At 43.9% G+C, this 125,932-nt stretch overlaps 4 protein-coding genes across 5 annotated transcripts in view; 2 read left to right on the top strand and 2 right to left on the bottom strand.

The window, feature by feature from the left end:
* Positions 1-4,797: 4,797 nt before the first annotated feature.
* Positions 4,798-32,883, bottom strand: emc2 (ER membrane protein complex subunit 2). Its single transcript, XM_079502664.1, has 11 exons — positions 32,794-32,883; positions 31,974-32,087; positions 28,334-28,398; positions 27,121-27,206; positions 25,258-25,315; positions 19,641-19,726; positions 19,245-19,304; positions 14,824-14,905; positions 14,414-14,524; positions 12,490-12,594; positions 4,798-5,853 (listed from the first exon to the last, which is right to left on the bottom strand). Exons 1-11 carry the CDS (start codon positions 32,831-32,833, stop codon positions 5,767-5,769), a joined length of 894 nt encoding a protein of 297 aa, XP_079358790.1. The 5' UTR covers positions 32,834-32,883; the 3' UTR covers positions 4,798-5,766.
* An 11,017-nt stretch (positions 32,884-43,900) lies between these two features.
* eif3ea (eukaryotic translation initiation factor 3, subunit E, a) lies at positions 43,901-97,393 on the top strand. The gene is made up of 13 exons (XM_079503363.1): positions 43,901-44,033; positions 45,137-45,254; positions 45,583-45,700; positions 50,061-50,103; positions 51,622-51,726; positions 60,677-60,802; positions 61,533-61,657; positions 64,783-64,909; positions 66,948-67,049; positions 89,031-89,140; positions 95,308-95,410; positions 95,874-96,008; positions 97,214-97,393. Exons 1-13 carry the CDS (start codon positions 43,944-43,946, stop codon positions 97,247-97,249), a joined length of 1,338 nt encoding a protein of 445 aa, XP_079359489.1. The 5' UTR covers positions 43,901-43,943; the 3' UTR covers positions 97,250-97,393.
* Positions 74,310-77,069, bottom strand: LOC306924374 (ATP-dependent zinc metalloprotease YME1L1-like; the record flags this gene model as incomplete). The annotated part of the gene is made up of 1 exon (XM_079502869.1): positions 74,310-77,069. The coding sequence occupies one exon, from the start codon at positions 77,067-77,069 to the stop codon at positions 74,310-74,312; it is 2,760 nt and encodes a 919-aa protein (XP_079358995.1).
* A 3,735-nt stretch (positions 97,394-101,128) lies between the features above and the next one.
* Positions 101,129-125,932, top strand: part of rspo2 (R-spondin 2) — a gene marked incomplete at its 3' end in the record, with an annotated part of 65,952 nt that continues 41,148 nt past the window's right edge. For both annotated transcript variants that reach the window (XM_079504590.1, XM_079504591.1), the window contains exon 1: positions 101,129-101,403. In XM_079504590.1, the coding sequence (XP_079360716.1) occupies positions 101,301-101,403 (103 nt within the window). In that variant the 5' untranslated portion in view covers positions 101,129-101,300. The remainder of the gene's footprint in view (positions 101,404-125,932) is intronic.

Here is a 125,932-nt window from a genome sequence, read left to right as displayed (position 1 = left end):
AGTGACACTCGCTGACAATGATTGACCGAATCGAAAAAGTCGAAAAAAGCGCACCGAAATGACGGGGAATCTTGTGATGAAGCACCTCTCAGCACTGCACAGCGGCCAGAGAGGCCTCTGGAGGCTTGAAGAATCCCCTCTGGAAGGAGATGGCAGCAGACTGGAGCCTCTTGGTCAAGAAGGCCTGAAGGGCCTAAAGTCAGTGGTTTCACTTGCCTGGGCCAAACCTCTTTGTATCGTTTAATGGCCCCACACAAACGCACGCACGCACGCACGCACTCACGCACGCACGCACGCACGCACGCACGCACGCACGCACGCACGCACGCACGCACGCACGCACGCACGCACGCACGCACGCACGCACGCACGCACGCACCCACACACACACACACACACACACACACACACACACACACACACACACACACACACACACACACGAGGCATGCATGCATCTTGTATTCACATTCACAATCACACGCATACTTGGCTCACTGGGATGCTTGCCTTGGGAGAAAATTGTTTCCCAGCATCATTGCCCTTGGAGAGAATTCAGTTTGCATTGAAGCTGGTACAACAACCAGAAGGTCTCCATAAATTTAGAGAAATTGGCAAATATCAACAGAGAGGCATTGTGCAATGACAAAAAGAAAAGAAAAAAGTTTATACATTTTTTAATTTGCCAGATGACCTCTCTGTTTCATATGTAATGAGAACATTTCATTACGCAATATGGCTCTGCCCCTTTTTCCAGTATGGAAAGTTATATGATGGGCTACATATCCTTCAGGAAATCACCATCTTCCATGCTTATGTCAATATGGCGCGGTGTGGCTCAAATTCTTTCACAACTACCATACTGTGCAGAAGATGAATGAACTCCACTACAATTCTGTTTTTCATGGCATGAGCTCCTTTAGTTTGAACCAAGGCTTGTCAGGATGTGTTTTCCACAAAAATGAAACAAAGTCGTGAAACAAAGTTAATATGAAATGACAACCCATGTAATTCTATGTAAATATTCTGGAAATAACTGCATTCCTGATGATATATGTGTTAATTTTCAGCATTTGACGAAAGCTGATTGGAAACTGTTCTGAAACGCTTCAGGCAGGAGATTCTTTTATATGTTTTTGAAGGGTCTTGGACCTATTTGTGGACGAGGTTCGTTCAGCGAATCATGCTGCTTTTCAACTATTTGATAGCTGCGTTACAGCTGTAGACAGTGTGGTCATGAGTCAGAGACACTGTGAAATCTTGCATTTGGGGTTAAAAGCAGCCGTTTAAATATTTATCTATTGGTGTGTTTCAGTCCTTGAGTGTTTCTGTGCCATAGCAGCTGACCTGCGGACAGTTCTCCTGTCTGGCTGTCAGGTGTTATTTGAGTGATCCATTCTCATTGCTCCCATTCTCCTCTCCTGGCTCCGCATTCCCAGAAGAAAAAGGGAGTGGGTCTGGCCGCCCTGCTTGTAGCCAAAACACTATTTCATCACCAGGCTGCAGGCTCTGCGACTGGACGAAGCAGGATTTAGCGCTATGCATGCCTCATCCATCTTTAGCACTCCCAGCCTCTTCCCCAAAACAGACAGAGATGGATGAGCTCGCTGGAGCCCTGCTTGCCGTTTCCACTCCCTCCCTCACCTACGGAAAACTTCTCCTCCACGGGTCCTCACCAAGGAGAAGCAGGCTCCGCTCCTCCCTCTCCACACTCCGTCTCTCTCCTGCGTCGAAGGCTTTCTTGCTTCTGCTTTTTTCTGAATCTCCCACCCCCACCTCTCTCTTCTTCTTGCTAGACCCACTACTCCAAGGCCATGTTCAACCCCTTTCTGTTCCACAATTATTTCCCTGCCCATCCTATTTCCAAAAATATTTTTCCTAAGACGTGTACAGACGTCTTGGGCACACCATGTGATAATTCTAAAGACGTCTGGAGACGTCTTGGGCACAAATTGGGTTAAAGGTGCACTGCAGCACTAGGTAACATTTAGCCTTTATACATATATATATAAATGTTGTAGCCCTCATTTCCCTCTATCAGCCACTATATTATTGTGCTGGTGTGTTTCCTTTCAGAAAGACTTGTCCCTCTGGCTGTATTTTGGTTTTGTTACATTGTTTATGTTGACATTTCCACTGTTTATGTTGACATTTATCTGTGAAGGGAGGGCTGAGTTCAGCCAGGGCTCTGCCAGAGCTCTTAATTATCCTTTTTATGAATGCATAAAAGACAGCAATCACTTTGATACCTGCCAGAAGAGGTGAGGGGGGCAGTGTGTGTGTGTACACATACACAAACAGATTCATGTATTACACTCTCCACGAGTTCAATGAACACAAATTTGATGTGTTCCTCCGTTCAATGAAAACATAATAATATAATAAATAATAAGTTCACAGCACTATCTAGTGTCTAGTGAAGAGTGATCTGATTTACCACAAAATCTACAAGCTAAGAGGTGGGACTTCACCATTAACCACTGTTATCATCCTTATAGGGGGTGTGCGTGTGACATCATCATACCCGGAAGTTATGCGGAAACGCCTACCGAGTGGCAAAAAATGTCTGGCCTTGACAGCCTATATCCAAACAGAAAAGTCCTATCTGATTACATTAAAAGACGTTAAACTCACTTTGCCACTCACTTTATGCATGCGCATACTCTCTATTGGGAAAATACTCATCGTCACAGCTTCCTTAACCCAAATAATTAATCTGTGGTGCTGTGTAGCTGAACGCATCATTCCCAAACTTGGCAAAATGAAAAGCCTATCATATCTCTCCTCATCCTGCTCATCTGACCTGGCCGCAGGCTAGATTCCCCAGAGCGGCTGGGAACAAGCAAGGCCTCTCCGAGGCTAATCTCCCAGGGAATCAGGGATTACAGGCAACACTAATAGCTAATCCACTACACTTGGTCTGTAACCCCCTAAGCAGAGCCAGCGGCTTAGCAACGGGTTTCCCCTTTCCTTCCGTTGGTCTGGCGATGCAGTGTGGATAAGGACAGACTGACTGATTGTTGCAGGCTGATCTGAGGCTAAATGGAAGTGACGCCTGTCCATCGTTGACGGTTGCTGGTAGTTGGTGGTGCCGTGAACTGAATATCCTAACCCAGCATGAATCACCTAAACCCTAGACTTCATTGGAAGTCGAATCGTGAAAATAGTTAATCTAAAAGCTGACAACACTTGTTGTGAGCTTGTAGATCTGCTATTTCCGCCTATGACGACGTGCCCAGAATAGGGATGCTGGGGTTCATGTGGTTAACATGAACTCTGCCTGGACGTGTTTGGAAGACACAGCCGAATTCAAGGAAACATATTAAAGGATTTGAAACTAAGTAAGGGACTGTGCATAATGCACTTTTCTCATAACAGTTGAACATGACAGATATTGACTGATATTATACAGACAGGAGGCAAATAACATCAGCCTATGATTAGCCCGCTGGATTTTATGACAATAATAGTGAAAGATGCACACAGACAGAGCCATGTCTTTGTTGGACATTCCAACAAGCTTAAGGTTTCGCCAAAGTTCTTCCTCTGGACTACAGAGGGCACTGTTGCCTCATAGTGGATGGCACTGTGTGTCAGTGCCTTCTAATGATGATCACTCACATCAAACTGATTGACAATCTTTATTCACCCTTTAACAAGTTCATAAATGACCTTCGCCGGCCCAGCCATATAGTTTGCATGGGAACCACTGCTGAAAAGGAGTCCCTTCTCCTTCAGATCAAACATCATTCATGCCACAACTCTTCAAAAGCTTCAGCCCCTTTCCTGTAAAAATAACCACTCCGTCAGTTTATGCTCAAATGTCCCCTGGCTTCCATCGGTTCCGCCAGATTGTTGAGGAAAATCAAATGCAGACACATTCATTCATCCGCTGACCAGAGGCCAGCGCATTAAAAGCCGTGGAGTAAATGGCTTTCCCCACTCTGCTGCTTTGAGCCTGTGACCTCTCTCAATTTAAACACTGTCCAAAAAAAGGCCATAAACTCAACGCTCAAGTTTTCCATCAGTCTAAGAGTGAAATTATGAGACAATTGCCGCGACTTAATAAACAAAAGAGATGGAAGTAACAGCTGACCCTGCACGGGTGAGTGACGACTAAAGACGTTCATTTGGATCAACCCCCGGTGCTCCGACAATTACAGAGCCAGCGTGTTCCTATACGGCGACTAGGAAACCAGACCTGCTGCCTGCTCCAACGGCACCAACATCTTTTCTTCCTTCGCTTACATTTATAAGTGTTCCCAGATTCATGAATAGCATTTTCTTTTTTTGCGTGTGTTAATTACTGGCGGCATGCTGAGGCTCTCTAAACTAAAATGACAGAGGTGTTCCACGGTGTTGCAGTGGGTTCAGCTGCTGTCTGGGGTAATTGAAGGGCAGGATTTCCCCAGCTGGAATCACTGGGGAAAAGAAAAAAGAGAGACAGCCTACACTGTTACCCCATAATGAGAATGTCCCTCTGCTTTAACCCAGATCATTAGAACAGATTCCTCACTGTGAAGTCCTGAGTGCTAATTTCACCCCCCAGAGTGTACACAAGTAACCAAAAATGGACCTGTGGTAAGGGTCCATTTGGTTACACTTATACACTCTCGGGAGTTACGAATGGATACGTTAACATGGAGGATTTTTACTGTGGGGCAGAGGCTGCACAGGTACTGCAGGTGACAGAGAGAGAGAGAGAGAGAGAGACCTTTAAACATAAAAGACCTGTCAATAATCTGTGTCAATAAATAACCCCGGCCACAGAGGAAATAATATACTTTGAAGTTTGCAAACAATTCAAACCTTTATTAAGACATTTTGATGGACTGACACAAGAAGAAAAAAAAAGTAGGCTAATTACGATAAAAACGTTTGATTTCCAGACAGTGAGGAACCCTTAGAGGAGGTCAGTGCAGACAGGTGGGACCTCATAAATATAGCCTTTATAAATGTATGTTATTTCTCCCATTCACATGTTCACAGCCTTAATGTGGATGTGGGTACTGGTATCCGGGGCTCCAGAGTGCAAACATTTTGGGGACACAGTATGCACCCAAAAATCGGTCCAATCATGCAACTAAACATTTTCATTGGTCGCACCGGTGCACCTTACGTTTAGCAGGTCTGTGTCTGTGTGTGTGTGTGTGTGTGTGTGTGTGTGGGGTTCACCTAAATTATATGCTGGTGCACCTACAGTATATAAAAATGTTAGGCACACCAGTGCAACCACCTAAAATGTTAGTCTTGAGCCCTGGGGCAAGGGTCATTGGTTATCAATAGGTATGTCTACTACTAAAATAAGTTCAGTTGCTTCCAGCGTTTCTGGCTCTAAAAAATGGAACGGAATGGACCTGTAATTTAGCTCAAAGGGTGTTAGAATCCTCTGAAAATGATCCATTTGTGTCATTTTGTTTAACACTGCGTGTTAAATGAACACTGAGGATTGTACAGTGTACCTGGAGATCCAGATGTGTTGGTGAAACTTCACTTTGTGTTTTTCCACAGTCTGTGGCTTAGTTAAACCAACAGAAATTAACTGGAGTGAATTTGAAAAAGTAAGATCCAGCTCTGGTCTCAATGCAAGGCTATGAGAGCTGCCATGTGGCTCTGTGCGTGCACGTGTGTGTGTGTGTGTGTGTGTGTGTGTGTGTGTGTGTGTGTGTGAGTGTGTGTGTGTACGCGTGCGTGTGTGTGTGTGTGTATGTGTGTGTGTGTGTGTGAGAGAGGGGAGGGAAGGCAGCATTGTGTGGACAGTGGCATTTAGGACATGGTGATCTGCATGGATTCTAGCATCTCTTCCACAGTCTTCACGGAACATTTGTTCTCCTTCGTCCCACGGCCGGCCAGCTGCATGACAGGGAGGGTGGGAGTGAAAGAACGAGTGGGGGGTCCGGATGAGAGAGAGGGAGAGACAGAGGGGCAGAAGGAGAGACACAGAGGGGCAGGGAGAGAAAAAGAGAAGATCAGCTCATTATGTTTCCTCTGCCAACTAGAGGAATGGCGAGCCAAAATCGTGTGAGGGAGCACGAACACACACACACACACAGTCACACACACACACACACACACACACACGCTCAGAGGCCATGATAACCTCAGAGCTCAATCCAATGCTTCACGAAAGAGTGCACAAACATCTCTGTCCTATTAGACTCGGAGGTGATCAGCACGCAATGGAGCCTCGGGAACAAATAAAACCCTAGCTTCTGTTCACAGGGACACACTGGACTTTCACGCACGCACGCACACACGCTAAGATCTCCAGAATCTTTAAACGAAATGGCAGAGCAACAAACTCAAGTAGAAAAAGTGCCCCTCGGGGCACAGGTCTCCACCAGGGCAGGTCAGGTTGTGGCCTCCTGGTGGCGCTATAATAGGCCAATGTGAAAAGGGTGCCATTTCTTCATACGCCTTTGATGGCAATTGGATGATTTGAGGCATTTTGTTCCAAAAATGTGTTTTGCAAAAATCAACGTGTTGGTGGCGCTATAACAGGCCAATGTGAAAAGGGTGGGATATATTCCTCAGCCTAGTAAGAAAATGTGTGAAAGATTTCACGTAAATTGCATGCTGCGTTCATGATTTGAGGCTTTTGTTCAAAACGGGGCAATCTTGCAAACTGTGAAAGCCAATTATAGCCAATTAGGATGGAATATGAAATATCGGACAGATCCGAATTGAGCACATGACCATAGAGATACTGTGTAACGATTTGTGTGAGTAATATAAAAAAATGTGTTTTACAAAAGTCGGCCTCCTGGTGGCACTATAAAAGGCAGATGCGGAAAATGCAGGTCAAAGGTTTATCCTTGGCCTCTAGGGAGTGTGCATGGAACGTTTCACGCAGATCGGTGCAGTTTTAGGTAAAAAATGTGAAAAGCTGCCTCATGGTGGCGCTATAACAGGCAGTTCTGGAAAATGTGGGGCAGAGGTTCATCGTTGGCATCCAGGGAGTGTGTGTGCAAAGTTTGGCATTGACCAGGTTAACGGTGCCGGAGATTAGCTGTTCACAGACGGATGGAAGGACGGACACACACACACACACACGGACGGAGTGCAAAACATACTCTCTCCCCATGCCTTCGGCCTTGTGGAGACAATAACAATGAATTGTGAGCATGTAGATCAGCAATTTCCGGTATGTGACACCCTAGTACGACGAAGTATAAAACGACAAAAGTGGTTCATATTGTCACAACCAAAAAGTTTAGAAGCAAAAGAGGAAACCTCTCTCATACACACACCCTTAATCCACAGTCAAAACCAAATCTCACACACACACACACACACACACACACACACACACACACACACACACACACACACACACACACACACACACACACACACACACACACACACACACACACACACACACACACACACACACACACACACACACACACACACACACACACACACACACACACACACACACACACACACACACACACACACACACACACACACACAGCCTTGCAATTAATGCAGGGGTGTCCTCTCAGCCTTGAGATCATATGCACAACTTTAGACGCACTATGATGGTCTCAAGTACACTTTCCAAAACCATGGGCTAGGGAGTCGGGACCCCATGTAGGGTCACGTGACATGAAAATGCAGTCCCTAAAGACATTGCCAGTCAAAATAACATTTGTCCCTTTTCGGTTGAGTCACGTTGTGGTCGTACATTTTTGCTTTCGCCTTGAAAAGGTTGGGGAGCTCCACATGGAGTGAGTCAAGTCTCTAGTAGCCACAAGCATTAAGGCCTTCATTTATTTAAAAGGTTGGGGGAGCTCCACATGGAGTGAGTCAAGTCTCTAGTAGCCACAAGCATTAAGGCCTTAAAGGTTGGGGAGCTCCACATCGAGTGAGTCAAGTCTCTAGTAGCCACAAGCATTAAGGCCTTCATTTATTTCACATGATATTTTATTTCTTGAGTTTAACCCCCAATTTAGAAAACACACTGTCATCATGCACCATGCGGTATTTCCTCTTGACCAGCCTGTCATTTCAAAGGTGTCCGTGGTGACGCTGCCACTTGTCGGTCAACAGGCTTATACTTGTGGCAACAAGTGAGAGAACAGTGTGTGACAGTGGTCTATACCAAAAATAGCTGTTCTACAAGCTAACAACGTGTGATGCGCTGTGAGTATATCTTCACCTATAAACATGCCCAAAATAGGGACGCTACAGTAGGTTGAAAGAGGTCAACAGGCACTGTCTCTCTCTAAACAAAAATTGCGTAACCGTAAGCCTAACTGGAGATATCTATCTCTGGCTGAAGGCGCGTACAATGTCAACCCCCTGTCAAAGATCACCATGTGGGCACATGGACAGAAGCATCATCATACTGGGGCTGCGACTAGGAGGTTAGGCAAGCAACATCTGCCGCCGTGTGTGGGTCCATGGAGCAGCTTGCGCAGATGTGTCGGCAAACAGACAAGCGCTGAGCTGTGCTGAGCAGAGCAAGGATCGTGGGCCCCTTTCAATTAAATCATTATGAAAACACCATTACCCTGACTCAAACACAGGCAGGGGATAATGTTTCAGCGGCATGGCACTGCTGGCTCTGGACGGAGGAACACATTCTGCATGTCCTCTGAGGTGAGAGATGAGCCCCTTGAGAGAAGAGTATACACACACACGCACGCTTGCACAGACAGCAGCAGGCGTCTGCCCACGCACTTACACAGCAGTACCACACGCATGCACGCACGCACGCACACACACACACACACACACAAAATGGCTGAAATGATTCCAGCCTGCTGCCCACACCGAGACCATCCTCACTTCTTTCCAAAACCGCACATCTACATTCTACAAGCTTGCGGAATAACAAAGAAAAGTAGAGGACTCCTTAATCCTGTGTTCAAGGTAAAGCAATGGTTTTCATAGGCATTTATTCACTGTTAAACCAAGCTCCTGCTTGAGCTTACACAGGCACGCATGCATGCACACATACACGCACACACCTAGGATATGCAGCCACTGACTATTAACCTCGCCTGTGCTGTATTTCCATGGCAAAACCTTTTCCCTATTTTTTTTGCCAAAATGCATCTTAGAGAGGGCATTTGGCTAAGGTGGACCATTAGCCAAGTAATTTCCGAGTGTGACTCATCCATCCAAATTTAGCGGTGCGAGTGGGCATGTTCGTGCGTGCATGCGACAACATGCGTGTGTGTGTGTGTGCATCTGGGTGTGTGAGTCTGCGTGTGTGTGTGCTGGACAAGGAGAGTTACGATGATCAGTGTGTTACGCAGCGCTGGCTAATGTGCCATTACGCGAAGCCTTGCTAGTCAATTATCTCCTCGGCCTGAGGTATGACCGCTGCATTAACTCACACCCGCTCTGCAACAGACAGACAGCTCCGAGTCTATTTAGGCTCTGATAACAGATGCATGACGACGTGGGAGCCGGTCGGCCGTGACGGGAGAAGCTAATCAGGGAATCTGGTCACCAGCGTTAGGAGCTAGGACAGTAGGGCCGCTTTACAGTACCCATCACCAATTACACGTACATCCCCAGGCTCCTTTACACGCTAACGGGGGCACACCAATGTGGCAATTACATTACAACCCCCCACCCCACCCCCTCCCTTTTTTTCCAACAGGACCCTGTTAGTCTTGACCTCTCGCTGACGTCTGCTCCCAATTGCACTCACCTGCCTACCTTTTCTCACACCGAGGTATGACAATCACCAGGTACGACGGCTTAATAAAAGTGGACGACTGACACGAGCTACGCTTTAAAGGGCCCATCAATCAGCCAGCACAAGCTCCACAGCAGCCTGCAGCTGTCTGAAAGAGGCCCACACCGTCGCTGCCTTTCAAAGGACAGCAGGCCAATTTACAAGAGGTAGGGAGAGCGGGACAAACACCAAAAAAAAACTATTGAAGGCGACCTCGCACCTTGTCATTTTGAGACTTCTTTCACACGCAGGGCAAATACACATCTACAGTACAGCATGTGCACGTGTGCTTTACACACACGCACACACACGCAAGCATGCACCGAGAGCAGAGGTGAGGTTCCAGTACAACCCCTGCTATTAACAGACAACTTAAACAAACACAAAAGGTTTGGGAGCGGTGCAGAAGCACAGGGGCGGGCCCGCAGGTCACATCCTGTTGCCTGGTAGATAGAGGCGTGACAGGCTGAACGTGTCGTCGTCAATCGGGGCTATTTTACACAAACAAAAATCACTCCAGACGCTTCAGAAAGGAGAATGTGTGGCAAGAAAGGCGGGAACGGTGTCCACCCTCGTCTCTCCAGGAGGGGAAGAGAGCACAGAGTGCGGTGAGACGCAGGCTTTAACGGCTCAGCGGGGAGCCCCTCTCTCAACGGGGCCCGCACATGCCGAGTAAGGAACCGCTTAATACGCGTTTAACTGTCAATGCCCAAGTAAGCAATGCATATTGCCCTTATGGCGGTAAAGATTTCTGTTAAATAGGCATTTATGCTCGAGTTGCCGTGGCAACACCATAAACTGTTTTAGTGATACCATCTGAGCTGTGCCTCACTTTTTCCCTCCTATGTTCTCATTTATACACACACTCACATCTCCCCTTCCTCTCTTTACCTTTTCACCCCTTCTCTACCCTCTTTCTCTCCATTCGTTAATCCCTCCATCTCAACCAGATCTAGACGCGTCTCTTGCTCCGCTCTAGTCGTGTGCAGTTCCTGCGCTGGGAGTATCAGAACAGACAGCCCTGAAGTTCTGACTTCAGCTCCAAGAAGCTCATGTGTGAACCCAAAACTCAATGCGGGCCTTGTGGGCTTAAGTCAACACATTAGCAGTAAATGAACCCAAACAAACTTTGAGAGTCTTGGATCTCTGCTCTGTAGATGAATAGCGGAGACACTGGGGTTCTTCTTACAGGGCTGCCAGTCAAAGGCATCCATCAGCAAAGTTGGGCATTAGGGGACACTTTGCGGTGGAGATTCCTTGTCATGGCATAAGTCATAGGCGGTGGGTAATAGCAGCTACAGCAGGCTAAGCTTTCCCTACATTTTCCGCACAAGATCTGTCTAGCCTATATTGCAGATATTGGTAACATTGATGCAATAAATCTTGAATTCAACTTGTGCTTGGTTGGCCATTTTAATCAATGATATATTTGAGCTGGCTAAGAAATTTCACACATGCCTGTGGCTCTCCCAAAATAGCCTACGATGGTATTATCGCAGCCAGAGTCGGTGGTATTTGACTTGCATTTCATTAATGCAAAACAGAAATAGTGCAATTACATGACGGCTCAAATCAAGAAAATAACAGGGAAAAACATCTGCAGATGGCATACAAATACCACCATTTTCTGATGTTATTCTATCCCTTACTGACTAGTACAATTGATATTTTTCATATTTGTCATTCATGTTGTCCACAGTCCACACACCCGAGTCCCACCCCAGCTTAGAACGGGAGCGGTAGGTTAATCGATTTATCGCCTATTAAATCCGTTAAAAAAATATAGAAAAATCGCAGCTATATGTTCCTCAGCATCTCTGCATGCAGTCCACAGCGGTAGTGTCCCAACTGACGTGCCGTATTGTTGATACGAGGGCTTGTCTCTAATCACGGGCAAAGTCTCGTCTCACGAGACTTCTGGGTCCTACAGGAAAGCTGAGCAGGACCGGACGTTTTGGGTGGAATTCCTGTCCACTTCCAGCTTTAACAGTCTACAGTCTAGCTAGCCAACTGAGATAGTCAAGTGCTGTTTTGGGAATTAATTGGACAAAACATTTTGAATAATTGAATTATAAAAGACTATTAGATGTTCAAAACCAATATTCAACACTGCACATTATTCCCTATATACGCAGCTGCAGGCACTGATGTTGGGTAACCATCTTAATACATTCATGTTTGATTGTTGTCAAATTTGTGCCGTTAGTGGCTAAAGGATGTAGTCCTAAAACCCAGACGAGAGTTCATAATGCATTCCCTCAACAGATGTCCAATGCTTTTTACCATAGGGGTTTCAATATATGCAGAAAATACAGGCTATGATTAGAATAAACCTAATAGTTTTAAGTTTCCTTTCATGACAAATTATACCCATTAGTATCTCAACTGTGAATTTGGTAACTGATGTATGCTTTTTAAAACGTTTTATGAATTGGCATGGATTTGGGATTTATTTGCGGTGGTTCAAAAAAATATATGAAGATTATGTTATTGATGAATAATATCATAAGGCTTTGTTTGCTGAAGTTAGATTTGGTTTAAAAAAAAAATGGTATAAAATGTATTGGTTTGTGAAGAATGAAGATTATGTTATTGACCACTAATATAAGCCTTTGTTTGCTACATAGCTTATTGTTTTATATAATTGAGTTAACTTCCGGGTTGGCCTAACACAATTATGTCATCACGGTAACACTATAGACTATAGGGACCAAACAAGAAGGTAAAATGCAGGTGAGGTACACTTGTAAATCAAAGGCACTGCAGCTCCAAAGCATTTAATGACTCACCTTATAGGCTTTGTTTATTTGATTGGCGGCCCAGGCAGCATACTTAATATTGTCCTTCTTCACCTTGGCACCAACTTTAGGACTGGCAGCAATATGGCTCGCAGACTACATGAGAGGAGAGGAGAGAAGAAGAGAGAGAGGCTGCTTACATCAAAACTTGGTGAAAGTGCAATAAAAGCGTAATTGAGATGAATGTTCAACCACCCAACCAATCTACCACTCCACCAGTCATTGCGGTAGGATTGAGAAGGAGAAGAGAAAAAAAAAAAGTTTGGCCTGATGACACAGGAGAAATTGTTTATGAGGAGGAAAAAGTGAGTGTTTTAAGGCCCCATACGTAAAAACCTCCCTTCCTCAGTGTGAAGCTTCACTTAATATTCCTTAACTTCTCCAACACCAGCGATTCTAGGGTGATGAAAGGACCTCGCCATGTCTTCGAAAAAGCCCGCGTGCAGCTTTTGGGAGCGCCATGTGAATCATGCGCTCCGCCTGCCCCGACAGCTCCCCTCGGAACCACAAATCCCATGTCTTTCCCATGTTCCTGCCATCATCTCCACGCTGCAAACCCCAGAGCGCTTACCCGGCCTGTACTTCAAAGGCCTCCCTGCAGACGTGCTGAAATTTTAACTACACACCAATCAACCTGGCCCTGTTTTTCTATAAAACAGTTTGGCTTCTGGATTATTACTTTTTGGTAAGCATTTTCTTCTTTTTCTAAAAACTTGAGGAAAACCTCAGTATGTCAACCAAGACGGGCTGTCCCTGAACACAACTGCACGTGCCATTGTGAAGGGGAATCCCTTCAAGTATTGTAGCTAACCCGCATCCCAACTGTGGTCAGTGATGCCAGGTGGCTGTTAGACAGCAAGGAGCTGAGCATGTACACTGTACAGTACAGTAAGCTCTCCGTCTGAAGAGCTGGGAACATCACTGCCGGCCGTCAGGACACCTCGAAAGGTTTTCCTGCCCCACTGCTGAACTCCCGCACCTGCGGAGCTCTTGACCGCTGAGACTAGCTGACAAATCTGCAATAATGTACTCACACGCAGCTCTGAGTGATGGAGATTAAACCTCCACCTGAATGCTCCATTAGGGAGCCGAGTGTCAGTGGACGACTTGTCAGGAAACGCTATGGCGCCTGCACTGTGTCCCAAAGAACTTTGAGAGGGAACAGAGCTGAAATGTCTATTTGACCCGCCCAGATCCTCCTGCACGACAGAAGACACAGGCCCTCTCCTGCTATGAGGTGTTTGGACTACCTGAAGAACCCCAGTGCACGGGGCGGAGGAAACACTGGGGCTCTCTGTGTTGGACCCACTTCCCCTCGGGCCGTCTCCGCCACACCCTTCATTCCCCGCCTCGCTCCGTTTGTGTTCTTATGTCAGGACTCACTTACATATGATGCATTGGCGTTAATGTACAACATCCTGTTTAAACAAACACACAGATGAAAGGACCGTCGTCGGGCGCTGACGAGAGGAAAAAGGATCGAAAACGACAACCGGCTGGTTCGCTTGTTGCTGAAAGTAGGCTTGCGGCGCTAGTGTCCCTTTCTCTGTCTCGCACTCTTTTGCTCCGTGCTCCACTTTATTTATTTTACTCATAAACATAAAAAAGGTCCCTACCAAAGGGGTATTATTACTAGAAAATACAGAGTTCCAAGGGGCAGACTTTTCCGAGACTGGGGATCACCGTCTGAGTCAGCAGTGAGTTGACCTGTCTGCGAGCCCCTTCTCTTCGCTCTCTCTGTCTCACACACACACACACACACAGTCCTACTGTATAGGCTCAGTCCACACACACTCAGTAGCAGGCCTCAACATTGACAAACCACAGAATGAAGGGGAAAAAAGGCTCCACTGTGGTGTCACCACTTTCTCTCTCTAATCCCCCCCCTTCTCTTTTCATGCGAGGCGATACTCACCATGTACAGACCAAACAACGCCCTCATGTTTCTGTTGTTCAGCCTCAACGCCTGGGCAAAATACTTCCTGGACAGGTCCAGGTTCTCCAGCCCCCCCTGGGTGTACTTCACCTGCGTGACACACAAGAATCAAACACACAGCAGAGTGAACACGGTATACCGAGGGGACCACAGCATGGCATCCTGAGAGTACGCATGACAAGTCGTGTAAACCTTTCCCCGCCCGTGAGCTGGCGTTCAGTGACGTCAAGCACGGGGTCAGTGCTCCTGGGTCAAAGCAAGGGGAACCGTCCACACAGAGGTATCACTTATTCCATCGTAATCCTTCACCCCCCCCCACCCCCCCACCCCCCACCCCCCCATTCCCCATCCCGTCCCGCCTGATGACAGACGTGCAGACAGGCACCTACCTCAGCATACTGCTCACAGTACAAATGATTGTGAGGATTGGACATCATCAGCTCCTCCAGGCAAAACGCGGCTTTTCCATAGCTGCAGAAATCACGAGAAAGAACACTGTGTGAATTGATGTGTGTGTGTGTGTGTGTGTGTGTGGATGTGTCATCTTTGAGCTACAGCATGGTATAAAAGCAATTGTGTTCCAACTGTGAAGCAGAAGGTCAACGTACAAGAATCATTATGTAGGTTACAATTTTGAGCGGTAAGCTATGGCATTTGTGGTTCGGTTTGTAAATGGGCCTACAGATCTGTGAAGATCCGCTGTGTAACATTAAGTACATTTACAGGCTTATGGTAAGATTGCACGGTTCAGACAGTTGGCACGAGGAAACGGCCCATCGAGTATGGTGAATCCCTCTCCTTTGGGGACGTTGGGGAGGGACAGCCCAGGAGCAGACAGTCAGGATCAATCTTGTCTGTCTGTGTGTTTTTCAGCCTTTAATGTGTAGTTAATTACCTTCCTGAGGTCAGCACTACAGCAAGAGTTGGCACACTTTGCCCAATACTCAAGATGAGATCACTTCTCAGCAGACTGCTGAGCTGTTGACCTCACGCTAATCCACTGCCACTCAGCTTCTAATACACGCTTTCCCCATCGGGGTACCAGTCCAAGATACATCACTAAGTAATACAATGTCATGGACTTCTGTATACCTAACAAACTGAGCATGCAGGAAGACACAGGCTAATGCAGCAAAGCCGGACCCGCACAACTGAGGAAGTCACTTTCCATCAAAAGTTCTCCACAAAAGTGGTTTTCAAACTTTTTGTCCACAGAATGCCAAAGGAAAAGTCAATTCTCAAGGCACACCTGTATTATAAATAATCTCTATAGCACGTGGTATCACTCTGTAAAATGTATTTGTTTTTACTAATCCAAATCCAAAGCTTTAACCACTTTGGCTCTGTTTCCCATGTTCACAACATTTTATTTTTTTTGCGGGGCGCTAGCCCCTCCTATATACTGTACAGCTTTTGTCCACATATTTGCCATTGACAATGAAAGGAGAATTAGGTCAAATGTCCACCAAATATGACACAAACATTAAATGCCATTGACAATGAAAGTAATTGTAGACGAGCTAATCGGCTAACCAATCACATAAATGCAGTTGTTCATGAGATGATGTATGATGATAAGAGCACCCCTCACTTCACATGGGTGCCAGGTTAAAAAGGGCCTTTCATTTGCCTCCATATTCAGAGATGTGCATTACGTATTGATATATACCGGTAGTAGTAAATTAAAATAACTATTCATAGCGTTTTGTATAGTTGCATATCGTCCAATAATAAGGCGTGGTTGTCACACCTGGACTTGTCTCACGGCACACCAGTTAGGGAGCCACTGCTATACAACCAAACTTCACACCAGTTAGGGAGCCACTGCTATACAACCAAACTTCACACCAGTTAGGGAGCCACTGCTATACAACCAAACTTCACACCAGTTAGGGAGCCACTGCTATACAACCAAACTTCACACCCGTTTGGGAGCCACTGCTATACAACCAAACTTCACACCCGTTTGGGAGCCACTGCTATACAACCAAACTTCACACCCGTTTGGGAGCCACTGCTATACAACCAAACTTCACACCCGTTTGGGAGCCACTGCTATACAACCAAACTTCACACCCGTTTGGGAGCCACTGCTATACAACCAAACTTCACACCAGTTAGGGAGCCACTGCTATACAACCAAACTTCACACCAGTTTGGGAGCCACTGCTATACAACCAAACTTCACACCAGTTAGGGAGCCACTGCTATACAACCAAACTTCACACCAGTTAGGGAGCCACTGCTATACAACCAAACTTCACACCAGTTTGGGAGCCACTACTATACAACCAAACTTCACACCAGTTTGGGAGCCACTACTATACAACCAAACTTCACACCAGTTTGGGAGCCACTGCTATACAACCAAACTTCCCACCACTTTAGTCAGCAGCACTTTTGTAAGTTTAAGCGATTATGTCTCAAACATTGGAGCTGTGCGAGGCCGTACGTGATCCTGCACTAACTTTATCAGTAAAAGAAAAACCAAAAGCGGCGCTTGTGGCAGCAGGCTTCTAAACTACAGTAGATAGGGATGCTAATCTATAGTAATTTCACTGGCAGCGAGGGAAGGGGAGGAAATGCTATGACGCAAGTGGGATGTTTTCGCGGCGAGCGAGTGGACCAAATACAGCCTTGACATGATATGAGTGTGACTTTTTTTTAACCTTTTCTTAAGACATTGATGGCATTGGAAGGTGAATATGAGAGAGAGAGAGAGAGAGAGAGAGAGAGAGAGAGAGAGAGAGAGAGAGAGAGAGAGAGAGAGAGAGAGAGAGAGAATAAAAGAGCGGGTGGGTGGACGGGGCGACGGAGATCAGGGCATTCGGTTGGGAGCTGCTTACAATTACCACTTCCTCCCCATAAAGACTTTCAGATGTGCTTGTGTGATGGCCCCAGCCTGCAAAAGAGCCGGTTCCAGCAGCCAAAGAGTCCTTCACCAGGACCAGAACCCTACCTACCAAGCCCCCCTTATATAACCCCACTAATCTCTGGGCATCCTCCTACAGTGGGTCTCAAAACACATTGGGTTTGTATATCAGCTATTCTGTCTATAAGTATTAACAATCATTTAATTTCAAGGTTTTCCCCACACTTCCCTTATTAGTAGTATCATTAGTATGTATGTATGTATGTATGTATGTATGTATGTATGTATGTTTTTTGTTTTTCTTAAGTGTGAATGGACACATTTTTGATATCTTGAAACATTTTAAAACATTTTCCCACAGACCACTAGTGGCCCGTGGACCACTGGTTGAGAAACAGTGGTCTATCCAATACCAGGCTGCTTGATCAGCATTGTCGCTAGCTAGCTGATGTTCACATCAGACAGCCAACAATCACTTTTGTTTCTTTTGGAGTCCAGCGAAGCCGTCAGTAGCGGCTTTCCTTATTTCAATACCACATTCTGACTATTTGAGGCAGAAATGGCTTCAAAATGGGCAAACGTGCATATGAACAGAATTATGACTATTTATTCTGCAATCTTGAATGACCAGTCCAATTTACTGGAATAGACACATAAACCCAAGTTCGTGAATAAACGATTTCAGACCCATGCATCTCAGCGAGTCGACACAATGACGGAAGAGAGACAAAACAATCTCCGGGATGACTAAACACCGCTGGCGTGAGGATTATTTTAAAAGTGTCGACTTAGAGGCTATTAATTACAGTCATATTGTGTTAGCACCGATGCCTGCCGCAGCTCCAACAATGGCTGCCCAGAAAAAGAGCGGTTTGTTTATTTTTAGCTCCCAGGGCGCTGCGCAGGCAGGGAGGAGAGTTTATTTCTCCTCTCTCCCTCACTTCTCCTTCAGCCTCTATTTTCTCTGGCTGGGGGGGGGGGGGGGGGGGGGGGGGGGTAGGGGGAAGAAAAAGTGCCACCACCTTCTCCTGGGAATTCTTCAGGAGCCTCTCTCTCCGTTTCCCTCTCTACATGGAAAAAAAAAAAAGGTGATAATGCCATGCTCTCCGGAAGAGGAGGAGGAGGGGAAAGGGAGTTTGCAACCCAAAATAAAGAAAAGAAAGAAAAGGAATTGACACGCCTGTAGATAAGGCGCTGTGGGAGTGAATGGTGTGATATTAGAAGCACAGACTAAGCTGGGAGATAATCCGCTCACCCCTGGATTTCCTCTGGCTACTACAGCAATAAAGCCTTTCAGACAAAAGCGAGAAATATCCAATAAGTAGCCTTCTCTCCGCTCTAAACATTCCTGCTGCTACTGCCCCTGTACTGTGGTGACCATAGAGCAAGCATGCACGTGCGTGTGTGCACGTACACACACACACACACACACACACACACACGGAACCACGACTGCGCTAAAGATGCCGCTCTACTGAGCTCTAAGCTCCAGACAATTAAGGGGAGATAAAAGGTGACACAAACAAACTTATTATTATTTTCTTTCTTACAATGTTCTTGTCTGGCTGACAATTCTCCCAGGCAACAGAGATATCAGTGGGAGGGGGGCAAAGCCTTTTCTCCCCACCCCGTAGGAGACGGGGCTTAGGGCCGAAATCCTATTATAACTACTCTCTATGTAACAAACATGGACAGGGCTCCATTCAGAAACCTGGCTGAGTTAGGCACTGCACCACCTTCCATTGTGGCCAGCAAAACAGCCCTCTGGAGATCAAGCCATCAGCCTGATGCAGGCCCGTTAAAACTGACAGATACCTCTGAGAATATGGTGATGCCTTTTTGTAAGAGTAACTGCCTGGCGTGACTCGCAGTCTGAGGCTAAAATCTGTCATCGGCAATAGGATGATGTGTGACTTAAAGAGTACAAAATGTGATTACTCATGCTCGTTGATGTACAGTTCTGACAGCTCGTGCCAAGCTTCCTGGTCCCCAACAAACCTGCAAAGACAAAGCACAGTTTGGCTCTTGAACACAGTACAAAATGTGTGGTATAGTAGTTAAAAGTGCTATTATACTAGTTTAAAACATCAGTTGCACTCTAATAGTTGTAGATAAATAGTAGTAATGTTTAGTAATATAAAACAGAAAAAAGACATATTGGCATAACTGATGGTACTCTGTGCTATAACTGATTATCACTGAAGGTGGGAAAGAATGAATGCTGGCTTTTGGACAGGTTGTCCCAGCTCAATTGAATGCAAACCCTCTTTTAATTAAAATAGCCATGGGAGGCGATGAGGAGGAGGTTCCCAAATCCCCATGTAAAACACTCACTGTTCCAGATACTCGTTGAGCTCTCGGATGGCTTCGGCGCTCTTCCCCTGGGCCTTCAGAATGGAGATCTTGCGCTTCCTTGCCGCCTGCGGAGCAGTATCAACAGAGGATTAGTCTCAGTTCCTCAAGTGTTTGTCTTGTTTGGGGGGGGGGTGAGAGGGTCGAGGGGCTTGTGGGGGGTGAGTGAGTGCCTACTGGATTTGCGGAGGGTTCAGGTGGAATTTGGAGGATGCTGGGGGATTTTCACAGCCACTGGCCTGGCCTGGCCGGCCTCCCCCCCCCCTCGTCCAGGCATGGGTACGAAACCGCAAAAACATTTATAAAAACATAACAGGATTAATCTGCACTTTTGCTGATGAGCTCAAACTTGAATGCCGTCAGTGACATCCAGTTTATCGTTATTGACTTTGGGGGCTTAAATGCGTACATGACGACGAGCACGTCATTATAGATCGTTAATGGTCACTTCCAGCAGGAGCGCCGCAAGAGATGGACACGTATGAGTCAGTGTTGGGGAGTCGCTCGCAGCGAGCTAAGATAAAGTGGTGAGTCATCGCTCATCTAAGTGGGGAAAATAACGTACTACACCAAACCCCTATGCCTGCCTGCCTGCCCGGCATGTATGTTAAGTAGCACACAAGCCCAACTTACATCAGCTTAAAATTGCTTTCCATTTCTTTTTGATGTCGAAGTGACCTTAAAGTGGATTAGATTCTCATCAATCTGAAGCAGAAAGTATTACGCCTGCTCCTCCGACTTTTCCAGGCTTTTCCTCATTTGTCTTTTTTTTTCGGCTTCTCTCCCCGGTAGGGAGTGAAGAACCTAAGAGAGGATGCGGCTGCTCCATTAGCACAGTGCACTGCCCCTGCCCCAGCCCATCTTATTTATGGACTGGCACTTGATTGAGTGGGGCTTCCTCTCTCCCACACTCATAACCAAAGCCACTGAGGGCTGCGCCATGAGTCACGTCTGGGGGGCTGTAAATCCGGGACTCCTCTGACACTGCCGTCACAAGAAATCCACTTATCCATCACACTGGGACAGCGACCTGCAGCAGCACTGCGGCCTGGCCACATCGCACACTGAGGAGGGGGGGTTGGGGGGCAATGCAACACGTACGCACTTTACTGGGAAACTTGCACAAGCGGATGAAGCAAACATTCTGCTAATGCTAACGGGATTTCTAACATTAACAATTACCACGCTGTGCCTTATTCCAAAATAAACAGAATCTGTAGTTAAAAAACGAGTGTGGTGTCGCGTATATATTTTGGTGTCAGGGTGGGCTACACACGCAATGCAACAGATGCCATTTCAGAAGACGTTCAACATGTTATGAATCTCACAAGCATTGGGGAGCAGCAGGAGGTCAAATCGTTATTTCCTCTTTTCTCTCGCCTGCTTATGAAAACATAGGTCTCCTCAGAAGATCGCACCGTTTTACATGGGAGCGTATCCCGCCGGGACTTGACGCTATGAGATTCTGGAATTTATACTCAGTATTTTTCTAAATTACAAGCATGTGGGCTCTTTCCTCATCCAATACCAAAACGGGGGAGGTAAAGGTTTAGACAAGCACTGCAGCAGTGTTCAATGGAAGTCTTGTGCACCCCCACCCACCTCTCCCGACCATTTTTTTTTGTTCCAGATAAAGAACCACTTGGGGGCTCAAAGGAACATATGGAAGTTGGTAGCCTGGAGAGTCATACGGCACTTTATTAAACGAGGAGCAATTCCAAACCGCTCCTCTCGCACTCTCCCTCCCCTCTCTCTCCTCCTTTCTCTAACTAATGATCCAGAAAAACCTGGCAGTGGGTCTGATCCCTCTGTTGTCATGATTCTTTTTTAATTAGCGTTCAGAGGAGCCCTCAAGAGTGAGGACTGGATTATTTACATCACCCCTGGCTCTCTGCTGCGACCTAACGCAACCTGGCTTTAAAGTTTAAAGCACGACCCATCGTAACCAGGCCCATGACCGAGACACCTAGCACACTGGGGTGGATTGGTGGGTGGGTGAAGAGTCAAGACCAAGGTAAAGAAACAAAGAGATGCAGAGATAGAAGTGGAGAGAGAGAGAGAGAGAGAGAGAGAAAAAGAGAGAGAGAGAGTGCGAGGCGAGGGAAGATTTTTTTCAGATGTCTTTGGTGTTTTGGAATCATTGCCATATTACTCAATAGCTCACCACTGCATGATGCATGAAACAATCTAAAATAGCAGTCTACAGAGGATCTAGTGTTGCGATGAAATCTGAGTGCACTTGACCTCTGCAAACACTATCTTGTCCTGAAACTGCAACAGGCTATAATTGTAGGTCAACCTCAGGATTCTGCACGACCTCAATGGCTTCTTCTAGAAATACTTGCTTTTTATATAAACCAATTAGGATGAAATGAGGGGGTTAGATGCACACTGGGTGATTGAGTCAGAAGCATGCTAAATAAATAATCTGCTACCCCCTTGTATGCAAATGTTGTGGACACCACATAATCCACAGTACTCAAAAATAAGTCATAAACTGGGGGGAAAAATGCGTTTACGCAAGCAGATGAGAATTTAGCCAGATCATTGCTGTAGGTATTGGAACATAGCAAGAGATGGAAGGGCTAAGAGTTCGAAACATTTTTTGGACACCGCCATGGCAGAGAAACCTTGAGCAATTTTTGTTGATTCAACAATTTTGGTTAATGGGTACCACATCTATTCCACAGCCTGCAATTACAACAGCTCAGTTTCCAATCTCTGCTCCGCATGCTGGGATGCCTCGCAAGTCCTCCCTGTGGTCGCCAATTTTCCGCCATTTCTCAGGCCCATCCTCACCCCACAATCTGAAGAACATGGTGGAGAACATGCTGGGTGGAGATAGGCCTCAGTCTCAAGACAGGTGACCTAGATGATGTCACCCTCTGCCTGCCTGCCACACCCCTCTGCCTGCCACATCCATGCAGGCCAGGATGGGGATTGTGGGAAAATAAAAAGTTGTTAAGTTGACACCGCAGGGATAGAGGACCTATGTGTCTATTTTGTTCCATTCCCACCCCTGAGGTTTGACTGACAGCCCCCATGGTCTCATCATGGGCAACAGTGGTAGGTAGCGTTCAACAGGAAATGGACCCGTCCCTTTTCCGTGGACATCCCATAGGATGTGTGCCATGGCTGGGTGGTTCCCTTCATTCCCATAGTGTGGAGGATCAAATACCATATGATTCTTCACTGCCGATTCCATTAACTAATTAAGCCTCTGCAAAACTTGCAGTTTTTTGAGTTTCATTGGATTGGCTGTATCGGGCTTAAATGTATCGGGCTTAAATGTGATCAATTACCACCCCATGGGTGTGATTACTGTATCACTTAACACATTTTGTGCCCAAGACGTCTGTGGACGTCTTTGGTATTACCGCACGGGCAGAGCCCAAGACGTCTGTGGACGTCTTTGAAAAAGAAAAAAATTATATATATATATATATATATATATATATATATATATATATATATATATATTTTTTTTTTTCCTTTTTTTTTTTATTAAAAAAAATCAAAACAATGATTTTTTTCTTTTTTTTAAAGGACCACTTCACCACTTTTCAACATCTCTTCATATAATTGGTCCTCACTAATGTTCATGATAAAATACCACCATTCTTTCCTACTCAGTCTGTGTCTCATAGGAAGGCTGTGGGCAGTTCAGAAACCCGTCCACCAGTGACATCATCGATGGTGAATCCAAGCTAATAGAACCGGCAGGCTTTCTTTTCCTGAAAAGTTGCAATGCAAAAGTTGAAGCCATCGTTCTCACGATAATACAAATCTAAATATATTTTAAAACAAATCTTGTTTAAAAAAAAATCTGCCTAATGATGTCACTGGTGGACGGGTGTCCGAACTGCCCAAAGCCCTCCTATGAGACACAGACTGAGTAGGAAAAAATGGTGGTGTTTTATCATGAACATTAGTGAGGACCAATTATATGAAGAGATGTTGAAAAGTGGTGAAGTGGTCCTTTAATACGTGGTGCCAAAGTTTGTGTTTTCGCCATTGAGAATGCATTTGGCGTTTAAATTAAATAACTCAGAAACTATAAAACATTTCAAAGTAAAAAGTTCCAGCATGTGTCTCCACAGTCAGCTGAATTATAAAAAATGTGAATGGATTTTCTAGGTGAAAGTGATTTTTGGGCAGTTTTGCGTGGGCTCTCAATGTGTTAAGGACTTTTGGAGAAGTTCTAGTAGGGTAAAGACTGAGGAGTTCTTGTAAAATGGTTATAGAAAGGCCATGGCCTCCCACACTCATTCAACAAAAATATACAAATACTTTATATTACCATACTCTGTGTATATATGAATATATATATATATTCATCCGACGTTGTTGGTTTTTGTTTTGTAAAACTATTATCAGAATCGCTGTCTTTCGAGAAAATAACATCCACTGTAATGAACACCTGAGGGACTCTGCTATCAAGCACATGAAAAATAAATAATAAAAAAATAAAAACTATAGCCTTTGTTTTAAAGACTGAATGACAAATAGGACTGGTCAGTTCTAACAGCAACAAGGAGGCAAACTAAACAGATGGACAAGACAAAGTGAAGGTGAGAGTGAGACCTTGCATGGGGGGGAAATTGCGGGGCAGTAGCTGTTGCTCCCAAGAGGGCAAGCAAGAGGGCAAGCAAGATAAAGACTGTGTGTGCTTTCTGCTTTGGCAATGTAAACGTATGTTTTCTCATGCCAATAAAGCCCTTTGAAAATGAATTGAATTGTGTGTTTGGTGGGGGGGGGGGGGGGGGGGGGGGGGGGGTGTATCACGCTGCATCATAGTGAAATCTGTGTTTATTGATTTTGTCATCAGAGAACAATGCCTATCCCTAGTAGCATTTTGCCAACAAGAGAAAATGTTTAGTCTAAAATGTTTAGCATAGCAAGTCCATGTGTAAAAGAGTAGAGCAACTTCCTGAATGTCTTTTGGGGCCGGGTGGGCAGGGCACTGCCAAAATAAATAAGTTCATGGTTTCTTTTGAAAAACACTTTAAAACATGTATTTTCTTGCGAGGCCACATGTCCTTATGGAAACAATTAACAGCAGGTACGTTATGTTTCTGGGTCGGTAGCGTGTGCTTGCATAGACATGCTTCTGGAAGACATCAAATAGAAGTTGAGAAACGATAGGGCAGGTTCTATGTAGAAGGGCCACATCCACAAGGCTGTTTCACCTGCTTAATGCAAAGTAGGCTTTGCACCTCAAGTCAGTAATAGAGGAGGCAGGACAGGAGCATGGCCCTGCTCATTTAGAAAGGGTGCGGGTGGGGGTGGGGGTATGAATTGACTGGTAAATCACCGTCTTCAAAGGCCAGACTCTTATTTATGCTTTAGCTCCACCAAACATGTCTACCGCTCACTAAATCCATGAATCACCCCCCTCCCCTGAACACTTGTCAGTGGTGTGGGTGAGAGACTGATCAGCAGTGTGGTTGAGGTCAGAGAAGGCCAAGGGGAGTTTAACTTAGCAAACTCACACCGCTAACACCAAAGTGCCTCAGCAGATTTAGAGCCCCCTCCAAAAACGTTGAGACCACAAAGTGAAACAAAGTAGGAACCTAAGAACTTCTCCTCTCCTCCTTACCGTATTGGTGGGGTCATCCTGTAGGATTGCGTCATAGTACTTGTTGGCCTCGTCGTACCTTCAGAGACAGAAAAAAAAGGGGGATGGGGGGGGGGGAGTTAAGAAAGAAAACAGAGTTTGTTTTGTTTTTTTTAACGACTCACACGATCTCATGAGTCGGGTAAAATTAGGTGGTGGGGAAATCAAACGAGAGTTCAAGGCAATCAAGTTTCTGTATACAGCGTGGCAGGTTTCTGTGATTACATTACGGCGAGGCCATACGGAAATCAGCAGTGATGTGAAGGATGAAATAAACAGTCGTTAAAGTTAGCGTTGCCGGTCAAACAGTCGAACTTTGAGACGGGCTTATATCACTTCACAGTGAGTCATGAAATCAATACAAACAAAGCACCCTGATTCGGAGATTGTACTTCCATTTGATTGCATCCAATTTGATTCACCTTTTAAACAAATCAAATTGCTGCTTTTACATCTATCCAGCACCGCAGCTCAAGTTGTTGGTTCAGTTGCCTTACTCTTGGTCGATATGGAACCCCCGCCCACACATATGAACCTGATATGCAGCTACATCCATCCAACGTGCGCCCCAAACTGTGTGGGAGAGCCCACATGGATTCTGTTTAAAGAGGAACGTTATGAGCTGTAAATATCAAATCATACGGTAAAGAAATATGGGAAATAAGAGGCATGTGCACTTCACTTGTCATGTCAAATCAGGAGCTGATGGATGATTTTGAAACTTTTTTTTTTATTGGGGGGTGGGGGGCAATCTGCAACGCTGACACTTTAGCAGCCAAAGCCAGGGTTCCATGATCAAAACCTGTCCCGCCCACAACCTACAACAGACAGAAGCAACTCTGGTTCCGATTAGCGCTGAACAGCCCCACTTCCAGCACCACTCCGTCCCTCACTTCCACTTTATTACTCAGCCACACTCTGGGAGATTTCAGATGGCACCAGGCAACCACTCAATGAGCCACTTTGATTTGCTTTATTTACTTAGGGACCATGGTAGATGTGCATGCATGCGCTCGTCTGTGTCTGTGAGAGCGTGTGTCTGTGTGTGTGAGAGAGCGTGTGTGTGTGTGTGTGTGTGTGTGAGCGCTAGAGTGGGAGGAATAGGCCAGCTTTAGTTGTTTGAAGCTTCGTCATTCAAGTGTAGCTTTGCCTGCTGCCAATTAGGTCCCAGCATGCCGTTTATTTAATCTGACGGTGCCGGAGCAATCGCTCTCAATTATCGCATAAACTCCGACATAACCGATAAACCAGTCAACGTGATCAGGCAGAGGAACGTGAGAGAGGTGGTAAACAGATTGAATTACCCTTACTTCAGCTTGGTAAAGTAAAAAAATACCCGCTGTTTTTCCATTCTCTGCCTTTCTTTTTTATGAAGTTGAAAATAAAATGGTCCAGAGAGAGAGAGAGAGAGATGTTGATATTGCGGTGACATGTCAATGTTTACAGGGCACACAAGACCTACTCAGACAAAAATAAAACACAACAGGAGAAAGAGCGAGAGTAATAAAGACAAGAGACAGAGAGATAGAAACCAGAGCAGATTGAGGGACCCCCAGAATAACAGTGGGATTCAACCACTTCCTTCCCGGGAATCCCTCTCTCAGGCTAAAGGGCCACAGGGCTACCCAGCATTGAACTCTTCCTCGCTCCTCTCCCCTCGTCTCCAGGAATGGTGGGTGAGCCAACATAAACACACTCCACCGCACATGCACACAGACACACAGACCACCATACCACTTAGGATCTACAAGCAGTCCCTCCCCCTATACCCCCCGAAGTCCAATACGTTAAATATTGAGCTGGCGTTGTTTTTTCGTGCGCTTTTTTGTCATTACCATTGCTTACCTTTCCAAAGCCTCTAGCCGCATGCCCGATAATCGCTTCACTCTGTGGCTATCTTGAAACTGCTTCCTCAGTTCCTGTAGACAGGTCTGTAAGGATGTGGGCAGAGAAAAGAGCAGTTATGGTTGGCAGTAACTTACCTGGCGTTATGGTCCATTAATAACACTTCTCTCTGAGAGAGAGACCCTTAGCAATTAACACAAACAAATCACATACTGTATAGTGTGGATTCCCAAACAAGGAAGTTGCAAACAAAAACTAAGGCTAAAATTGGATCATCAAGTCAGCGCAAAGCAGCAAAAGAAAGGGAAAATAAAAAATAAAAAACAGGCAGTGTTTTCCGTTCATGGGACGCATCATAAAAAAAGTCAACAACGCTGTACTATGCAAAGGATGTAAAAATCGGCAGTTACCACGTTACGCATGTGGGCACCCACAATTCCACCCATACTACTATAAAAAGGCGAGGGAGGATGCTTTCTCCTGCAAGTGTTTTTTATTTTTTTTTCCATTTCCCCTCTTCAACAAGGAACTGGAGGCTGTTGTTTCATACACTCGTGAGAGAGGTGAGGAATGGTTTATCGTCACATTCAGTGTTATCCTGAACGAGATGGAAAGTCTGCACTGTGGTCCGAATCTTTCGCCCTATCCAGCAGCTTATGTCTGGCTCTCCTGTTTTCTCTGGTATGGCAGAAAGGCTGGCAGCCTGGCAAAAAGACATTTAACTCTAATGTCATCTGTACCGTTACGCACTCAGTGACCCCATGATTTCAGTTAGGGGAATTATCAAACACGTGATAAACCACGCAAAAATACAATTTCTATTTTCACAGTGCTTTTTTTCTATGTAGACCTGACCATTTTCAGACGGACAAACATTCCTAAATGTGATGTCAAAAACATCCCATAAAACTCCAGGATGGCAAAATGAATCCCTGGGGGGGAAAAAAGGCAGTTGAACTTCATAAACGAGGGCCAAGCTCAGCTAACACTTGAGGCGTGCTTCAACAGTCATTTTGTACACCCTCTTATTCCAACACTCAGCAGATTGTTTTTCCAAAGTACAGACAGAGTAATACTTTTTGGCCAAATAAAAATCATATTCGCACATTTGGCACGATGGGCTGCAAAGTAGCAATGGTTATGAGAAAGTGAGCGATGGCTTTTCGGGCTGTAGGGTGTGGGGTGTGGGAGGCAGATGTTAGTAGGAACTTACCAAAGCCAAATCATCCCGACTGCAGTCCAGCGCAGCAATCATCACCTGCTCATAAATAATCCATACTGGGCAAAACAGACAGAGACAAAGAGGTTTTAGAGAGAGACACTTTAATACCCTTCCCACTCAAGGTATAGCACTGAAAAATGATAAATTGACTTCTTGTACTGTCTTGACTCTTAAGCTGTGACTCAAACATCAGCACAGCATGTTAGCTTCTCCCACACTGAACTCACAAGTGATTTATTGAAACGGCAGCTACACTACACATCTACCATACGTCAGGAGCGTACTCTTCAACGATACATACATATTTCTTAGGCTGTACATTATTTATGTTTCGCTTGAGATAAGCATTATCTGGCTAGAAAATATGCTTAGAACTTGATAATATGATAACTATTACTCTATAAAGGAACATGCTTAGATTGGACCATTGTGAGGGCTGTGCCAGAGTATTTGAAGAAATGTTGAAGTGTGTTGTCATCAACTTAAAAGAAATCTGTCAAGAGAAATTTGGTTGAAAATGGTGATATGTTTAAAACACTATGGGTTCAATGGAACCAAAAACCAGAGCAAATGTTGGAATTGCAGTAGAGGGACTTTTCCAGTCCATTGCACAGGTTAGCGGCTGTGTAAACAGTTACAGTATTTTACATACCAGAGCAAGCTTGGTCAGCTAATTATGGATGGTGGTTTTAATAAAAATGAATGTTGCAACCGATTAATGTCAAAATATATGTCTGAAGTTATTTAAGTGGCATGATCTTACCAGTACTGGGAAATAACCGAACAATGTGAATGATGCTAATAATAATTGACACATGATTTTTTTTAATGTTTTTTTTAAGTACTACTTCTACTTTTAAACTAGATGGACAGTCATGCAAGTGTGGCTCCTGACAGTGAGAAAGAACAAATTGAGCAAATTGACAAAGAGAGATATAGCTACAGTAACAGTGTTGATTGAATTGTGTAATTCAAGTTAAGGTCCCTTTAGGTAGAATGTCATAATATTATGAAGACATAATATATTTTGTCCATATACACTGCAATAAACCTTTGCTACACAGAGCTAATACTAGCCCTATCTTCGTCTGAAAGTGTTTTATTAATGTGTCATTAGTCTAAATATAGTTTCAAAACGTGTTTGGAATTAACAGTGCATAGTCACTTCTCAAATGTGAATCTGAGGAATGAGGAATTACATGGGTAAGAAGGTCAGTGTCTCGTTACTTTGGCACAAAATTGTGATATTGATTTGTGAATTTTGTTACCCAGTTGTAGCTGGTCATATCAGATTCTGGCCATAACTGATTTCTCAATATATTTATGTCTGCATCATGATGCGTATTTTGACTTTTTTGTGTCACAACACATTATAGAGCAATATGTCTAGCCTAACATTAAAAAATAAAACTCCCAACACGTCTTTGCAGTGTGTTTTTGGTTTGTTTTGCAGTTGTGTAGCAAGCCATAGTGAGACCCTCCATTGAACATCTGCATCACTTCTGTAACTCCTGTTTCACTTTGTGGTTAGCAGTAAAAGATTCAATGTTTACTAAAATGTTTATTCCTTCAGCTATCACAATATAACATATCACTAATAGCTTTGGCTGCTGAAGACAATTAATGAGATTAATACTAAAAGCACGCCACACACACCTCTGCCAAATGGACACCCAATACTAATTGAAAAAGAACAATAAAATCCCACTCCAAAAACAAACTGATAGCCTCTGCTAACACAAACAAATGCCTGGAGTTTTCTTTTGCCTTTTTATGATTCCAGCTCTTGTTTTGATAATTGCAATCTTGTTTCACAGCCAATTTAAGAGCTGGTTTCAATAAAAAACCATGGTGTGTTAAATGTTTATCCTCCTGTTTAAGGACTGTATGAATCATAATGTCTGGGGGAAAAGGAGTTTCACTGCGTAATTCAGCAGGACTATAAAGGAAACCTAAACCTTTGATATGTTTATGGTAGGTAAACTGAATCTACATTGCTACAAAAAAAATACAAATTGAGTCAGAAGTATTCTGCAAAACAGGCAAAGGGCTTTATAGGGTACTTTATGACTTTCAATCCGGTGGTTTTGCTGTCTTAACCAATAGATCCATATATTTTTTTTATCCGCACAGTGCGTTTATTTTTACTCCTTTTCAAACCATCAGATTTATGAACACTGATATGGGGCTTACGTTGTTTCAAATTACTGTTTATTTATTTATGGTGAAACTGCATTTGCACTGTCCAGGTGGTAACCAAACCCAGAGAAATTATGTTGCATCACTCAAAACCACATTGAAACTGTGGAAAACGGGAGTCAATGCAAGCGGGAGATTAACCTTTTAAGCCCTATTTTATACTTTATTGTCATAAGGTGTTGTGCAAGGAAAATAGTCATCCTACAAGCTTACAACAATGATTCAAAAAAGCGACAAGTTGTGAGCTTGTAGATTGCCTATTTTCGCTATTAAAGTCTTTGGATCATTTATCCCTTTTGTCTGTCTTCTCAAGAAGTGCTTGTATTTGACTCCCCCTGGGGAATATATTAAAAATCTAATAAAACGAATTTGAAAACATTCTGGAAAAGGTTGGCCTATAATGACATGCCCAAAATAAGGACGTATGAGTTGATGTGTTTAAAGAGGCTTTACAAACGTGCATCCAATAATCTAAATACTGAGAAGTTATGAATTTTGCCTAGCGCTGTGTAAACCTATATGAAAACATTTCAGGAGTAATAACATGAGTCAGACTGAAGAGATGCCTACTCACACATACATGGATACACACACGTATAATCATCCACTCCACTTGCACCTTGTCTTTGTTTCCATTCCTTGTTTTCCAAGTTCCAACCATGATCATTTTACCTCACGTCACTTAATTATATGTTATGTTATGTCCATGTCTGAATTACGTTTGCAAACGCTGTGTTTCTATCCATGTCTTTGACAGAAAAACATAACAAAAGGGACTCTATGTTACTTACAAATTCTTTGTAATAAAATAATAATAATAATAAGCCAGAGGCTCTGTCTTAAGAAAAACAAGTTAATGACAGATAAAAATCCAATGTGCTTTTATTTAAGTAGGGCAACCGCAAACTGAAAAGCCAAGCACCGTTACTGGGGTTTATCCAACAAAAAGAACAGCAAGATCAAATGCATATGGGCCACAGTGGATAACATTATCTGTTCTTCTAAGCTTTCCAAAAAGAATATTCAGTGCTGCTGAACTCTGCACAGCGACAGTTCCTTATTCAAAAACCACCATTAGATTGTGAACATAAGTGAGGGCTATGGTTTTCTTCATTAATATGATGTGCCATCATATTTTCATCAAAGAGACAGCGAGAAGCATAACTCGTGGACCAGCGACCAAACCAAATAGAATGTTTTCCATGGCATTTGGAGGGGCTTGTGCGGTATCAACATCAGGTTTGTGAAGAACACCCACCTCTTGATAATTTCCTGTATTTTTTAACATTTTGTCTGTATTGGCAGTGATGTACTGTGCATGTCAGTGGAACAGAATGTAACAAAACAGAGAGCAAGTATGAATCTGGGTATTCAAGACTTTTGAAACTATCATTTTCTGTGGTCATTTGAAATGTCCTTTAGCCACACTTACTGTCATCCCCAAGTTTAGATCCATGTTCACCGATCAGCTCCTCGCCAACTTCCACAATCTGCTCACTATTTCTGCAGTTATCTTCTCTCCACTTCCGCAGCTTGTCTCTCATCTCTGTCAACAAAACAATTAAGCGATAAGATCGAGCAGCTTATTAGTATGATTAGGTTAATGTGTGTCGCAGTAGGCTAATCGACATTCTATTCTTTATCTTCCATGTGTTTGAGCAATGCTTTCGTGTCTAGACCTTTTCACTGCATTATTTAAACAATCTCATGATGAGATGTGATGCGAGTGATTTGAAAGTTCCATTGAAAAACAAATGAACAGAACGTGTCAGTGTAGTTTTCAATCCAACGTGATGTGGGACCCACCGTTTAGCCGGTGTGGTAAGATCGTAACGTTTGATGTGTAAAAAAAAATATTACAGTTCCGAGGTCTTTCTTTGACGAGACCAGACGGCGCTGCAAAAGCCACGGTCCCATTATATTGCTAAAACTAACGCGATCGCGTTATAACCTCACATGTCGACAGAAGTCAGATTGGTATTTTTTCGGTCGGACACACAGAATCAACTCGGTAGTTGATGAGGTAACGTTAGCTTAGCCTAATTATCCCCCCACTAGCTAAGCTTTGCTAGCTTGTCTAGCTAATATTGTCAGTCAGAGATGTTTAGCCATGTCCATGTATGTGACAACCTCCCGCGTTGCATTTCACAGTGAAACACCCGGACGACATTCAGTTAGACGCGGATTTTCGGTGACATAAATGAGAAAAGCACGCTGTGCTGTCAGTTATTTTAAGGTTTTTCTTTGTTTACCTTCCCAGCCCACATCGTACATTTCTGATACCGACGCCATCTTTCTTTCTCATTGACAACACACAGGCGAGACGTCATCGTCGACGATGTAACTCTGTGGGTGTGGCCTGTTAGACAAGTCCTCTTAAAGGCACTGGCATGATGGTAGACAGAATCAGAATTAGCTTTATAATTATTACAGTTTAACACTAACAGATAAAAAAAAGTTGGTGAAATTCGTTTTTGTGTAATGTGCGCCGTTCCCATCATGTCATTTTTTCCAATAAAACAAAGAAAGGGAAGAAGAGAGGGGTGAGGGGTGAGGTAATCATGAGATCAAGGTAGGACAATAAAGAACGTTTTGAGTGCTTTTACCACAAATAGAACAGGTAAAGGGTTTTCTTCTGTGTGATTCTGTGAATTTTAGATATTTACAAGCTTTTGTCACAAGTTCACAACTGGTGCAAACTAAAAGGTGTCTTTAATAGCTTATTTTCAAGCTTGCTACAACTTTACGACAGGCTGGAATGGCTTAGGGTCGACGACAGAGTACAGCAACTTGCAATGGGTCTGGTCCACAAGATTCGATACACCACCAAGATACCCATGTACCTGTCTAGATACTTCCTTAATGTTAACGAAGTCCACACCCACAACACCAGAGGGAGTGCAACGAACCATGTACAACCCAGATTCGGCACAAACAAGGGACTAAATTCTTTTCGCTCCTATGCCACCAAAATGTGGAACGCCCTACCAACTGTCATTAAGACATGCGAATCCCTTGACTCCTTCAAAACCGCTCTCAAAGGGCACCTACGGATGGCTGCAATTCGAAACTGGCCCCCGTAAAATCTGAATCCCCCCCCGCCCCCCCCCTTTTTTTCCCCTCACTGTATATATTTCTTTTCCCTTTTTACCTCCTTTTTGATGAATTCCTGTTCTGTCTATAGAAGTGTCTATTTGTACGTCTCTAAATGTTTTGATGATTTGAACATGGTGGACCCTGTTGGAAACAAGTGTAATGCTTAATTGGGTCGTCCACTCACAGTTAACAGCCTTTGTATTGAGTTTGTGCTTGAAATGTACTGTAATTCTGCAAACTGTTAATAAATTCTTCAATCAATCAATCAATCAATTACAGCTATAGAAGTGTTTTTGTACGTCTCTAAATGTTCTGATGAAATGAAAAGGGTAGACCCTATTGTAAACAAGTGTAATGCTTTATGGTGTCGTCCACACACAGTTTTTTGTATTGAGTTGTACTTGAAATGTACTGTAATTCTACAAACTGTTAATAAATACTTCAATCAATCAATCAATCAATCAATCAATCAAAGCTTTTTCCACAAGAAACATACAAATTTCACCCCCTTTTTACTGTGATGTGACAATAAAGTTGCAGTCACAGTGCAAGGGTTCATATAACAATATAAATTACTGTACTGTACCGTACCGTACCGTACAGTACCATACTGTACTGTACTGTACTGTACTGTACTGTACTGTACTGTACTGTACTGTACTGTACTGTACTGTACTACAGCATACTGTACTGTACCATAATGTACTGTGCAATACTGTTTATTGTACAATACTGTACCGTATTGTACCGTACTTTACTGCTGCACCCTGTGTGTGTGTGTGTGTGTGTGTGTGTGTGTGTGTGTGTGTGTGTATGTGCGCGCGCGCTCGCAGTGGAAAGGGGAGTGGCCTAAAATGTGATGTAATTTGCATCACAGTGAAATGTTGCGCAATAACATGGTATTTCATGCAAATTGTATGGTAATTATGACAGTGCAGTAGATGTTGTGCATGGAGAGATTTGTGCAAACCGTGTGGTTTGGTAGGAGAAGGCGAACAAAGGCGGACGTATAAACGGTTGACCCCCCTTTCAATTAGTGTAGCAAGTTGTTATCTCCATAGACACATACAAAACAGAAAAAGTACAAAAAAATCACGGCACTTCATCTTTCACATTGTTGTTACTGTTGCAGCAGAGACCAGTACCCATTCTGGGCGGGAACCCCTTTTGGTGTTCTAACCCTTCTGGACGGGAACCCCTCTTGGGGTTCTGTACAGTATTCAAAAATGTAAATATTTTGTTGCTGCTATATAAATATTTTAAGTTTTTCAGAAAACTTAGGTCAGGATTTAGAAGCGTTTTTAGAATCGGCCAAAATGGGTTAATGACTTTTATCAATTTGAATGTTACAAGTCTAGAATCTAGATCATATGCTGTGCAGTGTCAAGGTCAGCGAACAGATGTGAGGCACTGAAGCTATATGGTTCCAGCAGCATATACGATGAATCATAATAAATCTGTCATAGCCTATACCCATAGCACTCTCCATGGACATAATGGTCTGTAGGCTGCACCTTCAGGGAAAGCGTTTACAAGGCCAGATGCTGTCACTCTGATGCTCCATAACATTCTCAAATCATTCCCTGCGAAAGGATCGATTAGGACAGTTAACTGACCCTAGAATATTTCAACTGTCCTCCAATATTAACGTGATGAAATGTGCTTCTCCATCACATCTCCCATTTTCTTCCCGTTTTGCCTCAGAGCATTTAACAGATTTCATCTCCCCTCTGTGTTTGTTATAAGATTCTCACTCACTACATTACCCACTTGTTGAGGTGTAACATCGGTCATTGCACTGTAGCCCAGAGCCATATAATAGAAGAGTTGTGATATTGAGGGCCGGGGGCAGAAAACAGCCCGGTCATGTGGTTCATGTATTCGCGTGAGCCCATAGACTCACCCATTTCGTAAACTTCCGGTTGTCCCCATTGGTTGTCCCCATTCAATAGAAGTCTATGTAGAAGAGCCTCCATTGGACTGGTCCCATGAAGTGAACGGAGTTTGCGTAACTCTGTCTTATACTCTATGGCTCTGCTGTAGCCTAACTAGTGTATTTTTATATACTTTGTTTATTGAAGACTTTATAACTGAATCATTAGTGCTTTAAAATGATCACTGTAACTATGCAGCTACTTTTTTGTTTAGTTTACTATTTACTATTGTTGTCACAGTTCAACATGGCTGTGATTTCCTGGATTACACATGATCATTGTTGGGCAAGGGCAAGGGGATTCTAAAATGTCATTGTCAAATAAAAACACTTTGTGTTGTTTAATATACTTTCAGCTGAAGGATCGCATAGACTTGTAATTTTCAAGTCTGCACATGGCAGTCGGTTGATATGTGGTTGGGGATTTTGCTGGAAACCCAAATACTAAAGGAGCCACGTTAGAACAAGTGAACACTGTCCTTTGGGGTAAAGGGCATAACTCAACTGTCCCTGCCAGGGTGCTAGTAAAAGGCTACAGGCCCAGATCATGACCTGAATTAAAGAACAGACAGGATGACATGGCATAATTGTAAAAGCCCTCTGTGCACAGCTTAAAGTATTTGTCTATACTATAGGATTGCGTGGTGTGAGATGACCAGGAGGTACTGAAGAAAAAAAAAACTTTTGGACATAAGGTGCCTGTTTACCTTGGAGCTACTCTCTCGCAAAGAAATGTCACAATAAGGGAGATCATCTGAAAAGCCAAATTGTACTACTTGACTGGTGCTTACGTAGGTTTCCGTGCTCTGGAAGCCCCACATGTGGCACATGGGACAAGCATATATTTTCCCTTTCAGTGTTCATGCATTAAAAAAAAGAAATATTCCAGTAGAAACACTTCACAGACATATTTTGATTTGTGACAGAAGCAATCAGAGTTGGCAATCTCTAAAATGAACAGTTATGAACTGAAAATTGAGGTAAGGTTGAGGTGCTTTCTGTGGTTTTGAAACAGCTCCTGTTCCATCTAAATTTCTTTCTCGTTGGTGTCGCACTGTGAGTTGCGGAAAATGAAGACAGATGCAATTAGCAACAATGTTTGGACTCAGCCCTTTGGAGCCAGCAGTGCTGTGTTTACTTTGAAATCTGATTAGGTCCCCTGTCCAACCAAGTTGCATTCACCTCTCTGTGAATCACTCTCTACACATGACTCCAGCACACTTTGCCTCTGATGGTCTCCCTCCATTGCACCTTTGACCTCACCCATATCCTGAGGGAGAGGCCCTGAGCGGGAAATTATGGCACCACAATTAGGCTTCCTCACTCTCTCTCCTCTCTCCTCTCTCCCTGGGTTTCAGTGCCAAGAACAATATTCAGCCCCATGTCAGACCAGCTCCGTGCTGGTAATTGACGTTACTCACCCAGTACGAAGCTTAGGATGTATAGCTCCCAAGACACCTTGTGTAGCAATGCGATTGCTCATTGTGGAGTGGAGTATTACCACATGCACTATATTATGTGTTGCTGGATTGGTTTTAATAGCCAATCCTTCTTGCTCATTAAATTCAATTCAAACATGGGTTTAACATCACCACGCGCACGATTATTTCCAAAAGACTTTAGCACACTGTGTGTGTTCAGCCACATCTGAACGATGTGTCAAGACAATTAGATGCATGTTCCATCATGAGAAGGGGTGGGAATTTACAAACCAACAACCCCATCTGTGCAACCTTTGAAGTTACAATAAATTGATTTTTGTACACATAAAAGTATTCTGCCTGGTCTTGGTTACATTTACAGAGGAAAAACAAAATCAACATGAAGTAAGTATGTTTTTCTGTTATTTGTATTTGAGTATACTCTAAATAAGCTGACAGAGCAGGGCTACTGCAGAATTTGTTTGACCCTTAAACCTGTGTTCATGAGTACGCTTTGCCAATAATGCAATATCTCTGGAGGCCTGTAAACCAAATATTACAGATTTTGCTCCCTGGAAACCACAAGACACATTATTTTCCCCTCGGTTTGAAATTACACACATTAGAGGTGCAATGACTGGTGAGGGTCATTGATTCCCTAGCATTTGTGCTATTTTTCCAGCCTGAAACGCAGAGCACTTCTACATCCCCTCAGGGGGGCTTACTTGAGGTTTGACGTTGAGAGAAGTCGTGGCCCTTGCTCACTCTCCTTAATTGCTTTCTCCCAATTGTTCTGAGGGTTTTCTTCTGAGGCCTCATCTAAGTTACACAAATACATGCAACAGCCGTTATTCCAGAATCTAGACGAATAATCAAATCCCATACCCTCTACAACGAAAGCCCATAGCTAAACAACATGATCTGGAGTTATCAGGTTTCACTCGTCTTTTCTTCTTTTTTCTTTTTCAGAAGAATTTTCATGACCACAAATTTGGAGATAGCAACACATTCCCTGTAATGTAATGTTTTCAGAGAAAATTGCAGAGGAAAAGTGAAGTTATGCATATCATGGAGAGTGAGTCTGGGAAAGGGTTTGTGAAGGAAGATTAGGGGGGTCAAATATTGTTCAGTTGCCCTTTTGTGCCTCAGGAGATATTGCTGAAGTGTATAATCCACGATTATGGCATAACTACATTTTACATACTAACAGCCAGTGTGTTTGTTTTGTAAGCATGTGGCATATGGCCATGCGAGGACATGCTAAAGTTAGAAGAGTACATGATAATGCACTCTGTGTAAAGTTGACATGTGCTGTACAGATGTTCTGCCATGCTTGGTGCCACTGGCTGTTTGCTGGGAGTTTGTATCTCTTTTTGGCCCCTAGGCTTGGTTGATAAACTTGGTCCCATCGAGTATGACAGTGCTGAAGTCAGCATTTGGCTAAGGCTCAGGAATGTAGGCTACTGATTTATAACCTGACACACACTAGGAGCGAGGTAATGCATATCAAAAAAGTCTACAAAAAAAGTCTATTCTTAAATTACCATTCACTGAGGGATGTTTAGCTTTGCAGCATGCAGCAGAAGCATACATCTTCTGATCTTATTGATTTATTTTTTGATAGATAATAGAGAGGGGCCGGTGGTTGGTGTCTTTGGCAGTGTCATCTCTTCTCCCTGTCTTGGATTCATCTGTTGACCGAGAAAGCGTTCTCTTTCGGGGAAGTGAAGTTCTGAGGTTTTCCATGGAATCTTTGACCCATCACTTTAGCGTTTAGCCCTTGAAGGAGTATTTTCTACAAGACTGACACATGATTAATAACTGTTTTGCATGCTGAAATGTGTTCATGTTTCTGACAACATCCCTATATTGGATGGCGATAAACAGAACCTTAGATCATGGTGGTCAAAAGAAAGTCTCTTGCTACAAAAGCACACATTTTGATTTACAGCAACAGAAATGGAATATGACTGTTTATAGTTACTTTGTTTTCTGAGCTTTTCATAAGCCCCCATCATGGAACTCTTCAGTAATTATAATTATGATATGATGTGAACGTGGAACTAAAGCTTTATTTATATTTTGTTTATGACAGTGTTACTTGCTGAAAATAACAGATTTAAGATGAATTTGAATTTAAGCTATAGTCCCTCTAGCTTGATCGGGTTGACCACAGAAGCATCTTGGCACCTATTTGACACTGCCCAGACATTGTTGTTTTTTGAGACCACTGTGTATAGTATCCCTACCAAGTTTGAGTTTGACAAACAGCAATGGACATGAATTTAGATTTAGGTTCACATGGGGAATATACTATTGCCATTTCAGAGACCAATGTTGTGCTTACCCTACCAGCATAGTTGGAAACACTCATTTTGGTTTGTGATAATCAGTTCTCCGCAACCCAGCTCCCACATTTCATTACCTACTTTTGACTACCGCTCACTATCAAATTTATTACATCTTGAATTTCCGCACTTTGAAATATTATTTTTGAAGGTTTATTATACTGCTTATGTATTATCTGATTAATGTACCTAATACACAACATATCATTACAGTGCCCAGAATCCCGTTATATTTTTGAGTGGTGTAAACCACTCCTATTGAGTGGTGTAAACCACTCCTACAACTGGCTTTTGTGTGCATAAAAAAATGACCATGGTTGCTATGTTCAAAATAATTTCTGACGTAATTAAATCACACCCGGGTGAACTGGATGACCGTAGCAACCGTGGTCATTTTCTCTGCGCAGAAACAGCCAGTTGTGAAATCACATCCGGGTGTGATTTCATTACGTCAGATCAGAGCTGATCAGGCTACATAATACCTTACCTTATTTCATTACGTTAGACATTACGTCAGACCACAGCTGATCATGCTATATAAAACCTTACACCACTCAGTTCACACGGGTGTGATTTTTACTATATGACTTGGCCAATTTGCAACTCTTGTGGCAGTTCATGAGTTTGGCTCAGTTTTGATTTGTGGGGATGGATGAGCATGCAATTGAATAATTTCATTCTGCCTTTTATAAAACATGAGTTGAGTATAGTTTACTTAAATCTATGTGACACAACACCCCTATTTTGCTCAGCTACATTGTAGAAAACACATGCATTTAATGTATTGCTACACAGATTTCCATATAGATACTGTACATATACAAAAGGTATAAAGAAAATCACTGCATATACAATTCAGGAGGAAACCGTAGATACTGAATCCCTTTATTCTAATGTCCCCTTTGATGGGATACTGCCTGTTGCCAAATGCTTCTTGGTTCAAAGACTATAGTACCTGTATCTTGGATCGTATTAAGGATGTCACACCAACATTTTGCAGCTTACCCTAACCTGAACATGCTTGTGAGAGCAGACCTTTCTCGTCCATCACCCTCATATTCAATTATACTGTTCTTTCAAACCAGATAAGATGGATAATAATATGATCACCAAACTCCATGAATGTATTACTGCCATCAAAAATTGGATGTCTAGCAACTTTTTGCAACTGAATCCAGACAAAACAGAAGTTTTAATTGTTGCCCCAAGTAGGGTTGCTGCAGACGTTGCCGATCGCCTTGGGTCATTAAAACAGAATATATGCACCAACCCCAGAAACCTTGGCATTATTTTAGATCAGTCCAGGAGATCCTGTCATATAACACCCGTCCTTGCCTCCCTACACTGGCTCCCAGTTAATTACAGAATACATTTTAAGATTCTAGTCATTACACACCGAGCCCTCCATGGCCAGGCACCTCCTTATCTCTCTGACCTGCTCCAACCGTATGTGCCCAGAAGGTCACTGAGATCCACATCACAGGCTTTGCTGGTTGTTCCTCAGACAAAACTAATAACTAAAGGTGATCGAGCCTTTGCAGGTTTTGCCCCTAGGCTATGGAATGAGCTCCCACTCTACCTAAGAACTGTGGATTCTGTGGACATTTTTAAAGGACTGTTGAAAACTCACCTTTTTAAACAGGCCTTTTCATAGCCGGCCTGGTTAAATGTTAAATGTTGATTGCTTTATTTTAACTCTATTTTGTCTATTTTGTCTTACTTCATTAGTGATTTAGTTTTTGACTTGTTTTATTGACTATTGACTTTTAATTTAACTTTTAATTGTATTGTTGTGCACTTTGTGACTGTAATTGTCTGTGAAAGGTGCTTTTTTTACTTACTTACTTACTTACCCTCACATTATTTCCTTTGCTCTGTCCCCTCTGAAAATGATGTGGTCATTGCCAACAATTTCAGAGCATACCTATTACCTATGCCATTTCTCACATAAAATGGTAAGACCTCAATAACGTTCAAAACTTGAATCGCTGAACACTGCAGTACTATCAGGAACTATGTAACATCTAGTCCTCCTGTACACTTTGCCAATGTGAAACACAACACTTCCACTCTCAGATATGGGAATTGAGTTAATAAAACCTCTACACAGAGGGGGAGTTATAAACTCTATGCTCCTAAAACATGAACTCTTCTGGATGCATACACTGGGCAGTGGGCACTTGGATGAGGATTTGGATCTTAGACCATTCCTGTGAATGAATTCCCTGGGTCATATCTCTAGTACACTGCTGTCTTATACTTTATTTTATGTGTTCTTTATTTTGGAGTGTTCATTTTTGCATATGGTGATACATTTTCCCTATTTCAAAATACCAGGAACTTTTATAAATAGTCAGAGGCGCCTAATGGTAATGATCCTTTTGGAGTACAAACTATTGAGAAATATGATTTTCTTGATGTACCCTTTGTAGCCCCTATATACGTAAATGTACTGTATGTAAAATATGAAATACATTGTTTGCTACAATTTGATTAATGGCCATGTAAAATGTGTGCTATATGTTACATGTTATGGATTCCTGTATGTAACAGAAGTCTGAGGAAGAGCTGTGTGTTCAAACGTCACAACAGCAGAAAACAAAGTATATTTGAATTGGAGCTAACTTCACAGGATTATCTGCTTAGGCATAATCTGATCATTACTAAAAAACATATAAGGATGGTTGTACACAAATTTGATGACTCACATACTGTATTCGTATTCCTTCAAAGAAGATTATGTCACATGTACTTTCTAAGGGGGGTTATTTATCTATTCTATAACAAAATTCTGAATCATATAGCTGTTGTTCTGGAGTGAATTGATTTATGTGAGGGGTGTAGAAACAACACACTCGAACAAAGTAAGCTTAAGAATGTTGAAACAAAAAACATATGCTGGTTGAAAGAGAATAAACCTGTGCAATTTAGTAGTCATACATGTATATCTTTGAATTGTTATTTGGTGTTTATCCAATTTGAAAAATACATACAAAGATCTGTTGCCTCATATAAGTATTTTACTGCCTTGTGTGTACTTGGGAGGCTCTTTGTTTATCGTATTGAACATCGTTTTGAACAGAACTCACAAAGGTGGCTTCAGAAGAAGGGTCTGTATATTTTTCTCCTTCCTTCTTGTTTTTTTTTAAAGAGTGCTGACATTAAGCCAGAGCTGGCTGTCTCAGAAGCACCTAGTAAAACAGCATCGGCCACGGTGTATGCTGTCTATTTATGACTCATTTCTACCTGCTGTCAGAGGGGAGGGAGAAGGAGAGAAAGAGGGGGAGAAAGCTCCACAGTAACAAGGACAGAATTGTTTGAGGATTAGTGCCGTGTGGTTGTCAAGCAAACAAGGTACTAGTGAAACCTATTAAAGATGGGCCATTTTGTAGCTGATATTGGCTCTTCTCTTCTGGGTATGGTCAGCACATGGAGCAGCTGCTGAATTGAAGAAGATAAATATTACATTCACCTGGACAGTGAAGACATTTTAAAGATTTATTGTTTGGGCTTTTATATGCCTTTATTTGAATTTGATAGTACAGTAGTTTGACAGGAAATGGGGAGAGAGAAATGGGGAGTGACACGCAACAAAGGCCGCCGGGATCGGGTCGCTGTCAGGCTACATTGAGCATATTGCCCGGACCGCTACGTCAGCTGTCCGGGCCACAGTGAAGACATTTTAACTTTTGGGAAAATTGGAGTATAATTATTTTTATGGAAATGTATAAAAAGCCGGGGTTCAAGACTCAGGAAGACTTTTCTTTTTTTTACCTGTAAAATAAATAAAATCACGCCCGTGTGAAATGAGGGGCGCTCTTGTCATCGTACATCAATTTATGTTATAGCGGACATTTGCTGCTACTGTGCTAGCCCCTCCTATGCCCAACTTTGTGTGTTGTAGGCCTACCCCATATAGCAATGATTTGATTGGCTGAGCAGTACGTATTGAGGATAAAAAGTGAGGACAGAAAATTGAAGACCGAAAAGTGAGGACGCAAATTGTTATTGCCCAGAATAAGATGATGATGATGATGATGATGTGTGATGATTAAGAGTGCCCCTCACTTCACACGGATGTGATTTTTTAAATAAATTATTTGCCTGATGCTCAGGCTGCCTCACATATTAGGAGGGCAGTATGGGTCACCAGAAAAAATGTTGGGCGTTTTGATGAATCTATCATGGTTAAGATGGAGTTTGAAGATACAATGGGTTTGGATAGAAGGGGGCTAGGCAGCTAAAATGAATATCAAATATCTAAATACTGAATCGAGCAACTTAAACTTTCTGGGGTGTTAAAGCCTGATTAGACGATAACATAACATAACAAAAATCGACATACCATTTTAATGTATCAATATTATTATTTATCTGTGAATTGGTAGGCTGTAATTGTAGCTCTCTAACGTTATTTTGTCCTGAAATAATATCATATTGCTGTGAATAACACTGTAATAACAATCCTGAAACATCCGCATCTTTTGGCACCTCTTTCTGATTCTTCTTGGAGGATGCTGAGGCTGTCGCTGATTGGTTGGTCACGGTCACTATGGACACCGCGGCTCCGCTCCATCCGCTTCCTATGCTATCTCGCGGTAAAGATGGCGGATTACGATCTCACTACCAAAATTGCCCATTTTTTGGACCGGCATCTTGTATTCCCTTTGCTGGAATTTCTTTCTGTCAAAGAGGTTTGTTGGATTTATTCTTAAAGCAGGCGATAGTACGTTCTCTGGTATGCAACGAGAAACGTAGGTGGCATTTTAAAGTTCTAAATAAACGCCACGTGCGCGGTTGTAGTAGTGCAGCTTGGAGCTGTTTTCAGCTGACTATTACGAGCAGCATTCGTTTCAGTACACGGAGTATGCCCCGGGTACAGTTTCATGGGCACTGGGCAGTGTTACCTTTACGCACTTTAGTGTTTCCTAGGACAGTAACATTACCGCCCAAGTGGAGCACCCAGTGTCTTAAAACATTCGCAATACCGACAGTTGCTATGCTAACGGCATTGCTAATATCTAAGCTTAGCTAATAATCTTGTAGATAGCCGCGCTTAGACAAGCTGCGCGACACAATTTATAGATGGTCATGGTCGACTAGTGTCTGTGTCTCCCAGTTACAAGCAGTGAAATAAATTACCGTTACATAATCGAAGAATTAACTTGCTAGTTGACTTTCGCTAGTTGCTATTGCTAACGCTAACATATGATACATAATATCAACAAAGCGTTGCCTATTAGGCTAATATAATGCTAGCTAACTAACAAGCTGCCATGCATCAGCATCATTAACTGATCAGGACAGGTTCACTAATCTAAGTAACAGCTATTATAACAGCTATATAAGTAACAATATATTAATTCAACCTTCAAACATGCCGTGTTGAATGTCGTGCAAACGACCCAACAGCAACACAGATAATGTTGATGTGAGTTTTACAGTCACAACACACTGAGCAGGACACAATAATTCAATTATAATTTCATTCTTATCTTGCTGTTCCACCCTAAAAATCTCTAGTTGGGTTTAATTTGTATTCATGTTATTCAGATAGGTGTAATACTAGTTGGACGTTAGCAGAATAATTTGAACTTTACTGAGAGATAATTAACAGATAATAATAACTAGTAACATGATAAAAACTATTAAGGTAGCTATTGAAACGGTCACGTTATTACTAGTAATAGAAATAATAATAGTATGTGTTAATAAATAATAATGTAATAGTAATACCAATTATATTATTTAACCTTTACTGATCCTCATTTGGTTTCTGTTATGCCTCTCTTTATAGATCTACAATGAACAGGAGCTGCTTCATGGAAAGCTGGACCTCCTCAGTGAGACAAACATGGTGGACTTCGCAATGGACGTGTACAAAAACATCTTCTCCGATAAGGAGATTCCCCAGAGTATGTGACTGTTCATACCGTCTGTACTGCTATACACTAGTACACTCGTAATATTAGCGAGCTGCCGAGAACTATGTTGCCCCTATATGCCCCTGATTCTGATTCCCCTCACAACACACACACGTCACACTCACACACACACACACACACACACACACACACACAAGCACTAGTCAGTCTGTTTCCTGAAATATACCACCATCACCTCCATGGAAGATATTATGGCGACGACTGTTACTGGTGTCATTGTAACTTCTTGTTGTTGCTATACACAGCATATTTATAGGTTATATATTTTCGTTATTGATCATGAACTTGATTTATTCAGCTCTGCGGGAGAAGAGGATATCCGTAGTGGCTCAATTAAAGCAGCTCCAGTCAGAGACGGAACCCATCGTGAAGATGTTTGAGGACCCAGAGACCACTAAGCAGATGCAGTCCAACAGGTGAGTCTGTGTGAGCTACTGCAGTGGAAATAGTGAAGTGCAATTCTTAACCAAAAGCACAGTGACATAGAGCATAGAGAGTGTGTTTTTTGCCAAACATACCCGCAAAAGAGGTTTTATGCAAGACATGTAGTGAGGTTACGGAACGCGGTTGACATTTATTAGTGGTCGTGTTCTTGTGATTCCAGGATGAGTCAAAACAAAGTGTTATTTAATACAGTAGATGGCACGGCAACACCACGAGGGAAATTTGTATTTGAAGAAGTGATGGGAATGCATCAAATGAAAGAATTCTCTCATTCTTTTAAGGGTCTCGTTGAGCAAACTCAGCAAACACAGGGAGGAACAGAGACAGACACAAGATCATGTGGTTAACTTTATTAAAGCTATTTTGTCGTCTGCGGTGATTAAAATATTTTGGTCCAATTCAGTCTATCCTTTCTTTTTGCCTCTTGGCGAGAGTGAGTACAGTTAATCAAAAGCATTTTACATTTTTATCCATTTTCCAGTTTGGTCTTCTCTCGTTATTTCTTTTGAAATATAGACATTTGTTTATTAAAGCCAACATTTCACAGGGGTTATAATTGAACAGTAATGTGAGAGTTGAAGGCTGTGCTTAGATCTTAGCTATTTGTATGTTTTTTGTGTCAATTTGCAGTTTTGGTAAATGTCTTTTTTGGACACGGTATCATTTTGCTGTTTCTGTCTTTTGTTATTCTTAGATTCTTTTTGATAACCATTGGATTTGTAAAACAATGGGAAAGTTGTCTGGGGAAACTGAAGAATTCTGTCTTAAGCCAAAAGGCAAGCAAAATACGTATTTAGCTATTGTGGCCTATCTGCTTAACTTATGCTTGATACATTGGATTCTTTTTTAACATTATTTCTAGATTTACACAGAGGATCATGTTGTACTAAAGATGACAAAACTGTGCTTAGATAATATTTAAATCCATTAGTCCTGTCTTCTTGGGTTAACCCATTTTGGGCGGGAACCCCTTTTGGTGTTAGCATTATGTTATGCTTTAGCTATTGAAAAATAGCAGATCTACAAGCTCATAGTGCGCCACCGAGTGGCGCGCTACGAGCTTGTAGGTCTGCTATTTTTTTTAAATCGAAGAACGACTGACATAGAAACATAGCTTTTTCAGAAAACTGTCAGGATGTAGAAGACATTTTTAGAATCTGATCTCAGGTCAAAATGGGTTAAAACAGCCATGAAATGCAAACGATAATACAGTATTGAAAAGCCTGTTGTACTTAAAGCTCTTATTCAACAGAGTTTGCCAATTATCTCATAGTTACCAGACTTTTTTCAGACAGCTGAAGCCAGAAATGTAATAGGCCAAACCTAATCATCATGGTCAATCTCATTATGGCTTAATCTTTAAACAGTCAGTCATTATTAGACACACTTGCAGGATTACAGTCACCATTAGGCTCTAGCTATGTTCTCATTTGTTTGGATTTGTTGAGGCAATGAAAACCACTTTTGGGGTTTATGTTTGTGCAAACTGCCTCTGTTTCCTTGACTTGTTTTAGTGCAACCAGAGGCCGTAATACAGTGCAAATGTTTTCACAAAGGGTAGTTACTGGTTGTACCAGCAGATTTTCTCTCGCCTAAAGCCGATCATAACATTCATGACATTAACCACGTAAACCCTATATACTTTAGTTCAGTTGACTGAGGTCCCCCAGGGGTCTATACTTTATCCTCGACTTTTCCCCTAGTCTACACAATATCTCTCCACCAAAAATAAGTAATCTGTAAGCTTAAAGTTTATAACGTGTTGCAATGATGCAACAAGCTGTGAGTTTGTAGATCAGCTATTTTCACTTTCAGAAAACCCATTATGACATACCCAGAATAGGGAGGCTAGGGTTCATGTGGTTAAAAAAAAGGATACTGCTGTCAAGGATGCTTTGTTTCCCACCACTAGATACAGGTGTGAACTCAATTCTGCATAATATACATTTTATTTCTATATAAAAAGCATTAAATAGCATTGTTTTGACAAGCTGGTAAGATTACATGTTTATTACCTCTGACTTCAGTAACTAAAATTTTGTTCAACAAAATATGGACTACTAAGTATTTAGTTACTAAATACTTAGTAGTCCATATTTTGTTGAAACCTCTGCATTCGGCATCCACCTTTCTTTTTTTTTTGTCATGCGTGGAGCTCAGCGGACATTTTAGAGGGGTGACAAAGATGGTAACAGGTTGTCGATCACACACAATTCACAGCATAAAACGGATTGTGTACGTGAATAAACAGCAATGCAGTTTTAGTCCACGCATATGGTACAATTATTATTATAAGTATGTTTTATTTTCTAATTTCCAAGTAGTCAGCCAAAGGGCCGTATTTGGCCCCTGGGCCGTGTAATGTCCAGGTCTGCCTTATAGGATGGTATGGCCAATGGCCATACAGTGATACATCAGGTCCTATGTTCCCACCAGACACCGCAGGCTAACATTTCCGTCCACAGGGAACATGGTAACCTTGGAGCTCATACTGTCCTTCATTAGTCTCTAGGCAGGGGGTAGCAAGAAGATGGCAGATAGATGCCTACCAAGGATTGTGCCACTTGTGTGCATACATGTGCACAAATGCACTCCCTTTTGGGGCAGCCGTGGCTCAGGAGGGAGAGCAGTTGCTTGGAAATCAGAAGGTTCTCGGTTTTATCCCTGGTTACCCTTGGGTTAGTGTCGAATTGTCCTTGAGCAAGACACTTAACCCCTAACTGTTGCAGACGAGCTGGTTGGTGCCTTGCATGGTTTCCTCTGCCATTGGTGTGTGTGAATGTTAAATGGTGCCTTTTATATAAATGGTAAGTGGTGCATTTATAATATATAGCGCTTTTATGTGCTTTACATAGATTGTGCATTACATTCACCCATTCACACACACATTCATACACTGATGGTGGAGGAAACCATTCAAGCCACCAACCTGCACATTTCGATGGAAGTTGCTCAGTGGCGTTTTGAAGCACCCGGAAGAATGGTATCCGCATTTTTCGATTTTTTTTGATTTGGTGCCCAAATTGCGGAAGTGCGCACAGGGTTTCCTCATCATAAATCCACCGGTTCGCCTGCAGTCCCACCCCTGACCAGTAGGGCCGAGCGCTTCAACGTTGGAGAGCCTCCCTGGGGGCTTGGGCTATATGCACACAGAATAACTCTTCCTACTTCCGGGCCGCTTCCCTACTTCCTTCACAGGTGTTACCAATGATACTAATTAAGGCTTTGTTCCATTTAGTGTGCAGTGGGTCTGAAACGTTTTAATTTCAAGGACCCCCATATCTCTGGGAGCGTACAAATGGAACCAAATGGACCCTTATGGGTCCATTTGGTTCCATTTGTACACTTTCAGAGTTACACACCCGTACGGGTGTGGAACTCACTCAAGGACACTTTGAGACCCACTGGTGTAGCAGAGTGTTTCCAGTGAGCCAACACTCACAATAGCAGCAGCACCCTGACTCTGTTAGACCAGAATGTAACAGAGCTTTCATTAGTATCAACGGTAACACCTGTGAAGGAATTAAGGAAGGGGCCCAAGTTCTTTCCAAAATGCTGTGTGTCCATATAGCCCATTAGGGGTTCAGTGTCTTGCTCAAGGACGTGTTGAAACTAACTTTGGGGGAGCACGGGATCGAACTGGGAACCTCACGGTTTATCCGTCCGTTCTACATGAATGCAGAATGTACCATTTACTTTTTGTCTGTGCGAGTCCCTGTCTGGATCACATCTCCGACCTATACTATTAGGCCTAGGATAATCACATTTGCTGTTAGGAAAGGCACTGTGTTTCATGTACCAAACGTAGGTCAATGTGACCTTAAAATCAGAACCACTGCTTCGTCTACTGGGGAACTACATATTTCCCAGCAATACAATATTCCTTGTTTATTGACTTTATTTTTTCATTTTGAGATGTTTGTTATAAACATCAGTTCTGCTTTTTGCCACTACAAAAGACATACAAATATATAAATATTATATCTGTAACAGAACAACTGGATGGAACAATGTGGGCATAATTTACAAGACCATAGCCTCAAAATATGTTCCCAGAAGCCAGAACTCAGGATTGATTTGGTTCATGTCTTCATGAGATGTTCTAATTTGTTAGACACGGCAACATAGAGGTATAATGGCCAAAGCAAATGTTACAAACAGCCCATCAACCTGATTTAAAAATGAAATGGATTTATTTGCCTACAGCTTGTGACGTACACCAGACATGGAAAAATACACCTGAGTGATGCTCCGGAGAAAGGGATGTCAGCCAACTGGCGACTCCTGCTAAACGGCTTCTAACCACGGCTTTCTTTGCTTTCTTTTTTTCAGGGATGGACGAATGCTCTTTGATTATCTAGCGGAGAAACACAACGTAAGTTTTCATTACTGTGTTTCCCATGACTGCTATGTGAACTCATGGGTGTTTAGGGGTGCAGTGTGGGAGGGGAAGCTGAAGCAAGGGAGATGCAAAATTACTTCCCAAAAACCTTAACTCATTTTCGGGGTTTGTATGGCTTGCAAAAATTCTGTGGACATTTACATTCTGTGGTGAATTGTTAAGAATAAACGGAACGGTTCGGGACTCGTGGATGTAGCCGCAAGAATGCCGGAGGTTCTATATTTGGCACGTTGTTTGGCTTCTTCCCCTCCCCTCTGTCGGTCCCCTCCCACTCCGGTATCCCGCTGACCTGCACCCTGTCCTCAGTGCAACTCCACGCACGGCCCAGGCTCGACGGGGCCCCTCGGCCGGGTGTGGGAAAGGCTTGGGCTGCCTGGAGCACCCGCTGTCTGTCTGTCAGAGACATTGAATGGCCTCAGTTCACACTGACGTCAGAACAACAACTGCTCTGAGGTGCCGGACAGCAGGAAGGATGTTCAAATATAAGCATATAATGTAGAACCCAAATTATATCCTTGTTAGACACACTTCAGTTCATATGACCACTACGTTGTATTTTTCACACAACAAGTGGAATGTGTTTGTTTTCTAGAAGTTTTTATGTGCTTGACTGCCCATTTCTTTTTATAAACAACCTCTGTATGACCGTGTCACAGTTTAACCACATTCAACCTGTCATCCCTGTTTTGGGTCATTATAGGGGAAATTGTCAAATTGTGAATATAGCAGATCTACAAGCTCACAATGCATTGTGACGTGATGTGAGCTTGTAAATTGGCTATGTCCTCTTTTCATCGTACAGTATGAGGCATAACCACTTAAACCCTACATACTACACTGACCAGGGTATCCCGGGGGTCTGTACTTGGCCCCCTCCTTTTTATCCCTGTACACCAAATCTTTTTAATGGTTTTTTTTTGTGGCTTTCGCCTTTATTATATATTTTTTTCATGGAGGGACAGACAGTAGGCTGACAGGAAATGGGGAGAGAGATGGGGGGAAGACATGCAGTAAAGGCCGTCGGGATCGGGAGTCAAACCCGTGGCACACTGCCAGACCACTGAGCCACGGCCCAGGCCACACCAAATCTTTTTGCTGAAAAACCCGATGCGACACATTGATGAGCTTGTAGATATAGATTTGTTTGCCTATTACATGCGCATAATCAGGACGCTAGGCGTTAAGTGGTTAAATTCGATACTGAAAGAAGGGGTTTTATGCACATCCCCACAGTTTCTTTAAACTCAGTGTTGGACCCAAAATTAATCAAGTGGGAAAAAAGGGAATGTCTGCACATGATAGACTGCTATGATAGACTCCTTTTCTATTATTTTTTACCAAACAACGTTTCACCCATGCAGGGCTTCATCAAGTTCAACCTGATACTGTAAAGAAATGTTTTATCGCTTGTTCTTTTGTATGTTTTATGGCAGAAACACGTACTGAATGTACGTGTTAATGGTTGATCATTGTTTTGTGTTTCCCTTGAAGTTCCGTCAGGAGTACTTGGACACCCTGTATCGATATGCCAAGTTCCAATATGAGTGTGGAAACTATTCTGGAGCTGCTGAATACCTCTACTTCTTCCGAGTCTTGGTAAGTTCTCAACCGTTGTCAGACGCCCACACACTAAAGCCCCATTTATACTCCACACCACTGGTTCCACCACTGGTGGAACAGCCTGTGGTGTCAGTCATCTGTGACGTCGGATGTCTATGACGTATCTATGATGTATGACTCCAATTTTGGGTGAGGTTTCAGCCCGATCAGAGCCCCATTGACTTCAATTATAAAATTATTATTATTGTTACTACGCAAGCAGAGCGCATGTATGTATGTACAGTATGTATGTATGTCGGTGTTCTCTCTTGTTTACAATTGACGTCACCATCAGCGGCCAATAAGGGACCACCATTCTTGGTGACATAACTATGGTACGTTTCAAGGTTGATATAAGGTCAATAACGGGTCTAAAGGATTTAGAACAGCAGTTGTATTAGACATTAGTTACTAGCACTCAAAGTAGAGATACAATACAAAGCGGTGATGCCAGTGGTGAGCGCACATCATGGCGCGCTCTGCTTGAGCACAAGTAGGCCATACATGGCCTACTTGTGTGCAAGGCGCAAGTTCTCATCTCGACAGAGTGCATTTCTATTAATTTTTTGCGCTCAAAATATAAAAGAAGTCAGGTGTCTTTGAGATTGACAGGTGTTGTGGCGGGGTGGCCTTGTGGACCACCTCCAGGCAAAACACTCAGCGCAGGAGTGACTCTTTTATCTTTGTTTGCTGATAATGAAATAAAATCACACCTGTGTGAACTGAGTGGTGTAAGGTCTTATATAGACTGATCAGCTGTGGTCTGACGTAATGTCTGACGTAATGAAATCACACCCGTGTGAACTGGGTGACCATAGCAACCATGCTCAGTTTTTTTGGTACGGACAGACACGTAAACTAACAAAGCCAGTTGTAGGAGTGGTTTACACCACTCAAAAATAAAACATTCACACTACATTTTTGGTATTTTTGTAAAGGAAAGAAAAAGTTCAATGTTAAGTCAACATGCATGTGTGGGGTGTGTCAGCAAACTGTTGCTAGTCTGCTACTGTTGTAGTCGGTCAAATCAGTGGAATTGCTGTGTGTGTGTGTGTGTGTGTGTGTGTGTGTGTGCGTGCGTGCGTGCGTCAGTGGAATTGCCGTGTGCGTGCGTGCGTGCGTGCCTCCCCACTGGACAAACTCATGGGCCAATGACAGGATTGTCATTTGAAGGTCATATGAAGTTAACTAGTTAAATGTTATCACACACTTATCTTTTCTTTACAGACCTCTTCAAGATGTCTACTTGCCTTTTTACATTCATTTAACAATGTGGTTGTGCTACTGCACGGTTCCCTCTCTGAGCTACTGCCCCCAGCCATCCCCACGATGAAATATTGAAATGGCACACCACTTCTTTTATTGTGTTTGCCAGATTACTTTAATTTCTCTAAAGGCCAGCGCTTGCGCAGAGGAGGAAAAGAACACTTATCGGTAATTGAATGTGAAAAGCTTACGTCATTCCCTCTTCGATTCCCTGCACGTCGTCTGTATTAGGGGAAGGCTGCTGTTCAAGGACTCGAGTAGGATCTTTTACTGGGCCAAGTGTTCAGCAGCAGACTTCATAATGTGTCTTTAGTCCTCTCGCTGGGCGGGCCTCAGACGAGAGCTTATTGATTTGAGCATTGTAGCCAGATCGTGATTCCTGGGATTTGGTGTATTTCAGTTATGCATAGCATCCCCAGTGAACCTCAAGAGGGCTACATGTAACCTATTATGCTTCATCGTCCCGGCTTGTTATCGAGAGAATTTGTGGCAATTTTGCAAGGGGGAAATTATTTCAAATTCACTGATTTTTTTTCTTTCCCACCCACGCTACACTCTGCGTGTGAACCAACGTGAAAATAATAACAAAAGGGTGACAAAGTCAGAGGTATGCACAGAGCTAGATTAAATAATTTCCAACAGTTGAAATATTTTGGAAATCAGATAATACCAAAGTAGGTTTTGTGGGGGAAGATAATTACAGTTCACAGAGAGTACTGGCAGTATCTTCGTTACACATGCGTACTTCTTATTTCCTCTATAAACAAAGGACTCATTGCCTGGGCTCTGGTGTTAGTGGCGTCTATCCCACTGCCCTCAGAATTGAGTGAAAGATGAACTACACAGTGAACAGGCGAGGTGCAGCAGGACTCTGAGGGAGCTGTACCTCCTCAGAGGGCGGCAAAGCCCTTTAGGGACCTTGGTCGCAAACTGAGTGAGGGGAGAGGGGAGTTTGGGTCACAATGGAGTGTTGTAACTTGTAACATTAGCTAGCCCTAAGTCTTGGGAATGGTCAGCCTGTGACCTCTTTGCTTCACAGAAGTTTCCACCACAATGTTACAGATGTCTTTGTTAGTTTCTTGGGGACTGGTGAGTCCTGGTTTTGTTTGCTTTTTTGTGTCACTCCCACTTAGACCCTAGTACTTGGTTAACTGCGGTCCCCTAGGGCTCTATTCTAGGTCTGCAAGTATTTCCTTCTACACCAAATGTCTTTTGCCAAAAATAGCCTATTTACAAGCTTGTAATGCGTTGTGACATTCTGTGACCCGTTGAGCTAGTAGATATGCAAATATATATATTTTTAAATGCCCCAGAATAGGAACGCAATGAAATAAAAGGGGTTTATGGGTATTCTTTTTGTGCAATTTCACCCTTTTTATATTCCTTCTGGAAGCAGGGACTCCTGCTGTGGTGTCATATAGTAGCCAGTGTTAACAAGTTCATCCCTACAGCATGTATGTCCTGTAATGACCGGCCTGGTTCTAACCAGGCTACCCAGCCAGTGGTTTCCAAGTGTCACTCACTTGTCTTATTGTTTTTGTTTGTCCTTGGTTCTGCACTGAGCTTTGTGGTGAAGTAAGGGCTTGCGCCAAAGCCAATCCTGAAAGAATGGGCAAGAATCGAATCAACATTTTGTCCATTCGTTAGTGAAAAAAAGATGTATATCAAGACCATCCATCTTCTGTTCCGATTCTAATTGGCATTTGATACTCGACTGTACTGCCTCTTGTCAGTGACTCTGGCGAGTCATGCACACTGATGGTGCTGGAGTGTCCTCTACTGAAAGGTTTGGCAGGGACTCTGAACCATGATGAGCCCTCTCTGCTATAAACAAGGCTCTTAACCCAAAGCAGTTGGGTACTTCATTTGATGGCTTGTCTCAGTGATGTTACCCGCCTCTACAGAAAGAAGACTCATCCCAGAGACGAGATGAGTTAGAAATGAAAAACAAAGAAACAGAAAATTAAAAAGAAAGGAAGCACACATCCCAACAACAGTTGTTTATGGCTCTGCAATTCTGTCTAAATACACCAAAATTGCTCTAATTGAGGTATGATGTTCTTGGTCCAGCAATGACTTTTCTTTCCCCCCCCCTCCCTTTTCGTTTGCCCCTCAAATCATTAGACCCTTCATTTCATGTTCCAGCCAGAACAGGCTCTGTAACTAGATATCTGTTGCTTACGGTTGACAATGCAAGAGGCTTTTTAGAAAGAGAGAGTGTGTGTTTGGGGGGAAATGGATTTCATCAGTGGCAGTCTTTATACTGCTCTCCCCTCATCTCTTTTCTGTGTTTTGTGGACCTCCCATCCACATAGGCCCCCCATCTTCCTCCCCCTTATGGGAGGCGAGGCTCCGTAAGTCATTTAACGTGGGAAACCCAGTCAATTAAATGAAGGAAGCCAGCCTTGCAAAATCCAGGCCTCAGGTCCTGTTACAGTGTGGCCTAGCGCGAAAAGAGCAAGTTATTCATATCATCGCTTAATGCAGGGATTGGATGTTGAGAATAAAGATTGAGTGTCCCGACAGATCCGCAGCACAGTAAATTTATTGTTGCTGGTCAGTCAGCGAAAATGTGCCCATTTCGCAAACCAATGGAAACTTAAGGTAACTGCTGGAAAAACCCAGGTATTGAAACTTTTCTAGCGTGGCCACCAGTGAATGCCGAGCAGTGTGTGTAGAAAGCTGCCATAATGACCTGGAGGTCAGCCAAACGTAGCAGTCAGGAACTTCCAAGAGAGAGGGAGAAAAAAACAAACAAAACAAAACACTTGGAGAGATGAAACATTGACCTTTTCTATTGGCACTGCTGCCAATTTCTTCTCCCACGGCTACAGTAATCATCTTTATTATGACTTCTGTATTTAAAATGTTAGCCAGAACAGTCTTAAGGTGTGTTCCATGATCAAAGGCCTCAGTTTTTCTGACTGGATGGACTGGACAAGTACATCCCTGGGTGTTCCCCTGTGCTGGTGGATTGTACAGCCACTGGAATTCTTGTCAGTGATTTTCCACACATTTATCGCCAAAGTTTTCGATAAGATCACCTGATCGTGAACGTAGCTCCATTTCACGAAAGTCTGCCTTAACTCATTCGGCGCCACAGCGCCATCTGGTGGCTGAGCGCCACATGTATTTTCAACGGCGAGCACCATTAGTTTGAAAGCCGGACACTGAGAGTCAGGAAGTAAATCCGCTATGTAACATGTCCCACGATTGTCATTTATTCCACCCAAAACATACTTTTTGTAAGCTAAGATCATAACGTTTAGAGTGAGGAGCCGCAAATCAGGCTGGTTTTGGGTCTAAAAAGAAGAATCCGAGATATTAGCGTTCTAAGAATCTGCGTCCCCATAGACAGCATAAGACCAGCGGATTTTCCATTTCCGTTTTTATTTATTTGTGTTATGAGAGCACACAGGACAAAATTGATCACCGTAATCAATTGATATTAAAAAATCACACCCGTGTGAACTGAGTGGTGTAAGGTCTTATATAGACTGATCAGCTGTGGTCTGACGTACTGTCTGACGTAATGAAATCACACCCGTGTGAACTGGGTGACCATAGCAACCATGCTCATTTTTTTTGGTACGGACAGACATGTAAACTAACAAAGCCAGTTGTAGGAGTGGTTTACACCACTCAAAAAGGCGTGAAAGGGCGATTTCGGTGCCGAGTGGCGAGCGCCATTAGAAAACGGGCGTGAAAAGGCGATTTCTGCGATAATTTTCGATACATTTATTAAAATAGTGCGATCGTTTGTCATAAGGTCCAAAAATATTCCACCATCGCGAGTAAACAAGGAAGAAGAACGGAGCCACCTGGACACTGCCATGATTCTCCATAGGATTGCATTGGCACTCAATTACCCAGCAGCCCTGAGAAGCGAGTTTTCTTCCGGTCATGTGATCTAAACGTGTGACGTATCACGTGACGATTGTCAGCGGAAAACCTTGTATGTCTTAATTTTCCCCCTCCTACCTGCCATCCTGTCTTATAACTAACTGTAGTTCATTCACATATCTGAGTCTACATTACCCTAGTCTGAGGAGGGGAAAAAAAGAGTATACTCTAATACTCTTCTTTCCCAATTACTGGGATTCCAACGGAAACCTGATCTTTTTTTGGTGTTTCCCCTACTTGTGGATCTGTCATGTCTCACAGTCCACTCCACTGGCTGTCCGATGGAGAAAGGGGGTGTGTGGTTTGCGTCTAGGTTTCTCTGGCCGCACACCAGACACCCGCCCTGACTTCCTGCTTGACTCATGTCACTGCGTCTGGTGTTTGGTGTTATCATGGGCTACTGTTGGCCAGAGTTTCCCATGAGCCTGAGGGTGTAGCCCGGCCTCCACTATAGAGTGATTGCCATGCCGAAGTTCAGAGGAATTTCTCAACCTGAGTTTGATTACCTGATTATTTTTGTTTGTTTTAAGCCTTTTATTATAATCAGAAACGGTATCCTACAACCTTTGTGAGGGAGAATATCCGTGCCGAGATTGTTGGGGTCAGTTCATATTTCAACCTAATTATGTTATCATAATAAGAGTTGTCTTGAGACTTTTGTAACATAATTCCACAGGGGTAATGATTGGAGATTATTTCAATCACCATGTTATTTGTAAATTGTTTGAAAGTTTCTAGGGCTGGTTTAAATAACTTTATTTACTTCAGCATATAGCATTTTATTTGAAAGAAAACCTCAATTGACATTCTCTTACATGCATTATACTGTATCAGGCTATTTCTTTTTTGAGTGGTGTAAACCACTCCTACAACTGGCTTTTGTGTGCATAAAAAAATGACCATGGTTGCTATGTTCAAAATAATTTCTGACGTAATTAAATCACACCCGGGTGAACTGGATGACCATAGCAACCGTGGTCATTTTCTCTGCACAAAAAAAGCCAGTTGTGAAATCACATCCAGGTGTGATTTCATTACGTCAGACCACAGCTGATCAGTCTATATAAGACCCTACACCACTCAGTTCACACGGGTGTGATTTTTTGAGTGCAAACCACTCCAACAACCAGCTTTGTCTGTATCTATGTGTCTATGTGTCTATGTATGTGTGTACCTGTACGTGTGTGTACCCAAAAAAATGAGCATGGTTACTATGGTCACTGACATTACGTCAGACCACAGCTGATCAGGCTATATAAGACCTTGCACCACTCAGTTCACACGGGTGTGATTTTTAAAGGTATATTCAGTGATGTCACTTCATTCAAATATCACTTCTTTTTTTGTTTTGTTGTGATAATCCTCCTTACTATAGAGTGTGCTGACCATATAAGGAGTTCCTCTCCCTGTCACCATGTAACCCCTGGGGTCAAAAAACGTAGGTTTTGTTTTTAGCTAGGTGGCCCAGCCTTCATCCAATCGGGATAGATATGGGCCTTCCGCCAATCATGATCGAGCGGGGGCGAGCCTTGGTGTGCGTGCTGTTGGCCTGTTGCGTGTCCCCCCACTGTATTGCGTGCATGTGCACATCTTGTTACTGGGGCAGACCGGGGAGTTCTCCAAATCACTTCATGCTCCTTTTAAATAGGCTATGGTAATCTTTGGTTAGTGAGGGCGACCTTTAATTAATTGTGTAAGATATTGCTTACAGAAAGCGCAGACAGTAAGTTATTTTAAGTTCTTCTCAGAGAACCTAATTAAAGATTTAAAAAATCTCACCTGTTATAACTTAATAATTATAATATAGTTATAACTATAAATATCATCATACATCACATTCTGTGCTCAGCCAATCAGCTGAGCACATTCCGTGCTCATACAGACACACAAAGCTGTGCATAGCCGCTCAAAAATCAGGCCGTACTGAATAGCCTCCACCTCTATCTGTCTATTCCTTTCTCTGACTCTCTCTCTATCTCTCTCTCTCTCTCTCTCTCTCTCTCTCTCTCTCTCTCTCTCTCTGTGAATCAGTCTCTGAGTCGGTCTCTTTCTCAGTCTCTTACCTCCCTCTACCCTTCTAGCCTTGTTGATCAAAGCCCCCAGACATGTGTTTCCCAAACCCGTAGTAGCAGCAGCAGTGGTACACTTCATTATAGACCCCTCAGAGAGGCCAGAGTGTTTTCACAAGGGATTTGTCCTGAGGTCAATGCAAAGTCAAAGGAACAGGGGATGCCAACCCCCGTCCCCCCCCCCACACACACACAGACACACACACCACCCATCCCCTTGAGATGCTAGGTGTGCCTGCCCTCCCCATCCATACCCTTCAGCTTGATTGTTGTTCTTCCAGATTGGTAGCGTAGCTCATTTTTCACTTAATTGCAGTTGATGAAACAATTTCAATTTCGTTTTTTCCAGGTATGGCGGGTAGGAGAAACCAAAGGTTTAATCTAGAGGCGTGGCGGGCCACAACAGCGATACACATCTAAACACAGACCAGTCTACAGCTCTTTTATACTGATTAGAGGGTATCTGACCCGTGCACTAGTGTGGTATTACAATGTCACAGACAGCCCGACCCTTGGCCTCATGACCCTGTCTCAATAACATTTGAACCCTGAAGCTTGCTGAAAAGTGTTCGTGACCAAATGGGCAGCTTGACCTGGCTCGAGTTGGGTTAAATGATCGTTAATCCACTTGAAAAAGGACAAATTGCCTGCGAAATAAAAGGTTAATCAAATGTTCCCATTTGCACATTTTTAAGATGTTAGAATTGGCTTCCTTAACCCATTTTGACCTGAGATCAGATTCTAAAAATGTCTGTTTCTATGTCAGAAACAGACAGCGCTCGGTGGCGCGCTATGAGCTTGTAGATCTGCTATTTTTCAATAGCTAAAGCATAACATAATGCTAACACCAAAAGGGGTTCCCGCCCAAAATGGGTTAAGTAAACAAGGCACCAACCTAATATTTCAGCAGTGTCCAGTTGTATAGAAAGCAGTTACACACATGCTTCAAATATGGCTCCATTTACTGTGGTAATCTGAAAGTATCGTTCAGCATGGCCATCTGCAATGCAGTGGTTGTTGTATCTCAAATACAGCAAATTATGTTTTTATAAAAAGCTAAACAGTCTTTCATGATCCATTTCTCTTTTTCTGTCATGCCCCATTCCCCCTGGATGACATAATTTAATTCATTTATCTAGTATAAATAAGAAAAGTGACTGCACCAAACGGCAGTGCCACCGAAGCCAAGCAAGTAGTAGGAACAGCCTGTGCTCAGTGTCCAAGGATGCAGATGTTATTGAACACTCTCAGTCAGCCCACTTGAAGAAACTTTTAATCAGGGTTCAGTCTGCCAAGTAATGTGGAAAAATGTTGTTTCATGTGTTCTGCCCAAGCCCCCAGTAAGGCTATCCAACGTTGAAGCTGCCACTACCTACTGGCAAAAAGTGGAACTGCAGCACGTTCATGGAGGTGGACGGAAGTTCATGACGTCATGTGCGTCATCCCAGGACCTCAAATTTGAGGTCCGGGCTTAACTTCCGCTCACTCGAGCCATTGAGTTATAATTGTACTTCCGGCAGTCTTTCGGATGCTTCAAAACGCCACTGAGCAACTTCCATCGAAATTAATAGCGGGGGGGGGGGGGGGGGGGGGGCTAATGCTCCGGTTCGGTCTCTATCCTTTTATTACTTTATGGTTCTACCTGCTGTTTATTTTCTAACAGGTTTTAACAAGTGTGCCATGCTGTCCGTCTCTCTGTCCCCATGCAGGTCCCGGCCACGGACAGGAATGCCCTGAGCTCTCTTTGGGGCAAGCTGGCCTCTGAGATCCTGATGCAGAACTGGGACGCTGCCATGGAAGACCTCACTCGCCTGAGAGAGACTATCGATAACAACGTAAATGCCCCACCTCTCAGAATATGATAGCTCGTTTAGATTGCCTTACATAGAGTCTCATATTGACCGCTTTACTTATCAGGGCAGCTGCCCTGTGTTTTTTTCTTTTCTTTTTTTTTTTACCACATTCCGCCTAAGCACAAGCACTGATCTGACTACTTAATAACTATTTTAGATTTTCAGCCCGACTGGTGGCAGGCTCAAATGATATCAATGTCCTTCCTTCCATCCCTCCATCCAACTCTCCCTATATATCCCCACCTTAATTATTTTTCTCCCAGGTCTGTACTGTATATATACGTACCCCGCCGCTAGGGGACGTTATTTGCTAGGTCCGTATATATACAGACCCCAACGTATACTCGTGTATATAATGGTTGAGCCCCACGGCAGCATTTAACATTGATCCAGTTGCTATGGCAACGCCTCTTTCACCAGCTATGGGACGTTAAATCTGATCTCAGTTTTCCTCGGTTACGAGCAGGATTTTCAAACCTCCATAAATCGGAATCCAGCAGAGCTGTCCATGGTGGATCTTCAGCCATCCAAATTTCGATTGTAATTTGTGACTTATGTACTGCGTCGCTCCCGACATGTAAATGCTTCTGGCAAGAGGTAAACAGTGTGTGCTTGTGCTAATTATACTAAGTGTATTATACTTAGACCCTTAATGTTGTATTAACTCTTTCTGGCTGTCTCCTTCCTTTCCTTCTGCTTTTCTCCATTTCAGTCTGTAAGCTCCCCTCTTCAGTGTCTCCAGCAGAGGACATGGCTCATTCATTGGTCACTGTTTGTCTTCTTCAACCATCCCAAAGGCAGAGACAATATTGTCGAACTCTTCCTGTATCAGCCTCAGTAAGCATAAGTCTACACACATATTTCATAAAGCACTATTTCCAAGACCTGACCAAATTACATTTTCTCCATTTGCCCAGAAATTCAAGCTGCTTATATATGTACAAATGGAACCAAATGGACCCTTACGGTTTCATTTGTACACTCTTACTTAGGGTTGAGTACCGAATTCGATACGTGATTGGGTACCGACCCAATCACGTCGGTGACCACATCCTTGGTCGGTTGCATCCGTTACAGTTTGGCTCCTGACATTTTAATGACCGCGTTAGTATACTTGTTACGTTATGTAAAAATAGCCGACAACTTCGGAGGATTAAATGTTTATTATGATCCGATCTACTCTCACACTAGCCTGTGTGGTCACTGATCCCCCCCCCCCCCCCCTCCACTTGCTGTGCAGAGCAGCAGTCTCACTCCGTGTTGAATGTGAAAGCGCTGAAAAATCCCTTTTCTGTATGAATCAAACAAGGGAAAGGTAGTCCCTACATGTGTCTGTAGTTCCGACCACCTGGAAAGCGTAATTGATCGGTTGAAACAAACTTTTTAAGCATGTTTTAGTTAGCCAGTCAGCGTTTTGACAACTCCCATTGCTAGGCAACACCTTGTGCAGCGCTCCTGGACATGTTTTGCGCTGCATGCGCACAGCCATATTTTAAAATACGGAACAAGGTCAATAATAATGATGAAATAAAATAAAAAGTACCGAAAACGATACCGAAAGAGGTACCGTACCGATTCCCACGTATGGCATACCGTATCCGTTCAAAGGTGAAAAGCATCCCTACTCTTACTGTGTATACTTGGATCATCCAAGAGTACTCCTGAACATCGGCAGGCCCATTGGACTCTCCCAGCACCAGCAAAGGACAAATACCCACAAGAGAAATGGAAAACAAAGAGCTGCACCTTAGCTGAACCTTGGCTCCTGGGGGGTTTTGGCCCAGTAAGGTGGACCCAAATGGGCATAGAGCAGCTCTGCTGGCAGACTTTCCCCTCCATTCTGTGAGATCTGGAGGGAAAAGTTGGACATATTTTATTAGAGTAACTCAATTTCGAGAAAACCATTTGCTATTATAACGTTGTTTGGGGGAGGGGGCTTCTTCATGAACCCTGCTGGTATTTTTAAAGTGGTTACAGTCAGTGTGTTTTTGTGTGGTCTGTTTACTCTCCAAGTTGAGAAGAATGCCATGTGTACAGCAGAGCGGAAACTTGATACAGTGTGTTAAAATTTACACACCACCTATTTTGATGTTTTTCTCCCCTCCTCCCCCTGCTCTGATTGTAGGTTTCTGTAATTGAACAGATGATTGCGCTCCACAGACAGAATGACAGGCTACCACAACACAGCACATTGGCCTGCCTGGTTTTTTGAATTTTGCTCGGTTTTTAATTTTATTGTGGATGATTAAGGATGGCTGCCCAATAATTAGTCATGAAAAGGCTCTCCTCCAGCAGCCATCTGTGTGCACAAACTGAGGCAGTTTTGTATGCTTTGCAGTCTCACAGTCGAGAAACCTCATGTTTCCCCAGTGAGGCTTGGCATTTGTCCCCCATCGCTTGACCATTACTTCCTTTGGCTGAAGTCGGTGACCAGTGGCTGGCCTTCAGTTCCACATTTGACCTCCCTTACCTCTGGAGTCAGCAGATGTTGGCCAAAGTGTTGTTTGTGTACTAATGGCAGCCCACACCGAGTTCAAGGGCATTTGTGTAAGAAGGGAACGATGCCCAACAACAACTGTGATGCAGGTGCAAACTGGACAAATAATACTGTGGTAATGCAATCCAAGCACTCACTTGATTGTCTGTATCACTCGTTCTACATCATTATCTTCTCCAGATGGGCCATGAAATTGGAACTTGTTTCCCTGTCTCTCGCCTGCTTTCTCATAGCCCTCCCCCATCAGCACCACCATGACTCTCTCCTCATCCATCCCACCACCCATCCTGCCCGCCACTGATATAGCCCTGTCCCTCGTTGTGTTGAAAATGTTTTGAACAGGGGAAATTTGAACTCTCCTTGATTCCTTGGCTGCATGCCGCAGAAGCATCTTCAGTCGCTGGTACAGCAGTGTCGTTGCCCCAAACTCCAAAATGATTAAATCCCATAAGTGGGGTCGGGTGAATGTTACCGCTCTTTTCTTTCCCCAATCCCCTTACAAATCCCAGATATGGCACAGTGACTCATGCAGGATTGCTCGCTATTGGAGCCCCCCTGGAGAGAGAGTAGGTGTAAGCTAATCAGGAACACAGTGTGTTGCGGTCGGCCACGGAGTCAAGCAACTACAAAGGGAGAGGAGAGGGCTTCTCTAAGCCTGGCCTGACACAGCCCGCTGCTGTTTTTAGACGCAACATCATAACTGCCACAGGCCACTTGTCCCTTTAATTGTTTCAGCTAATTAAACCGTAGCTCGATGCTCTCCCTCTCTTTCTGTCTCCTTCTCCCCCTCTGTTCCTCTGGCCAAATCTATTGGAGAGCTGAACGGGGCCCACTCTCTGTGGTAGGGGGAAAACTCCACTTCCTCTGTTCACATTTAATTTGGCCAGAAGGGGTTGAGTGGAGGGCGAAGTTCAAATATAGATGCATGGATAAGGATAAGGAGTGGTCCCGATATAATGAATGCCGATTGCTCGTGCATCTTGACATGGCAGGCGTTGTGCATGCGTAGGCCCTACATGTTTTGTTTTTTACAGAAACGCTGTCTCAAGAGTCCAAATGTTGTCTGGGGTTAGAATCAGCCTCTTAACAAGGCCTACTCTCTCGTGCTCAGCCCTCAGCCAGTTGACCTGTGGTTGAAACACAAGGCCTTGATGGATAGGGTTTCAGCTACTGGGCAGGTCTCTGCTGCTCAGTGATCTGTATCTACTACCCAGGGTGAGTTCTCCCTCCCTCCCCCGCACAGGACACTAATGAAAGAGAAGGCTTAAAGCCGGGACCCGCATCCCCACACAGACTGTCCCGGTAGGACTCTTATCTGTTTAGCTAGAAAAGGCTACTTCTCCATCCTAAATGCCACGAGCCTCGCAAGCGGCCAAAATGTCCCATTGTGTGTCCCTCTAAAGATCACATTCCTCCTTAACTCTGGTTTGGTGAGTGATGTTGACCTTTAATTTTCTTGCTCCAGATACCTCAACGCCATCCAGACCATGTGCCCCCACATCTTGCGTTACCTCACCACAGCAGTCATCACAAACAAGGATGTCCGCAAGCGGCGACAGGTTCTGAAAGATCTGGTCAAGGTCATACAGCAGGTAAAACTCTCCCCTTACACCCTTATGTTATATTAAGAGTACAGATCGTTAACCGTTTCCGTACATAGGATGTCGCCACGCGTCCTAGGGGTCCCAATCGATGCGTACATAGGACGTCTGAGGACGTCCTAGCGCATCCTCAATGATACGGGGCGAGATAAGAATATTCTGAATTTTTTCCTTTTTTTAATTTGTCAGTTCGCCTTTCGGCTACCGTATGCTACGCTCTAGGCAATTGTTAGCTTATCATTGACTTAGCCGTTAGCGCGGCGGAAATAATGACTCGTCTCTCCTAATCCTCATCCGTCTCCCGCAAAATATGAATGCTTTTTGGATCATATATCGTATAAACTAAAACGATCGCAATGTAAGCTAGCTATGTAAAGTAAACTTTTTTTTTAGTGGATTGTTTCCGGGTCATGGGTTTCCGAGTAAAAGCGGCCATGTTGTTCCGGCACCCCAGAGCTCCTATTTTGAAGGACTTCCGGCACTGATTGTGTTAAGGGTTCATTACTTACTGGTCTGGGAATCCGTTCAGGCAGGCATCAATGAGTGTGTAACTGACCATGTACTGTATACCACATTGACACAGTGGCCATTTTGCTTTTACATCATACTCTGCATGCATGCTGAACAATTAAGTAAGTCTGCGTGCATGCTTATGAGTATGAAGAGCAAAATGGCCACCGTGTGAATATGGTCAATAGCCTTTGTGGTACTTCCTTTTTAAGAGTAGAATGAGTTTAAGCCCCAGCTGGAGAGGTCTTGAACCCATTAGGTTTGATGAATGGCAGTGCAGTCTGATTGTAGTGTATCCGATGCTTTCCCCACCAATGACAGTAGCTTCTTCAGACATCAATGGATCTGAAATCCAAATAAGCGCCGTCTCGGTGGGTTCTGGGTAATCACTAAAACATGTGCTTGGTGCTCCGTGTTAAGGCCCTAAGTCCTTTTGGGACTCATCCTCAAGCAAGGCTTGGAACTGCTTATGAGAGTTTTAGTGTGTGTTTTTACTCAAGTTCTTGTAACGTGTGGTGTTCATTTAGCAAAATCCCAAAGCCCATACCGCTTGTGCAAGGACACACTGTGATTGGCCAGTAGCCACTTTGAGTGGCAGTTTGGGCAAACACTCACCCCAAAACATGATTTACGATTCTGTGCCTATCGGGACGTAACTCGAATGGAGCAGAGTCGGCTCAGGCGAACTTTGCAACGTTCGGCACAGCGACTCCCTCGCTTTAGCTCGCTTGGCGGTGCCTCTCGTGGCTCAAGTTCGCTTGAGATGGTGCGCCATGGTCGTGGTCAAAACCTATACTTTAGGTGGCACTTCCGCGTTGGCCACAGAAGCGCGGCATGGTTATAAGCACAAACGGTTTAGGCTTTGGTATGTCACGTTATTTCCAGGTGTAATCTTCTTTGGAGGTTCTGGGTTGACATGTTGCGTAAGAGCGCCCTCTATCGTAAACACTGAAGACACCAATATATGTCAAGGGCGGTCTGCGCTGGATTGACAATTTGACATCCGTCAATGGCAGTCAATGACAACTACCGCCATGAATGAACTACCGACTGAAACGTTTTTATTCCAATTAAAAGTATTTTAAAATGATAATTGTATTTATCATTTTATATTTTATATCATGTGCAGGAGTATTGCTTCTACACTGGTCGACCCTTGGTCTTCTCTGACACACCTGTCAAGTAGGTGTGCAAGAGTTTTGCTCGTTTAGGTTCTAAAATGTTGAAAATATTAGATATGGAAAATCATCTGAATCTGAAATAAACAGTGTTACTATTAATAATCCAAAACTGCTGCTTATATTAGTAGTACCAGAGATGGAGGCATACTAAGCTATGCATGTCCTTGCAACTATGTTAACATTTGTTTGCAATAATGGAAGGTTAATATTAGCACCTATAAGCAGAACCGTAAAATGATTATCTTTTCTAACTTGGAACTGAATTTTGGTACCCAACACCACTCAAAAAAAACCACACATGCATACCTAATACATTTCTCATATTGTTTTGTTTGCAGGAGTCTTACACCTACAAAGACCCAATTACAGAATTTGTGGAGTGCCTGTACGTGAACTTTGACTTTGACAGTGCTCAGAAGAAGCTAAGGGAGTGTGAGTCGGTAAGTAAGCACTTTCACCACCACCAGTCATTAACTCGTCTCATCTGCTGGCTATCATCACTTTTGTCGTATTGTAGGGGGTAGGAGAAAGGATTTCACACCCAATCCTGGTTTATTGGGCCTCTCCACGTATCGGAGCCTATCGGTCATTGGACGATGCAAAAACGCTTTTTCATGTCATGAAAGGTGCTATAAAAATCAAGTTTTATTATTATTATTTTTTTATTGAGGTGATCAATCCTCATGTTGCAGGTCAGCCCGCTGATCTTTCAGACACAGTAGCTGTGTAGTAAACACCATTAGCAACCATGTGACTGCTCTCTGACTACCTGTCTTTCCAAACACCTTTTGTATTTGATGGAGATCTGTGTGGATCCAGAGCAGACTTATATCATACCGGGGTGATACAGAGGATCCAGGGCAGACTTATATCATACCGGGGTGATACAGATGTTCTGTGTGGATCCAGGGCAGACTTATATCATACCGGGGTGATACAGAGGATCTGTGTGGATCCAGGGCAGACTTATATCATACCGGGGTGATACAGAGGATCCAGGGCAGACTTATATCATACCGGGGTGATACAGAGGATCCAGGGCAGACTTATATCATACCGGGGTGATACAGAGGATCCAGGGCAGACTTATATCATACCGGGGTGATACAGAGGATCCAGGGCAGACTTATATCATACCGGGGTGATACAGAGGTTCTGTGTGGATCCAGGGCAGACTTATATCATACCGGGGTGATACAGAGGTTCTGTGTGGATCCAGGGCAGACTTATATCATACCAGGGTGATACAGAGGTTCTGTGTGGATCCAGGGCAGACTTATATCATACCGGGGGTGATACAGAGGATCTGTGTGGATCCAGGGAAGACTTATATCATACCGGGGTGATACAGAGGATCTGTGTGGATCCAGGGCAGACTTATATCATACCGGGGTGATACAGAGGATCCAGGGCAGACTTATATCATACCGGGGTGATACAGAGGATCTGTGTGGATCCAGGGCAGACTTATATCATACCGGGGTGATACAGAGGATCTGTGTGGATCCAGGGCAGACTTATATCATACCGGGGTGATACAGAGGATCCAGGGCAGACTTATATCATACCGGGGTGATACAGAGGATCTGTGTGGATCCAGGGCAGACTTATATCATACCGGGGTGATACAGAGGATCCAGGGCAGACTTATATCATACCGGGGTGATACAGAGGATCCAGGGCAGACTTATATCATACCGGGGTGATACAGAGGATCCAGGGCAGACTTATATCATACCGGGGTGATACAGAGGTTCTGTGTGGATCCAGGGCAGACTTATATCATACCGGGGTGATACAGAGGATCTGTGTGGATCCAGGGCAGACTTATATCATACCGGGGTGATACAGAGGATCTGTGTGGATCCAGGGCAGACTTATATCATACCGGGGTGATACAGAGGATCCAGGGCAGACTTATATCATACCGGGGTGATACAGAGGTTCTCTTGGAAACCCTATGACTCACATTTTCGGTCAGATTTTTACTATGGCCTGTAATTGTCCATCAGGCTAGTAGTTAACAGTAAAAGCTTTATAAGCAAAGGTCTATGCAGAGGCGTGCAGACACTCATTTTAAGAGGGAGGTCTGTCACAGAGAATCCATTTAAAGCATTTATTTCCATTTTGGTTTGTAATGGCTCAATGGATTATACCATAACAATTCCAAGTGTAGTGCTTGAGCTAAGAATGGAATATGAGTAGCACACTGTGAAAATCCCTCTGTATGTTCGCTATACAACAGTGCTGAAATCCACAGTGATGTGGACATTGTGTTTTGATAACATAGGCTATTTTTGGACCTTCTGAAATAGCCCAGAGAAGACCAGAAGACCCAACAAATTCACAGAAGTGGGCCTCAATTGCACCTGTCAGCATGAGTGTTGCCATCTTTGTCCACACAGTGCATCGGGCACTTACCAACTGTCCACACCGAGCACTATAACTAAAACTATATAGTTGTGGTGTGGACTGTGCGATTCACTTTAGTTCCAATGATTTTTTAAATAATATCTTTATAGTATATCGTTTAATATACAGTATATATCTTTATAGTGCTTGGTGTGGATGGCCCTTGAGGTTCATGAGTGACGGTAAAGTCACACAACTTCTGGCAATTTGAGAATGTTTGACGTCAGACCACGGTTTAGCTAAGTGGCAGTGTGAGATGTTCTACACTCTGTTCCCTGAAGAGGTGTAACTTACTCTGTGATGCCCAGCTAAGGACACACTGTAGGTGGCATTGTCTAGAGTTTCTGGCTCGGCTAGAACAATCCTCCCACACAAAGAATACTGAGCATAATGCATACACTTGTAATGACATAACTTGATACTCATCATGATTCGAGCAGTGAACTACCTTTTAACCCTGCTAGTGGCAGGGCTCTTCAGGCGTGATCATATTTGCGACGTAGGTCTGTCCTTCTGTCCACAACCAACAGCATAGGGTATGTTGAAAACTAATGTTTCGACTGGATTGCTATGGAATTCGCTGATGAGGATGAACCCCATCTGAATTTAGTGATCATGGCCTTTCCTCTAGTGCTACCCTTAGGCTAACATTTCCACTTGCACACGAGATATGTTTAAAATGTGATGGACAGTTGTCTTGAAACTGAGCGCATTCATGCTTGATGGACAGGCGGTTAAATTGCGGGTTTGATTCTTGAGCCAGACGGCCTTTGTTGCATGCCACTCCTTGCATGTCCCTCTCCCTGTTTCCTGTCACACTCTACTGAATCTGAATAAAGGTAGAAAAGACCCCAAAATATATTTTCAAAAATCCATTCACTGCCAAAGTATAAATACATAATCCACCCACTGCCAGCTTTTTTAATTACTTTGTTTATTGTAATAATAATAAAAATGGCAACATTGACAGCTTCATCTAATAAACACACAAGTACATTTTTAGATGGACAGAATTTTAACACACAACAAAGAAACAAAAACAAACTTTTTATGTATGTGATGTATTGCCATGATTTTTGTTCTTGCCTAATGTAAATCGCTCTGGATTAAGAGCGTCTGCTAAATGCCTAAATTGTAATTGTAAATTGTATACAAGGAATACATTGTATACAATACAATACAATACAATACAATACAATACAATACAATACAATACAATACAATACAATACAATACAATACAATACAATACAATACAATACAATAAGAATACAATAAGAATACAAAAAGCATGCAAATACAGAGACAAAACATCCGTAAAACAGTCCATGTCACATCCATAATAATAAACAGCGCAGCACCCTAACCACAGAAGACCAATTCAAATCAACACTCCAGCAGACTTCACACATCCTCAAGCAGAGAAGGATTCAATTTCTGGACGAATTGACAGAATGGAGCCCATATCCTCGCAAATCTATCAGAAGAGATATAAAGAACCATTTAATGAGAATCTAATCTTTTCCAATTTCAGACAGTACAAGATGTCCCTTATCCAGTGAGAGTTGGAAGTGGGTGATTTCCAATTAGTCAAGATTAGTTTCCTAGCCAATAGAGTGACAAAAGCCAAAACATCCGGGATGCACACACAGATTAGACACACCAACGGACCGACATGCGGAAACAACGGTCGGACATGAGGTCGGAGATGAGGTCGAACATGCGCTGCTCCGTGTTTGCGGTTAGGATTAGGTTAGGGTTTGAGGTAGGTTGTCGGTCTAATGACACTCGGACCAATAGTATGTCTAAACTAAAGCCTGTACCCAAAACATCGTTCTCTGATTTAGAGAGTGAGGGGAAAAGCCCAAAAAACCCTCAAAGGGATAGGTTCCATATGCCTTTTTTTTGTTTTTACTTATCTTTTAATTAGTCGCAGGATATTTATCTACTATGAATGATCCCCCGGCCGTAATGTTTGTTTTGTTAAAGTGACGATCCGTTCCCTAGTTAAGGCCCATTGAAAATACCATCATGGTAGACGCGGAAGAGGGGCGACACAGAAGCGGGATACAGGCGTTTTTAAAAGTGCTGTATCTAGGCAGCAGTTTTTTTTGCAATAACATGATTTCCTGGTTCCTGGCTAAAATGAGACTCAAACGGTGACTCATAGGTTAGCGAAGAGCGCATTCTAGGGTAAAAATCACACGCGTGTGAAGTGAGGGGCGCTAATATATTAAATCAACTCATGTTGATTAGGTGATGTAATGGTGATGTAAAACAAACGGTGCCAACACAAACATTAAACACCATTAACACAATCAGTGCCGGGATTTCTTTCAAAATAGCAGCTCGGGGTGCCGCGCAGATATGGCAGCTTTTACTCTGAAAGCCCCCCCTTCCGTTCCGTACAAAAACCGGGAGGAATAATATTGCTTGCTTTCCTCGCTATGATTACGATAAAGTCGCTGAATAATCCCTCGTGTTCATATTTTGAACGAGAGGCATGTTGAAGTCAGAAATTAAGAGCTTAGTATATCCATCTGGTCAAAACCACGGAGAGCTCCCTAGATTAGAATATACATTCTTTCTGAGCCGTAAACAGGGAAGTGAACGGCAACGCGCATGCTCGAACAGCAAGGAGTATGGTGCAGAAGGAGAGGCCAACCCCCCAAAAAAAGAATGAAAATGTGCTAGGACGTGTGTACATGTCCTCGCAATCCATCGGTTGGATTGGGTGCATGTGTTTGGTCTGACTAGTCATTGGTCCGAAACACAAACAGGTCCGACAACCCACCTCAAACCCTAACCTAACCATAACCGCAAGCACGGGAGCAGGCGCTAGTCCAAGGTGTGGACGCATGTCGAACCAATGCTCCGTCGGACCATAGTATGCCTCCCGGTTGGATTAGCTATGACGTTTCCACATGTCCTACGGTCTAAATGGGCTAACAATAAAGAGACAATATGACGTAATGAGGCACATTATGACGTACATTTTCCCTTCATTGTCAATGGCGTTTACAAAACAAACATTGAACTAAAGACACACATTAAACCTGTGTATAGGAGGGGCTGGCGCCCCTCAAAAACTAAAAACACAAATTCTCAAGTCATCTTGGGTTTTGGAAAAAAGAATCGTTCAATGTCATCTTTGGCAGTGAAAATGATTTGTGATCCCATGACCTTTCCTCTAGGTCAATGTTTCAACTTGCCCATAAGATCTCATAATCTAATAGAAATAGCCTTTTGGTGAATGCATAAAGAAAATAATTCTGCTACCAATAATGATTACAATTGATTTTTTCTTTTTCATGTTAATTGCCAACAGTTACAGTGATCGCACTGAATTTACACCTGCAGCGGTTCTATTATTCCGTTTTATCCCAAAATGCAATAAAATGGGCATGTCCAAGGTATGTACAGTATACATAAGCGAGCTGTGATCCAAAATTGAGAGCTCCAATGTTCTAGAGTGGTGAGCATTGGACACCTGTGTCTAGCAGGAGAGCTCACAGGCAGGGAGGAGAACAGACTCAGTTTGCTTGTAAACGACCTATACATTTCAGATAAGAAATGGGTCATGCAGTTGTCCAGTAGTTTTCACTCATTTCTCATCTTCAACTGCTAGTTACACACTTTACCAATAAAGTATGTACGCCTAGTCCACACTTACTTCAGAGTACAGCGTGCTTCTGGCTGGCTGCTGCTGTTTCTCGCCACACAGCAAAGGTTGAACATTTCTCACACTTTTCCAACTTTTTGCTGGCTCTACCTCCTTGCCACAGTGGATATAGCGGTGGACAATGCATTGAACCTCGCCGCTTTCTCAGAACACAACAAAAGAATACCACTGCTGGTCCGAATTTAGGTTGACAATGTCAACTTAGACCAGGGGTATTCAACTAGATTAGGCCGGGTGCCACAACTGTAGAATGATTGTGTGTGGGGGGCCGCTACCTTAGAATAGATGTAGACCTATTTGACAGTGCATAAACATAATTGCCTTGGCATTAACAAGCGTCAACAAGCACCAGCTGAACACACACACACACACCTGCCCTTTGCAGTGCTCTAGTCTAAAGTGACTGGACTTTGTCTCATTTCTCTCCAAAAGCCCTTGAATATGATGGAATATATGATTAAGGATTACTGTCTTTATGGTCATCTCACACTTCATATCGCACACATACAAAAAAAAATGTAAAAAACGTTTTCTTTTTTGTATTTTTAAATTCTTCCAGGGGCCACGGACCGCCAGTTGAATAGACCTAGATACATACATAGCAACAAGAACGCCAAATGGGGTTCCCCTCCTGAAGGGTACAAATTACACCTATGTGAAGTGAGCGGTGCAACTATACATTTATAGTTATAGTTACTGTACTGTACTGTACTGTACTGTACTGTACTGTACTGTACTGTACTGTGGTCTGTATACTGTATTGCAGTGCACTGTCTACTGTACTGCCACTTTACTCTGTGCTGTACTCTACTGGCCACTTTAGGTGGTGCAGCTTTCCATGCGTGGACATACATACAGACATACAGCATGAGCATTTGTTAGCGCGTGTTCTCGCCGCCATTCTAAAAAGAATATTCGTAGGTTCTTTAGATGGCACGAAATTCAAACATGAATCCGTTTTTAATCAAAATAGCTGATCTACAAGCCCACAACGTGTTGCAGCATAACGTGTTGAGAGCTTGTAGATCTGCTACCCTTCAAAGCCATGTGCTTGAGCTCCATGATTCATGAATGATGGACTCATTACTTAATCCCCCCGTGCCGTCGCCGAAGCTTCGAATTTGGCTTGTTTTTAGGGCTAAAAGCTTCGACTTCAAAAGAAAAGATCGATGGTCGGCCCTACTAAGAACTACCTTGCACTTAGAACCAGCCAGACAATTGGTAGGTGGAGAACTCTGATCATATGGTTGGCGTAAGTCCTGACGCCACTCTGAGTACTGATATGCCTATATGGGTCGCTAGTGGGGCTGGTATCTGGTTGGTGTCTTACCTTTACCAATAGCCAGGGCCGGATTAATCCTCTCAAGGGCCCCCGGGCTAGACAAAATTTCAGAACAGGTCAGCTCCATATATGGAGATCTAAGGGTTTGAGGTCAGATGTAGAGTTGCTGGCCGGCTCCATATATGCAGATCTAGGTGATGATCCAGTCTTCTCCATGTATGGTTATCCAGGGTTAGATGAGGTCAGTATCGTGATCTTCATCTTTCAGTCTGTGGAAATTAATGAATGAACAAGCCCTCAAAAAGGACGTCGTCGGCTGCCGAGTCTAGGGGGAGCTCGGCAAATTTCCGTCCAGCACCAACTGGATCTGTTTGGCGTCTAGAGTTTCGTAAGTTAGCAGGGCTTCAGCTAGCATCTTGTGCTCCTTACTGTATGTCTGCAAGATGCATTTAGCTCGCTCGTACGAGTCCTGCAGCATTTTACTGACTTCCTGATCGATGGCGGCTCGCCTCCCGGGGCTCTGCCTGCTCAGGTTGGGATAAGTCATGACGCCAAGCTTGTCACTCATTCCGACTCTGGTCACCATCATCTCTGCGATTTGTGTCGCTTTGTCAAGGTCACTCCACGCCCCTGTGGAGACGTTGTCGTATCCAAAAGTAAGCTCTTCAGCCACGCGACCTCCCATGAAGACGTCCATGTCAGCCAACAGCTGGGCTCGTGTCCGGTGCCAGCGGTCGTCCTCTGGGAGCAGAGACACGTGACCGAGAGACTGGCCTCGAGGCATAATGGTGGCTTTATGGATGGGCGTTGCATCCTTGTTGTAGAGGGCGACGATGGCGTGGCCAGACTCATGGTAGGCTGTGATGGTCTTGTTTTTCTTGTCAATCTGTGCACTCTTCCTCTCAGGACCCATGAGAATCTTGTCCTTGGCGAACTCCAGATACTCCATCGTAACCGCCAGCTTATTGTCTGCGGCTGCCTTCAGGGCAGCCTGGTTGACCAGGTTCGCCAGAGAGGCACCAGAGAAGCCCACGGTGCCCCGAGCGATGATATGTGCGTCCACCGCAGGGTCTGCTTTGACCTTGGACAGGTACCAGTTGAGAATGTCAGTGCGGCCTTTCACGTCGGGCATGGGGACCATCACCTGCACATCAAATCTCCCAGGCCTTACCAGAGCTTTATCTAAAAGCCATGCCATGTTTGTAGCACCGATAACAATGACACCTTCATTTGGTATGAACCCATCCATCTCTGCCAGCAGCTGGTTTATGGTTTGTCTGTGTCCGTTCTGTGAATCTGTCCTATTGCCCCCGATACTGTCCAACTCGTCAATGAAAATTACACAAGGAGATTGATTTTTTGTCCTATTGAAGAGTTCCCTGACGCGGCTAGCGCCAACACCCTCATATACCTCATCAAACGCTGATCCAGAGGCATAGTAGAAAGGCACGCCGGCCTCCCCCGCCACAGCTCGAGCCAAGAGAGTCTTCCCCGTACCTGGGGGGCCATACAGGAGGATCCCTTTAGGGAGTTTTCCACCTAGACAACTGAATTTTTGGGGATTCCTGAGATACTCCACGACAACTTGAAGTTCATTCTTTGCTTCATCCACTCCTTTGACATGTTCAAATTTCACATCTGGGATCTGGATGGTCACATGTTGGATCTGGTTGGTCTCAAAATCCATGAGGATCTTGTCCTTGGCGAACTCCAGATCCTTCATCGTAACCGCCAGCTCATTGTCTGCGGCTGCCTTCAGGGCAGCCTGGTTGACCAAGTTCTCAAGAGAGGCGCCAGAGAAGCCCTCGGTGCCCCGGGCGATGATCTGTGCGTCCACCGCAGGGTCTGCTTTGACCTTGGATAGGTACCAGTTGAGAATGTCAGTGCGGCCTTTCACGTCGGGCATGGGGACTGTCACCTGTACATCAAATCTCCCAGGCCTTACCAGAGCTTTTTCTGCCATGTTTGTAGCACCGATAACAATGACACCTTCATTTGGTATGAACCCATCCATCTGTGCCAGCAGCTGGTTGATGGTTTGTCTGGAGTGTCCGGTCTGTGAATCTGTCCTATTGCCCCCGACGCTGTCCAAATCGTCAATGAAAATTATACAGGGAACTTTAGCTTTTGCCTTTTGGAAGAGTTTCTTGATGTTTATATCATCAAACTCTGATCCAGAGGCGTAGTGGAAAGGCACGCCGGCCTCCCCCGCCACGGCTTGAGCCAGGAGAGTCTTCCCTGTACCTGGGGGGCCGACCAGGAGGATCCCTTTAGGAAGTTTTCCACCTACTACACTGATTTTTTGGGGATTCCTGAGACACTCCACGACATGTTGAAGTTCTTTCCTTGCTTCATCCACTCCTTTCACATGATCAAATGACACATTTGGTATCTGGTTGGTGTCTACCTCATAGTCGTTAAAGTATTCAGCCAAAGTACCGTCCTTCCACAAACTGTGGATGATACCCACAAGCAAGATGGATATCAATGCCACAATGATTCGGCTCTTGTGTTTCATCACTTGGTCCAGTGACCCGTTCTCTGGTAGCTTGCTGGTTCGAGTGTGAATACCTACTGGGCCATCACAACTAGAGCCCAATTGTCTGATCCTGGATGACAACAGCGTCTTGAACCCACAATGCTGGATCCATACAGGAGAGCTCTGTAGCTCTGAGCAGACAGCACTCAGTGGACTGTGGTATTGTCTGTAGAATGTCGGCGAGCCAAATAAACCCAATGATCCGAGTGAAAAGCCATGTTTGTTCTGGAAGAAGGTGTCTGCTGAGACATGGGTGGACCGCCACGCTGCTGGGATGCGACAGGGTTCCTTTGCGCTCATTGTCGGCATCAACCTGCTGACCAGCTGCACAAGCTGAGCGCTTCTCAGTTCTGACAATCCCAGCTTCTCAAGCGGAGTTCTTCCCAGCTCCCTTGGGCTCACACTGGCTGTTTGGCGCGAGGTCTTGTGTTGGGCAGGGCAGTATTTCGGCAGGGCAGTATGTCTGGCAGCAGATTTCAAGGAATGGAAGGCATTAGAGAGCTGGCTGAGCGGCAGCACCACCTGCTGATGCCGGAATGAAATCATTATATAATAGAGCGCTGTATCTCTGTCTCCACCTGTCTCTGTCTCTCGTCAGTCTCTGTCTGTCTCCCTGTTGGCAACAGTGTTAATTTTGACGGTGAATCAAGCTTTTGCACCAAAAGAGTAATTTCATCATAGATATGTCATAAATGGACTGATATCGCCCAAGTTTGAAGTCATACCATGATGACATAGACTGGCCCATCTAAAAGGAAATGTTTGAGGTCATGAAGGTGTCGTAAGAATGCTTTATTACAGCGATGTTCAACTGTCAGCCTGCGGGAGCAGGGACCCGACGTGGCCTGCAGGCCGAAAGGATTCTGGCAGGATCCTAGACAGGTATCTTGTGGCTCCTGGAACGCATTCCATTTTCCATTCTCAGAATAAATGTTTTTAGAAAAGCATTATTGGATGGTTGGTCGTACACAGGGATGAGTTGTTAGCTTATGTGCATAGCTTGACAATGGCCAGTGACATTGATATGCTAACAGACTGACAGACAGACAAACCAAAGAGATATGTTATGTCTGCGGCCGGTGTAAAGGGCCCTGATTTAGTCATGGCTGTGTTTTGTCCGAGGAAGAACCAGTCCGGTTCAATCTAAATCAGTTCCACTGACTGTTGTCAAGCTGACAGAAGTTACGTACATTATGCAACAGGTAGTTCCGACAAAGAAATCTGATTGGTTGAAATAGCTTTCTACCCGTGCTTCAAACGTGCACCTAATCAAAATATAATATGCTCAGCCGATCAAATCATCGCTAGTATGCAGTGATCAGCCAATCAAATCATTGCTAAAATCCACACAAACAAACAAAGCTGGGCATCAAGAATAAGCTGGGCTGATCAGACTCGTAGTACAGGCAGGTCACACATGGACTATTGATATGTGTCTAGGCTCATTCCAATGTTAATGCACCCTGGTGTGACACTCGGCAGTCGGCAGCCTTTGTAAACTTTGTTGAGGTGTGAAATTAAGGGTTGTTTTTAAACGATCCGTGCACGTGCTCCCTAAAAAACTTCGGGGTAACACCATGGTACCGCATGCAATGACCAATGCAACACTGGTTGCGTGGTTGTAAACCGGATATTTTCAAGTGGCTAATCAGACCATATTTTCTAATCTCTCATTTTAATTGGTGGTAGCCTCTCCAACACTTGACTATGTAACTGTTACTGTGTCATATTACCTCATCTCCTTGTCTATATTAACCCCTGCATCAAAGGCACCGCTCACTTCATTACTGAGGGTCCTCCAACGTCTTGCTTTCCCCCGTGACATGTGGCAGCCAAGTCTATGGACTTTGTGCATGCCCCCAAAGGGACCCCTTACGATTGTGATTTTTATTGCACTGATACTGCTGCTTCATAACGGGCTAATTCTCAATTCACTGTGTACAAAGAAGCTAACGCACACCAAAGTCCTTGTGGCGGTGCCGGCACACGGGAGAAAACTGTAGAGTAAATCTTGAAAAAACAAGAGGGTGACCGGCCGCACACGCCAATAGCCAGAGTGCCAATATTTTATTAGGACAGCAGGTATTAAGACGAAAATGAATCCAACGTTTCGGCGGTTAAGCCTTCATCAGGGAATACAGAGCACATAATGGTTCACACTTAAGTATGGTGCCAGACAGTCATGCAACCAATCAGAAGGGGTTAGGGGAACCCTAACCCCTTCTGATTGGTTGCATGACTCCCCTAACCCCTTCTGATTGGTTGCATGACTCTCTGGCACCATACTTAAGTGTGAACCATTATGTGCTCTGTATTCCCTGATGAAGGCTTAACTGCCGAAATGTTGGATTCATTTTTGTCTTAATACCTGCTGTCCTAATAAAATATTGGCACTCTGGCTATTGGCGTGTGCGGCCGGTCACCCTCTTGTTTTTTCAAGATTTACTCTATAATTCTCAATTCACCTCAGCAGTGGCTTTTGTCCACTAAATGGGTTTTCTCAATAGAGGATAGAGAATGGGTCCACTAAATGGGTGTGTACAAAACATCTGAAACACCCACATCACCTTCGTTTGAACGCAGTTCATGTCTATTTCAGACCCCTACTTGGGTGTTGCTATCTCCCCACACTGCAGCAGTGGCTAAGTTTCTTTTCTCTACTTTGCTTGCTGGCTCAGTTTTTTGCTGGCTCTGTCCACCTGCTGCAGGGGAGAAAGCAGTGGTTGCTCCCTGTCATAAACGATGCATTGAACCTTGCTAATAAAACAAACCTGACCCTACCAATCATTACTGAGATTGTTCGCCTTCCACGCTGTTGCCATCTTGACAGTACAAACCGTAAACTCGTTCAAAAGTTTCGTTGTTTTCAAAACCACAGCCATGGTAGCGGAGAGGGGCTCTTGATAGCATAACTTGTTTAAATCTTTAGTGTCTAGGACAGGGGTTCCCAAAAATGTTTGGACCAGGTACCCCTTTTGGGGTAGACATTTTTCCAGGTACCCCCTCATCTGAAGCGGCCGCAGAAACCTTTCAAGTGTCCTGAGTCTTTTTGTTGTTTCTGCAGCATGCGTCCTGCTGTTACTGTTTGGGGTCACGACAGGTTGACTGATGTTGTAGTTTTAGTAATCATGTCAGCTATTGGCCCAAAGCAAACATGGGAGAAACACAATGAACAACACAAAAAATACGTTTATTGCGCAACTTGGCATAAAGGACCACGTAGATAAACATAATTTTAATGTTAAAAAAAGTTTTTTTATTTTTATTTCGGGTACCCCCTGGCTATGCGTTGCGTACCCCTAGGGGTCCGCGGACCCCACGTGGTCTCACTGAGCATTCGCTACTAGGCTTAGTAGGCTAGCAGGTTAGGCTAGCAGTTTATATGGGACATTTGTGGTTGTACTGGCTAAATATGGCATTAAAAAAAAACACACCCGTGTGAAGTGAGGTGCTCTTATCATACATCATCTCATTCTGGCCAATCACAATTTGCGTCCTCACTTTTGTCATCAATGTGTGTTTATTGTTTACACAATTTTGTGTTGCACAAACCCTCTGTAGCATAACAATGTTTGTGTTTACACAAACCCTCAATGCTGGACATAGGAGGGGATAGCGTCCCTCAAAAATCACTCTTGTGTGAAGTGAGGGGCGCTCTTATCATACATCATCACATTCCGTGGATGATGTATGAAATATGGATTGAGCAAATAATTGAAAAAAATCACACCTGTGTGAAGTGAGGGGCGCTCTTGTCGTCGTAGTCTACCATATTGCCGAATTTCATGAAAAATTATAGCTCACAACACAAACATTGATGACGAAGGTGAGGACGCAAATTGTGATTGGCCTGAATGAGATGATGTATGATGATGAGAGCGCCCCTCACTTCAGACGGGTGTGATTTATTTTAACTGTATGTAGCTGTAATTGTTTTTCTATGGACCTTTTGTCTGCAATAAAGACATTCATTCATGCATTCAGCCATTCATTCAATAATAATTATTATTTAACAATCCGTATTGTACAACATTAATATACAAATCAAAACATAAAATATCATTGAACATGGATCTCATGTAAAATCAATAGGGCCTAAACATAAAAAACATTGCATTTATTAACTATTTAGTCTAGTATAAATTCAAAAGCCCAGATTCAATACATCATTCATATATTCAGTGAATCCAAAAACAAGATCTGACTGCAAGCTATAGGCTATAGGTAGCATAGGCACAGCGTAACCATGCCAATGTCAACACTCTGCGGGCCGTCTTGTTGACGTGCAACGTCACTCAGCCTCGGTTCGTTGACCAATCGGAATCGATTGTGTCCCTGTGATGTCAAAGCCACTGGCTATATAAATTGTCCTCACAAATTTCTTTACACCTAGCCTTGCGAAGCGAAAGGTGGGCCCTTTCTTCTAAAGAACAGGGCTCATTGAGGATTAATTGCTTGCATTTTTTATTTCAAAGTATATGTAGAATGGGTACATTTCAAATGAAAGTCACAAGGATGGAACAATATGGTCAAATGTTGAGCTGTACAGTGAAGCTCCGAGTAGCCCCATATGGTGACAGTGCTGCTGTAGCAGTGGGACACAGAATTTACTCCTTTGGAAGTATAGTTGAGAAAGATGGGAAACTTCCAGAAGATCAGATCGATGTGAACGTCTTCAATACAGTATCACTGAGATGGACAACTTTGCCCCCAGTGACAACTACAAGAGGAGAGCTCCCCCCTGAGGTACCCTGTATTCGCGAAGACCACACAGCTGTGCTCATTGGAGATATTGTCTACATCTGGGGTGGTCAAAGTTTATATTATGAGCCTTGCAACAACATGCTTTATGCATTTGATATCGACACCCACAGATGGCTCAATACTGAGGTTTCTGGGACCATTCCAGAGGGGAGGTATTACCACTCAGCCTGTGTCTTGGGGAAGGACATGTATGTCTATGGAGGAGTGAACCAGCTGAATGAAAGCACTAATGACCTCTTCAAGCTGGACACCACCGCAATGGTCTGGACTTTAATTAACACCGGGGGCATCCTGCCTCCTGCTTCAAAAAGTCATACTGCCACCATCATCGGGACAAAGATGTATCTATTTGGGGGAGAAGGGGATTTGATGGGGCCGTATGTCTCCTACAACGACATCAGAGTGTTTGACACAGAGACCAACTGCTGGCTCAGCACTCCTTCTGTACAGCTTCGTCCAGTAGAACGCTACGGTCATTCAGCCTTTGCCTACAATGGAGAGCTGTACATATTTGGTGGTGACCAATGGCACCAGTGTGTTTACACTTGGAACTTAAATGATACGTGGAAATTCAATCCAGAGACCTTTTCTTGGAGGACGGTTAAGCCCAAGGTGAATGACCCATTTTTTATGAGTGGCGGATGCTGTTGCATGGTGGGAGATCGTGTCATCATTTTTGGAGGATTTAAACCGTCTGAACTCCCACAGTACGGTCAGGAACCGTCTGAACTCCCACAGTACGGTCAGGACCAGTCTGAACTCCCACAGTACGGTCAGGACCAGTCTGAACTCCCACAGTACGGTCAGGACCAGTCTGAACTCCCACAGTACGGTCAGGACCAGTCTGAACTCCCACAGTACGGTCAGGACCAGTCTGAACTCCCACACGACATCAGGTGGGAACAGGACCAGTCTGAACTCCCACAGTACGGTCAGGACCAGTCTGAACTCCCACAGTACGGTCAGGACCAGTCTGAACTCCCACACGACATCAGGTACGGTCAGTACGGTCAGGACCAGTCTGAACTCCCACACGACATCAGGTACGGTCAGTACGGTCAGGACCAGTCTGAACTCCCACACGACATCAGGTGGGAACTGGCAGCCATGACTGACGAAAAAAAAGACATAGTGTGGACAACCCATAATCGTGCATCGGTTATAGAGCCCATTGAAAATACAATGGCGGTCGGCGCTAAAGTTAGGACCGATACAGCAAGAGAAATTCTCTAACATGTGAGTGGTTTTTGCACAGAAGGGTGAAATCAGCCCTCAACGGCTTCTGGCAGCCAGCTCGTAGCATCGCTCGTCCGACATAAAGTACATATGTTCACCCGTGGCTTTGTCTGGTCGCTCAAAGTGACTACTGGGTTGGGCTGCTGGATGCATGGGCCAACCCCTACTATGTACGTCAGAAGCCGCTGAGGGCTGATTTCATCCCTGTGCAGTTTTTGCAACCACGTGGTTTCCTGGTTCGTGGCTTCACTGAGTCTCGAATGGTGGATCATAGGTTAGCTAAGAGCGCCATCTAGTGTAAAAACAAAAAAATCACACATGTGTGAAGTGAGGGGCGCTCTTGTCATCGTACAAATTTACGTCATATTTGGCAGACATTTATCCTAATTTCTCCTTTTATTGTCAATGGCAAATATTGAGACGTGTGGGGACAAGATCTACGTCATATTTGGCAGACATTTGACCCAATTTCTCCTTTCATTGTCGATGGCAAATATGGGGACGTGTGGGGACAAAAGCTGTATATATACTGTAGGAGGGGCTAGCGCCCCTCAAAAATCTCACCTGTGTGAAGTGAGGGGCTCTCTTATCTCATTCCAGCCAATCACACAAAGACCCAACGCTGGCCATTCATTGTCAATGGCATTCAATGTTTGTTAGGACAACGTTTGTGCTTACACAAACCCTCAAAGCTGGACATAACAATCTGAATCTGAAGTTACAATAAAATTGAATAAACATGTTTCTTTTTTTTAAGGGCAACTGTTACGTTGTGGCAGTCCCACGTTCTCCCCGGGTCACAAGCCCCCTGTGTCTTCACTGAGATGCTCTAAACCCCGTCTGAAAGTTCATGGTGACAGCCTGGGAGACCCAATGTGCAAAATGAGGCGGGCCGAGGGGAGACCGTAGAAGCCATTACATAGGGACAAGTCAAGGGACAAGTGATTACATAGGGACAAGTCAAGGGACAAGTGATTACATAGGGACAAGTCAAGGGACAAGTGATTACATTATAAGTTATAAGTATAATATAAAATCACACCCGTGTGAAGTGAGGGGCGCTAATATATTAAAGTCTAACTCATGTTGATTAGGTGATGTAATGTAATGTAAAACAAACGGTGCCAACACAAACATTAAATGCCATTAACAATAAAGAGACAATATGACGTAAACGACACATGACATACATTTTCCCTTTATTGTCATTGTGTTTACTAAACAAACTTTGAACTAAAGACAAACATTAAACCTGTGTATAGGAGGGGCTAGCGCCACTCAAAAACGTACGTACGTACGTCGTGACATAATCCAAATATTAGCTAATCAGATGGATTACCCCCTTTTTTGAATGTCATTACCCCTTTAAAGAGTTTAGAGAATAACAATACGAAATGCAGAAGGGAAGAAAATAAAAAACAATTGGTTTAAATTTTACATCAAAATGTAAATGTGTTGTAAACTTTACACCAGGCACTGACCGTAAAGGCATGTCTTTGTGACTGCATGAATGAATTGAGGAACATCAGCTTTGCGTCTACACAGAACTTAGAAGTAAATTGCAGATGATTGTGTCATGCTGCCGTCTGGCGGTTCTGATCAAATCTGACCATGAGACCGGCCCAACCAGGCCAGAGGAAATGTTTTCCTTGTCCTTTCAGTGGGGTGCTGTGACGTTACTCCCCCTACCCCCCTCCTATTTCCGCCGCCCCCTGTTGGATCACCTTCAGTAGCTGCGATTGGAAGATATGAAAATGGAAACAATCATCTAATCAAAGACCCTTTCAGTCCTCAATATTCTTTGATATTGCAGCTTACCAAAATGTTCTAGCCTATATTCTTTCAATGTTGTCATTGATTTTGGTTTATTGTTTATCCTCCTGTGCCAACATGAGATTATGAGATTTAATTAAAGAGCATTAATCCAGCTTTAAAAATAATATATTTTTTAATATATATATATTTTTACTCACATGGTAGAAACAGCCTACATCCGAATCCGACGTGCACGCAGCCGCGTGTGCGGTTATTAGTCGTTTTTCTGCTCAAAATGGGACAAAGTACGATGTTTGGGATCTTATAAAACATTAATCCAAGCTCGTGCCGATCAAAACAATCCCCTTGGCGATCCACAGCCCAGACTAGAGAGAGGCTACCCTACAGCTGTGGAGGGCTACACTTCCTGGTTGACCAGGGGACTCTTCGTCTTTGTTTTTTTTGTGCATTTCACTGGCACTGGCCTCACGATCCCACCTAGGGTAATGGGAGGGAATGTGTTAACCTCTTAGGCCAATGCTTGCTCTTAACTCATTTTGAAATATTTAAAATATATGTTAATTTTATCATTTTGAGTTACACTATAATCATGAGAGAAACAGAGGTATTCATTCATGTATGGCAAATCACGTGTTATTGATTGACTAAGCCCAGGAGATGGGTAATTTAGGCCCTCTGGTGGGTTTTCTTTTTTTGGGGGTGGGGGGGGGGGGGGTTCAGGAGGCCCAGTCATTGGCTAGCAATCAGATTTAGAGGCACAGCAGGTGTGCTAATTGGTTCTGTGTTCTATGTTTGACTGAAACCTGATCCCCCAGTTCATTCTTTGCATATGGACTGTAATTTAGATTTCCCAAATGATTTGGTAATTTGGACCTACTGAAGAGTACTAAGGACTAAACTTGGGGTTGTTTGGGCCCTTTTTCATCTTTTGCTTCTTGACGATAAATGTCCACAATGAAAAACATCTGGCCTGATCAAATGGCTCTTTCACTGTAGTAAATGTTTATAAATCATGTCAGTGGTTTACTGAAGGTTCCGTTTCGTTCTAATCTATGTTTAAGCTAATACAAAGAGTCTGCCCCTTTCCAAATCACCATTTAACAAATAAGAAGCCTATAAACAAACTAATTTGCGTGGATTTGTTTTTACTTCATAATATCCTTACAAAATGTGTACTTGGACAGAAAGAATTCCAAGCATGGCCTCTGAGAAAATGAGATTTTTCCTGTGCAATTGCCTCCAGGGACCATCTTCAAATGATGACATGTACTTCCAACAATATTAGAAGTGTATCCCATTTCAGCTCAGACATGACACACAACCTCAATCTTCGACCTTGTTAAACACTTGCACGCACTTTTGCAGAACTCTCTGGGTCGGTCCTGACCTCTCTCCGTAGGGATGTTTTTACAAAGAACAGGGGAAGACTCTGTCTTCGCCTGCTACCATGCAGGTCAACCCAAGTTATTCCAGGTGCTTTTAGCACTGGCCTGGCTGCGAATAGGTACCTGTCATTATCAGAGCTTACACAGTACATTGAAAAGCCCTCGTCAAAACTTGTTTTGTCCACACATAGTTGTAACAAGGTGGGTGGTTACGCTAAGGGTTTGACTGCAGCTTCAATGCATTACCTGTGATGGTCTGCAACCATTTTCCTAATGGTTTTAAAAGCGATAACGGTAATGTTTTTTCTTAATTCCCCAGACACGACACACATTTCATTAAAAGACACGTCACTGAAGGGTTTAAAGGGATGTTTTCGAACGTGTAGTGATGGTTGGAAGGTAAATGGATACCCCATAGGAATGGGCTCTTGTTGTGATGGGCGTTTGAAATCTGTTAGTAACAACCACCTATTCACTGATTGCCATAATAGTCCGATTTGGGTTTTGTTTTCACTTCACTGTACACTTTGCAATGGTTGGAGCCAAGTTTATTGTCTCCACCAGGCCGAAGGCGTGGGGAGAGAGTATGTTTTGCATTCCGTCCGTGTGTGTGAGTCCGTCCGTGTGTGTGTGCGTGTGTCCGTCCGTCCGTCTGTTACCAGCTAATCTCCAGCACCGTTAACGGTCGATGCCAAATTTTGCACACACTCCCTGGATGCCAACTTCTGGTCTCCCGCTCGACGATCAGAAAGGACTACCGCGACGATCACAGCGCCGGCTATGGGCCGTTGAATAAACCATTGTTTTGACCAGAAATGCCACCTCGGACAAGGAATTGGAGATAAAAGCGATTGAAAGAAACAGAGTGGACACTGGTGCACGAGAAATTCAAGATGGCGCACTCCATCAGCTAGCAACCCAATGCTAATGTGAGTTGCATCTCGACTCGATCAATCAAAAGCTCTATAAAATACCAATTAACGTTAATCCCTGCCAATGGCACTGGGCCAGATTAATCCAAATGACGTGGATTCAGAGCCGGACTAACAATGGAACTAGGTGGAGCTTAGGCGCCAGGGCCCGAAGCTTGCAGGGCCCGGTACGAGACTATAGGTACAACTGTTGCTTCTGTCGAAAAATATAACGCAACACAGGAACCCCCGCTAGTGTTTTTGGTCTTCTCGTCTGACAGTTTCTGTAGCAGCCTGATACTAGCAGCAAGGGGGGGGGCAGTCGGCCTGGGGGGGTTCCCGACGGCTGCGCGTCACTTCCTCCTCCGACAGAGGGGAAGCGAGTAAGCGACGCCGTCAGAAGCCCCCTCGCTCAGGAAGGCCCCCTCTCTCAGACCGACCAACGTGTGTTGTTGTTGCGACAATAACATAGCCTACAGCCTATGTAAGAGGAATATAAACACAAGACCTTGGCGCAAAACTTCATATTTACCCTGCTCTAATGCAACAAAAGTGTGTTCTTACATCCTCCATTTCACGATTTCAGCACTCGTGAGTAAATTAATGTAATTGCTAATTTGCTATTATGAAAGTTTTCAGTGACGTTGCACCCACCACAACTTGGTTGCATTGTCGTCAATAATTAATCGTCTTTAAAACGTTCTAATATTAATATAGCATATTGGCATTGTCTGTTGGTACACACGTTATATGGACCATGTAACAACATGGTCAACAGCATGGCCACAAAGACAATTTAGACAAAACATGCTGCTGCATGTTTATTGTTAATGACTGTATTAATAACCATAAAGTAATCTCCTAGTCCTTACATAATAGTTTAGCAGAGACTGAAGTTGGAAAGGCTGTGCCCAGTGCGGCTGTGTCTTGTGTGTCAGGCTGTCAGCGGGCAGCGCAGGCAGTAGTGGATATGCGCTAAACGGCGAAATGCATGTTAATTAATTAATTAATTAATTAATTGGCTGAATCTGTAGGGCCTTTTGATTTTGTGAAGCGCCAGGGCCTTGAGAGGGGTTGATCCGTCACTGCGTGGATTCACGCAAATGGTGGGGAAATGGTTAAACATGGGTATATCTTGGTTTGAATTGTCTTGTTTAGGGTGTTCATGTTGGTGTTGTTTTTCCACCCTCTCAGTTCCCATCTGGAATCACTGTCAGATGTTTTATTCTTGCATGTCCAAGAACGAAAAGTATAGCCTACCTATAGTTCACATTGTCCGTAAAAGGCCTCTTGAAGCCCCTTTTCAGACTTTGTTTAAGCTTTGTGGTCTGAATCCCAGATGACAGTAATTAGAGCACTTAGCTGTTCAAAGTTTATCAGCCTTAGATAAGCGTTGTCATAGCTGAAATGTGCGTTGCCTGATAGCGCCATGTAGTTGGGATTTATTCAAGCAGAACTTGTTAGATAGCAGCTTTCTAAGCTTAAGCAAACAAAAGTGTTTGAAGATGGAGTTTAGTGATGTGAAGTGGTACTCAAAGGATAGTTTGAGCACAGCATGTGGAATGTGAGCATTTCATTCAATGGTACCTCTGGGGGCACAGCTGGGTCATGAGCATTCACCATCTAGATGAATTGTCTGATTGCTCCTTTTGGCTAACGTCAAAAGTCCAAGCAAGGCCATATTTCTCTCTGTAGCTGGCCACAGGTGATACATGAACTGCAGAAGAGTCTAGGTCTCATCTGTGGGTGTATGCAGAGTAGAGGTGCTCATGTGTCTTATTGTGACCGTAATGCCCTTGAGACTATGATGGTGTGTAAATTGGAGGTCCTGCACTGTAGAGTTGACACGGCAACACCGGAGGAGATGAAGGGTGATAAGTCACAGCCACTGTGGTCAGTTCAGTGGCTGGCTCCATTCTTGCATTCTTGTTTCATGTGGAGACCGTGGAATTCAAAGATTTGTGGTTGATTTGGAGCACCCTGAGTGGCCTGGGATGTACTTTTTTTTTAACAGATGGGGCTTTCTCCTTTTAGACTCGTGCCAAAGCAAACCGCGCTGTAACTTAAATGTGGCCAAAATGGACTTCCCTAACCCATTCCCTGTGCCCGTATCTCAAAACTGTGATTTAGTTTTCCCTGTTCTCTGTTTTAATTTGACTTGGGTTTCAGTGAATTGACTTTACCCACAATTGAATCAGACTTGAATCCCCCAAAAAGGAAAAAGAAGGAAACCTGTAATGCTGCACTTACAGTATATGGTTCTCAGGGACTGTTCAGTCAGAAGGCCTCAGCGAGTCTCTGAAAAACTCTGAAGTCTGTCCTCATTTCACTGTCTTGACCTTCCAGAAACCTTAGTTTCAGCTAGCCTATACACTGACTGAAATAACTCTTAGTATAATATTTACAGTAACGTTAACCTATTCTCTCTCTCCTAGGTTCTTGTGAATGACTTTTTTCTGGTTGCTTGCCTGGAGGACTTCATTGAGAACGCCCGGCTCTTCATCTTTGAGACGTTCTGCAGAATACATCAGTGTATCAGCAACAGGTTGGTCACTTGATCAAATTACAGACAGTGTTGCCACTAAAGTGTAGTTGCTTATTTTGGGCTTGTTTCATAATGTTGTTTTAAACCAGTGATTCTCACACATTTTCATGTCAAGGACCTCCAGATTAATGTATTTGTCCAACTATGGACCCTACATCTAAACATATTTTGTGCCAGGAACCCCCATACAAGATTTGTGTTATTGAAATGTTTCAAAGAATATTCCACATTTTGTCACTTTTCTTCCGTGATTGCTTTGAAAATAGCAGATCTACAAGCTCACAACGTGTTGCATTGCGACGCGCTGTGAGCTTTTCGATCGGCTATTTTCAAATAGCCCAGTCAGGCTTCTTTAGGGCTTGTTTTCATGGACCTGGTTGCTTATTTCTCTCACACAATCTGGCAACACTGATTACAGAGTGAAATCTCACATCTCACTGTTAGTATTGCTGGAAGGTGGAATACCGTATTCGTTTTGTTACTCTTCAGCATAATCCAACAGAACCCCTCGAGACCATGAGGAGGTGCACTCTGCTATGTGCTATCGCTAGGCTTGTTTAGTGCAAGAAGTACAACAGTCTTGTGATTTAGTGGAATGTCCCAAACAGATATGTGTTTATTGCCCTATCCTCCCTAGACGAAAAGACACGCACAGTTACACACACACACACGCACGCGCGCGCGCATACACACACACACACACACAACGCTCATACGCACGCGTGAGCACGCACACACACACACACATGCCATACATGCATGCACACACGCATGCTGATCACACACTTAGAGATTAGGCATTTGGAAGTTTAAGTGCTACCAGGTCTCCAGCGGCCATTCTGCTCACTAGACATTAAAGACCACCTGGGTGAGCCCAAACCAGAGACAGGTTTCTCCCAGGAAGAGGTCAGAGTTTGGAGATGGCTTCAGACGTTCCCAACCACTGTGCCTTTTTCAAGCCCTTTTCCTCTGGGTTGTATTGGGTCAGGGGGTTCTGAGGGGATCTACTGACCCCAGTTCAAAATACAGTGTTGTGACATGAAAAATAAATTAACCTTGGATGTCCACCAAAACCAAGAAATTTAGTCAATGCTAATTATAGTGAGCATTAGAGGGGGAAATGGAGATTATAGTAATTGCATGCAATTAAGAGAGATTATATGATTGGGCTGCCTCTTTACATAAATTTTCGAAAATGACAAAATACAAAGATGTGTTTTCAGAGCATCCACCCTTCCAGACTATTAGCCTCTGTGTTTGCATGCCTGGATTTTCCTATGCCATGCCTTAGATCTCTGATATCATGTTAACTCGTACATAAGTAGGTGTCTTGTTTAATAATGATTACCTCACTGTTGTAGCCCTACTATGCGTATAATGGCCCTATGCGTTGAGAAAGCCATGTTCACATTTGTTGCCCCTCAGGCATAATTATTTGGTATGTTACTATGTTCAAACACTGAAGGCAGGCTTGCATTTCAAAATATGCTACCCTGAACATATGATGCTCAGTGGAAAGAAGGGAATGAATTACTTCTCTTGACACGAAAATGATTGCATTGACTGTTATATAGAGCTGTGGAGGTCTGTAGTCAAGGTTGAACCATGGAACATGATCGCACTCTGTCGAAATCTCCAGTTGCAGATTGTCTGGAATTGATTAGGAGTCCTGGCTCTTTTTGGCAGTCTTACTGCAATTGGATCCATTTACTTGTTAAAGACCACAAAGGTTAGTGGTAACATCGAAATAGGAAGTTGAACGGTGATTTTTATACTTTTCACCTTTTTCCAGTATTTTCAGGTTTGTTTGTTGAGGTTTCTGCAGCAGGAGGATACGTTGTGGGCAGCGCCAGGGATTTCCCTGTTTATTTTCGGTGTTATGACAGCGTGTGTCTATTTCTGACAAACGCCCAAATTCCAAGTCATTAGTCCTCTAGCCCAGAAGCCCTTTGCACCCAAGCATGGACCCGAATGAATTTGATGCCTGTTTTTAATGAGGCCATTTTTACGGCCTGCTGGCCGTGATACTTTCACAGATATTTGCTCGCTCTTTGCCCATGGCACGGGACACAGAAGTAGACCAGAATTTGGCGTAATTTAGTTATTTTATGCAGTAACTAGGCTTATGTAAAACTTACTGTAGGCAATGAAAATGTGACCCTGCGATTCAAGCCTGCACTCATAATTGCGCACACACATCCTTTTGTCTAGACTTTTTGAATGTCCCAGTGTGTGCATTTCCTCTTTAATTTTGTTTTTATTGTGTGATTTACTGGGATAAATCCCTTCTAACATTGATTTGTTGCTTGCAAGGCCCTTCGTCGACCTCAAATGGCACACTTGTTCTTTGACGTTTTAAGTAAGTGCCAGAGATGATTGTTTTAGCCCTTGCTTCGCTGGACATGGTGTGAGTGGACAGTCTTTTCCCATTGCTGCATTGTATTTTTGTTCACTGGCAGTTGAACGGGTCTACCCAGTGTTGTGTATTTGGACCTAAAATGGAGGATCTTTCCACCTCACAATTGAGTCATTAGAAAGACCACACGGTCATTTCGGTTTTCCCGAAAAATCAATTTTACCCCAAGCCGAAAGCAGGGCTGCTCCAAATGGCTTGGAATCTCCAAATGCTATCATATGGTAGTGTTTAACAATGCATTCATTTTAGCCCAGCCATGTTAAGAAGGGGGCTACTTTTTAAGAAGGACCCCTTCCCTCCTCCTCCTCCTCCTCCTCTCTAACCCATTTATACCCCTATGTCTGACCCTTCTACCTTAGTGTGAGGTTGGTATTGAGACACAGAGGAGTCCTGTAGCCTGAAGTCGAAAGCTCAGGAGCCAGAGTGAGTAAGGGGTCGAAATGAAAGTGATCCCCTCTCCCCCAAGGAACAGGGGCATGGTTGTGTAAAACAAAACCAGTCATGGAAGCTGTCTGCTTGGTTTAAGGGCCAAAGGATGTCAATAGTTTGGGTTGTGTAAGTCCGGCACTCACTCTTCCCCTCTCACATCTCCTCACATTGCTACCCCTCTCTGCCCCTGAAACTTGCTCTTATTTGCTCTCCAGGGTCTATGTAAGCCTTGTTGAGAAGGACCTACCTCAGAAAGACAGCAAGATAAAGGCTGCCCCTCTCTCCAGGGTCTATGTAAGCCTTGTTGAGAAGGACCTACCTCAGAAAGACAGCAAGATAAAGGCTGCCCCTCTCTGAAACACAAATGCCCTTCCTATGAGGAAAGCATGACCTGATTTTCCTTTTATAAATTAGATTAGAGATCTTTGGCTGCTGCAGGCCAGAACACAGTGATTTTTGGGGGTTCTATGCACTATGGAGGATAGATTACGTTCAGGGGGTTAAGGGTTTGATGAACTCTTTGACGCTTGAACTCGATTGTGTTTGTTTTGATGTTCATATCTCACTTGGGGCTTGGACTGACATGTGCCCCCACTTTACTAAACTGCCAAACAAAATACCCAACACCCCTGTGCAGCAATCACTTAATCACTGCATGGGATAAGCCAAAACAACACTTCTTTGTATTTGGCTTTTATTATTTGAATCCTCAGTAATAAGTGTGAATGCGTCAGAACTCAGAAGTAGGCTAGACTTGACAATCGTTTTAGGGATTTGCTGTTTTCCTTACAGTTTTTCACCGGTTTTCTACTGGCGAGCAAGGTCATGACAGATTATTGTGTTCTGTTCAGCTATCCTCAGATTACCTTTAACAAATTGGCTTTGGCTGTGAATATGCACTGTGATTATCCCTCAATGAGCCATTTGCTATGCATGGGCAGCCATCAGGCATAGCGCCATCAGGCATAGCGCTGCCTCATTCTGACAGGAGGCCCATGCGTTGGCCTCTCTGGTGTTAACGGTGTCACTTTGTGATGGCAGACATGTGTTAGCCATCACGATCCCAACTCACGTCACTTGACAGCCAACACTTTCCACACTTGCTAGGTCCCAACTCCCAAATAATGATCCATAAGAGCGATTTCTTTGCCAAACATCATTTTCCACAGGTTTTGCTGAGCCTAAGCATAATCGTCCGTCCGGCAAAGCTTAGCGGGTCGAATCACGTCTCTCTGAGTGACAGGTTGATCAGCCTCCCTCCATGCTTCTGTTACTCCTCTGGACTGTTGAGGTTCACATGAATCAGTGCCTGACTGGTGTTTTTCTGTCCTGCTGTCCACCTCCTCCATCCTCTTTTCTGTGGTGAAAGTGCTGATAGATCATGCACTGTCATTGGGAGACCACACTCCATTTCGTCTATTATGCTGAGGTAATGCTATTTATTTGTTGTTGATGTCTTAACGACCCTTCCAGACACTGATGTCATTGCAGCCCCCTCCTGTATGTGGTTTTTGCTACAATTTGAAAAAGGAAAAAAAAAAGAAACCTAGTGTGGGTTTGGATGATTTTCCTTTTTCTTCTGTTCGAGCCTTGAGGTAAGGCAAACATTATCGTAAATGAGATTACTTTCAAGGGGGCATTTACAAGGAAGTAGGTCTTAACCCATTTTGGGCGGGAACCCCATTTGGTGTTTTAAACATTGAAAAATAGCAGATCTACAAGCTCATAGCGCGCCACCGAGTGGCGCGCTACGAGCTTGTAGGTCTGCTATTTTTGAAAAAACGTGAAAATATTTATTTCAGAAAACTGGAGGATTTAGAAGATTTTTTTTAAATTTCGAGGTCGGGCCCAAATGGGTTAAAGAAGTCCCGGTCATGGAGCGACAGTTCAAATCGTCCTGCTGGCATTAGCGGTTGTGGGATGCGTCTGTGTGGACCCATAGCGTGAGAAGTGGTTTGGTCTGGCCAGGTTCTAGCTTACTCACTGGTCTGTTCCGCTGAATGAGGCTCGCAAAATGTGATTAATGGACCAGGAAGTGATAATTAGTGGGGTAAATTGTTTTTATACAGACCTCATAACCCCTGTTATTTTGCGCACACACACACACACACACACACACACACACACAGTAAGTACACTCAGGCCGCTTGCACTCAAATTAGTAACCTATTTTCCAAGCATGTGTGTTAATAAGGTTTGTTCAAACGTGTGTGTGTGTGTGCGTGTGTGTGTGTGTGGGTGTGTGGGTGTGTGTGTGTGTGTGAGGTGTCTTGTAGTAATTGTGGGCAGTGTGGCGGGCAGAGGGGGCAGGGATATTTATAGGCCCCTTATATGAAATGGGGGGGGGGGGGGGGCAGGAAACGTGGGGAGGGGGTCTAGATGGCGGTATCAAGGGGGTCTAGTTATTTCGAAAGCCACAAGGGAGGCCAGCTGCACTCTTTGGATCAAAGAGGAACGACCAGCACACCCCCTCCCCCACCTCCCTTCCTCTGTTGTGACACATCCACGTCCCGCTGTATCAAACAGCGGCACGGTCTGCAACCTGGCTTTCATTTTGAGGGACAGTAGCTGGTCCTGGGGCTGCTGTGTCACACACGGCTGCTGTAGCTGTAGGGACCAGGTGGAGAGACGCGGTATGTCCAGGAGCGAGGGAGGGATCAAAGAGGAAGGAGAGAAACAGAGGGGGGGGGGGGGGGGGGGTTCCACTGCCTCTAATTGAGTTGGCTTCAGGAGTCTCTAAATCAAGTGTTTCCCAAAATTTGGGTCATGGACATGTTTGTTATGGGTCGTAGATATGACCCATATCAAACGTAGATTTTCTGCTTCGGCAGTCTTTGTTTCTCTCCATTATAAACCCGGCTTGCTGCCCTAAGTACAGCCACTGTCGCTCACTCATTAACACTGTCGCTTTAATAGCAGCTGCTATTAATGTTGTCACTTAATTGGCTACACCACGTAATGCACAACATCCATCATGTTGATGTGTAGCATAAAGTTATGGAGTTAATACATTAAGCCACATTAAAATCATGTTCATTTAAATGTAGTTTACTGCATAGGATCTTTGCAAGCTCACATAGGCCCATTTCTTAGCCAGGCAATGCATTCTTTAAGTTTAACCCAATCCCGTTATACTCTAAACTTGGTACAGAAACAGCTCCTGAGAATGTGTTGTCTATCCAGCTTCCTCAACAGTAAGCAGATACCCATATTGCATGTTCATGGGAATCTGCCCTGACACCGCCTTGCGCCTACAGTAGCTATACCCCACTACCGTTTTCGTGTCTTCCTACCTGACCGTGTGTCTGCCTCCTTTCCACAGCATGCTGGCAGACAAGTTGAACATGACGCCCGAGGAGGCTGAGAGATGGATCGTCAACCTTATCCGCAACGCCAGGCTAGATGCCAAGATTGACTCCAAGCTGGTAAGACGCCCCCTGTCTGCCTCCTCAATCAATCAGTCCAGGACTTGATTGATTGATCAAAGATTCCCCAACAGACACCCCCACCCCCCCTTCTTTCTTCAAACTGGGGGCCGTTTCTTCTACATACTGTTAGGTGTGACCGTTGTGGGAATATGACTAAAATGTACCTTTATGTATGTCCTGATTTAAATTGAAGGGTATATTGTGAGGACGTTGTGACCCACCTCTTTGGCCTTGCATGTTTTCGAATAAGCATCACAGCACAGGCTCTCTGTAATCAGCAAATCATACCCCAACTCCGCTGGAATGACATAGAATTATCTAGATGATGTGAATGCGACCTATTCCACTACTAGGTCGGTGTTCATGGCTTTTTGTTTGTGGGTGTGTCTTGCAAGACCAAATGTGATGGGCTTATTTGTCCTGACCGTGTGTCTGTTACCACCCTCCTGTGTTCCTATAGGGTCATGTGGTTATGGGGAACAACGCTGTGTCGCCGTACCAGCAGGTGATTGAGAAGACCAAGAGCCTCTCCTTCCGCAGCCAAATGTTGGCCATGAACATTGAGAAGAAGCAGGCCCACAACAGCAGGAACGAGGTGAGCATGACGCACCTGCACAAACCCATAGGTGAACCCTCGTCCCTTAGCCAGAGGCCACCAACCCTTCCTTGACTGATCACATGGCTGGAAGGGGGACATGAGCACAGAGCAGTTCAAAGCCTCTCAAATGATCAGCTCGGGAGAGCTGGGCCCAAGAATGTTGATGAACAACCATCAACAAAAGCTCTCTTTACACGAAATAAACCAGTAAGAGCAAGTTTAACAGAGCTAACGCTTTCATCCTTCCATTGCCCTTCAAAGGCCTAATGACAAGGTAGATTCCAATGCAGCCGTAAAACGAGGCCCAAGCTCTGTGACTCAGCTCTGCAACGTAAATAAGGTGGACTCACACTCAAACTGGCTCTTGGTGAACATTACTCAAAGCCCTGGAGTTCCCTGCACTTAGGAGCTCCCGCAGATGTTTGGCTGTAGATGCTGTCATCCCAGTGCGTGTGTTTTGATGTTGACCTTGCGCGGATGAGTGGCATGTTAGGCCGTTGAAACTACTACAACTACCCAGAATGTCATAATCACACATCCTCTGACCTAGCCCTCCCAACCTGCCCTCAGCTCCTTGAAGTTGGTAAAGAGAGGCATGTCAGTAAAAGCGGATTGATGCATTAGCCCCCCACAGCACTGTCCTTCAGTCTACACACGCAAGGGCCAAGGCCGTGGAATTACAACGTGCACATTAAATGTTCACTTTTAAACTGCGCAGCTCTAGAAAGGGTATCGTTTGATGTGCGCAATTACCCTCCTTATTGTTTGAATATCTGAAGCGGGAGAGCTGCTATAACCCTGTCCTGTAAAAAGCATAGACCACCCCCCCCTTCATTAAGGAGTTTTTGTAATTAGACAAAAGAGGCTGCAAACAACTCACAGCACCATTACATCCTGCTGTCCTCGGGGCTACAAATCACTTACATATAGAGTGCATTTACTGCCTGCCATCTGGGTAGGCTGCTGAGGGTCCCTGTCAACTCTCACAACCACCCCTTGTGTAACAATAGAACACACGCACGCACACATGAAGTTAGACATCTACAAGAAGGAACACGTCACGTTAAATGCTTGCACATGTATCTTGTTTCTTTTACATTTTTTTCTTCTCACAATTACTAACAAAGTGTTTGTATCGATCATTCTTGGTGATCAAAACTAACTCCTCAAATGTTGATCTTTTCTTTATCTTTATGTTTCAGACTCCAAACTGGGCAGGTCAAGAATCTGGATTTTAGAAGTACATAGAAGACGGATAAAGATCTTTCTTTTTGTCCCGGTTCTCCATGCATCATCTCTGCTACATCTTTTTTTTTTCCTACTTGTCCCCCAAGAAGCAGAGTACTTTTTCACTGATTCAATAAAAAAAGAAAGACCTAAAACCATTTTCACCCATGATTGCCTTATTTCTGGACATTACAAATGGTGGTTTAGGTTTCAGTGGTCAGGCTTTTTGTATTGGTAATACTTGATGAAGTTTTAATGTGCGTATTGAGTCACTTGAGTGGGACGGCTAAGACTGTTCTGTGCGATGCGGCCCATGTATGCGCTGTAATGATGAATGGGTGTTTAGTCTGTCGGTTTTATGGTGTTTTTAGTGGTAGGTTCACCGTAGCGGGCAGTCTCACTGTGAGATGAAGGGGGCAAGCGGAGGTGATGTACAGTTACTAGTGGTCATACTCTCTGCCAGTCATCCTTCCCATCTGAGGACATGAGGGAGCCATAAAGAACCATTAGCCAGACAGACACAATCATTTTAATGTCCTGCTCCGCCTGTTCTCTACTTTCTGCTCTCTCACAACTCGCTTCTCTCTCCCCCTTCCTCCCGCTATCACAACAGCTTACAGCCCCAGCCTTTCATCCCCTTTCTCTTCCTACTCGATAACTAGTCATTTAATGTGCCCTGTCTGCTTAAAGCCTATAGTTTATACGTAGGACGCGGTTGTATGTTGTAATAGAAATATGGCATAACCCTATCCTTCCTCTTTCTCACACTGAACACCTTTTTGATCGTCAGTGCTGACATGACCGTGGCCAGTGATGGTCAGTGCTGACATGACCGTGGCCAGTGAGGACCAAGTGTCTCGTCAAAGGGCTGACAGGTTGACCGCTCTGTGTCTTTGTCGAGGGAAGGAGAGCAGCTCCCATCCTTGCTGCTGTGGCACCCGGGGCTCGGAGCCAGACCATTCATAAGCTGACGTCACCTCGACTCCCATGGACTGCAAAGGGCTGCTGCTGGTCAAGATGGAGGAGGGGGGAGAGAAAAAGAAAAGGATGAAGTGAACAAAGTGATTGGTTTACCGGTACACCCCCCCAATGACACATGAAAATAAAAGTCCTCTAGGCTTAAATTATCGCATTCACCTTACCAGTGCACTCTTAGATGTTGTTTTAGAGAGACGTCCAGACCAACACCAGGCCTGTGGCTAACAGTCCTCCCGACCACAATGTCTGTCACTGCACTCTGAATAAATAAATAAACAAAGTCAGGAGAAAGGTCACTATCGGTTTTGGCAAGGAAACGTCCAGGGTTCTTTTTTTACATATTGTTAGAGGTTTTCCCCCCACAAAAAGGCTTTTGCGAGCAGTTCCAGTGATGAAATGGAAACTAGCATTGTGTGTGACTGTGTGTGTGTGTGTGTGTGTGTGTGTGTGTGTGTGTGTGTGTGTGTGTGTGTGTGTGTGTGTGTGAGAGAGAGCATGTGCGCGTGCGTGTGTGTTTTATTGCTTGAGGGTAGAAGTATCCCTTTCTCTGGTGTCCCAAGTAAGACCAGTGTTAACAAGATGTGTTAATGAAATGTTTGACTAAATAAAAATGTGTTTAGTATAGACATGGAAGACCTCTGTGGGTTGTACCTATCTCAATCTACCGTCCAACTTCTATCTAAAATCATCAATTTTCAATTGATTTAAAAAAAATCTTTCTTTGATTTCCAGGACGTAAGAACGGCTGAATGTACATGAAATTAATTGTTACCAGTATGTGATGGTCAGGTGACTGTATATACTGAGTTAGAAACGCGCACACAAGCCTTGAAATATCCCATCCACATAAAAAAATATTTCCCAGAATAAATAAAAGATTAAGTGCCACACCTAGTGGTTGAAATGGGTAGAGCATTTACAAGTGCTATTACAATCAGGACATGAAGCATTTGCTGACTATGATGATTGTGGGGCGGTAAATGTTCCCAAAATAGTCAAATATAGTAACAACCCCTCGTTGTTTTGTGCATGCATCCCAGACCTCCCCTTTCTTAACATCGCTGACACATTTAATCCATGCTTTTTTTGTATTTGCTCGTAATTATTCCCCCTAGGCGATTTGCAGAGTTGACCTACAGCCAAATGTTGAATATCATTGTGGAGTGGATGGATGCCAAACCCCATGACTTTCCCTCAAGGTAGGTTGGGTCTAACCCCGGGTTTGATTCCTGCAATCTCAGTTTCAGTAAATGAGAAGGGGGATTCTAATGAGGATCATTACCAAACAGGTTTTTGGTTTTAGTCCAATAGTAAAGACCACTGAACCGCCTCAGTTGTCCACGTTTATGGGGTCACGCAGGTCAGCACGTAGTCTTCGTTCGGCCTTGAGAATCGTAAATAATTGAATAATATATATCCTTTCACCACAATTGCAGCCTCTCCAACAATTAGACCACTAATTTTGGTGTGGCCAAGTCCAAGATGTACAATAAAAGGGGGTGTGACAAGCCCACCTCATTACTCACATCATGCAGATATTTGCTTCTTGGCCAACATTTAATTATTCAAAAGGCGAATCATGAACAAAATGAGGAAAAGGGATACTTATTCCGATATGCAATAACCAGTCTTTAAGGGTTAGTGAGCTTTCTTCCAAGTACACAGTAAAATAATCTGTGTAGTTCATTTAACTCTGAAAGAATATACAAAAAAGAAACACGAAAGTGTCCATTTGTACTAGACTCTGAGTTAAATTAACACTCAGGGTTTTACAGTATATAGCTAGGGTGATAAACACCCACCCGGTGGTCGCCTTATAATTTCAACCTTAAAATATATAAAACTATTCCAGTGCTGTTGGGGTTTTGTGTGTTAGCCTGAACATCTGCACTAGGACCCTGCGGGGCAATCTCGGGGCTATAGTCAGACTCGGACTGGGGGGGGGGGGGGATGTCATCTTCACAATCATAAGTAAGGAGGAAAAAAACAGCCCCGCTCTCCTCTGGCCAAGGGGAGTTCTTCTTGTGAGCAGCACCACAGATGGAGAACCCAACACGTGACATACGCACACGCACGGCGTTATAGCAGCTATATGAGAAAGAAGAAGCAAAGCATCAGGACCAGTTGGAGTCTCTCTCTGCCACACTATCTCTGCACAGCAGCAGCAGCGCGCACAGACACATGCACGGCACGCACACAATCCACAGGAGAATTGACCGGCTCTCGTTCTCTCCCTCCTACATCATCATCCTCATCCTCAAAGTACATATACGTTATTATTACATTAACAAGTTTGCCAGTTTCCACTAAAACTGTTCGGCTGGACACGTCAGGAAAACACTATCCAGGTATAAAATGGAATAAGAAGCGTTCACTGATCAGCGCGTGTGGGAGAGAGAGAGAGAGGGGAGAGAGGGGAGAGAGAGAGAGAGAAAGCGCGAGGAAGAAACCCCCCCTTCTTGTTGTTCCTCTTCGGACCTCTGACTGTTCTGTGAAGAATAAGTTTTCATACAAGAAGGGATGCTGTATGTTCCCAGCCCGCACTTACACTCAGAGGGAACCTAAAAGTTGACCGAAGCGGATTTACTCGTATTTAATGCAGGTATGAATGATGCCGTTACCGTTACATGGAACACGGAGCATCTTGAGACCATTACGCGTGGTGGCTGCTCTCATTTTTGGGTGTCATGCTTTGAGAGCGTAAAAGAAATGTGCATGTGAGCCGAACGCATTGCCTTAATACTTCTGCTATTGTTGAAGAACATTAACACACAGAACAGTGTATATATAGTCTTGTTTATTTTTGCCATTATTTGGGGTAGGTGTTGATCTTGTTAAAACTGTTATCATATAACCTCCTTTGTCGTTGTTTCCGCAGCACTCAAAGGGTCCCACTTGTGACTTAAGGACCAGCGCGCTTCAGAAAATGATTCTAATCGGCGGTGTGATACTATATCGCCTCTCGTTTGATGTTTGACACATTGGGATCAAGCAAGAAGCTGGAGGACACTGAATCGGAGAATCCATCCCAAGCCCCCGCTGGCACTTTTTATTCAAGTCGGAACAACAGATAAAGTCGTCCAGATGCAGTTTCGGCTGTTCTCATTTGCCCTAATCGTATTGAACTGTATGGAGTACAGCAACTGTCAGGCGCCGACGTCGCATCGCTGGAGGCGAAACAAAAGAGGTAGGAAGGATGCACCCTGTGGGTTTAGTTCGTATGACAACGAGTAGCGGGGACGACTCTGGACTCTGCACGTTATCCATCATTCAATGACGGCTAATAATCACATATCGTGTAGTCACATATTCACAGCACTTGTAGGCTAAGTTGAATGAGTTCTGTAGTTGCGATGCTTCAGCTTACATACAACCACCAACACAGTAGTACTGTCTGTAAATCATGTGTTAATTGAACTCTGAGGAGTGTTTCACACTCTTGAGTGACAAATGGACATATTTAAGTCTATATAGCTATACTTAAGTGTGCGTGCTAATGGCATGCTTGCCTATATTGGCAGTAGACGACTCCTCCAGTCTCCACTATTTAACTTGGATAGCCTACTTGACTGACAACACTGACGTGTTCTGTGAGTCGCCTGGGAGATATTTCAGAATTTAGGAAATTTGGTATTATTAGCCTACCTTCGAAAAGGTATCTGGTGTTTAGCCTGATGATTCCAAACAGTGCGTAATTTGCGCAAAATTGACTGCAATATGTAGTGTGTTTGCTCACAATAATTAAAATTGCAGTGCAGTCGAATTGAAGACGTGGTGTAGTAGGCTATAGCCTTATGGTTTATACTGATGAAACACGTTCACTTTCCTTGTCGCCTCAACCTGTCCGCCAATAATTGCGCGCGGTTATCAAGGAACGCGCCATGTGTTTATTAGATGTGATTGAAACCGTTTCAAATAATGTGTAAGCAATCTTAGCAATGTCCTTCTTGGTCCATAGAATGCGATGATGACACGTGGGGGTTCTTTCGGAATCCCCTTCCAGTGTCTTATGCCCATTTTAGCATCTACAACTACAACTCCTAAAGCTGGTTTTAATTGATCTCATAACTGTTGGTAGGCAACCCGTATAACAATCGCCTTGGGGAAGCGCAGGACCATTCAGCCCCTTAGTAAATACTAGCCTACTACTCGGAATGAATGAGTAGACAGCGGAATTAAACTGCCGGCTGTTGCAAAGCCCCTTTGTGGGCTACCAGTGGCAGTGACATAATCAAAGTCCTTGGTGCGATGACGAAAGTGCCAGTCGATCTGAATTGCGCACTGGGCTATACACACTATACTCCAACTCCACACAGCAGTTGAGTATACAGTCGGTCAACACGTCTAAATTCTCATTTTTGGTTTGCTTGTAAAATGTAAGGCAATCACAGATTTAATCATATGCACTGCGTGCCAAGGGAACCTCCACACTCTGCAAGCCATCCACTGCCCATCTGCAAATAATCAGGCAATCACTGCGGGGTACTGGCACACACACGTTTTTCTGCTCCTCTATTTCTCTCAAAGGATTGTATGATTTCAGATGGTAATACTAATATAAATTTGTTTGTAATATATTTTTCTTCTCCATCAAACTGGCTAAGTTGAGGGTTTAGGCCTGGGAGACACTGACAAAGTCGTATATATGCATGGGTCCACAGTATATAGTTTTTGCAGTCCTTTCCTTGGTGGGTTTGGGTGTGCTAGAGGTGGAGATGAGATCAAGAGGTTCATTTACATATTTGACCTTTATAAGAAGAGCTCTAGACTGAGCATTACACATTGTTAGCAGATCGAATGACTCTTTCTTAAACTGTGCATTTCACTTGTCAAGCTAAATCCTGCAGAAACAACAATGTACAGTCTTGTGGCCTGATAACTAATGTTGGACGAGGTGTGTGAGCCAGGTGGAACACAACCTGCGGGGCCAAAAGTGGCATTTTAGAAAGTGCATGGTGGCAGTCGGCCAAGCGTTAGTTTTTTTGTTGGCTTCCTTCCTTTATTTATCATGGTTTGTATTGAGAAAAGCGTGTGTGAGAGAGATCACTGTTCAATACGTTCTGAAATGCCTGAATATTTTTCTTGCCCTCAAGGTTCCTGTGACAGCTTTATATACAGTCTGTCTGGCACGCATACGGGGCTATCCAAATCATTCAGGAGTGTTGAGTCCCAGACATTCTGAACTAAATTTGAATTTGGCCACGCTCTGCTCCCCAGGCATACCTATTTTATGCATAGCAAAACACGCCCTGCATGATTTAACAAATGGCTTTACCTTATAGGTATAGGGTGGCTGACTAAACATAGTTTTTGCCATTGATATAGGATATAGGATTTCACGTGAGGTGTAAGGGAACGTAGATTCCATTATAATGAGGGGATGTCAGGAGAGAAAAAACAGCTAGTGCAAATAACTAGAAGCCACTTAGACGTATGAGGGAAGCCTAGATTGGGATCACTGTGGTTTCTGGGCTGATCTTGTCTTACAAGCTAACATATACTGCATGGCATGACCCGGCCCTCTGTTCTTCTGTGGTTCATGTTTTTGAATGTTTTTCTTTTTTTAGTCTGCAAATAAAAAACATATTAAATTTACACCTCCTAACCCCCCGGCCCGCACAGTAAAAAGGAGGAAATCATGCCAACGAGCCCTGCTATGATATCATTGGTAGACTCAGGAGTATTACTTTTCATTTTTATTCTCTGGCTAATGATGCCACCTGCTGACTACATAAAATCAGGCTGGAGTACCAACGTTGCCTGAAGGAACAGAGAGATATACACTGTGAGGCCATGATGTCAAAGCCAGTAATGATTAGGTAATAGACTAATAGTACTCAACCTGGCAAACAACCATGCAATCCTATTAACCCTTCACTTTCTTTTGTCAAACGATTCTCTGCATACTTAAGCTAAAGAGCAATACAAAAAAACACTGGCATGTGTTATACATACATTTTTATTATTCTGTTTTTAAGTTATTACAGTATGTCTTATCTTTTCTGAATATTTTGACTGTCAGGTAGATCTTGATCGTTGATAGTTAACTGCATTAGAGTTAACTTTCTTTTCAAATACAAACTGACACTAGTCTGACTTTACAGATAAAAGAACCATTATAAGAACCATCATATAAGTTCACTATACGGTCAGTGTGTGGGTTTTATGTTTATGGTACAGCTAATGCAGTTTGTTTCACTTGCTAGAAAAGGAGTTGTCATATTTCATATTCTGAGGTTATCAGGTTTACCCAGATGATTGTCTGTTACAAGATTAAAGTTCATGTTAATATTAAACAAAATGAGTTTAGCAAAAGAGTTGTAAAGAAACTTTAGCTTGAGGTCTTTTACATGACTTTGTGATCTAGGATGTGTTTGCATTGTGATGAAGGAGTGGCAAAAATGCACGTGGCAATTCTGGCAAATTTTCTTTCATAGTCGAATGAATATCTATGGTTTTGTGAGCCTACATATTGAATTTGACAGAATCTCAGGACCACAGGGAGGACCAGTCCCTCTCCTCCCGCTCTCATTTCTCTTCATAAGCGATAGACATCAGACCTTTACGGAATGTGCTGAAAGCTTTCACAAGGTCCCAGGTTTGTGGGTTTAAGTGTTAATGTTGGATTCTGTTACTCTAGCGCAATGTAATATGTTGATTAAGTGCCTGACAGGAAAAGAGAATGCTCCAATAAGCCTGCGTTAAACCACCCTTGCCACTCTGCCTTTGGAAAAAGTGAAAAAGCGCTGCAGATGGCATGTCTTTTAACAAGGCTTTTGCACATGATGCCACTCTAATCCGCAGGGTAGGAGCTCTATCCTGGTGTGTGTGTGTGTGTGTGTGTGTGTGTGTGTGCGTGTGCGTGTGCGTGTGCGTGTGCGTGTGTGTGTGTGTATGTGCACATGCATGTGCCTCACGACCAAAAAAAAGCAGTGTGACTTTTTTCTTTTATTCCACAGTGCTTTTCTGGCTGGTTCTAAGAAACCCTGTACAGTGTGCATCAGGTCGTCATGGTGCCAGCCGGGCCCATGTGATGATCGTTTTACGGAAATGCTGAAAAGTGATCTGAGGTCCGCGGTGTGGAATAGCAGTAGTCCTTGGAGCTTGTGCTGCTAGTGGTGAAGGGGGCTTTTAGAGATGAGAGTGAGTGCGGGTGGAGTGGTGGTGGTGTGGAGGGGGGGGGGGGCATATTTAAGCAGATCAGCTGGAAGTGGCTGAATGTGAACAGCATCACCTGAGAGGGATTACCACTAGCCAAGGCCTGACCTGAGAACAGGCTACAGTGTCAATGAACAGAGGTCTTTCTTTCTCTCCCAGGCCCCATCATCAGATCAGCCGAGCTTCTTTACGTGCATGCACAGGTCTCCGTGTGTGTGTGTGTGTGTGTGTGTGTGTGTGTGTGTGTGTGTGTGTGTGTGTGTGTGTGTGTGTGTGTGTGTGTGTGTACATGAAAGGTATATAGATTAGATGCACAGGTATAGCCTGCTATGTTGACCCCTAATGTCCCTATTCTTGGTCATAATAGGCGTAGTCTCTCGAGACAGACTGTTGACTCACACAATTTCCAAATGTGAAGAGGGTGCTGCTTTTTTTGCCGATGGGTTCCCACTTCCCAGATTGTAATAGGCGAAAATAGGTGAACACTGGAAACAAACAATAGTTTTGATAAAGAGATTTATAGAGAGGAAAAGGGAGTGGACCAAGCAAAGACAACCCTGAATGATTGCGACCGAAGGTGCATTTCCCGTCAGTGTGTTTGTTGGTCCGGCACGTGACATCACGTGACATCATCAGGGATGGAGCACGTGACGTCACGTGACATCATCAGGGATGGAGCATGTGACATCACGTGACATCATCAGGGATGGCATGGAGATCCCTGATGTCATCAATATTAAGCCCATATATGGAGATCCTTGATGTCATCAATATTTGCCAGAAACTCTACATCTGACCTCAAACCTCAAACCCTTAGATCTCCATATATGGAGCTGACCTGTTCTGACATTCCATATGTTGATCCTTCCTCATCCATTCTTCCTCTTTGATGTCTCCCTTTTAACTGATACCTGTCCATTTAAACTCTAGACGGGCCTGCCCTAAAGTTATTATTCTATTATTATTGTAGCTGCACCCGGCAGCCAGCGAAAACTAGAGTTCTCAACGGGACCGAAAATTAAGATCTTACCCCCCATGCCAAAGCACCAGCGCTCGCCCAGCAGTCTGCTGTCACCCAGGCAGATATATTAATCTGATCCCCCATTCCAAAGAGCCAGCGCTCACCCAGCAGTCTGCTGTCACCCAGGCAGATATATTAATCTGATCCCCCATTCCAAAGAGCCAGCGCTCACCCAGCAGTCTGCTGTCACCCAGGCAGATATATTAATCTGATCCCCCATTCCAAAGAGCCAGCGCTCACCCAGCAGTCTGCTGTCACCCAGGTGAATGTGTGCGCCCTTCAAGCCCTCAGGCGTCTTACTGATGTATAGGGTTTAAGTGGTTAATTGATACACCAGTTTAGCTATTATAGTATACACACTCCCCAATACAAACTCATGGGAAAATTATAACTGTGAGCTATTTTGGGCATCACATTATAGATCAGCCATTTTCACGTTAACTATGTTGTCTGACAAGCTATATAGTGCGTAACAACTTAACGTTGACCAGGCCCCCCCAGGCCCCCCCAGGGGTCTGTACTTCCCTCTTCACAAATCTCTTCACTGAACATAGCCGATCTGTATTTTCGGCGAATGTTCACCAATTTTCATCAAATGTTTGCCTAATTTGACATGCCTGTAACCAGAACAGGGACGCTATAGCGTTCACGTGGTTCACCCATTCTGTCCGGGAACCTCTTTTGGTGTTTTAAGCATTATGTTATACTTTAGTTATTGAAAAATAGCAGATCTGCTATTTTTTGAAAAATCGTGAAAATGTGGTGGATATCTTTGAATATATTCTTTCAGAGCAAACGTTTTTAACTCAAATCTTAGCTTCTGGGGGGGTCCCTGGAACAACATATGTTCAGATGGGGGTCGGTGGCCAATTACATTATAATTTTTGGGGTCCTTGACATGAAATATTGAGCACCACTGATATAGAAACATAGGTATTTCAGAAAACTGTCAGGATTTAGAAGACATGTTTTAAATTCCGACGTCAGGCCTAAATGGGTCGGTGGCTTAAGTTCTTGGTCCATTTTTCCACACCAGAGCTAAATGAAAACGGAAGATTTCGGCAGTGTATATGTCTGTGCTGTATTTGGCATTCACATTTTTTATGTGATGTATTCCCATGCTTTTTTGTTCTTGCTTAATGTAAGTCGCTCTGGATTAAGAGCGGCTGCTAAAAGCCTAAATTGTAAATTGTACATATACTGTAGGTCTGATCCAGCTTCTGAACTGTCTGGAAAGACTACTATAGTACCCTGTTTGACCTACTAACCCATGCATGTCAGTGCAGCCTGTAGCGGAGCTCCCTGCTCTAAGTCACAGCAGTATCAGATGAAGTCAGTGAAAGGCCCCTTCAGTGCACCGATGCCATGCAACACTGGCGAGAAAAACCCAGCAGAGGAATGAACATGCAGTGGCATGAACTCTCTATAGGGAGCCAGGGAGAGAGGGAGATTCTCCAGGGTACCACGTGACAAACTGCGGGTTATCTGTCTCTATTTTTCATTGTCTTCCCCTCGCCCACAACAACTGTTGTCTGTTCACCCCTCTCTCTCTCTCTCCCGCACCCAATAAACTCAATTAGGTCTAATTCGTTTATATTTGCCCCAAAGATTCTTCATTCTATGCCAAGACACTGGATTTGTGAGTTGAGTGAAGAGCGGTTACAGTACGTATGTTCCTGTTTTCTGCTCTTGAGGGGCGATGTTTAGGGTGAGATTGGAGACTGCGGAGGATCCATTTCACAAGAAGGCTAGTTTGGTAACACTTCTGCGCGTTTCCATTTATCACGTCACAGCGGAGGAACATTCGCTGTGTGTGGATTTGTTCCCTTTTTTTTAATACACAAGGGGATCTTCTCTTCCACCCTCAATCATTGTCATCAGAGGATCCCATGTGCTGGCAACGCTAAATGCCAAACAGATGTTTTTCTTTCAGGCTACATTTTTTACCATACTGTAAAAGTTCATTTTCGGAAATGTGAAATAAAAAAGGACTTATTACACAAATCTCATAATACGCTCCATATTTCCCCATGGTGATTGGAAACTCCAGAGCAGCAGACAAAAGGTCCAGTGTCCCTTCCGAGTGGGAGGGAGGTTTGGTAAGCCTCACCTACGCTATTCTCTCAATAGCACACTTGCAGAGAGCAATTACACCTTAATATGTTTTCTTATAAAGCTACTAAATATGGCCAGCCAATTTGGTTCGATTCTCTCAAGTTTATTGGGCTGTAAAAAATCTAATATGGTAATCATTTCTAAGTGGTAAATGAAGACAAAAAAAACAACATCAACAACACAAAAGAAGCATTAAAAAGAAGAAAATTATATATATATATATATATATATATATATATATATACAGCTGGTCTACAAGCATGGCGAGGAGATTTGGTGTAGACCAAGTGCAGAGCCAGCTCAGGTCCGTTTGACTAAGAGGGTTTAAGTGGTTAGGAGACGGAGGGCAGTCAGGGAAGATGCTTTAGGGGCTAGTGTTGTGTTACTGCGAAAGGCCACATATCTGCTCCTTGTTTTCCATGTCAGTGTGTGTTCGCTTGTGTGCAGAGCCTGGTACCTACTTTGGATCGATCTGCAAGGCCTGGTAACTTGAAACCAGGAGCCCTCTTGAGAAAATACACAAATCTGTGTAGAAGCAACAAACACACGCACACATAGCGCGCACGCACACACACAGCACACACACACACACACATGCGCGCGCGCACACACACACACACACACACACACACACACACACACACACACACACACACACACACACACACACACACACACACACACACAGGTCCTCAATTGCCATTAAGGGGTATCTGCATCCGTGCCTGTTGGAATGGCTGCTGCCATAGCAACGGGGGTGCTGTGATCCAGAACATGAAGCTCTAACCCCCCCCCCCCCCCCCCACCACACACACACACACACACACACACACACACACACGCACCCCCAGCCCCCCCAACTCCTTAACACTCGACAGATGGACATGCCTCCCTTTTTCCCCCCTCTCTCCGCTTTTATGGGACCTCTAATTATGCTTACACGCCACATCAAAATAAGGCTCAGCATGCAATGCCTTCGGTATGGAGAGGAAGTGAGCTGGTCAGATGCAATAAAGAGTCTCTCTGGGGAGTGCGTCTGTAATTTGGGGGTCCCACTGTGGAGTTTGGGAGAGGTAAAGGTGATCTAACATGCTCGCCCTGCTGCCCGGCCGTCCGACACCCCGACACCCACCCGTCGACTCGACGGTAAGTCTTGAGGAATGATGAGCACACTGGGAGAAATAAATAGAGAATGAAGCCTGGCGTGCTAGGCGTAGGCAACGAATACATTTGGAAACACTTGGAAAAACCAGAGGAGCGCTTGATTGATCCTGTCTCTCTGTAGGCGATTTACCCGTAATGTGTTTGACGTGATAAATCAAGTACGCCCCACCTTAAGTATATAGTGTTCATATATCTCAAAACCTTTTTTCTTCTTCACATGAGCCCTCTATGAGGCTGAGGCTGCAGTCGGTGAGGCTTTGTTATGGTTTTGGCTGAGGCCCGGACTGGTAATTGGGCACACTTGGACCAAATAAGGACTGGCCTTTGGATTTAGCCTTGGACTAGAGCTTTGAGTGCTAGAATGGCTAGGGCTTACGTGGGATTTAGAAGCTTTTTTTAGAGTGTGGAATCGTGTTGAGATCGGGGCCGTGCTTCTATCTCTTGGCTCTCGGGCCTTGTGGTGTGAGGAGGGGAAGGCCTCATGGCTGCCTGCGGAGTGCAGAAGCACCCAGTGTGTTTTTAATCAGGCCCGGGGCTGGTAGTCATTAGTGGGCCCCGATTCTGAGCTCATTGTCTCTCTGACTCCCTCTGCGGAGGGAGTGAGAGAGAGAGAGAGAGAGAGGAAGAGAGTGAGAGAAAAAATGAGAGGGAGAGATAGCGTGCATGTCAGATGTAAAGAGGTCTTAGAGGGTCATCCCCTTTAGATTTATGTGGTCAGAGCAGAGGGGAGTAGAGAGGAAGAAAGCGATGGGAGAGGGAAAGAGAGAGAGAGAGAGAGGATGCAGCATAAGGTTGGAAGAATGATTGAATGAGACATACAGTACATCCGTCTTTTATCAGGATAAAGCAATAAGATGGAACATCAATCATGTAATTAATATCGCAACTGGAACAACCATCCTGTCTGCCCCGTCAGGAGCTGCATCCCATCCCTCCAGACCGGTAGACGTGGATGGGATTACCTTGACCTGGTTGTGCGCAGCTGTCGCTGCATGGGGGGGGGGGGGGGGGGGTGGGGCGTTGTGTGATCAGCTCTAGGTTCGTCTCTAACGGTCCATGATGCTTTCTCTGAGGATTGCAGTCATTAGGGTGCAGTCTGACAACATTCTTATTGAACTGAGCTGCTCTCTCTCTCTCTCTCTCTCTCTCTCTCTCTCTCTCTCTCTCTCTCTCTCTCTCTCTCTCTCTCTCTCTCTCTCTCTCTCTCTCTCAGGGCCCTAGCCCTAGTATTGGGCCCAGCCCTGTTCACTGTAATATAGTGCATGACTGGCTCAGTCGTGTGGTTGCAGCCTTTGTTGTTGTTTGTCTTGCTGTTGTCTATGTTGACTCAAGGCCATGCACATTTTATGCACTTGGTTCTGGTTGCATGCCAAAGAGAGCCTTAGACACTGACACATGCACGCACACGCACGCGCACGCACGCACGCACGCACGCACGCACGCACGCACGCACGCACGCACGCACGCACGCACGCACGCACGCACGCACGCACGCACGCACGCACACGCACGCACACACGCACACACACACACACACACACACGCGCACACTGTACATAAAAAGAGAGCACTCCTCTGTCCTCGTTTTGGATCTGTTAAGTATAATTTGTCGGGGGAATTTGCAAGCTGTATTATGATTTTAACATAACACATTTTTAGGTTCTGCCTCGTCACAGACGACCTCAATTGTGGTGAGCCTTTTGCATTCCCTGCCCCATTAGGGTTTTCTTGCTAACCTTGTTTTAAGGTCCAAACAATGAAACAAGACTGCGGTAAAGATGAATGCTAAAGAAAAAGTAAAAACTCGTGGAAGAAAATAGTCCATTAACATTTCTCACATTCCTTGCCCTTTTTTTTCTCTCCCTACGGTTATGCACTTGTATTACATCTTGGCTGGCTTCTCCTTAACTGGATATTATTTTATTTGAACCCGAGCCAGGTTTCAGGAGCACCGGCCTTAGCTGTGTAAACAACTGTCACCGGCAGGAGTCATAACTAATAGTTCTCTGCAGGCAGGGGTCACATGTAGTTTACATGTTTACCAGCTAATGGCTTCAGAGATGGTACTGCCTTGGTGCCGTAATGGACAGTAGCCAAATTTCATCTGCGGCTGGTTATCATCATCAATGGACAAAAGCACACATACACTCACGCACAGTCGCGCACATATAGGTATACGTGAACAATAATATTATCGTCACTGTTCGGTAGAAACCATGTATTTACTTTTAGTATATATATATTCATAAATGAATGCCCTATTTTGTACTTCGTCATTATGACGTAAATAGTCAATCTACAAGCTCACAACGCGGTGATGCAACGACATATCATGACATGTGCTTCTCACCTAGCAATGAATTCCAAAAATAGGGATGCCAGATTGAAAGTGGTTGTTTTCTGTGCCTGTCTTTGGGTTTTATGAATATTGAAACAATGAAAAGCATTAACAAGTGCTAAATAATAACCACACTGGATACTTTGTAGTTCTTAACAAGTAACGGTTTTGGGCATACAAGGGTTCCGCCCGACAGTAAAAACAACGGTTATTAACATGGGTCGTCTCACAGTGGAATCCATCAGCTTTTAGAAAACACACGGATGATCATTTGTAAAATGACGGCAGGCCCTCTTATTGGGAATGTCTGACTGTTCAATGAAAACGTCTTCCCTGGTTGAATTGTTATCACACAACTCTTTTAACGGGGCTTTGCTTCAAGAGCAGCCATTACGTGAAAACCCTATTTGTTGCTCGTGCCGCGGCATGTAGGCACCTGTGAGGCAGAGGTTAATGCATCCTAGTTTGAGACTCTGTTGTGTCTCTTGTAATCATACACTTAGGCATTTCATGCCACCCAAGGCTTTGGATGGAAGCCTGAGTCCTAATTCAAAAAGTCCCTGTATCACAATATCCAACGGCCTCATTTCCAGTTCTCTCATGTACCTGAGCTCACTTCATGTGGCTCCTGCCTATAATAGAATAGCACCTTTACGTTTCCAACTCTAGAAGCATTTGCAGTAAGTGCACATTAATAGAGGGATGTTAACTGTACACACATGACAGTCATCAATATGTTTTACTTTTGTTATGCTCTGTTATTTTCTCAGTTTCTTTGGCCTGCAAAATATGAAAGCATTGATCCTTTGCCACCACATGGTTATACAAAAAAAAGAGATGAGTCTCCAAAAGGACTCCTTCGGAAGCTCATTGAGGATGTGGTATGTCTGTGTACTGTATGCATGATGTCTGCACTCGCATTACATTTGAAGGAGGTTAAAATCACATTAGAGCTTTCAGAACTGTGACGTTTTACATTTAACTAGCTGGATTCCTTATTTCCCATTTAATCCATAGGCCTAATACATAGTAGTTATTCTCAACCTTTTTAATTTCAAGGCCCCCCGCCCCAGGATTTTTGTCAGGTGAAACCTGACTAATGAAAGCTCATGAAATGTAAGCGACCTAGTCATCAATGGGAGCCGCCTAAACACCGCCTAAGCTAATGGGAGCCGCCTAAGCGCAGCCAACCGCGTAGTAGCGACCTAGTCATGATTGGCTGCCTCCTAAGCTATGACACGGGCAGTCGGGCACCTCGGAAGTCAGCAATGCCTAGACCACACTCTCAACCATAGACATATATAAACACCTAGACCACACTCTCAACCATAGACCTATATAGACCACACTCTCAACCATAGACATATATAAACACCTAGACCACACTCTCAACCATAGACCTATAACACCTAGACCACACTCTCAACCATAGACCTATATAAACACCTAGACCACACTCTCAACCATAGACCTATATATAAACACCTAGACCACACTCTCAACCATAGACCTATTTAAACACCTAGACCACACTCTCAACCATAGACCTATATAAACACCTAGACCACACTCTCAACCATAGACCTATATAAACACCTAGACCACACTCTCAACCATAGACCTATATATAAACACCTAGACCACACTCTCAACCATAGACCTATTTAAACACCTAGACCACACTCTCAACCATAGACCTATATAAACACCGCAGCGGAGCGGAGCGCCTTAGTGATAACACCGCCTAATGTTATGACTGAGCAAATCCCGATGTGCAGGTTGGTGCCTTACGGTTTCCTCTGCCATCGGTGTGTGAATGTGTGTGAATGTAATGTGTGTGTATGTAAAGCGCCTTCGATAAAGGCGCTATATAAATGCACCATTTACCATTTATATACCTGTAAGCATCCATTTGGTTCCCATAATATTAATCATTTAGCTGGGGACTTAATAGAACCCCTTCAAGGACCCCTGGGTTCTCAACCTGTGGGTCAGGACCACCAGGGAGGTCCCCATATGTTTTTTGAGGGTTTCCCCAGATGACATTGAAGGGACAATTTGAGGACTTTTAAGGCCTTTTTAATTGCAAATAAGAAAGAAAAAGAAGAAAGACCATTACTACATCAAAAGTAATCAACAAACTAAACTTTAAAAACTGGTCAAACATTGGCCAACTTGTCAAATAATATATAAGAAAGAGGCAAATATTGTGAAACACAGGGTGTTGTGAGCTTGTAGATCGGCTATTTTCACTATATTTATCTATAAGTCAAACAAAAAGGAACGCCCCGCAGGCCTACAATTCCAAGTGCTTGTCAGGGTGTGGGGGTCCAGAGTTCAAATATGATTATTTTGGGGTGTGAGTGTGTGTTTGGACCTCATGCGTGCAAAGCAACTAAGATTATTCATTGTGTCCTAAAACGATTCCCACTAATCCTCCATCTTAATTGGACCAGAATCAGCCCCGGCTTGTTCTGACCGAGTGGTGATTGACATGGAGCGCTGCCTGACCCAGATGTGTGGCTGCAGAACATTCTACGCCAAATGATCCGCATACACGCTCCATGTATTTAATGCCTTAATCGCCCCAATCGTCCGCTAATGGCCTGCCCATTATTCACATAAGAAACAGGTTCCAGTTAAGCGAGGGGAAGTAAAGCAGTGCTGTGCAGGTTTCCCGTGAAGCATCTAGTGTAGATCTTGGACTCGGCCCAGGGAGGGGTGTGTGTGTGTGTGTGTGTGTGTGGGGGGGGGGGGGCTAAATGCTTTGATGTTTGGTTTTCATGGGCAGGCACCATGTGTGAAAAAGGGAGACCGTGTCTCATCTGTCCCCCCGCGGAGCAATCCACTTTTGACCCTGGCGATCACCTCAGATCTCCCCGTGGGCCTCCGGGGCCGAGCAGGGGTGTGAGGTTGTATCTTGTTAAAGGGTCAATGAGGTAGAACTGCGTGGCGCGGTTCATGTTCGCCCGGCTCCCTGGCAGGAGGGAGAGAGACAGAGAGAGAGAGGGGGCTGCAGCGGGGGTGGGTACTCATCTCGACTCTTGTCAGCCCTGGCGTGGGAGTATTTGTTTGGATGTGACTTTGTTTGTATTGTGACGCATCAAACGGACTCCCATCTGGATTCTAGAGGCTGTTGCTGCACCCCAAAATTCAGAGTGTTCATTTAACTCTTGGGTGTAAAAAAAAAATCACCTTTGAGGGTCCAATTGAACAGTTTCAGAGTTAAATTAAGACTGGGGATTCCGTTGCGTAGGCTCTCTTTGGCAGTCGGCGACGCCACATCCATCATCTCCTTGTGTTTTTTAGGTGTGTGAGCTGAAGGCTGGAATGGGTTTAGCTGAGGTGACGGGGGGAATGGAGGGAGCCATGCTACATGGGGTGCAAATATTCCAAGCATGCCTGCACGCCTTGTCCACTGATCCTCACTGGTGACGTCCACTGCCCCGCCTGTGCTGAAAGAACCTATGGCCAAGCCCCGCTTTAACACCCTCTCTACGTGCACGTGTGTGTGTGTGTGTGTGTGTGTGTGTGTGTGTGTGTGTGTGTGTGTGTGTGTGTGTGTGTGTGTGTGTGTGCGTGTGTGCGTGTGCGCGTGCGCGTGTCCGTGTGCGTGTGCGTGTGCGTGCGTGCATGCGTGCGTGTATGAGTCAATTACTAGACTTCCAGCACATTGAGCTACAGGTGTGAAAATTAGGTGTGAGGTTTATGTGTGATAAATTACGAACAGGTGTGCTAATTTGAGCCACCCCACCTTTTCTCGGCTCACCTCTCCCTCACTCTTCTGACGGAAAGACACATTTCTCGCGCAGCGTGGGAGAGGAATTCAGGGGATGTATATCAAGCGAAGTACATTGTCCCCTGTTTTTCTTTATCCATAACCGAACAGCGACCAGGTCTCTTTCATTATGGTTTGGAATGTTGTATGACTTACAATAAGAAAGAAATATGTTTTGTTTTAGATCTATAAATGTCAATATGCATTGTAGTTTGTCATTGTTAAAAGTATTACTATAATGGATTATTTTAGGAGTTTCTTCTACAGTAAATTGATGAACTACAGCTTGCCAAGAATGTAGCTGCTGTCAGCATGGTGTTTTGATTTGCCGTTAGATTTAAGGAGATGTATAACGGAGCCATTATGATATCAAAGCACACTGTTCTGTATTAGGGAACATAATATGGAACGTGTGTCTACCAGAGGAATGGTACGTGGAAAATTAGTTTCAACAATAACAGCAACATTTTCCTTAAAAAAGAAGAAGATAGATGGAATTGGGTTGAGGGCTGGTGGTGGGAAGGGGTGTTGTAGAGGGGGCTGGGCAGAAACATAAACCACATGTTTGTCTTTCTAGTGCTTGCCCAGAGAGTGATAAAGTCCATCCTTATGAGTCATAGATTAACTCCCACGGTGATTCCATTCCCGAGTGCCATAAACTCCATAACACCTGCACCGACTGACTAGAGCGCATAAACTGGACATTATCACGAAGAGGATTGGAGGCAGATGTTGGCTGAGCATCTGTGCCACTCGGTAATGGCTGGTGGAGCATCTTTGTTATTGATTGTAACGAATCACATGCTTGGGTTACAGTGTTACAGTGTATGTATGGCAGTGAAGGCCCCAGTTTGTTATGCATTAGACCACGGACCCCTATATCGACATGGGTTTTATATCTGGGAGCTCAATCTACAGTGCAAAATCCCCCCCCCCCAAGGACTCCTTGGGTCACCAAGACACTATGTTGTGAAACAGTGCAGTTTGGCTTAACTAAATGAAATAAAACATCAAATTAAACAAATTAGTGAAGAAAACAATCAATCCACTTTTGCATTTCTTCACTTTTTCTTTTTGCGCAATGTTTAACTAATTTAAGCTGTCGTCATTATGAACACTAAGACCTTTGTTTTGGAATCTGGGCTACACTGTAAAACATTTTACAGGAACTCAACCCGTGGAGCAGAGGTCAGCCCATGGCTTGACCGCTGCATTAGGGTCATTCCTGGCAGTTGTTATTTCTCACATTGGACTTATTTTGGTCTGCGTGAGGACACAGAGATGTTTAGCCCCTATTACAGGTCTATTACGATCAAGCCATCAAGGTCATTCTCACTTTGTTTGAATGGCCATCAACTTGATGGAACGTGGGAAACGATCCGAAGCACACAAATGTGCACTTAGGTCAGTCACCTTTTTCATTTTCTCAAAAAGAGGCTCTCACAAGGAATCCACATGTGGGATTTGACCTGGTACACGAGACTTATAAGTCAAAATCCACCATAAAGATATTAAATAGGAAGAATTGAACCAACCTCAGTTGTTCATTCTTGGATGGAGTGCAGTGGTGAGAGCCGTAAAGAGAGGCAGGGCTGGACAGATGGGCTAAGTGTACCCAGAGTGTTTCCAGATTGACTTGAAATAGACGTCTCTGTCAGTAAAGATGGAGACGAGATGGCACACACACACAGACAGTGACCATAAAGATCATTATCCGCGCAGTCAGGTCATGTCTTTGTCATTCATGCCATTGTTTCAGTGAAGGGCTGGTCATGTGTTGGTATTTGTCTTAATATTGTGCAATCAATTATCTCGTTAGAGTTAGGCTCTTGATCATTTTGAAACAAACCTTCTGGTTTTAAAATGAGACAAAAGACCGAGCAGCATCTTTATCTAGAGACTGATCTGATCATGAGCCGACCTCATAACTTCTTATATTCAATATTTTGACCTGCATGTGACTCAGTCTGTTGAATGGCAGCCAGGTCATTAACTTTAAGGGATTTTCTTTTTTCTTTTCATTCAGCTGAACACCTTTTTCATGTGGCCTTCATTTCGCTGCCACCTTGTTTTAATGAACCAAGTCATTTCCGAAACTGGGCCTGTTTTACCCATTGACTGCAATACAGACCTCTCCACCCTTATACATGATGCAGTAACCACATTCAACCTGGCGTCCCTATTGTCATTGTCATTATAGGCGAAAATAAAAAATCTAAAATCTAAAACAGAAGATCTCACATTGTGTCATGTAGAACAAATATAGATTTATTTTTGTAGATAGGCTATTTTCACCTTGCCTGCTGGGTCTGTGTTGCAGGCCACCCTGTGGTCAAGACACATTTTGCACACTCAGGGCAGGGCAATAGCAACACAAGTGACATTCTTCAAAAGTTCTTGGCCTGTGGTGACATCTTCCTCGTTATCCACAGTGCTTCTCTGTCTCCCCCACAGGTCAATACACAGTCAAATCCTTTGGGCCCTATATTTGACATACCTGTACCTGTAGCGCAACTTAGCGCCTGGTGCGATGTCTTAACTTGCGCCGTGGGGGTGTGACCCAGCGCTATCTCCCGCCAAGATCAACACTGGTGCATCACCGGCGCTAGATGTTACAGTATATGGCCCTGGATTATTCACAGGTGTGGTTTGAGCGTTACAATAATCAAACTAATCAGCGTATCGGATGCCATTTCTATGTGCACACTGACACTGGGAGTGCATCCAACAATTCCATTTCAAGCTATATCAGTTGATTGAGTTGTAATCAAATCATAATTGATAAACCGAATTAACAGCTATACCTTTTCTGATTACGAACTTTGAATTATAGCAGTCATTTGAGAATTTCACACAGTATAGATGGATGGTGTGAGGACCGAACACAGAGCCACAACTTACATTTTTAAATCATTGTTGTTGATTAGCCTCACTGGTGATACAAACACAATTGACACAATTGATTGATTGATTGATTGATTCAGTACTTTATTGAAAATGTATTCAAAAGATCACACTCGTGTGAAGTGAGGGGCACTCTTATCCTCATACTAACGTGCTCAGCCAATCAGCTGAGCACATTCCGTGCTGAAACGGACAGAAAGACATACAAACGGACATACAGACAGACATACACATACACACAAAGCTGTGCACCCTCAAAAACACAAGAAAGCCTGAAGGCTTGTTTCCATTGTGGTCCACCAGGAATTGCAGTCACACGTATTGCAGGAACATTTGAATCCCAGTCACGTAATTCAGAAGTGCCATGAAGTGACCAAGTGTACATGTGTTGTGAAGCCGCCTGCCGAGGCGTGCTCTTGTGTACAACTAAACCCTTGCATTTTGCAGATAAGAGGAGCTCCAAGGGTCGTCTTAAGTACAAATGCAAAGTCTGTGGGGAAGGCTTAGCACTCTGATCGCAGGACACCATGCCTTCAACGCGCAAAGTTGGTGCACAGCACTGTAGCATGGGCGGCGGTGGCTCAGGGGTAGAGTGCCTGGATGGCAACCGCAAGGTTGCCAGTTCAAACCCGGGCTCCCCCAGAGTTAAGGTTATTACACACTGGCGAATTAGCGACGCGATTTATTCGTGCGAATAATTCGCCTTTTTTCAAAACCAATTGAAGTCAATGCAAGCTTCCACATCAGTGGCGAATGTGCGAATGTGCGAAAATGCGACCGTTTTCGCTCTTTATTTGTTCGCTCCGGTGTTCGCTCCGGTGTCGAATTTTTAATTCGCGTCGCTAATTCGCCAGTGTGTAATGACCTTTACTGTCGAAGTGTCCTTGAGCAAGACACTGAACCCCTAATTGCTCCCGATGTGCTAGTTGGTGCCTTGCATGGTTTCCGCTGCCATCAGTGTATGAATGTGTGTGTGAATGGGTGAATGTAATCCACAATCTCTGTAAAGCGCCTTGGATAAAGGCGCTATATAAATGCACCATTTACCATTTTACCATTTAGCATGTAATGAGTATTACGAGTATGGATAGGCATTTATAAGCTTTTAGCTTCTGCCTACTCCTTTTGATCATCTTCATGTTTTGTTTTGTTTTTTGTAACAGCTTCCATTCATTGTCTTTAAATATTGTATTTGAAACTGAAGGATGATCAAATAAACTAAACTAAACTAAGCATGAAGAGTCAGACAATCTTAAGCACAAAGCAGTCGCGCATGGGGAAGTTATAACAGCCGGTGCAAGCCGACATAATAAGTAATAAAGGATATAGCAATGGTCACTGGCCCTCAGTGGTAATTTAACTCTGTGAGTGTTCAAATTAAACTGAGTGAACTCGTAAGGGTCAATTTTCTTTCATTTTTACACTCACAGAATTAGAAATGGATACATTGTCTTGTGTTGAGTGAAACCAGATTTCACTGTTATTGCCCTATGGAAGTGGTCACGTATTGATGGGATCTGAGACGCAAAACAACAAGACATTTCATATAGTTGAGTGTAGTATACACAATTCTGATGAAAAGGCAACAGTTAATTAATTAGTCATTAATTGTATTTCTTTTATCAAGACCATACGTAGGGTAAACAGTAGTCGGATGCAGCTAGTGGACATAGTGGTCTAGTAGTGTAAAGCCTACATGAGCTAATAAGTCTGAAATCAAATGTGTTAGTTCAGACTTTGGCTGCAAAATCATTATAAGCAGCAGGACGGTCCTAAATTGTAAACATGTGCTTATAGTGTGATCAGTTAAAGTAAACTGGAAAAAAAAATGCAGATCCTAAAACTTGACTATTTCCAGCTGGGAAGGAGGCGGATGCAAGGCCAACATATTTTCTGCTAAATTGGAACAGAAATGTGCCTTCATGTGCTCATTGCTGCTGTGCCCTCATCCATACCCGCCCGTTTTTTTTTTTTTTTTCCTTACAGAAATGTTTTGAGCGAAGTGTGACTTCCAGATCTGCGACAAATTAAGTCATACTGGGCTTAGAATGCGGGTGGTTTGATGTTGCTTTTCCATGTACCAACTTTAACAAGCTAGAACAGTGTCGAACCGTTCCAGGGGGCTGGTGAACATTGTGTGGACGGCCCGAGACGTTTACAGCGTGGACTTGGCTCCTCAGCCGGTTACGGCTACGGCGCATAAGCCTGGAGGGTTCCGTGGTTTGAACAGAGATCCAAGGAGCGGTTGGGTCTCAGTTCGATTTGAGGCCAGACTGCTGGTGGTACTGTGTAGTACTGGTGGTACTGTGTAGCCGCTATGCTGTGGCACATGTCTGTCTTTGCCTCAGTGCTTCTTCACAATATATTGCTTTCTCTCTCTCTCACCTGTGGGTACTGCTGTATACAGTATAGGCACAGAGGGGTGCAACAGTGGGTACTGCTGTATACAGTATAGGCACAGAGGGGTGCAACAGTGGGGTGGGTACTGCTGTATACAGTATAGGCACAGAGGGGTGCAACAGTGGGGTGGGTACTGCTGTATACAGTATAGGCACAGAGGGGTGCAACAGTGGGGTGGGTACTGCTGTATACAGTATAGGCACAGAGGGGTGCAACAGTGGGGTGGGTACTGCTGTATACAGTAGAGGCACAGAGGGGTGCAACAGTGGGGTGGGTACTGCTGTATACAGTAGAGGCACAGAGGGGTGCAACAGTGGGGTGGGTACTGCTGTATACAGTAGAGGCACAGAGGGGTGCAACAGTGGGGTGGGTACTGCTGTATACAGTAGAGGCACAGAGGGGTGCAACAGTGGGGTGGGTACTGCTGTATACAGTAGAGGCACAGAGGGGTGCAACAGTGGGGTGGGTACTGCTGTATACAGTAGAGGCACAGAGGGGTGCAACAGTGGGGTGGGTACTGCTGTATACAGTAGAGGCACAGAGGGGTGCAACAGTGGGTACTGCGGTATACAGTATAGGCACAGAGGGGTGCAACAGTGGGGTGCGCACGCTTATCTGACACACCAAAGGTCCGACATGCGGAAATCACCCGTCGCTCCCGACATGCGTTGGATTAGGGTTAGGGTTAGGTTGTCGGCCTAATGACTGATGGTGTAAAAGTATTGGAATTTGGAAATACTCAAGTAAAGTACAAATACCTCAAAATTGTACAGTACGTAAGTAAATGTACTTGGTAACTTTCCACCACTGACTGAAAGTAACCTTTTAAAACAATGAACAGTATCTAGCCAATGGCTAGCTGCCATCATAGTAGTAGTCTGTGTTATTCAATTTACATCCCAGGGGACCTTGGGCACATGAAGAGAAATGAAACATAACTCTATTAGTCTAGATTAGCTAACAAAAGCTCTTGTAGTCGATCCTGGGTTACTTGTTTCCTAGTTTTGTAGTCTCATCGTGAGCCTGTTTGTCTATACCATAGAGTTACAAAGGATAGAGTGCGGACCGGGAGCGACAGCCCCGTCCCCGCTATTAAGAAGTTGCTCAGTGGCTTTGTCTGCTCCTTTTCCCCCCTCAAATAGCCGATCTACAAGCTCACATGTTGTGTTGTGACGTGTTGTGAGTATATCTGTATATATCTTGTATATGTGCTATTTTCGCCCAGGATAGTGACACTACAGTTCATGAGGTTAAAGTCAGACATTATGGGATGGGTGACTGTGTTTATCGTTAATCGTTGTTCACCCATAAAACAGTGGTAGTACTATAATGGTTAGATTATCGACTGGTGGCCTGGGCCGTGGCTCAGCGGTCCAGGCACCTTGGCTGGTAATCCAGTCTGGCAGTGTGGTTCGACTCCCGATTCCGACGGCCTTTACTGCATCTCTCTCCCCATTTCCTGTCAGCCTACTGTCTGTCCCTCCATAAAAAATATAAAATAAAGGCGAAAGCCACAAAAAAAAAAAAACCTTTAAAAAAAAAAGATTATTGACTGGTGACTGGAAGATCCATCAGAAATGGCAATCAATATATTAGTCAACGTGGAACCAGAACTTAAACCAGCGCTAAAAAATGATAGAGGAAACACTGAATTTAATCCTTACTCCCCCAGGCCATTACTCTGCATAAAGATTTGTTTCGAGTCTGAGAATGTGCTCTTGTTCTAACTGTTAAGTAAGGTTTGAAAAAACAAAAGAACAAAAAAAATTATGTGTAATTTGCCTTTTTATGGTTTCACGTTGCAGAAAGTAGTAATGAGTAATGTGGATGATTTCATGGGGAGTGGTGGCTGCGTGAGAGGCAGGAGGCTGCTTGGCCAGCCAGGGGTTGCAACCTCTGTTTGTGGGGGCTTTTTGGCAACAGTGGCTGACGCCTGTCACGCTTCCTTTGGAATTGTAAAAAAAAAACTACCTGAGACAGAGAACGGTTCTGCTGGATCTCACTGTGGCTCTAATTGGCCTTGAGCTGCGTTCAAAACAAACCTCCCAGCAACGCCGCCGCCGCTGAATGAAACTGCCCTGCTCCAAACATGAAGTCATACTCCATTTTATGAGCTCCAGTGTTTTGCATGAATGAAAGACCACAACGTCACCTGACTGCACCAGGAAGTATAGGACAAACTTCATGAATGAAAGACCACAACGTCACCTGACTGCACCAGGAAGTATAGGACAAACTCAAATATCGCATCATGTTTCACCGAATACCTCGATATCGCTAGCCTATGACGATGGATGAGTGACGATTTTACTAAATATTTATACAATGAGGTTTTTTGTATCAGTAATAATAAGTAATGCCTATTTAACAACTACGTCATTTAAATCAAATTATAGCTAGAACAATCAGGTCAATTCAGAAAATGACATCACTTTACTATAGTGAAGTTTTTAAAAGCAGGATATCACAATACAATTCAAAATACTAGCTGATATCTAGTCTCATCATAACACGCTATCAATATAATATTGATATATTGCCCAGCCCTACCAGGGGTGCTCAGTGAGTGTGTGCTGAACAGGGCGTATCACCTTGCAAAATTAAGTAAGTGGAGAGTATTGCCTAATCTATGTTCCTTCATACAGTGGTGTCGCAAACCGAGACTAGCCAATCTATAATCTCACAACGTGCTGCATAGTGAAGTTATAGATAATCTATATTCAGCGCACGGATGATTGATTACCAAAGACCTAGCTGGTCCCAAATCTATGCATTTTAGAACCACTCTCACAAGCTATAGCTAGAAACTACTGCAAACGGCTCGACAGTTTAAGGGTGAGATGTTTCTCGGAAGGCCTCATTATGTGGTTCCTACCCGAAAGCAGTGCTTTGTGTGCACCATACGTCCCTATAGAAATGTTGCACATCACTTGGCCTGTAATATCTGTCCTCCATGCTTGTCGGGCCTCTGCACTCAAGAGTCGTTGTAGTGTCTTCTCTGGTGATGTTCAAAGGGGCCCTGGCTTTTGTAAATACAATACTTGCGGCTTAGAGGGATGATTAGTTGGCCGTCAGAAGTGGGGACTGTGGAGATGTTTCGTTTTAAGTAATATTTATTCTGTGGTTGAAACTGTAAACTGTGTTGGTTTATCACAGTATAGGGAGTGGCACTTTTTCATGGTGTGTACTGTGCACTTATTTTCCCCCTTAAAAAAAAAAAAAACATGCATGGTGAACTGTGCTATCCATAATCTTACAATGACCATCTTCTTCTTCTCCATGTTTTTGCCATTTCTGTTTTAACTGAAAGGCCTGACAAACTGACAAAAAATTACAAAAAGACCTTAACCGCTGCAAGCCGAGAGAAAAAAAGAAAGCTGGCAAGCATGTGTCAAAGTATGGTTAACATTTGGATGGGTTGGTTTTTGAATGTATCTACTGTTTGTAGTAAAAAAAAAGAAGGGGAAAAAAGCGAATAAGCCAGAGCCGTAACTCAGAACACTGCACTCTATCACTGTGTGTTTAAAGCACAGTTTGGTGCCAAATTAGGTTAAAATGCTGTAATTTGGAGAAATCCCAGAACTTCCGCCAGAACCGACGTACTTTGATCGTGTCCTCTGTAGTGTGACTTAAAATCATGGCTGTGGACGGTGTTTACACATCTGAGCCGCATAGTGTTCACTGTTTCTTGGAGAAGTATACACAGTCAAATCCTTAGCGTTAATTTAACTCTGAGATTGTGCAAATGTAACCGAATGGACCCATTGTAGCCACATTTGTAAACATGGACCATGGTTCATGGCTCATTTAGTCGAGGACCCCATGCAACCCTCTCAAGGACCCCTGCTGGGGGTTCCAGGACCTCCACTGTGAAAATCACTGTAAATGGTTCAAAGTGTGATGTGGGAGAAATTTCGGCTTCTGTTACTCCTTAACTGCACTTTCGACTCTCACGCTAAGAGAGAAGGCTGTTGCTTGTTTTTCTCCTTACCTTGATTCAAATTGAGCTCATGTTGGATGAGTGTTTTATTGATGACTGACTGAAAGCAGTTGGCAGTTAACAGATTGATGTAAAGAGTGCTAGACGTCGTCCCGGTGGTGTAGGACGTGAGTTGGACGGCGCGCTCCTCCAGACATTGTAAATTGTGGCCGCCCCGCTGACATACCTGTGGGCTGAACGTTGAGGAAGGAAAAAACAGCCCTCTACAGACAGACACGGACAGGCAAGAACGCAGACACGCACATGTACAACCTGATCCAAATGTCTCCCTAGATCAGCACCAAAAATGCTTCACTCAACCGTAGAGGACTTCCTTCCTTTTCTCTCTCTCTCTCTCTCTCTCTCTCTCTCTCTCTCTCTCTCTTTCAGTCATATGGTAATTGTCGGATGTGGGATCCGCTGGATCCAAACTGTGCATGCTGCTGTTGGCCTCAATCAGCATATGTGCTGCGAGATACGGCAACCAGCAAAACAAAATGTTCAGCAATGTCAAACAAAGTGCGGACGGCACCAACAGCCAGCCAAGGCTTTTCACTGACTGTTAATCCCACTGCTGACTGATCAGCTAGTGCGCTCAGATGATTGCATGTACAGTATGCATAGTATTTATGTTAGAATGTTATATATGATTGAAACTGTCGGAATTGAACTAGAAACACAGTTTGTCAGAGAGAAACCCTCCAATGATGATAAAAGCCAAGATGGTTATGAGGCATTTCACTGGCTGTAATCCCCTTGTTGATACAGCTAGTGAGCTGCCTGAAGATGATCACTTGTGTGTACAGTATAGTATTTATGGTAGACTAAACTTCATTGGAGCTGCCGTAATTGAACCAGA

Source organism: Electrona antarctica (genome assembly GCF_951216825.1).
Source record: "Electrona antarctica genome assembly, chromosome: 6".
Classification (NCBI taxonomy): Eukaryota; Metazoa; Chordata; class Actinopteri; order Myctophiformes; family Myctophidae; genus Electrona; species Electrona antarctica.
The sequence above is the reverse complement of the archived record's forward strand: the minus strand, read 5'-3'. Positions and strand labels throughout refer to the sequence as shown.

Bases quoted from the DNA above. Each gene is read 5' to 3' on its own strand.
- emc2 (XM_079502664.1), bottom strand. From the start codon at position 32,833: ATGGCGTCGGTATCAGAAATGTACGATGTGGGCTGGGAAG. The intron at 27,207-28,333 runs GTAAGTTCCTAC...ACATCCTTACAG, and splicing joins GTCGGGATGATTTGGCTTTG to ACCTGTCTACAGGAACTGAG. The intron at 19,305-19,640 runs GTGAGTGTTTTA...TTGTCTTTGCAG, and splicing joins CTCAACGAGTATCTGGAACA to GTTTGTTGGGGACCAGGAAG.
- eif3ea (XM_079503363.1), top strand. From the start codon at position 43,944: ATGGCGGATTACGATCTCACTACCAAAATTGCCCATTTTTTGGACCGG. The intron at 64,910-66,947 runs GTAAAACTCTCC...TTTTGTTTGCAG, and splicing joins TGGTCAAGGTCATACAGCAG to GAGTCTTACACCTACAAAGA. The intron at 95,411-95,873 runs GTAAGACGCCCC...GTGTTCCTATAG, and splicing joins CCAAGATTGACTCCAAGCTG to GGTCATGTGGTTATGGGGAA.